The sequence below is a fragment of the Xenopus laevis genome, chromosome 1S (genome assembly GCF_017654675.1).
Source record: "Xenopus laevis strain J_2021 chromosome 1S, Xenopus_laevis_v10.1, whole genome shotgun sequence".
In the NCBI taxonomy this organism is placed as follows: domain Eukaryota; kingdom Metazoa; phylum Chordata; class Amphibia; order Anura; family Pipidae; genus Xenopus; species Xenopus laevis.
Window position 1 is genome coordinate 101,736,904 of NC_054372.1, and position 144,179 is coordinate 101,881,082.

Consider the following 144,179-nt stretch of genomic DNA (forward strand, 5'->3'; position numbering starts at 1 on the left):
CTAAATGCATACTTTCCTAAATGCAACAGTGGGAAAAGCTGCTAGCACCATCTTTCAGCATAGCACTGTTTATCTACTTAAAGAGGAATTTCATATTAACCTATGAAACCTATTTACCTTTATATAGCAAAGTGAAATTGCTTTCTCGTTGCCAGGCTTAATGAGCCTGGTAACCAAAAAGCAGATTTATTATGAAGCTGTTGCTTATAAAGCAACTCATTACTCAGTGGAGACTTTCAGGACAAAAAATACCATAATAAACGGAAGACCAACTGAATGCAGAATTCCATTCACATTTATTTGAAATGTTGTTAAGTGCTGTTCCTTGTAAGTAAGTGGAAGGTTTTTTCTTTGTCTTATGTTGCTCTTTTGTGGTATGTTACCTTAAGAGAGAACATTTTTCATCTACTCTAATTTGGTGCTTTGATCCAGTGCAACATATATCCTGTGCTACTTGATCTAGACAGGAATAGCTGCTGCAAAACTACATCTAGCAGCAAATATTTTACTACCTGTGCAAGTGCTGGTGGATGATTGTAGCTATGCTACTGAAAGCAAGAAAAGGTGCATTTTTCTGTCCTAGGTTTGATCTTGAATGTTCCTCTGTCATCCCCACCCCATGTGCAGTAGTAACCTTCTCTTCTCCCAAACAGAGGCTCTGTCTCAGATGACAAGCAGTCTGCAGCTGAGCTTGATGCAGTGCTGCAACATCATCATAATCTACAAGAGAAACTGGCTGAAGAAATGCTACGCCTGAACCAAAACCTGAAGAACAATACTCTGGCAGCACAGAAGGTTATTAAACAGGATAACCAGGTACAGACTCCAGGCCTTATATTAACATAACTCTTATTTTGCATGCATTCAGCAGATGTTAGCCAAAAGTATTATGTTGTTATCAGGAACCCACACTCACAAAGGTAAAACAACCCAGGTATAAACATGTGATGCTGTATGTCATGTCTCACTCAATCTTGCCTTCTGTCTCCTCCATGAATGGTAGCTGCTGTTGCACAGAACTAAACACCCAAAAGAAAGGATGATTTGGGGTGCAGGCAGACTGTTAAGCTAATAACGTCATACACAAGTCAATATGGGCTTCAGATGAAGGGGGGTTTCTAACAATTTTCTAACAATCACAAACTCAGCTTTTTAAGAGACCAGTCAAGTGTCTGAAACAGTTCTGTAGAAATATCTCCAACTGTCCAATGTACATATGGCTGCTTGATTTTAACCAGAATCCCTGAGCATCTTCACAAATGGTGGCCCCTCAGAAGACCAAATACTGCTTAAAAGTACCAAACAATCAAAGCCTGAAGCAACAATTTAATATAGTTTGTGATTTTTTATTACAGGCACTAAAATTAACCTTTAAAAACCTTCCTTTCTCATTTGTTCTGTCTTCCATGTAGACACTATCTCAGTCTCTCAAGTTGGTTGACCATAACTTTGAAAAGCTAAAGACAGAATCAGACCGCCTGGAGCAGCATGCCAAGAAGTCTGTCAACTGGATTCTTTGGATTATGCTCATCTTTGTCTGCTTCGCTTTTATTAGCATGATTCTTTTTATCAGAATATTTCCCAGGTTGCGGTGACAGTTAAAGCTAAGCAGCATTTATAGTACTTAGCTCAGGACTGACACAAGCAAGAGCTGATACAGTAATGTCCATAAGGAAATTGCATTGCATTTATCATTGCAGCTTTACCAGTGAGCAGACCACTGTGGGTTCTTAGGGATCGCTTTTCATAGTGGAAAGTGGAATTGCAGAGAGTGTGCCACACCAGCCTGATGGTCTCCTAAAATCTGGACATCTGCTTTCAGATGGCAGTTATACAGGTGGGCCATACAGGGATTCTCATTGTCAACAACGGCAAGTAATAACAATATATCCCTGCATATTTTTGCTGGCACATTTCTAGGAAAATAAAAACCGCGTGAGGTTACCTTCAAATTCTGGAAGCTTCTCCTTAGGTTCTTTATTTTACAAACTTTCCATTTCTGCCTTGTTTAATTTATTCCAGAATTAACTTTGTTAATTTGATATCAGGTCCAAGAATTGGATCCTCTGTTATGGGCTACTCTTACGAATTTCATAGAAACCTTGGTATTTAGTAAATAAAATGCAACTCTTTAATATATACTTTGCACAAATGCAAAGTATATATTAAAGATATACTTTGCAACTCCTTAGAAAATGTGTTGGCAGCCAGACATTAGATCTTTGGGCAGATAAACAGTGCCGGATTTACATAGTGGGCGCCCCTAGGCCCACTGCCGTTCGTCGCCCCAGTCCCCTCCCCTTTTATCATCTGGACCAGAGCAATGGGGATTGGCGCATGGGAAATTTAGGCCCAGGCCTAGGTGGCCTTTCCACAAATCTGGGCCTGCGGATAAAAGCCAACTTTACAGTACTCGCTGCCATTTTCATAGTGCCTGGCAGTTTTAATGCATGTGAGGAGAAACACCCAGAGTGTGAATATTGAAACTCCACATGCTTTATTTATCTTCCTGATATGTCCACAATGTTCACGTAGGTATCACAGTTGGCATGTACATACCATTTACAGGAGTAGCCACCTTTACTTGCCTGTGCAAAGGGGCTCCTTTTTAAATTGCAGAATCCTTCCATGGGGTTATAAAATGCCATTGAAACAGAAAGTAAATGTACATTTTAATAAAGTATAAGTCATATCAGAGCTTTTTGTACTTATTTTTCTTTGCTTATTTCACATTTTAGAAAAGCCTTATTTTTACAATACTTAGGGCTCAGGACTCAGAACAGTATGTTGGAAACCTATTGAAATTCACTTAAGAAAAAGACTATAAAACTGATTTACTAAGATATATGCTAAATTGCACAAGTGCAGTTTCCATGGCAACTAATCAGATCTCTGCTTTTATTTCCTGCCTGGTAATTAATTGTCATGTTACTATGGGAAACGGTACTTGTGCAATTCAGGACCTTTATGTCACGGTCGGCACCCTAAACCAGAACTAATGCCAAGCTCCCTGGTCTCGGCTCGGCTTCACTAGTAGTGTGACCACCTTTGGCTTCGGGAGGAGCCCTCAGCGTACTCAGATGCCACCTGGACTTTTCGAGAGGCGCAAGGCGAGGAGGTCTGGCAAGCAAAGGGGCACGACTGTTGTTAAAGTCAGTTAGGCCGAAGGTCGTGGTACAATAACGTAAGACAGATTCGTGGTCAGACAGGCCGGGTCGAGGCAGGCAGATAGCTAGAGTCGTCAGGCAGGCAAGGGTGAAACCGGGTAATCAATCAGATGGGCTGAGGCAGAATCGGAGTCAAATAACAGGCAGAGGTCAAACCAGAACGTCAAACAGGAGGGTTAAGCAGAGTCAAAGTCGGTTTCAGGCAAGGGTCAGGTTCCAGAGATCAGAGTAGTCAAACAGGCAGGCAAGGGTCAAAACAGATAATCAGGATCAGATTCAAACAGAATAATAGCTAATAGCAGCAGGAACAGCAGTGAAGCCGGCAGTGAAGGAGGACGGTGTGGCGGGCGTCCCCGCCGCACCACCACTAGACCACCAGGGTAAGGATTCCTTACACTTTATTGATGAGTTCTTCTGAACTGAGCATGTAAGTATAAAGTGGCAGGATCCCATAATCATCTGAATAGTGTAAGACGCAAATAGTTACACCTGAATTGTATCAGGAAATGCATACTTCTTCTTACTTCTCGCGGCTGTGCATGCGCATTTGAGTGAAGAGCCGAACTTTAATTAAAACTTTGGCTATTTCATTCTACTGTTTATGTGTCTGCCCTGGGAAATTTGAAGAAAGAAGAAGCTGGAAGAGAAGCATTCCGATGTGCTCACTGGTATAACCCCGGGCCAGTGCAGTTTCTGCTGATAGGAAAACCGGCCCGGGGTTTTAGGTAAGTAAATACATTCACTTGGGGGTGCCTAACATTTGGCACCCCCAAGTAAAAATGACTTGCCTTCTCCTTTAATGCTTTATATATATCTTAATAATGTTTATATCCTCTGGTGTAGGATCTGCAGTGCTAACATAAAAATATTATAGTGCCAACATTTTAGCAATACATAGAAAAAAGACCTTTTCACTTAAATAAACCCCAAACCAGATCTTAGTATGCATATGCAAATGAGTGTTTTGTACCTCAATTTATTTTTTTAAGGATTCTGTTCGGCTAGGCATTTGGATTTGGCTGAAAATAAAAAGGCTCGAATTCAGCCAAAACCCTGAACTGAATTGGTGCATCTATAATTTAGACCCATGAGTACTCCTTAGTCCTACTGTATCAGATGTGTTTGTGGTAGCACCAGGGCTTAAAACAGTTGTACACTGTACACCAGTCTTATTTATTATATCTATATATTTAAAACATGATACATAATTTATTGGGATTTTTTACTGGGTTTTTTGATAAATACACCCATAAGAAACCATACATTTCAGAAAATTGCTTTTAATGAACATGTCATTGAGCTTGATACCTGTGGCTGTATGCCAAACAATAGATGTGACAGTGTGAGAGGAACATTAGAAAAGATGTGACAAGTATTGAGTCTGCGTCAAAGAAGCACAACTTGCTATTTGAATGCACTTATTATGGTACCTTCCTCTAGGAATTTAGATACTGTTCATTATCTATCATTGTAAAAGACTGTTGTGGGTTTAAATCCTTTCTCAGCTATTCACTAATGTATATACTGCAGTTGTACAGTAAATAAAACAACTGTTACGTGGGTGTATGTGCTGTCTTGTATTCCTGTCCTTGTGCACCTTCCATCCCAGGCTTTAAGTACTCGGACTAAGAATCCAAACCTTTCAAAAATACGGTTAGAGCAACAGAAATTGTGAGTTAGTGTTTGTGACATGGGTTCACTAAGATAATCAATAAAGCACATAATAATATCTTGGCCTCAGTGGCAGATCAGGACTTCAATGGACACTAGAGTGGGAACATTGTTTTGACCCATGTTGGCAACATTTTTCCAGTGTCAACTCAAATCATTCATATCTGGAATGTTTTTTTTTTCAGTTGACTTCCCTGCATTAAACACATTGGGGCAAATTCACTAAGATGCGATGTTGCGCCAGGCGCAACTTCGCCGCGCTTCGCCGTACTTCGCCAGGCGTAGTTTCGCCAGCGCTCCGCAAATTCCGAAGTTGCGCTCAGGGGTAGCGTAAGGTTGCGAAGTTGCACTAGCGTTGATTCGCTATGTAAAGCTAAGTTACGCTAGCAAAGGCTAATTTGCATACGGCGCGAAATTCAAATTTCAATGGAGGAATACGTATCAGCACTACAAATGCCTAGAAAAGCTTTAAATCAGCAAATAAAAATTTTATTTTGCCCTACACATGTGCCCACTGTCTAGGTAAGTTGCCATGAGTCAGGAAATGTAGGGGGGAAGGAGGGGAGCCCCAAAAAAATTTTCGATCATTTTCAGCCTATCAGCCATCATGTAGAAAACACGCCAGCGTTTTTTGGGATTTAGAAAAAAAATTGACTTTTTATGAAACAATCCCTATCTACTCTATTGCGCTTCGCCAGGTCTGAGGTGGCGAAGGAAGTCTAGCGTAAAAGGTAGCGTTCAGTACACTGTGCAAGTTAGTGAATTTGCATAGTTACTTCGCTAGCGAAAATTCGCCTGGCGTAAGGGTGCGAAGTAACACTAGCGAAACTACGCCAGCGTTCGTTAGTGAATTTGCGCAGTAAGGAAAATGACAAACGCTAGCGAATTAACGCTAGCGTTCGGCGCTTCAGCGCTTAGTGAATTTGCCCCATTGTGCATTTTACAGTTCCATGTAGCCATGGTTTCACTAATGGATTTTCCATCATGGAATCAGGTTTTGACAGGTACTAGTTATATTGGTGCCTAAGGCTAACTAAGTATAGTGTGCCCCTTAGGAGTGTGGTAGGTATGTTTTAAGCATAGTTTTATCTGCCATTCTCTCTTGTCTGCATGCTCTGCTTAGTCTTCCTTCTTCAACAATTTGCTATAGTTTAGGCTGCCACCTGCCTATGACCCTTGGGTGGTCACTGACCTCATCTTAAAAACATATCCTCTGTAAGGTTAAAAATGTATTGTTATTGATACTTTTTATTACTCGTCTTTCTATAGGTCCTCTCCTACTCATATTCCAGTCTTTTTACAAATCAATGCACAGTTGCAAGGGTAATCTGGAGTGGGGGTCGGCCCAAACCCGCCTAACCCTTGGGTATTAGGCCAGCCTGTAGATAACTACCCCAAACCTACAGGCTCTTAATATGTACAGAATCAGAATCTGAGGTCTGAGCTAACCTCCTGTTTATCCTCAACCACATAAGCCACATATATTAGCAGTCAGTGTAACTATAAAACCTTAAAGATTTCTAGAATCTAGAAAGATTTCTAGACAGAAGTTTCCCAGTATCTTGCACCTATTGGCATTTAAATGCCAGAAGAAAGACCTTTATATTTATTATGCTTTTCAGAAGTTGGCAGACAACAGAGAAGTATGATTAATTCTTGGTGTTTGAATACCAAAGAGGCATAATTAAAGGCGTAGTTCCCCATGCAAACAATTTATCACTTCCATTGTTTTCTAATAGTTCCCAAGGAACAGCAACTTTTTGCCAAGTGTCTTTTTTTATATTGAAGTGTATCCTAATTGTTAAATCCTACAATAAGGCATTGCTACTGTTACCACTCGTTCAAATTTTACGATAAATGTTAAATGAGGCCCTAACATTCATGTACATGGCAAAGGATAGTCTTAAAGGGGATGTAAAGGCAACAAAATAAAATCCCATTTTTACTTTCTTTAATGAAAAAGAAACCTATCTCCAATATACGTCAATTGAAAAAATGTGTACCGTATGCAGTGAAATTCACCCTTCGTTTTACTTGTTCTGACAGCTGCAGTTAGGAAACTTCAGACGGTCTCTAACTGCTGTGCAGAGAAACGATCATACTTTCAAACGACAGGGAGGAACCCCCAACCTTACTTTCCAGAACTTCCCTATAACAACTGTGTAGATTTGTATCCACAGACCCAGTGCAGTCTGCATATTCTGATTATCAATCAGTCTTGCTGTATCGGCTTCTGGCAGATATTATTTGACCTGTGCTGTTTTGATCATTTATGATGATCCCTGAGCTTAACCTCCCAAATGAAGCCCAGACCACACTGAGCATGTGTATAGTCTTGGTATTGCAAAGATGTTTAACAAAGTTACAAGATGACAGCCCCCTGCACCAACTTTAAAAGCATAAATCATTCATTTAATTGGGCTTCTGGTGCAGTAAGTTCATGTTTATATTTAGTATACAAAATACATCATTTCTAACTTTATTCTATTTTAGCGTTTAGTTTCCCTTTAATAACTCCAAGTTGGAAGAACACAATTTAAATAGACTCATATCCTACCTATTGGAGCCAGGGCTGCCATTAGAACTCAGTGAGGCTTTATTGCATGTGGATAATTAAAATTTCTTAGTCCACATCCTGAGCATAGCTATTGACCACTCTAGAGTTTCTAATTAATTTTAATGCAAAATATTTTATTAAACTGAGGAGCTGGGAAATTGGCATTGGTTGTAACTTTGTTTCCCCTCATTAATTAATTGGAAGAAGAGTCACTAATTAGTACGTCCTATGAATGCAGCTTTTGTTCCAGTTCCGCAGTCTAGTCTGATGTGACTATGGTGGCCAAAATATTTCATACAGTGCATTGTTGGATATTTGCAAGATGGGAATCTTTTCATATAACCAAATTAATTTCAGGTCATATGGAAATTATTAGTCTATTACTTTAAGACTTGGTGATAATTATAAATAAGCTTCTCTGCTATGTGAAACATAAATAAGCAAGTTTTAGCAATGTTACAAAATGTTTATAAAGTAATGTTTAAATTTTTATACATTTTTAGAATGCAATATTTGAAATCCAAGTGACGCTTTTATCTTTTTGTTTTTGAGCCGACCTCTTTTAAAATATCATAGCAGTAACAATGTTAGAACAGAATGATGTATGAATATATGTATGTATGAATCTTGTTTTTCTCCCCACCAAAAAACTTGAATGTCAGGAAGATTATTAACATTTCCAAATGGCTTAAAGGACCTCTGCCATTGACTTGTACATGAACTCTGCAGGTTTTAGGTGGCGACTATTCTGTTTTCATTGTCAAGGTGTGATAAATCTCACATTCAAATTTTACAATTGAATAGGGGATTACAATTCGAATGTGTGAATTCTGACACTCGAAAATTCGAATTTGAAAGTACTATTCGACCTCTGATAAATCTCTATTAGTAGAGTAGTTTACATGTCTCCTTTAAATTGAAAATTATACTTAAAGTGAGCGTTGTTTCATGAAATCATTTTCTGGATCCACATTTGTAGCAGGTCCCAGAACGCTTAATAAGAACACTGTTGTAGAACAGGAAGTTAATTATCTGTAGGATAATTAGACAGAAAAAAAGGCTTATCTATGGATGTCATAGATGTCTTTGTGTTGTCAAAGCTGTAAACAGAAACCACAAGCAGAAAATTGTAACTTGAAAATCATTGAAGTGAACCTATACCATTTTTTGTAAGATCTATCTATACTACAAATTTATTTATTTTTTAAAAAAAAAAGGATTCTGTAATTATTAAATGACATGTAGTAAATGTTTATTTTTGAACAGAGAACGCTTTGAAATTGACCAAGAAGTGAACTACACAATTCACAATTACTTTAATATATGTCAAATCATGTATTTTTTCACCTGAAACAGAAAAGGCATATTTTTGGATGAGCAGCCCTAACATTGTTTAAACAATAGAGATTGATAACATGCTCACATATTTGATGACTGGCTTATAATGCAATGATTAAATAATTAATGAGATGTTTGTCCTCACCAAATAAGATATAAATTGATGTGCCCTCCATTCGGTGTTCTAGCAGTGTTCTGTCGTCAATAGCATGGAATAAAATGTATGTGTGTAAAATAATAATAGTGCCTCATAGCTGGTACTTGTGTAAGATGATCAACAGGTCCTACTTCCCCCACTTATTTCCCATTATCATCACAACCCATGTTTTTTTCCACACAATTAGACAAGGACACTATCCTTTTTTCTCTTTTCCTATACTGAGCTGCTTCTCCCGCCCCCCCCCCATGCCTCTTGCTTTGTTACTGAGTAGGCCCAAGATTTCTATCATTGAGGGAGGTAGGAGTTTGCATCACTAATGCAGGAGACGTGTGATACATGTCCCAGGGATGCAAAAACAGGATAGCTGGAAAACAATCTGCTTAGCACAGATCTGTGGATATTAAAGGGGAACTAAAGTATAACATAGAATAATGCTAGAAATGCTGTACTTTGTATACTAAACATAAACATGAACTTACTGCACCAGAAGCCTAATAAAACAAATGATTTATGCTTTCAAAGTTGGCCGCAGGGGGTCACCATCTTGTAACTATGTTAAACATCTTTGCAAGGCCAAGACCATAAGTGTGGTCTGGGCTTTAGTTGGGAGGTTAAGCTTAGGGATCGTCATAAATTATCAAAACAGCACAAGTCAAATAATATCTGCAATAGAAGCTGATACAGCAAGACTGATTAATAAACACAAAAAAATCTAATTTTTTAATAAGTATATTGGAGATAGGTTTCTTTTTCATTAAATAAAATAAAAACAGGATTTTATTTTTTTGCCTTTACGTCCCTTTTAATTGTGCATTCAGAGACACGGGCAGCATCTGAGGCAAATAAGAGAATGTGGCAATAATTTATAACACTGGAAAATACATGGAAATAGAATCTTCAATAGAGTTCTTGTTATGCAATACTTAGGCAATTCTGTATACATATAATATGGAATCCCTTATCTGGAAACCTGTTCCAGAATGTCCAGAATTCTCCAAATTACAGGGAGGCCATCTTCCATAGACTCACGTTTTAAGCAAAGAATTCATATTTTTAAAACGTATTTTCTTTTTCTCTGTAATAATAAAACAGTACCTTGTACTTGATGGTAACTAAGCTTCATAAATCCATATTGGTGGAAAACGAATTCTATTGGGTTTATCAACGGACACATTTATTAAGGGTCGAAGTGAATTCAAAGTGAATTTTCTAAATACGACTTCGATTCAAATTGAAAATACTTTGAATATTTGACCATTCGAAAATTGAAGTACTGTCTCTTTAAAAAAAAGTTTGACTTCAACACTTTGCTACCTTAAACCTGCCGAAATGCTATGTTAAAAAAGATATATGTCCCAAGGCCTCTTAGAGTAAAAATAAGAATAATTTATTGAAATTCACATTTAAAAAGTATTCAGTACATACCACCCCACATATCCCACCTTACGCGTTATTCTTATTTTTACTCTAAGAGGCCTTGGGACATATATCTTTTTTGATATAAACTTTTTGGATTTTGACTGCCTTGGAACTGGGGCTGGTCCCTTTGGCCATGCTGAATAGCTATATGGACTCCCGATCTTTCAATAGATAGAAATGCTATGTTAGCCTATGGGGACCTCCTAGAACCTAGTTTTAAAAAGTATTTTTTTTGAAAATCGTTCGATCGACTGATTAAACGATTCTACGTTTTCTACGATCGATCGAACGATTTAAATTCAACTGAAAACGGCCAAAAAAATTCAAAAAGAATAATTTGACTATCGAATTTCAAAGTTTTTTAACTTAGAAAGTCTACCCTTGATAAATGTGCCCCTTACTGTATAAATGTTCTTAAGGTACGGTGATCCAAATTGCAAAAAGATCACCTTATTCAGAAATTAGGGGTCCCCCCAGATTCGAGGGATTCCAGATAAGAGCATATCTCCATACATGTATATAGATAGAGATATATATTTATTATGTAACGTAGCAAAAAGCACAGCACTCAGCCTTGTGGAATACACCAGTGCAATGAGACATTTTTCAAAATGTGATGACCTTGTAGCAGAACAAGAAAAAATATGTACAGGGATGCCAGACTGCAGGGTAGAACTTATCTTTATTCCTGGATGATCTATTCACTCTATTTGCGCATTTCCCTCGCTTTCTTGTCCATTCTTCACATCCTTTCTCAATATTCCACCCAGTGATAAGCATCTAATGCACATTATACAATGAAAAATAGTAGGTATGGTTGAAAAAAGACACACATCCATCAAGTTCAACCTTCTACAGCTCAAGATCGTGTTTGCCCTTGCAGATGTTGCCTGGCATTGTTGGCTACATCCAAGTTTATGTATATATAATATATTACATAAACTACTCCTTACTTTTCCTTTCTTCCCTGGACCAGCACAAAGTTCTGCCTTCAGAAGGTTATGCTTGATTTAAAAGGATAGGAGTTAACAAAGTCTGCCACATAATTTAGCTCATAGTCATGGATACTGTACTGCCAAGACTGCAGCATTTGAGGCTTTTTTTTATTCTTTACTAATATGGTTTAATATTCACCTAGTCTCCCTGATATTTGAACACAATCATGGTATTCTTCTGGAAAACCTGAGGGCGTCTCATTATATGGGGAGAAGTGTTTCTTTAAACAGTGACTTTACCTAACAAATGTTCTACAACATGACTGTGTATTGGACTACTTCAGGAGAACACATTGCTTACAAAAGTTAATTCTTGCAGGTTTCAGATTGCACAATGATATTACACCAGTCACTTTACATATGACTGGGCTCAGCCCTACTCTGGCCTCAAGAACAAAAGGCTCAGCGGCTCGCAGGAATCTTAGACAATGTTAAATATTATAGCTGCCAATTACATCACATAATGATTACATTGCATAATATGTTCAGCTGAGCGTACAGGTGGGGCAATAGGCAGCAGAGAAGAATTGGGTTACCCTGGCTACACCTATGTGTGTTCCAAATGCAACCTAGACCAAGTTGAATACATATATATATTTTGGGAGTGTCCCAGGATCCAACAATTCTGGACAGATATCTTGAGAGACAGTTTTGGGCAAGGCTGGCGAAAGAGGTAACGTTCAGTAAAATCTGCATCTTAGTGAATTTGCAGAGTAACGTCCATTCGCCAAAGCTAAAATTCGCCTGGCGATAGAGTGAGAATGACCACTAGCGTCTGTCTCTTTCGCTAGCGAAGTTACGCCTGCACCTGTTAGTAAATCGGCAAAATGCCTGAAAGTGGTAACGCTGGCGAATCGTCGCCAGAGTTATTCACTTTGCCCTTTAGTAAATCTGCCCCTACCTCTGAGCAAATGTGATCCTGATGACATTGCAAGGCAATGGTTCCCCCAACTCTGGGTTTGTGGGGGAAAGAAATTAACCAATGATGTCCTCCCTAGGCAAAAACTAACATACAGTGCAAGGGACTGTCCGGAGAAATTTGAAAAAGTCTGGAGGTTATGCAGGTTGCCTCCCTAGGGCGTAACAATCCAAAGAATAAGACACACTGAACTGAAGCAGTTGGCTAATACTTATTGGTAAACCAGACACCACAATATAAAACCAAAGTGCGACACCTTTATATATTTCCTTCAGTTATTTATGTGTTGTCTGCATAAGTAAATAGGCCTTTTACTGTGTGATGCATCAAATCAGCCTATCAGTCTTCTTTCCCTCCTCTCTCTCGCTCTCTTCTTCTAAATCTCATCCTCTGCTCTTCGCTTCTTCAGGGGACTCAACAAAGCTTCCTACCCTGCTCTATGTTGCTGTCTTTCTTTTATATACCTGTTTAAAAGAAGCAATAAAGAACATTTTACAAAAGAAGAGTTGGGGAAAGGCTGGTACAAACAAAAAATGGGTGTTGTATTACTGTCTCAGAGCCATGTGGGTCTCCTTTCTTTGTAACCTAGCCTTGGTCCATCGCCTGCTGCAGGAAACCGCATATCATAAAACATAATGAACATCATACTTGAGTGGTATGAGTGGTAATTTTGACCAATTGGGAGACTGGTACCAATGCAGAAGAAGAAAACTTGGCCTGTTTTGGGGTATCATATACAGAATTAAGAACTTCTTCACATCTGGGTTCTTCAACAGAAGCCTAGCTGCACCCTCATAGGGTATTTTTTCATGCCTATGCCTGTAAATCAATTGTAAGGGGCTTATTTACTAAAATCAGGTCAGGTCTGAGTTGGAGTATTTTTTTTATTTGGACTTTCAGCAGCATCAGGGTTTCATAAATCACAAAACGTGATTTGTTTTTATCCGAAAAATTGTGTTTTCCCCTTTAACAGTCTGACCAGAAAAAATTGGACTTTAGTAAATAGCCCCCTATGTGTGAAAATCTATATTACAAAGGTTAGAAAATGGCAACAAAAGGTGCACTATGTACTAACAAAGCATTTCAAAAGAAAAGCAAGTGTTCTAGGTTTGCTGATTCACTGAGCTGTACATTCCTCCCTTTGGCTATTATTATACAGACTGACATCTATACAGGTTTATGGATGTGCATATACTATATGTAGAGAGCAAAATAGACCATCCGCCTGAGAATATCTCAGGAATGCAAATGACTGTTTCTGTTATAATGAGAGCTGCTAACAGGAAACCTGCAGGGGCCAGTTTAACAGGCACTACTGGAGCCCCCCTAGTGATGTGGGTGTTAAAGGTCATCACTAATACAAAATTACTGTTTCCTTTTATCCTAGGAATATTGTGGAACTTACTTGTGTAACATCATTAGGTCACTTTATATAGAAGTGGAAAGGTGGAAATCATTTAATAGAGCATGATAAATAGGCCCCATAGTATTCTTTTGTAGATCAAACTCCTATGTACACCAGATGGTAAAATGCAGTGGCTTAGATAAACCCTGACCTGGATCTTAAGGGCATAGTTATAGGCATACTTGCCAAGAATTTACTAAGCGGTGAAAATTCGCCAGTGATGCAGCCATCGCAACACTCGCCATTAGACAACACTAATTTACTAAAACGCAAAGTTGATTCCAGGGATCGAACACTGGCTAATTTTCACTAGTGCTACTTTGGCAATGTGAGCAAATCAAAGCAAAGATGCGTTAGCATTCAATTCTGCCTAGCGCAACTTTGTTAGAGGTCTTTGCTCAGGCTAATTTAAAGTTTATATGTTGCAGCAAATACATTACATTACACAAGTCCAGGGAACCTTAATACATAAAATAGAGTTGTTTTAATGCCCTACACATGAGCCCACTTTATAGTTTATGTTCTATATGTTAGAAAATATATGGGGGAACTTGGTTACTCAAAAAAAAAAATGTAAGGACTTTTGCAGGCTATCACTCTGAAAAAAGGAAAAGACGCCAGCAAACATCTAGTTGTTAAATCTGGGTTAAACTTAGTACTGTGACTTTAATTATATTACCCCCACACCAGTGACATACGTAGCTATATGTAACTGGGCCCCACAGCAAATTCAATTTATGGCCAGACAGCATTAGTAAGCTGACATATTATATTACGATTCTAGGAAATTGCCTTTCTGCCCCCCTTCCCCGCAGGGTCTGCTTCCTGTGTAGTTATGCACCTGCCCTACATACTCTTAGGCAGTACATATGGCATTATGGACGACTTCTTGATGACTTTAGGTGGAAACACTTCTAACCCTTTCTTCAACCCTATCTTACTCCCTTCATATTAGTATGCCTGTCACATGGTACCATTACTAACTCCTTTAAACAGTAAAGTATATTTTCGGTACACTCAGCTACAGAGAAGATCCCAGAAAGAGGAATAAAAAAAAAACAGCCAGGAGGTAAATATTTATTGTGCAGCAACTCTTTCATTTAGTGGAGTAACTAGTTGCTACTAGGCAATATCCCCCCAACATATCCAGAGGTTGTCCTTCTTTACCACTATATATTGAAATGGCTCATTATTAGGTCTTTTTGGGGCCCCTATACCTCCTGGGCCCCCCTGTAGCCGCAGGGTCTGCTTCCTCTGTAGTTACATCCCTGGATCTTAATATAATGGGGCTACACTAAGCACCAATGCTGTTTTGCCCCCAGGGAAGCACCATTTTTGCAGTAACCCATATTTTGCAGCAGGGACTAAGCAACTTTTATGACTTATAGATACAGTCTCTGCCTTTATATTAATTATGTGCAAGCACATTCCAGCCCATAAACAGGACAAATGAACCAGTTTATCCTAAACATAATTGTACCTGCGTTATTTTTGGTTGCACATTAGTATGTCATCAGCTTTTTGTTTTCAACTACAACTATAATTTGCCTTGAAGGTCCGGAAATGTTTCTCAAATTGGGAGTATCTAGTAAATATGCAGGCAGGTTTCTTGAAGAATACTAGCACGTCAGTAAAGCTCCTTCTAGTTAGCGTAAAAGGAAATTAAAGCATTGCACAGGCTTGGATTTAATAAGCCATTTATCTCATAATGGTTAAACAAAACAGCCAAAAAAATCTCTGCACACTCCCTCTCTCTCTCCAGGCATTCGATCCTTCCAATAAATAAGAGCAAGATGCTACTCCATGCAGTGGCACCAACAAGGAATCTCCAGCCTTTGCTTGTCAAATAAATATGATCTGAGTGGAACTAACATGTGTTAAGGGAACCTTGTGAAAACAGAGCGTCTTCTCAGAAGACATTTAAGCAGGGACTGAGGAGGCACAGTTGTGATAAAAACATCTGGTGCCAGATCTATCCAGGTGATCATTCCCAATTTGTTCATGGGAATCTGCATGAAAACCATGCATTTGGTGGCCATGTAGCAGAACTTGTTAATTGTCCCACATCATTTTCTGATGAAAGTATATTTTTGGCATACTTAGCTACAGAGAAGATCCCAGAAATAGGAGTAAAAACACCAGCACCTCACCCCAAGTAGACTTGAAAAAATGGGGAGAAATCCGGGAGCCATCTGTCCCAAGTGTGGGAGGGGGGAGGCGGCCTTTTTGCATATGACCTGGACTTGTCCACAGATTTATAAATATTGGAACGATATAGTGAAATATCTGGCAGACGAATTATCATTCCACGGCCCCTGTACCCCGGAGGTTTGCCTCCTGGGTTTAGTGGATGACCTCCTGCCTCAGAATAAAACTAGATCACTACTCAGAATACTGTTATTTTATGCAAAGAAACTGTTGATGATGAAGTGGATGGCGGCCCAACATCCCACAATTCAGGCTTGGAGAAGCATGATTAATAAGACACTCCCATTGTTCAAGCTCACATATGAGGGAAGAGGGTGCCCGCAGAAATTCGAGAAGGTCTGGTCTCCGTGGTTGGAGGCGAATTCAGAGGATCTAGCGATCTAGCCCAGTTGGGGAGAGCCAAAGCCCTAAGTATAAAATCGAATAACCCCACATTTTCTAATGGCTATGCTAAGCGCCCACTGTGCTGCAATGACGAGGCTCTACTGCATATATGTATTGTTGATACACGAGGAATGTTCCAGTCTTGCCTACATGTAAATATGATGGTTCTTCTTTGTTGATTCTATCTACCTGTCTGTTAAAAGCAGAAATAAAGTCTTTTAAAAAAAACACCAGCACCTCTTTCATATGGACACGTTCCTATGATTTTTATAGGACCGTGTCAGTATCGCTTTAAACAACAAGGTTTGCTTTTATGCACAGTGTGTAATGTAGTAAAGGAGAAGTTACAAATGGTTCAATATTCACCTTTGTGCTTGAATAGTAAAGTGTAAATTAAATGATTAATTTCCCTTCCCTCCACTGAATAGGAGTAATTTGCAAATCTACTGAGATTAAGTTTAGCAAAACAAAAAAATCCCAATACCACTGCAATTTTTCATTTACAAACAATTCATATTTAGCAAAAAAAGAATATATCCAGCACTAGTTCAAAGTGAAGCAAATATGAAATGTAATACAATAGACCTCCAGTTTTACGCTTCTCATGGCACAAGGAAAAAATCAGGGAAATGCTTTATGCAATGGGTGAAATTGTGACAGTATCCATTTATGGAAGTGGAAGAAAGTTTTATTTACTATGAGCAAACCAATTTTCAGTGAGTAGTACACACAGGTCAAAGTAGCCCTGTACATATTATGTGACCTGGCTCCCTTACACCTTCTGTCTCCTGGAAAGATCTAATCTGACTTACTTGTAAAAATGCTGTGCAAAAGTATATATGATATTTGGAACCTTTAGAAACAATGCATTCATGTATGGAGTGCACTGTTTTCTTTTGTTCAGTGGTCTTTACTTCATTCCAATCAAAGTCAGCATCCCAGAGTTTACCAGGCCAGGTGAGTACTCCAATGCCTGAATCTGCACCCAACGGTAAATAGAACATATGGGGCATTTGCCTGGGGTAACACTTAGGCTGGGGGGAGGAGGGAGGGGGTTTATGTAGGGTAGGGGGTTAGGGTTTTTTCTAAAGGGATACTGTCATGGGAAAAAAAAAATTTTTCAAAGTGAATCAGTTAATAGTGCTGCTCCAGCAGAATTCTGCACTCAAATCCATTTCTCAAAAGAGCAAACAGATTTTTTTATATTCAGTTTTGAAATCTGACATGGGGCTAGACATATTGTCAATTTCCCAGCTGCCCCAAGTCATGTGACTTGTGCTCTGACAAACTTCGATCACTCTTTACTGCTGTACTGCAAGTTGGAGTGATATCAACCCCCTCCCTTTCCCCCCCCAGCAGCCAAACAAAAGAACAATGGGAAAGTAACCAGATAGCAGCTCCCTAACACAAGATAACAGCTGCCTGGTAGATCTAAAAACAACATCATATTTATCATTAGTAAAAACCCATGTCCCACTGAGACACATTCAGTTACATTGAGAAGGAAAAACAGCAGCCTGCCAGGAAGCATTTCTCTCCTAAAGTGCAGGCACAAGTCACATGACCAGGGGCAGCTGGGAAATTGACAAAATGTCTAGCCCCATGTCAGATTTCAAAATTGAATATAAAAAAATCTGTTTGCTCTTTTGAGAAATGGATTTCAGTGCAGAATTCTGCTGGAGCAGCACAATTAACTGATTCATTTTGAAAAATGTTTTTTCCCATGACAGTATACCTTTAAGTTTAGGGTTGAATTTTCCTTTAAACCCAGTACATTGTCTATTGGCAATTTAAAATTATATTCATAAACTGCAGCACAAACTTTTTTTGTGGGTTTTTAAAACATGCTAACGGTCCGTACCTGGTGGCTTTTCAGTGAATCTTGGTGTTACATCCACTTATTAGCATATCAGTTAATAATAATAAATAGTAATAAAAACTGTCACTCTGGAACCAACTAATTACCATTAGGAGAAACATTGCGATGTACATTCATGCAAACATATTACATTATATGAGTACCATAAATTTTATGTATGCATGCATGTTACTAAATACAGTATTTAAGCATAAAAAATTATAGTGATCGCGCTTGCATGGATTGGTCAGGAAAAAATTAAATAAATGGTGTAAAGGACAGGTTAGAACCGTTCAGTTAAAAACAAGCTGAAACATATTCTGTATAATCTATCTCCTATTGCTGAATTGTGAAAGTAATTAATTTCAAGTTTCTCACTGGAGTAACTAATCAAATCAAAGCCCACAGGCATGGTATAAAGATGCCAAGTAATCAAATAATTCAGTTTTTTTTCTCTTGTAGCTATGCGTTTGCCTAAAGATTTCCCAACAAACTGGTATTAAGCAACAGTTTGCAATGTATGATGTCCCATAGCAACTGCATGTGTGTGTGTGTATACAGTATGTATATATATATATATATATATATATATATATATATATATATATCAAAGCAGTAAGGGATCCGTACTCATAGGTCTTGTGATACAAAAAAATTGTGTTTATTCAACGTTTCGGCTCTTGGACATGAGCCGTCATCAGAAAGTGATATGTATCATAAGTATATATCAGTAAATATATATATTTACTGGAAAAAAAAAGTCCCAGGTTTTTATTCACAAGTTCTAAGTTTTTCTTTGATCTGCACTGATGGCAGAAAAAGATACAAAGTTTCTGAAAATTAAAGGGGTTGTTCACCTTCCAAAACTTTTTTCCATTCATTTGTTTTCAGATTGTTCCCCAGAAATACTTTTCTGTTTTGTTTTCTTTTTACTTTTTCAATGACTTTCCATTTTTTATTTTTCACCGTTTTTCCAATATTGAAGTCTAAAGGTGAATGTTCCTGTCTCTGGTGTTTCGGGTCTGGCAGTTTAGTAGTCCAGAAGCAGATTCTGAACTGTTACAGTTAATAGAAGCAATTGTTACAATTTGCTAAATCTAACATTTCTCAGGTGCATCTTAGCAATATTAGCAACTGTTGTATCAATTCTAACAGCTGCCTTTAATGAAAACCAGAGATTCTGCTCAGCAGGGACAAAGATAAGAAATGTATCAACTAAATGTATCAATTTAGAACAGTTTACAGATTCAAGTTGCTTTTGAAAGACATAAGAATGTGAAAAATGAACCTTTAAACTTCAATATTGGAAAAACGATTGTGAATTACGTTGTTGGAAAACTTATTTATTTCTGGTAAACTATCTGAAACCAACTAAACTGAAATATAGTGTTGGAAGGTGAACAACCCCTTTACAATAAGAGGCTATATGGCAGAGTAGGTCTCTTGGGAGAACTCGCAGCTTAAAGGGCAATTTTACCTTCATTAACAAAACTGTAAAAAGCACATAAAACATGGGCCTAAAACTCTCTGAAATATGTTAAAGGAAAACTTTACTCCCAAAATGAATACTTAAGCAACAGATAGCTTATATCATATTAAGAAGCATATATTTAAGAATCTTACCAAACTGGTACCTGTATATATATATTTTAAGTAAATATTGCCATTTTACATAATAAAGAGATAAGCAGGTATGATCTTTCTCATCCCAAAGAAAATACTTTTTTTTCACTTAGGTAGGACTGATGTATGGACACTGCTTAAGTGCTTATGCATACTTTGTACAAACCATGTAACTAACATTGTCTCTTTTTTCTTAATATAGGTGTTTTCCTAAAAGCTTGCTGGGTTAATTCGTTTTGTTTTAATTGGCTCATGTGACCCAACGTGTATGGCTTATTTCTGTGCATCGTGAATCATATGATCCCGGGGGGTGGCCCTTATTTTTTAAAATGGCAATTTTAAACCTACCTACGTTGAGACCTACGTTGTTCGGGCGGGTATAGTTTTCCTTTAACAATTTCATAACCTGTCAAATTTTGTAAAATGGACGTTAGGGGGGTGTGACCAAGAATGTGCATGGTCAAAATATTTTTTGTCCCTATTTCCATATTTCAAATTTTCGTAAGTATGGGCACAGTAAACCAGATAATGGCAGACTTAATGCATTACAAGTAATTTTCCTTAAACCCCAAAGTCCCCAGCTATCACCTAATTTAGCACCTGCAGCTTAGATATGCAGGCTACAATCCTATCAACCTAACCTAATGTTATTATGGTTATACTGCTATGTCCCTGTACAGGGGCGATCCTGGCCCCTCCACTGCCTGAAGCAGCAGCAGTTGCTGCTGTCCCCCCTCCCCTGGAAATTCGCTCTTGAAGTACCAGGAGCAGCATTTTTGCTGCCCCTGGTACCTAGTGGGGCGCTGCCGCCTAAGGCGACAGCCTAAACTCGCCTCATTGCGAAACACCCCTGTCCCTGTAAAGTAAAGAGGTCTCAATAATCCTACTGAATGATCTTTAAATATGGCAAAAATCTAATCATTTGTGTCTTTGTGTCTTTTACCAAACTAAAATAAGTGTTGTGCTAACTATAGTTTTGTGAGCCCATTATATGCTTGATGTCCAAAGAAGCTATATTTTACCCTGTATTGTAAAATATAAGGATATTATAAATCACCTAGAAGTTCTATGACCATATTTAAGCACAAGCTGAAGGCCAGCTTCTAATATATATATATATATCTATATATATATATATATATATCTATATATATATATATATATATATATATATATATATATATATATATATATATATATATATATATATATATATATAGTCAAATTGGTGAATAAACCGCACAACCAGGACTTCAGTAAAGTGTGAAAAAACAAAGATTATTTTATTTTCAACGTTTCGGCTCCCAACTTAAGCCGTCTTCAGGAGGTGAAAAACTACACACAACACACATATTTAAATGCTAAAATGGCGCCAACCATGAGGTGATGACGTCATCACACCACAGTGTTTCCATTGGTGATCGTGAATACAACGTGTATGGCCCCATAATGGCTGGGATAAAGGAAAACAATACTATAAAATACATAGTGAAGTCCAATCCAGGGCTTTGTATGGAACATTATTAAAATATATACAAAGTAACACAAGTGAACTATCGTGCTCATATCCGGTGTACCTGTGTAAATTAAAAAACTTACCATAGCGCATATTTAATGTGCTATTAGTCTCGTACCCCCAAGGAAATTAATAACAGCGCTCCAGTTTACCTTATCGCCGTATCTGTGGTGTACACACCTCCGATAATTGCAATCGTAAGCCCTGTGCTGCCGCAGCATGTAGATAGAATCCAAAGACAATCAGTCTGTGTCTAGAGCAAGTTACTCCCAGTTCCCAGAGAATCACAGTGTGTGCGCGCGTCCATCCGTCAACATTATGGCTCACTGTGTACTCGTCCTTCTGCAGCGGTTCTGAAGCGCCGGCCTCTCTCAATTGCGCCGATCCGCGCGTGACACAGGCTGCCAATAGGCGCCAGTGTTCACGCAAATCTGCGCATCCTGCCGACATCCATCTGGCTGACATCTGGCTTTCCAATTGCCCTATGGCACACTGTGTATTCATCATTCTGTGACGATGTGTAGCGCCGACCTGTCCCACTAGCACCGATCCGCGTGTGTCAAGCGATGTCCGAAAGTGTCAATGGACCTGCATCTCTGTGCGTCGCTCAAGCACTCATCCGAGTTCATTTATGTCGAGGGCCTTCTCCTCATAACTGAAGCGATCAGCGTGGGGCACAGGTTGTCCAAAGGACGCCGGTGTTCACGCCGATCAGTCAGTCAGAGGGGAGCCTAGTAAAGAACGTCCAATCCCATTGGAACATTATGTGTTCATATTGCTGGATTTGGACCATGGAGAGTCATTTTGCTATAAATCTTCCACAATATCACATCCTTGGGCTCGTACTTCCATTAGGAAGGGCAGTCAGGGTTTGCTTACTTATGCACAGAGGCATGTCTCACTACTCACGGCCGACCTTCAATCGCCACCCTTCCTTTTCCATCGGGGGTATAAAGACAAAGACACCTGAGAAACAGTTCATAAGTTATTAAATCACCAACAAATTTCAATAAATCAGTAACATATCTTTAAACAAAATTTGCCTGTCAGCCTTGAACGCTTGCTAGCTGAATAGCAACAGTGTAAGTCACAATTATATGTATCCACTCAAGGGATGAAAATCTACTTGTTAGCCACTAACAGTATCTATTGACAAAAGGAGTACATTGTTGCAACTGTCCATTCGAGGCTGTGCAACTCAGTTAAGTCTTGTACAGTTGGATAAAGGTATGCCACGGTCCCACTTCATGGAAAATATGAGTCTGTAAGAATCTATAAGTAGAGAAGAACCGTTAATAAAAAGGAGGCATAGGCAAGATTTCATTGAGTCCATGGGGAGCAAGGGTGTTCAATTTGTAAATCCACATTGATTCTCTTTGGACTAATAGTAAGTCCCTGTTGCCACCTCTTCTGGGGACCGGTATATGGTCTATTATCATATGTCTAAATTGTGGTAAAGTGTGTTTACAATGTAGCCAATGTTTCGATATTGGTTTATCAGCCTTTCCTGAATTAAGGGCAATTCTGATCGCACTCCTATGATTGTTCATTCTCTCACGGTAGGTGGTAGAGGCTTTTCCTATATAGTGTAATCCACATGGACACCACGCCATGTACACCACATGGTCTGTGGTGCAGGTCACCCTATGCGAAATATTGAATTTCTGGCCAGTCCTAGGATGCGTAAACTGGGAGCCCTGTGACATCCCGTTACAAGTAAGACAACCCGCACACCTGAAACATCCTTTTCTTAGTGGTTTGTCTAACCATGTGGTACCCTTCTTAGGGGTGTCCATTAGGTCTTTTTTTACAAGCAAGTCACTTAGATTGGGGCCCCTTCTAAATGCGACCAATGGAGTTTTTGTCCCAAAAAACTGCAAGCTGCCATCAGATTTTAGAATTTCCCATCTGTTCTTTAAGGATTTCTTAATGTGTGCACTCTTGTCCGTCCAATCTGTCACAAAAATTAGGTCAGGATTTTCTCTGGGGTGGTGTTCCTCTTTAGAAAATAGCTCCTCCTGTGTATACAATTTAGCCCGTTGCAACTGCTCATCGATCAACACACTAGAGTAACCCCTAGAGGCAAATTGTGACCTCAGTGCTGAGAGTTGTAGTTCTCCCTGTCAGAGTTGTTACGAATAATTCGAAAAAACTGGGAAAATAGGACCCCTCGAGACATGTGTGGTGGATGGTGTGAGTGTGCATGTACCAGGCTATTGCGATCAGTCGGTTTCTTATAAAGAGAAGTACCTAGTCTATCCCCTTTTCTGAAGATGGTGATGTCAAGAAAATGAATTTGTTGTTTATCATATTATAGGCTGAGTTTAATGGGTAAATCCAACTTATTCAAAGAGGAATGGAAACTTAGGAGTTCATCTTCCAATCCTTGCCAAATCAACAGTAGATCGTCTATATAGCGTTTGTAAAAGTGGATGTACTTTCCACCCATAGGTAATAAATATTGGGTCTCATATTGTTCCATATACAAATTGGCGAATGACGGGGCGACGTTAGAGCCCATCGCGGTCCCTGAGGTTTGTAGAAAAAAGGCCCCTTTAAACGTAAAGTAATTGTGGGACAGAATGAGATCCAATAATGACATCAAAAATTCAGTGGGAGGTGTCCCTGTATGTCTTCTGGTTAACGCATCCCTGCATGCCCCAATACCACCAATGTGTGGGATTACTGTGTACAAACTAGACACATCCATTGTAACCAATAGACTGTCTTCTGATAAATTCAAATCCTTCAGGAGTGTTAATAGATGTGTGGTGTCCCTAATATAGGACTCCATAGACTGAACTGCAGGCTGTAAGTATTGGTCTAGATATTTGGCCACTGGTTGGAATAGGGAATCCATGGCCGAGATAATGGGGCGCCCCGGGGGTTCAGATATGGATTTGTGGATCTTAGGTACGGTATAAATAAAAGGTATCTTGGGAAAATCTGTCTCTAGGAATCTGTGTGTACTGTCATTGATCCACCCTGAGTCCCTGGCTAATTTGATTAGAGAGTCCAACGACTGTTTGTAAGCTTTTGTTGGGTCCCCTGTCAGTCTGGAGTACGTATTCGTCTCAGCTAATTGTTGGAGAATCTCCCTTTCATAGTATGTTCTGTCCAATAGAACTATGGCCCCTCCTTTATCTGCCTGTCTAATGATAAGATTGTTATCCGCTTTCAAAGATTTAAGGGCATCCCTTTCACAAATGGGTAAATTCAAGTATATATATGGCCCTTCTTTTGATGTATTGTTCATGAATCGTTAGCCAGTAAATGGGTAAAGGTGGCAATCGACGGGGCTGTGTTTGGAGGTTCAAAACTACTTCTGGGTTTGAGTCCTTTAGCAGGTATCTCCCCTTTATCCTTGTCCTTAAAGTAGTCCCTTAGTTTAAGATTCCTCTTAAACCTGTGTATGTCTTTATAAACCCCAAATGCATCCGAATGGTTAGTGGGAATAAATTTCAAGCCCCTGTTCAAAAGTCTACTTTCCCCCATGGTTAGAGAGTGTTGTGATAGATTTACCACTAAATTCTCCTCGTGCCCCTCCGTGGTGGTTTTTTTGTGACGATTGGTATATATATATATATATATATATATATATATATATATATATATATATATATATATATACATATATATATATATATATATATACATATATATATATATATATACATCTTATTTAACTACTAGATGGCAAAAGAAAGCATTGAGTTGCTATTTACTTATTTCATGTGGAGATACCATTGTATGCTGTAGTTGTGCTATTTAGAGCACTTGGGATCTATTTTTGTATTGATGCAGGAAATAATCCATCTAGCAATGGATACTTTTGATTGTTACTGGCCCTTCGTTTGTCCCTGTTTGGGAAAGAATAGGTTGTCACATTTCCAGAAATCTTTTGTCTTCTGTAGGTAAAAAGAGAGAGCTCTTTTTACCCCATTCTTCTACATTTTTATAACTAGAGTTTTGGAAAAAGTGTTGGGAAAATAATTCCTTGTTGGTTTTTTCAGGGTTTCAGGGTCCCTATTGAACATTGAAACATTGAAGAAGGGGTTGTTTACTGTGAAGATATTGAATTTATTTAATTCATCTTATGGTAGTAAAAGATGAAATAAACCCAAGGTAGCGGCAAATACAAAGGGTGCATACGCAGTGCTGTGTGGGGGCGGCTCGGCAGGGGACCCTGAGCTTAGCCACAACCTAAAGAGCACTGGGGACGCGTACTCCTGTGGGAGTGCGCTTGCAAGGGCACCGACACTAGGACCCAGCAGGCCTAGTGGCGTCCAAGCCCGAAATCCGGGCCTGAAGCAATCTCGATAAAAGGTCCCATACTGTACCTGTAGTTTTAAAATGTTCACCTTTTTCAAAATTATTATTAAATATTTACCCAATTAAATGTTATCATTCATGTATTTACACAGGATTCAATAGTTTTGTGTTCATTTCAAACTAGAGGTTCATATTGTATATATGTACTGTATATAAATACATGTATATGTATATAAATGTGTATATGCCCCTTGTATCCTCTAACTCATTGAAACGTGTGTATTAGAACAAATAATGTGCCCCCATTGCCACATGTACATTTTATTTAATCATTTCCTCTGTCACTGTTAAATAAGTCACTGACAATATATAAGAAGTGTATTCAATTTGAATAATCATTTTTAATAATGAATCTTGATTGTTTTGTAGGACACTGGCTCTGATCATGAGCCAGTATCAATAGACGCAGCACATTTCTGCCTAAACAATTACACCCAGAAGTCATTTTGATGCAGACATTTTGAAGTTTTTCAGCGCTTTTGCATCTAAGGCAGTGTATTGTGGGTAAAAACATTTGCATTCAAAATTGTACTTTCCACTATTCTGTTCATTAAATGTTACAATCGATCTTGATTTGTGGATGTCCATGGGGAGTTCATTGTAAGAGTGTTCAAAAATGTAATCTATTACATTTTCCCCTTTGCATAACTCTGCCTTACAAGAAGTAACCCAACCAGGTAAAATGAATTGGAAAAAACATTACTAGATCACATGGTGACTTGGGTTCTGAGTTTGATTTCCACCTGGACACTATCTGCAAGACGTTTATAAGAGATCCCTATGTATGAATAGATTTCCAGACTCCAAAAAAAATTCTGGCAAGATCATTATCTGCTGGTGAAACTGATCCTAATATGTGTGAAACTTTGTAAGAGAGCTGTTTAGCATGTTGGCACTATGTATAAAAGATTAAGAATACATTTTGGTATACTAACTGTGTTTTATTGCTAGCAATCGGACGTCTATAAAAGAGTTGCTGCTACAGAATCATTAGCTGGACAGCATATGCATGGTGAGTTTAAGGGTTCGTTCAGAGCAATTTCCCCCCACAATGAATATTGCTGAATTGATGCCTTATCGTTCATCAACAGAAAATTTCTGTAGGTTCTGTTTCCGTAAGTTACTACAATGTCTTTAAATAACAATTTATTTTTAAATCCTATGTGTCCCCCATACTCAACATTTCCTGAATGACATTATCCTTTGCAACTATGAAAGTGCAGCCCCATACTATTTCAGGGTGACCAATGACCCCATAAATCTGCCAATAGGTAGGTCATCATCCAAACCTGTTTTGAGCTATTAATTGTGATGCAATTACATCAGAATGCAATAATTCAAAACAATCAGTTAGTGGGGTTCACACACAGATGCTTATACAGTTCAATCCCAAATCCAACAATTGTAAGGCCAAATCAACTCTACTTTATAGAGTAAGGGGAATATGTTTGTGTTTTATAAATACTCGACAATCTCAATTTATTAAACATCAATTTTATGTGACTTTTTGTGTTCGCTTTTTTTGATCCCCAAATGTTCTGACACTGATTATTCTGAACTAATAATTTTGGCAAAGCTACAGTCTACCATCAGTTTTTCTTCTATAAAAGGCATGAGCTACACAGCTTCAGAATGTTTTTTCTGGCCCTTATGAAATGGAAGTAGTTTTCAATGTATCCGGAAAATATATTTTATGGTCTTGAATAAAAAGCACCTCTTTTGTAGTTTTACAGCTTGGCCTCATTAAAGAATCAGTTCTAATTTTCCTCTGGTTGATTATGGTTTTATTTCTGAAACCTTTTTTTTTTAGTTGTGGAAGGAAACAACTTTATTCACATGATATGTCAGAAAGTACTAAAGTGAAAGATCTTCCTCAAAGAGTTTCTTTAGGCTAAAAGGGCGGGAGAATACTTATATTACTTATAGTACTTATTTGTAAAATGAAGTTCCACATTTTTAGATATTGAATGCAACTATTATTTAGCTGCAAATGAACATGCCATTGTCATAGCTATGAAACTGCAAAGGGGTGTGGTTGGATGTCTCATGTTTAATTTTTTTGTCCCTGTATTGCACAGCACAGGAGAGGGTGTCCGTAGACCAAATGGACTTTAACCGCAACTGGTGACTCTGACACTCAGTATTTAAAGGGGAACACCGGCTTCCAAACCAAAATTTGATAAGGAGGCCCACATAACACAGAAACCGTTAATATATCCATCACAGTTACCTGTATGAATAAATTCCATTTTCTATGCTGCAATCCAGCTGTTTAACAGTTCTCCTCTTTCTGCATCATTTGAAATCCTGGCAGAGAAGGAGGGACTAAACACTGCATCATAACAACTTCTCCACAGTTTAGAGACAGCATGTAGGAACTACATAACCCACAAAGCATTGCTCTGTGATGTTCTGTCCCTTATTGAAATCACGTGTGCAATGAATTGTGGGGTTTGGAGGGTGCCGTCTAAGTAGTTAGTAGTCAGCCAGCTCAGCAAAGTAGTCAGAGAGATCAGCAGGAGCTAGGCTTAGGGAACTGTTCCAAACCATTAAAAATCATGAAAAGTCTACATATTTTTTAAATGATGTATATTGCAAAGTTGCTTGAAATAATGTTTACTTTTCAAAGAGCTCAAGTTATGTTTTTGTAGAATTCCCTTTTAAATGTAAGGAAGGTATGTCACAATAAAATATATCATTTAGTGATGAAGTTTCCGAAAATTCTGGATAAATTTGTCACACGTTAAAAAAACATTTGTCACCCATAGACATAGATTTGGCAGTGATAAAGGATAACTGTGATCATATCCAGGGGAATATTTTTTATCAAGACATTTCTCCTCAGTAAATCCCCTGCATCAGTTGTAGCCCCGCCCCCAGCCATTCACCAGAGGGATAGAGCAGCATCCCCGCCCCCACAAAGTATCTTACATAGATCAATAGATGCATAAAAAGCTTTGCAAAGAAATGTCTGTAGGTCGAGGACACCCCATACGTAGAGAGTTCTGATTAAAACATGAAACCATTATAGCTGCTGCTGTTCCTGTCACAAAATTTAATAATAGCCTGGGGGTAAAATGAAAGACACTGTATCAAAGGAACATTTTTTATTTATAAGTAAAAAAACTTAAACGATTACATTTACTGTATACGCATTTAGAAAAATTTATAACAATTTTTATGACTTAACCTATCTACTTCCATTCAGTCCCAGGATGGTATGGGCCTGTATAGCGAGTCATGATCAGCAGTCCAAAAATAAATGGATATGATATACCTCAGCATGTCATGCTATGATCAGAAGAGGCAAAGCAATATTATTTGCATATGCAGTAACTTACCTTTAATAGTAATCTAACTAAAAGGAATCTCCACCCAGAAACAGTTTCCAATGGTTTTGCAGTTACTTGTTAAAGGAGTCAGAACCAGCAGAACAGAAAATATAAAAAGTCAGATAAACTCTGCTGTCAACTACAAATTATTTAAAAATTATTTTAAAGCCACTTGAATTTTTAATTAAGATATGTAATGTACTGTATGCTGGGAAGTTGCACAAAATGTTATATATTTTTCATTATGCATAAAGAGAACCTCTTTAATACTGCATACACCTTTTAATGATGATGCAAAGCTTTATGTAATGTAAGTGATTCTGTTTTCATAAATGTATCTGAATAGCTCTATGGATTTGATTTTTCTGGTATTATCCTGCTTTTATTTATGTTATCTTCTGTGTTTTTCTTGTGAAATTAAACCCCAGGCTCCAGTATGACATAACTGACGGGCTTTCCCATCTAACTTATGTTGAGATGCTGCTGAGCAGGTATTATGCAACTTAGGACAATTTGATGAACCAATATTTTCCAGGACAAATTTGGAAAAAGCATTTAGTACTGAAATTATATCAGATTTCTCCTACACTATTTCTATCACAATTGTTTTGCATGTTGTTTTCAGACAGACACTTTATTTTGGGCCCCTTTATAATAAATTGCAAAACTGCTTAGAAGTATTTTTCTGGATACCAAAGGATCACGGATTCACTTTCTGTAAAGGAATAACACAAATGTGATGAATTTTTCTTCATGTTTTGATTTTGAATATAATTCAAAATCATAAATCAAGAATATAAATCAAGTGTTCCCAATGCATCTGTGTGTGTGGAAATAAAAGCTATTAAAGGGATTTTGAGCTTTATTCACTTATTTCAACACACTGCTATTATTCTAAACACAATTGCATATGGTGATGAACTAAATTCTCCCAACTGTGTTGGAGTCCACTTTGCACATATACAGTAATTCCAAAGGGAAACTAGTGTGCATTGTAAAAAAAAAAAAAAAAATAGAATGTCCAAAGAATTTTATTTTGATAGTTTGTAGTGTGTACTTATACTAGAGACAGAAGGGCATAGATTTCTCACTATAGATCGAGAAAGAGTTACACGGCCTTGGTGTCCAACATTTTTTGCCCCTAGATAAGGTTGGCTGCATCAGTAGCTTCTTTTGCTCCTAAAGCTCCAGTGCCTGAATAATTTACTTTTCAAAACTTTTACCTTGGGGACACTCCAGAGCAATTCATTATGGGGCACATTTACTAAGGGTCAATTTCGAAGTGCTACAACTTCGAAATTCAACCATCGAATTAAAAAAATTCGTTATTCAAAGTTTTTTTTTGATTGAATTTAGCTATCTTCGATCGAATTAAAATCGTTTGATCTATCGTAGAAATCAAACCATTGGATTTATCAATCTAACGATTTTCAAAAAAAAAAAACATAGACATCTTAAAACGTAGCCAAATATTGCCTATGGGTTCTAGGAGGTCCCGATAGGCTAACATAGCAATTCAGCAGGTTTACGGTGGCGAAGTGTCGAATTCTAAGTTTTTTAAAGAGACAGTACTTCGATTTTCGAATGGTCGAATATTCAAAATTTTTCAATTCTAATCGAATTTTGGACTATTTGACTTCGAATTCACTTCAACCCTTAGTAAATGTGCCCCTAAGTGTATTTAATTTTTATCAATTATGTATTTTATTTTTTCAGATAAAATTTTTTTTTTCCAGTTTCCCTGTTTGCATTATTTAGCTTAAGAAATAACAAAAAATGTAGATTAATCATATTTAAAACAAAAGACAAAAAGTATGTTTATCACATGCCCTACTAATTGTAATCATGTTGAACATGGGGCTATACTACTAAAATACAGAATACTACGGTAACGTTCTATGGAAACGTTCTTCAAGCATTATAAAATAAATACTTGTAAATATACAGCGATAATGTGCAATGTTGTAAGATTCAGTAGGAAGTAGGTCTTCTAACTGATATTTCTATTTTCGCCCTCTCATAGTGTACCATTTTAACCTCTGACTGGTTGCTCGGTTGAATGGTTTATGCAACCAGATAACAATCTAGAGAGTTGTATATCAAAAAGTAATGTAATTCAAAGACCACGACCAAGAATAAAAAACTAGAAAATTACTTTCTAAAAAAGTAATTCTAAGCTGAAATACCACTTTAATATGATGTTATTTTGTTTAAAAAGTAATGGTCAAAACTACTTATATAACAAGATAGATAAGGAGTCTCTCGATAAAAGCACAAGGAGTAATTTCTGTACCCTTTCCTTTCTCTTTCCCTTTCTTCCCCCTTTCCCCCCATTTTATGCTATCTCCTCATTCTCCATTCCTTGCAGCTGCATGATGGCAGAGCTGATATAGGATAACTCATTAGGTCACAAGAAGTAACTAGATACACATGGACCATCCTGATGAAACGATACACAGAGTTACCAGTAAATGATACACAAGCAGCTGATTATATATTGTATTTATATATTGAATTTAATATTTGTTTAAATGAAAACCAATAAAAAAAAAAAAAAGTAATATCAGCAGGTGGACCATTAATGGATACTTAAGCTGGACATGCACTAAGCATTGCAGTTAGTCTGTTTAGTCACAACTGTTATTTCTGGACTAAAACATTGTATATTTTCCTTATAGAACAAACTGATCTCTGTGAAGACAACTGCTTACCCATACAAAACCAAACCTTCAAGCATGGATTTTCCTTGTACGTTCTGTCCAGATGTAAGGTACAACTAGAAAATTCATGAAGTAGGAAAAAGCCCAAGCAGAAATCACTGCAAAGTGCATTTATTTACGCAACGTTTCGGGTGTCAACCCCTTTATCAAGTGTAAGTGTTACAAGTGAAAGTAAGAATAAATAACCAAACATCTCCATTGGACCCTCCTGCGACTCCTCCCTTCCAATTGTGTAGTTACTGTGATAGGATTATCCAATGTGTCATGCAACTCCTAGAAAGAGGTGTTACTTGTGAGAGTTGCATGAATGGATGTGTGAAGTGTTCTGAAACCACCGGGATACAGATGTTAGAACAGCATTGTATGTAGCAGACAGGTGGTGTTGAAGGCCCCCTTAGGGATGGTTTCTCCACCTTGACATGAATCGCCTCTTTCACGCCTCGTTCAAACCAGGTGTGAAAGGAAGTGGAAAGGAGGGCCTTACTTACTTTCCAGGGAACTACACTGAGTCACTGGTTCAGGTATGTGGATGACACTTGGGTTAAAATCAGATCCAATGAAGTGACGGCCTTTACAGAACACCTTAACTCAGTAGACAATAACATCAAGTTCACAAGGGAAGATGTCCACGAGAACAAACTTGCCTTTTTGGACTGTTTGATATGCATCCAAGAGGGGGGTAACTTGAAAATGGAAGTATACAGGAAACCCACTCATACTTATCAATATCTGTTGTTTGATTCCCACCATCCGCTGGAACACAAACTGGGTGTCATTAGAACTCTGCACCACAGGGTGGAAGTTTTGGCAACTGATACAGAGTCCAAAGACAAAGAGCAAAAACATCTTAGAGGAGCTTTGAAAGCGTGTGGCTACCCAGACTGGGCCTTTGTCAAAACAGCAGCAACCAAGCCCAACAGGAACACCAATAGAAATAACCGCCCGGAGACACATAGTAGGCGAAACATAGTCATCCCATATGTAGCTGGTGTGTCTGAGAAACTCAGGAGGATTTTTAACAAACACCACGTCCTTGTGTTTTTCAAACCTAGCAACACACTGAGACAAAAACTGGTACACCCAAAGGATCCAACCCCTAAAGAAAAACAAAGCAATGTGGTATACGGAGTCCAGTGTAGCGAGGAGTGCACAGATCTGTACATTGGGGAGACAAAACAACTGCTCACCAATATTGGCTCAGCATAGGAGGGCAAACTCTACAGGGCAAAACTCAGCTGTCTTTCTACACTTAACCATGAGTCCCCTTTTATAATAGATGTGCAACACACACACATGAGACAAGCTGAGGTACCAGTTTTCTTGCTTGATAAAAGTTCTTGCCCTCCCTTAAGATTCTTTAAATCAGTAGGACATAATATGTCTTTAAGTGCTTTTCCTCGAGTATTACTGAACAGTGGGACATCACTAACCTGCTGTCAGGGCCCGAAGGCTCTGTTGTAGTGTGGACCAAGGAGGAGACAACAACACCAAGTTCGCGGTACAAAAGGATTTATCCTTTAGGAACTATACAAGATAGACCTATAATTGGGCAAGGACAGAAAGGGCAATTGGAAATAAATAGTCCAAAGTTGGCGCCAAAACTTGACGCAGTGATGTCATGACGCAGACGCCGGCGTCCTCCCGTTGGCGTCCTGACGCCGACGCACATTCTGACGCCGGCGTCCATTCCGTCGCCGGCGACCAATCCTGGGGCGACACGTTTCTGACGCAGTCATATTACGACCAGGAAGAGCCGCATGGTGGAGCAGGAGGTCGCCATCTTGGATGTCCCGTGGGGTAAGTTCTTCACTTTCCATTACAGTACCCCCCTCCTTAGGGGGGGCCTCAGGACCACCAAGGCTAGGGGAAGAAGGAAAAAGTCTGTGGAACTTACGAACCAGGACAGGTGCATGTACGTCCGAGCTTTTCACCCAAGAACACTCCTCTGGACCGAACCCCTTCCACTCGATAAGATATTGAAGAGAGCCCCTTGAAATACGAGAGTCCAAGATTCTTTTGACTTCAAATTCCTTGTGATCGTCAACCAAAACAGGAGCTGGAGAGGAAGAAGAAGAGGGGCAAGACATAGCAGGTTTAAGCAGGGAAACATGAAAAACATTAGGTATCCGCAGCTCAGGAGGAAGTTGAAGACGAACAGCCACAGGGTTGATGATTTCGATGATAGGGAAGGGGCCGATGAATTTAGGACCAAGCTTGGGTGTAGGAATCTTGAGACGAATGTTGCGAGTGGAAAGAAAAACTTTATCACCAGGACTGTATGGAGGGGAAGAAATCCTTCTTTTATCAGCAAACCTTTTCTGCACCAGGGAACTCTTCTCTAAGTTTGCTGCAGTAGCATGCCAAATAGCCAACATGTGAGCAGCTTGGTCATTGGCCGCAGGCACATTGGTAAGAAGAAAATCTTGGGAAAAAGCCAAAGGATTGAGACCATAAACACAGAAGAAAGGAGACTTTTGGGAAGAAGAATGCAGAGCGTTGTTGTGGGCAAATTCAGCCCAGGGAAGAAGATCCGACCAATCATCCTGGCACAAGGACACATGACAACAAAGAAACTGTTCCAAAGCCTGATTGACCCGTTCTGCGGCTCCATTAGACTGTGGGTGGTAGGCAGAAGAAAATTGAAGGGAAATGTTAAGAGCTTTGCAAAGAGATCTCCAGAACTTGGAAATAAACTGGGAACCCCGATCAGACACAATCTCGGCAGGAAACCCGTGGAGACGAAATATATGTTTGATGAAAAGTTCAGAGAGTTCGGGAGCAGAAGGCAGTTTCCGAAGAGGCGTGAAGTGAGCCATTTTACTGAATCTGTCGATCACCACCCAGATGACAGTGTGACCAGACGAAACAGGAAGATCGACAATGAAATCCATCGCCAGGTGAGTCCAAGGTCGAGATGGAATGGGAAGTGGCAAGAGTAAACCCTTGGGGGGGGAATGTCCGGACTTGGAAACAGCACAAGTGGAACAGGACAAAACAAAGTCTTTGACATCTTTCCTTAGGGACGGCCACCAGACCAGACGAGACAGGAGCTCGGTTGTCTTCTTAATCCCTGGATGACCGGCCTGTTTGGAACTGTGAGATTGGGATAAAATGGCATGACGAAATTCCGGAGGGACAAAGGCAACACCAAGAGGAGTCTCTACAGGAGCCGAAGACTGAGCAGAAAGTAACTGAGAGGCACAGGAGGGAAACAAGGCAGCAATAATCTTGGTAGAGGGCACAATGGGTACAGGAACTTCGGGGCAGGAATCTTCAGGAGCAAAGCTTCTGGACAGAGCGTCAGCCTTCCTGTTTCTGGAGCCAGGACGAAACGTGATAATAAAATTAAAACGAGAAAAGAAAAGTGCCCACCTGGCTTGCCGGGGATTGAGGCGCTTGAGGGATTGAATAAATTCAAGGTTCTTGTGGTCGGTAAAGATTGTCACCGGAATAGAAGAACCCTCAAGCAAATGTCTCCATTCTTCCAAGGCCAACTTAACGGCAAGTAGCTCCCGATTGCCCACATCATAGTTCTGCTCAGGGGAAGAAAATTTTTTGGAGAAAAAGGCACAAGGGTGGAGTTTATTGTCAGAAGAAGATCTTTGAGATAGAACTGCTCCAGCTCCTACATCAGAGGCATCGACTTCAATGAAGAAGGGTTGAAGGGGTTCAGGGTGTCTAAGAATTGGAGCAGAAGAAAAGGCTTCCTTGAGGGTCTTGAAGGCTTCGAGAGCTTGAGGGGGCCAGCGTTGAGGTTTATTCCCTTTACGGATCAGGGCAAGGATTGGATGGATCTTGGAAGAAAAGTTTTTGATGAATTGTCTATAATAGTTGGCGAAGCCAATAAATCTCTGAACTGCCTTGATGCTGGTAGGAAGGGGCCAATCCAAAATTGCAGAAACTTTGGCGGGATCCATCTTAAAACCTTGTGGAGAAATGATGTAGCCAAGAAAAGGAATGGAAGAAACTTCGAAGGTGCATTTTTCCAATTTGGCAAAGAGATTGTTTTTCCTCAACCGGGAAAGAACTTCACGCACTTGGCAACGATGATCAGAAAGGTTTTTGGAAAAAATAAGAATGTCGTCTAAGTACACGACCACACACTGTCCCAAAAGATCAAGAAAAATGTCATTGACCAATTCTTGGAAGACCGCAGGAGCATTGCAAAGACCGAAAGGCATGACGAGATACTCGTAATGGCCATCACGAGTATTAAAAGCGGTCTTCCATTCGTCTCCCTCACGAATCCGAATAAGATTGTAGGCCCCTCGTAGATCCAACTTAGTAAAGAAACTAGCCCCCTTGAGCTGATCAAAAAGTTCAGAGATGAGAGGAAGAGGATATCTGTTCTTTACGGTGATTTTATTTAACCCCCTGTAGTCAATGCAGGGCCGCAGACTACCGTCTTTCTTTTCAACAAAGAAGAACCCTGCTCCGGCAGGGGAGGTAGAAGGACGAATAAAACCTCTCTGAAGATTCTCCTGGATATAAGACTTCATAGCAGAAGTTTCGGAGGGAGAAAGCGGATAAGTGCGGCCTCGGGGAGGCATGGAGCCGGGTAAAAGTTCGATAGGACAATCATAGGGACGATGAGGTGGGAGAGTCTCAGCGGACTTCTTATCAAAGACATCGGAAAAGGCTTGGTACACAGGAAGGAGAGAAGAACTTGAAGATACTGAAGAAACTTTGACAACAGGAACAGCAGGTAAACAGTTGTGTACACAAAATGGGCTCCAACGGGAAATTTGAGAAAAGGACCAGTCAATGACCGGATTATGAACACACAACCAAGGCAATCCCAGGACAACGGGAGTTGAAGGGCAATCGATAAGAAGAAAAGACAGTCTTTCCAAATGCATAGTGCCCACCTTGAAGGAGAGTTCCTGAGTAGACTGCGAGATGATGGCAGAAGAAAGGGGACAATCATCAATCGCCAGGACTCGAAGAGGGGTTGCCAAGGGTTGGAGCGGAATGGCATGGTTATCAGCAAAGGCACGATCCATAAAGTTGCCAGCAGCACCAGAATCGAGGAAAGCCTGAGAAGGGATCTTCTTGGAGCGGAACTGGATTTGAACAGGAAGAAGAAAGCGTTGAGCAGAGGAATGGGGAGGAGAACAAATTCCACCCAGGTAAGTCTCCCCAAGCTTACCTAGGTTTTGGAGTTTCCCGGCTTCACTGGGCATTCCTGGGCGAAGTGGGCTTTTCCCCCACAGTAGAGGCATAACCCAGCGGCCCTTCTTCGGAGCTTCTCCTGTTCGGAAAGGCGTGCCCGCCCGATCTGCATTGGTTCTTCAGGTGGTAAAGAAGAAGTAGCAGGTGCCGCAGGAGGAGGAGGAGAAAGGTTGGAAGCCGGACTGGGAAGTAAGGGTCTTTGGAAGCGTGGAGCCAGGGTGGGTTGGTACCTGGAAAACTTCCTAGCGCGCTCCCTGTCAAGTTCGACTTGGAACTCCCTCTGTCGGGTCTCAACCTTTACAGCCAATGCAACAAGGTCCTCCCATCGAGAAGGAATCTCACGAGATACAAGATCGTTCTTGATGCGCATCGCCAGGCCGTTGTAGAAGGCAGCATGGTATCCGTCATTATTCCACAAAGTTTCTGCCACGAGAGTTCGGAATTCGATGGCATATTCCGGAACAGAACGAGTCCCTTGCTGCAGCTGGAATAAACGAGCCGAGGCAGAAGTAGCCCGACCTGGAGCATCGAACACCGTGCGAAGGTCCCGGATGAAGGCCTTGGCATCGTCGATTACCGGATCTTCCTTCTCCCAAAGAGGAGAAGCCCACTCCAGAGCTTTCCCTTGCAGGCGGGTGATAATATAGCCCACTTTAGCTCGCTCCGAGACAAACTGACCTGGAAGCAGGGTGAATTGGATCTCACACTGGTTGATGAAACCACGGCATGATTCCGGATCACCGCTATACAGAGGAGGTGCAGGGATGCGAGGTTCGGAAACCTGGAGCGGAGTAGCAGGAACCGGCATAGGGACTGGAGCCACAGGAGATAAAGCAGATAATTTCTCCAGGATTGCTTCAAGTGCCTGGCCGAAGTGGGTTTGCTGGGCTTCATAGGTGTGCATACAGGAAGCCAATCCACGAACGGCTCTGCCGACATCAGTAGGAACTTGGGGCTCCTCAGAGGGGTCCATGGCCCAATTATACTGTCAGGGCCCGAAGGCTCTGTTGTAGTGTGGACCAAGGAGGAGACAACAACACCAAGTTCGCGGTACAAAAGGATTTATCAGAAGAATAGTCGTAATCAGGCAAATGGTCAGTACAGGCAGCAAGGATCAGAATTGATGAAAACAGGCAAGAAGTCAGTACACGAATAAGCAGAATATCAAGAATCACACCCAGGAACTATACAAGATAGACCTATAATTGGGCAAGGACAGAAAGGGCAATTGGAAATAAATAGTCCAAAGTTGGCGCCAAAACTTGACGCAGTGACGTCATGACGCCGACGCCGGCGTCCTCCCGTTGGCGTCCTGACGCCGACGCACATTCTGACGCCGGCGTCCATTCCGTCGCCGGCGACCAATCCTGGGGCGACACGTTTCTGACGCAGTCATATTACGACCAGGAAGAGCCGCATGGTGGAGCAGGAGGTCGCCATCTTGGATGTCCCGTGGGGTAAGTTCTTCACTTTCCATTACACCTGCTTACCCAATGTTTTATCCTGGAGCACTATAGGCCAATATTTCTTGACAATTGTTTCAATCTTCCTGCTTTGGAAACTGTATTTTGACAAACGGTATCCTGTTTATCTTAGTGGATAACGTTCTTGTTTCTTTATTAGTCACCAAGAGACTTTGTCTCTCTATAGGTTCCACTTGCATGGATATATTGGCTTTATGTTTTTTATTGTATCCCTTATCAACAAATCTTTGTGTTAAGTTTATTACTGCCTTCTGATACGCATGTTCTGTAGAAGAGATATGTTTTGCCCTTAGAAACGGACCCTTGGGGATTGCTCTTAAAATGTGCGGGCAATTGAAAATGTGCTGATACCTTCCTTTGTAATCGTCAATTTGACATCTAGAAAACTCTTCTCTGATGTTTGTATTGTGAATTTAATGATTGGGTAACTATTATTGGCCTCTTCCACCATCTGGTAAAACTTAGAGAGGGGGCCCCCCAAATCACCAGTCATCCACAAACCGTAAATATTTACTGATATTATGACTACATTTAGGAATAGACATTGTTCCAGTTTATGCACACATATATTTGCAAAAGATGAGGCAACTGCAGCACCCATCGACGTACCTTGGCGTTGCCAAGGTGTAAATAAACGCAATTTGCAGTGATTTCTGCTTGGATTTTTCCTACTTCATGAGTTGTTCTCTGTTAAGGTAATGGAGCAAGCCAGGGGACATCACTCTGGGTTCAAACTAACTGGGAGGAAAAAAAATAAAGTACTATAGAGGAGTTTGTTTAAAGTAACAAAAATGTCAGATCTTTTAGCCATAGTTAGGTGAACCTACTTTCTTTTACCTCAAGATATGGCATATTTGCATTGTAACCTCCGTAGTGTGTTGTCATATTGTACTTGGTAAGAATATCTAGGCTGTAGCTTCCTAACAGGGATACAATCCTGGAATCTAGGTTAAAAAAAAAGAGTTCAGTCATGTACGTGTTCCTTTCTGCATTTAGAGCAAATTGTCCCATGTCCGACTGATACTTTACCAAATAACTACAGCTTGGTTTGCAAAGCAAGCATTCTGTCTTTCTACGTTATCATATTGCTATAAGCAAAATTAAAAAAATAATGGGTGAAAAGAATTGTTGCTTATGAATAAATTGTCGCGCATCAAAAAAAAATGTGATGCTCATAGACTTCAATGCATTTTGGCGAACTTTCACAGTTTTGCAAACTTTTTAGTGATTCGCCCATCATTACTTGCCACTGGAGGGCTCTGGTTCACAGACATCTATGGTTTAAACTTTCATTCAGTCGGTAAAAGCAAGAATTATGGCAGTCCCCTCATTTAGAAATAAAGACAAAATAAGCAGATAGTCTTTATTGTTTGTAGAATAACTTGTAGAATAAGGCCAATATGAATTAACTGTTTACAGTCAAAGTGAATTAAATTAAGTGTTAATTTCCCCTTTAACCACTGAAACACACATATTTCAGTTGTTGAAGTGATGCTATCATCACCCCTACCCTTTTTTTGTGGTCACCAATAGAAATATATTTTTTTTTTTTAGAATGGAAATTCGTTACTTTTCTACATAAACAGTTGAGTTCTGTCCTTGTTTTTATCTTCAAAGTGAGATTAGGTTTGTGTTGTTTTCTCTGTGTGTTCTAGTTTCATGGGCACTCTCTGACTTTTTTTTTTTTTTGCTAGAGTTAGAACTGGAACCTGCTCTATCAGTGTCTTGTTCCTTAGGGAACCTTCACAGATATCCTCTGGACCAACGTCAAATGACTGGAAAATAAAGATATTTCTTTTGAACGAGGCTAAATTTAGAGATAAGCAAATAAAATGTCAGGAACGATCAAACACAATCAAAGCCTTATTAAATATAATGAAACATATTTCACTGTTATCAACTTTTTCTAAAAATAATGCTGTGGGGGCAGGGTTGCTATTTTATTGCAATGTTTTTCATTCCCTAGGTGTGTATACTGCAGTGTACACAAACCCTGATATCTCTTCCAGAGAACAAAAGCAATAGAAAGCCTTCAGATTGTTTCAATGGAAAAAGCCTATGTCCTAAAGCTTGTTTGTCACTTAAATTTTCTTTACTTTGTTTTATTTACCCCTTTTCCTTTCTACAGATACTGTTTACAAGTTTTTTTTTTAATTTATTGCTGTTGTACAGGTAAGGGACCTATTATCAAGACCCCCATTATCCATAGAGCTCAGAAAACAAAACAACAATTTTACTTATCATAGTGTCCTTTTTAAATACACAATGCCTATTTTGTATTGATTTATTCTCTCTGTATTAATAAAACAGTACTTTGTACCTGATAATATCTAAGCTAGCATAAATCCATGTTAATGGGAAAACAGTTCTGATGGGTTTAATGCTCAAATGTTAAAAGGCAGCCTAAGGGAACAGTGTTCCACTTTACAAAAAAGACTCTGTATCCAGAAAAATCCAGGTCTCAAGCATTTAGTCTGTTCAAACATATAAAGATTTTTTTGTTTTGTGTTATACTAGTATTCAGGATATTCAAGTTTTTTTTTTCATAAGAGCATATCAGGATAAATGACAGCATTATGGTGGCAGTCCTCAGCATTTTTAAAATGCTTGAACTCTCATGAGCTACAGTTAGATTTGTGCACACACACATGTGTGTGTGAATATATGAAGAATTGAACTTGATGGACAGTTATCTTTTTTCAACCCAATGTAACTATGTTAAATTAATGAAATATATTTCATATAGAGCAGTGTTTCACGCATACAGTCTGATATTGCTTATATTGCAGTTAACAGGTGGTTAGTCTGTGCATAACATTAAAGGGGTGGTTCACTTTTAAATTAATTTTTAGTATGTTATAGAACCATTTCTAAGCAACATTTCAATTGGTCTTCATTATTTATTTTGCCTTCTTCTTTGGGCTCTTTCCAGCTTTCAGATAGGGATCAATCTAAAAAAACAAATGCTATGTATAATTACAAATTTATTGTTATTGCTACTTTTTATTACTCATCTTTGTGTTCGGTCCTCTCCCATTCATATTCCAGTCTCTTATTCAAATCACTGCATGGTTGCTAGGGTAATTCGGACCCTTGCAACCAGATTGCTGAGACTGTAGACTGGAGAGCTGCTGAATAAAAAGCTAAATAACTAAACCACCAACAATAAAACTTGAAAAGCAATTACAAATTATTTCAAAATATTACTCTTTACAACATACTAAAAGTTAACTCAAAGGTAAACAGTCCCTTTAACCCTAGCATATTCTCTAACCGCACTGCACAATACCTTTTGTATGTTATTTTGGTGATAATATTGTAATTTTTGTGCATTTGTAGCAATTTTATTGCATGTTTAGCCATTTTATTGTATTTTCATCTCTGCATAGGTGTTGTTTGCTTGTTTCTGTCTGTAAAATCTATTTGGCCATGTTAAAATATTCAAACTGTAATTCTAATTTTTTTCTACACTAGGCAGAAAAAAAAGATGTTTGTGGTTTTATTGAATTTTAGCGATTTTATTGCATTTTGCACTGTTCTTTGTCGCTTCAGTTTGCCCATAGACATTTTGTCTGCTATATATCCATTTTGGGGTCTCTAAACGCCAGAAACTGTTAATCCTATACACAATGGGCATCAAACTGTTCCGTGGACCCCTGGCATTCATAGTTAGGATGTTTTTGCTTTGTACCTAATGCTGTGTGGGAGATACAAACTTGCAAAGTGAAAGTTTTGAGGTAAGTTTTCAGAATTTATTATAGTAACTGCTAGGTTTAGAAAAGCTTTGATGTTTGGTTCTTTAGAGTAGAAAGGCATGGTTACCCATTTTGGTTTTAGCAAAATGTGTACTTTTCAAAAATATATGGTTTTCTGGGGTAAACCTAATGTTCCAGGATTTTTTGGCTTTGGAATCTAAAGTATGCCATAGTCTACTGTAGTGCTTTGAAATTTGGTAATTTGCTGCTGGGAGTTTTTGATCTATAGAAGTCAGAAATATCCAAAAAACTATGCATATCTGGTATTGGCACATTCAAGACACTTGAGGCTTTCAAAATCAGTTGAATTTTTGTGCATAAAATAAACTATTTTTCTGTTATAAATGCCTATATCATGGAAAATAGCAATATTTTTTTTTGAATTTAGAGTTCTAAATCTTATTCCAGAAGTGGAACTATGCCGATTTAAACCTCTCCCCCAAGAAATGCCCCTAAAATGAGAGAGCACAAAATGTTCAAAAACCATCTGGCACTGAGTGCAAAGGTAATGCAAAATTGTGCTAGCACTTAAAGGGTTAAAGCAATTGCATTAGGCATGTACACCCTAGCACAAAGTACAACACAATATGCCAAATAAAAATGAGGTGCAGTTGATCATTGCAATATTACACTCACCTTGACTTGACATAAGGTGCTTGTGTGAAAGTGTTTGTGGTATCTGAGAAGTAAACCGCAGTGTGGGCATGCTTTCTGTTTTGGTCAAGCTTTCAGCCCACACACACTGCAAGATACTGATTAACCACACCACAGAAAAAGAAATCTATTTTTGAGGAACTTCGATGCATTTTTTTATGTTCAATAAAACATGAATGGTTTGTGCATTATAATTCCTTTTTGTTTTTTAAACAGATCTTATAGAACTAGGGCAGGATATTGTATATAGTATCAAAGAGAGATTATCATTCATTACCAAATGATACAAACATGAGTTATATGTAATGTTCGAGGGATATCTTGGTGAGAACTGATGTGTTGGAGTATGACAATGTGGTTCAGTTGAAACAGCAGCACCCGTTGGAGAGTAAGGAAGATTAATAGAAAAAGTAATACAGAATGTCTCACTCTGTATTATATACTGAGCAATGCTCTGTTCACTCAGAATCATTTGATCAGACTTATAGTGCATATAAACTCTTCTCTAACTTTATCCCTAAATTATTTTATATAGAACTACTGTATCACCACTGTACAGTCCCTAGTGGTTTGGCATCTTGAGAAATCAACCCTACTGATTGCGCACACTTAGCCACATGCAGAGAAATCGCTGATTTAAAAGGGGCATCTCCCAGTGTGTCACAATGATCTGGAGAGAAATTGCCGGATTGAAAGTGGCATTTGCCTGTTTGTCGCTAGGACAAGGACCCCTTGGGGCATGTACACATGAGATTGCATTTCAGTGTTTATTTATTAAACATCTCCACAACCATGCGACTTTGCAGAAATTGCTTTCTGACGTATAACTAAAATCATTCCAATCAGCATCTAACTGTTTGTACCATAACTTACTTATTTAACCCTGTGGGGGATGGCGTTTTTTTTACTTTCCCTGCTACTTCCACTGCATTTAGCTTATTGCATAAGGCTTTTCAGCACCTTACAGCTTATGTCTCACATTACAGCCACTAGGAAAGTTCATGTTTTAAAAAATAATGGACAGCACTCACTGTTAATGCTCAAATTCTGTATTAAAAGATAAAAAACTTTACATCACCATACATGTGCACATATCAATCAGCGACGTTTCGAGCCATTCAGGCCCTTTCTCAAGCCATGTGTAACATTGGTATAAAAGTATAGTCCGCATCCGTAATGGTATTTAAAGTCCAGAAAAGGGAGTGACGTGCTATGTATTGTTCTCACACTCAGTGCAGGGATTCCACCCCATAACCTCAATAAAATTAGATATAATTAATATAATTGAAGCTACTTCCACTTAAACAAGTTGCTTATAAGAATGTACAATGTAAACATGTAACTCAAGGAAAATTGTTTATACATCCAGATACCGGTGAGACAATCCAAATCAGGAGATACCATACCTGTCTGTCACAATATGTGGTCTACGTGATTGTATGCCCATGCAACAAGTTGTATGTTGGGGAAAACGTGCAGATAGTGAAATCGCGGATTTCCCAACATAAATCAACTATTTAATCAGGGAATCTAGCATTACCACTATCTAGACATTTTCGAGAACATGGACACACTAGTGACCAGCTACGATTCATGGTATTTGAAGCTGTACCTCCACTGAAAAGAGGGGGTATCGTGAGTTAAGATTAAAACAGCGAGAGGTGTGGTGGATCAATAAACTAAATACACTTCACCCTCATGGTCTTAACAAAGATTATGATTTGTATTTATTCTTATAGGCAACTTGATTAAGTGGAAGTAGCTTCAATTATATTAATTATATCTGATTTTATTCAGGTTATGGGGTGGAATCCCTGCACTGAGTGTGAGAACAATACATAGCATGTTACTTCCTTTTCTGGACTTTAAATACCATTACGGATGCGGGCTATACTTTTATACCAATGTTACACATGGCTTGAGAAAGGGCCTGAATGGCTCGAAACGTCGCTGATTGATATGTGCACATGTATGGTGATGTAAAGTTTTTTATCTTTTAATACAGAATTTGAGCATTAACAGTGAGTGCTGTCCATTTTTTCGATTGTACATAACATGGGAGACTAACCGGAGTACCCCGAGGGACATGCACCACAACCTAATACATTTAAGCGTGAGTGCTGTTACTAACCTTTTGTATATATCTTTCTATATACTGTATATTTATATGGAAAACAACATATATATATTCTTGCTTAAGTTTTATACCATGCTATCTCAATCATGGAAAATAATAAAATACTATTGATAACAAAGTTCTGTGTATAAATTTAAACACAGTTTGTTCAGGTGTCTTGGACCTATATTGTTTGTCAAAAGTTATAGACTTTGTTTTCTTTTAGACATGAATATTATAATAAAGCAAATAGGGTTTGAGAATACCCTCTAATTGTCTGGCATCCAAAACAACCTGTAATTAAATTTCAGTTAAACATATATTTTAGAAATCTGGGTTTGCTATGGTTACATATAAAATGTGCTTTTTTTTAGAAGAAGAAGAAGGCTGCTGCCATTAGATAAAGACATGTTTTTCTGCACAACAGACAGAACTGGGATATATGTTGTTTCATGTGTTCTTACATGAACAATCAGTTATAAATATGAATTTTTTCCATATGATGATACTAAGGGGCAGATGTATGAAGGGTCGAATATCGAGGGTTAATTAACCCTCGATATTCGACTAGGAACTAAAATCCTTCGACTTCGAATATCGAAGTTGAACGATTTAGCGCAAATCCTGCGATCGAACGATCGAAGGATTATTCGTTCGATCGAACGATTAAATCCTTCGAATCGAACGATTCGAAGGATTTTAATACAACGATCGAAGGAATATCCTTCGATCAAAAAATCTCAGGCAAGCCTATGGGGACCTTCCCCATAGGCTAACATTGACTTCGGTAGCTTTTAGCTGCCGAAGTAGGGGGTCGAAGTTTTTCTTAAAGAGACAGTACTTCGACTATCGAATGGTCGAATAGTCAAACGATTTTTAGTTCGAATCCTTCGATTCGAAGTCGAAGTAGTAGTCGAAGGTCGAAGTAGCCCATTCGATGGTCGAAGTAGCCCAAAAAACACTTCGAAATTCGAAGTTTTTTTAATTCGAATCCTTCACTCGAGCTTTGTAAATGTGCCCCTAAGTGTATACAGCACTGTACAATGATTATTAAAGTACAGCATACCACTATGTCAAAAAGCTTAACATGCATAACATACCCAAGTATCACCAGGAGCTGAACATCCTATCTGAGCCCAAGTCAAGATACTTAACCACTAAACCCAACTTTTTCAATGTATATTTATGCACAGTTTACAAACACATTTCTACACCAGTTATATAACAAACACTTTGACATTTGCATAAAGCCTGGTACAAGGGAGTTTTCTGCTTTACCTAATGGATGCTTGCATATGACTTAGATACAAGGCATAAATGTTACACTACAAAACATAAGGGAAGAACATAACAAGAACACAGGGTATTTACCTGTTTGGACCCCTATACCAATATGCATCCTGTGTCTACCTATTTTTGTGATATTATGTACACCCTAAGTAAAACACATAAGTAGAACACAGTCTGATCATGTCCTATACCGAGGGTGATGCCAAGGCTGCAACTTATAAGATTTATTTGTGTTCACACAATAAGGTTTGGTTTTATAGTGGGTAATGAAATATATAAAAATAAAAAAATATAAATATACTAACAAACACATATGTAGATACAATCTGTATTGTCAGCATACAGGTCTTTCAATATTGGCAGCTAAAGCATTTTTTTTCATCAGCAGGAAGTGATACCGCAGGGATAACCTATCCTCACAACTCTAGGGGGCAGATGTATTAAGGGTCGAATATCGAGGGTTAATTAACCCTCGATATTCGACTGCCGAATTAAAATCCTTCGACTTCGAATATCGAAGTCGAAGGATTTTGCGCAATTCGTTCGATCGAAGGATTTTAATTATCAGAAAAAAACTTGGAAAGCCTATGGGGACCTTCCCCATAGGCTAACATGGACTTCGGTAGCTTTTAGGTGGTGAACTAGGGGGTCGAAGTTTTTTCTTAAAGAGACAGTACTTTGACTATCGAATGGTCGAATAGTCGAACGATTTTTAGTTCGAATCGTTCGATTCGAAGTCGAAGTCGTGGTCGAAGTAGCCCATTCAATGGTCTAAGTAGCCAAAAAAATACTTCGAAATTCAAAGTATTTTTTATTCTATTCCTTCACTCGAACTTAGTGAATGGGCCCCTCGTTGTTGCCAAACTACAGATCCTTTTTGCAGACTTGGGAAGTTTATGGGATTTGCAGTTCCCCAAAAAATTTAAACTCTGAAAGTGTTCTGTGATAAAGCAAAAAAAAAAAAGTTTAGGTCACCATTACATAACAGAAAATATCAGACACTGTATTGCATTCTTCAGTGCTATTTTTTGCTGTTTATGTCCCTGTCAGGTAATGATTAAATGGGTAAAAAGAGATACTCGTGTGTGTGTGTGTGTCTGTGTGTGTATATATATATATGTATATATATATATATATATATATATATATATATATATATATATATATATATATATATATATACATACATATATATATAATATATATATAATAATAATGATTAAATGGGTAAAAAGAGATACTCGTGTGTGTGTGTGTGTGTCTGTGTGTGTATATATATATATATATATATATATATATATATATATATATATATATATATATATATATATATATATATATATATATATATATATAGTCGCTGATATGTATGTGGAGTGGTCACTGTTGTCTGGGTACAAAAAAGAGGTCACTGTTGCCTGGGTACAGTTCCACATGATGATGGATAAATAGTCGCTGAAGTAGCCGCACTAACAGGACTTAAAGTTTGATAAAGCTTTTTATTGCAGGTGAAAAACTGGAACACCAGCCTTTAACCAGCTGAAACGTCAGTTTTTCCCCTGCAATAAAAAAGCTTTTTCAAACTTTAGGTCCTGTGAGTGCAGCTACTTCAGCGACTATTTATCCATCATCATGTGGAACTGTACCCAGGCAACAGTGACCTCTTTTTTGTGAGTGCCGGCATCCACTCCACACACATATTTTACAATATATATATATATATATATATATGGCCAGATATGGGATGACTTTGACGTAGTTGGCCAGCTTAAATATATTGCAATATATGGACAAACAATCCCTGTTTTGTTTAAAGGGTAAGGCATTTTTTAGTAGCAGTATGCACAAAATGTCGCTGTCTTAAATATATTGATAATGGGTTGAGTGCAGAGGACTCTTGTATTTGACTATATGTATTTTGTGGTCACAGCCTCATTGCACCCCCGCCTAATGGTTTTAAAAAATAGTGGTGAGCACAACTTTCCCTTGTTTGTTATAGTTTATACAGGAGCAGTGACCAGCTCCATGTTGTAGCTCCCACCCTTCCCAGCTATAGTCAGGTGATCCCACTGGTGTCTAATAAAAGGGCAGCCAAGTATGGAGGTTTACTTTGAAAGCAGCAAGTTAAGTTGCAGGTAATACCTAGTCCCTTTGTAAAATGTATAATGAAGCAATAGAATTCTTAATGAATCAGATAAAATTGAGCATAGGACTGGCCAGATATGGGATGACTTTGACGTAGTTGGCCAGCTTAAATATATTGCAATATATGGACAAACAATCCCTGTTTTGTTTAAAGGGTAAGGCATTTTTTAGTAGCAGTATGCACAAAATGTCGCTGTCTTAAATATATTGATAATGGGTTGAGTGCAGAGGACTCTTGTATTTGACTATATGTATTTTGTGGTCACAGCCTCATTGCACCCCCGCCTAATGGTTTTAAAAAATAGTGGTGAGCACAACTTTCCCTTGTTTGTTATAGTTTATACAGGAGCAGTGACCAGCTCCATGTTGTAGCTCCCACCCTTCCCAGCTATAGTCAGGTGATCCCACTGGTGTCTAATAAAAGGGCAGCCAAGTATGGAGGTTTACTTTGAAAGCAGCAAGTTAAGTTGCAGGTAATACCTAGTCCCTTTGTAAAATGTATAATGAAGCAATAGAATTCTTAATGAATCAGATAAAATTGAGCATAGGACTGGCCAGATATGGGATGACTTTGACGTAGTTGGCCAGCTTAAATATATTGCAATATATGGACAAACAATCCCTGTTTTGTTTAAAGGGTAAGGCATTTTTTAGTAGCAGTATGCACAAAATGTCGCTGTCTTAAATATATTGATAATGGGTTGAGTGCAGAGGACTCTTGTATTTGACTATATATATATATATATATATATATATATACTGTAAAACACAGAACTATAGACCTATAGAGTAAGAAACACTAACAATTAGGGATGGGCCAATTTTTTCGCCTTGTTTCACCGCAAAAATGACGCCCATAGACTTGTATGGCGTTGTGCGTTAAAAAAACAAAAAAAACACCCATAGACTTTAATGGGCGTCAGCGACATTTTGCCGTCGGCTAATTTTTGGCAAAACTAAGCGGGTCAATTTCGCCCATCCCTACCAACTATGTAATGTGACTTCCAAAGTGCCTGACATGCTGTGCACCTGTGCAAAAACACACAGCTTGTGGCCAGATTTTAACACTTAATAAATAAATATAGCAGACACAATAGAGACTTAAATGGCTGTGCTGTTCTGCACTGTGGCTGTTACACTAATACAATTATATTTTAGTGCAGCCAAACAAATAATACATATTAAATCACCTGTAAGCTCTTGGGTTTAGAACATGCGTATAGCTGCTTTGTCTATATTAGATTGAATATATGTATTTCTAGGCTGTGTTTTCGATCACCCAGCATAAACTGACAATGATAACCAGTAAAACAACTTCAACTTACTTCATCCACTTTTCACAAAGTAGAAGCAATTTATTTAAAAGAAAAAAAAACAGTTTAAAATAAACCCACAAGCCCCAGGCTTTGTTTTGCTTCCAATTCAGACAGTTTTCTCCTAACTGGGTTCTTGCGAGGTGTTATGGTTGTGCTTTGAAGTGTTTGTGAATCAATAGACTAGAAATAGGAGGAAGGGAATCCATTCTGTGAGCGGTGCTCCGGGCCAGGTTTTTACACAAGCCAGTTCTTCTCTCCCAGCTGACTAACAGCTCTTGTTTACTGGTTGGATACTGGCTGGGAAAAGGAGGGGGGAGAGAGACTTTGCAAAGAACTAGTAACATATATGTTCATGGTTATTTTTCTGCACAAGTCTCTCGTTTTTTTACACTTTTTTCCCGTTTATAATCCCCGGGGCGGAGGGAAAACGGAAAAAGGAACGTTGTGCCAGGATTCCAGATCCTACAGAATAAGGAGTTTCTTGCGGCAGTGTCTCGGGGGCTGAAGACACACGGAGCGATCAAGTGTTTGAGGATCATGCACTGGGCCCCATAGAAGATTCCACGCATGCACGACCCCAGCAGCACAGCTTGGCATTGTCCATATTGCGGATACAGCCCGAATTAATCATCCTTAAAGGAAATATTCGCACCCCCTCCTTATTTTGGGGTGGAAACGCGGTTTTATAAGAACACAGGAAAGGAAAATATTTTTCCCTTTTTTTTAACCGATTGAGAAAGTTTTTTTATTTTTCTGGATTTTTTCACTTTTACAGGATTTGAAAAAAAAAAAAAAAAAAGTTCTGTGGCTTGGGGAAAACATACTATACAAGGATTTCTTAACAGTATCCCCAGTTGGATTTTACAAAGAAGAAGACTGGAGTGTTTCCAAACATAATAATATTGTATTTGGAGCGGAAATCTATATTTACATATAAGTCAAGGACTTTATTTTTTTTTCTCCCCTCTACAAGCTGCTTTTATAAACCATGCTTCCTCGGTATCTGAGCTGTCACAACAATCACATCATTAAATAGGGAAGATTCTTTTTGTGCTCTTAGAATATTTCGGTTTTTTTTTTTACCTTGTCCTTGCCCCTTTTTGGTAAGCCAGGCTCCCCCCTATCTGCTGGGAATATAGTAACTACTACTAGGTGGTGGAGCTGAGCTTGACACATTGGCATGGGACAGGGTGTATTGAGGGGTGAGGGGCACCCCAATAATAACCCCAACTGTAAGGTGGGCTGGAAGTCACTTGTGGGAATAGTCACCATTTTTATGCTCATTCTGTGCGACCAAAGCAACGGGAAAAGTGAGTATGATATTTGTTCATATATTACATGTGTGCGCAACCCTACTAGGGAGCCTCCATTTAAATAGCCACCTAGTGATAGGGGGGTTGTTTCTCTCCTTCGTTATTATATGGGACATAGAGACGTCTCTTGCCAGCTGTTGTCGGACTACTACACTACACAGCACCCCTTGTTAAAATGCGGCTCTGGTAGTTGTAATACGATAACAGCAGCAAGTTGTATTTCTGTATTTCAATATAGAAATGTTGCCTCTGCTGTTTTAAGTGGGTTATTGGTAGCACTGTCTTATAAAACAGCGGATTTTAGTGTCCCACTCGGTGAAAGGAAGCGCACGGCTAAAATGGAGGCGCGGTGAACTAGGCCTCCTCTGACTTGCTTTCATTTGATATTGTAAACATGTTGGGGGTGGGGTTGAGGCCTGCAACTGGGGCCACCGCCTACTTGGCGGCAGATAATCGAATTAATAGTGACGTCCCATTCATATACTAATGAGAAACCTTAGTAAATTGTCATCTACGCGAAGTGTTATTTTACAACGTGGAAGTGTTGCCAACTCATCCCGCCCATCCTAATCCGGACGCACAGACAATCCACATGGTGAACGGTTAAGCAGCAATTCGTGTGGATGTGCGTGCTGCTACATGATGGCATATGCTTTCCACGCGAGACACGTCCTGCAGGTTAACCCTTCATCATGGGGATTTTATGGTTGTCAGGTCTTGGTAGAATTCCTAAGGAGCCATGCTTAAAGAGAACCTTACTAGGAGAACGTCAACGTGTGTGTTTGTACTAGGAGGAATAATGCCATGAGGTGGAGACCCCACACTTTGCTCCACTGCATTTCCAGAGACTTTAAGGTCATTGTTTTAAACAACATGACCCAAATCACTTATTTTAGAATTTCCTTTGGTTGGAGAACCGCGGTTAACACTGGGCAAAAACACAACAGAATTATGTCTGTTCCTTTTATCAGATAGGGTTGCCACCTTTTTTTTGGAAAAAAAATACTGGCCTTCCTATATATTTATCTTTTTCCTATTAATAACATTGGGATCAACCATCATTTTTACCGGCAAGGACAGTAAAATACCGGCCTGGTGTCAACCCTAGCTATGGCTAGTATGGTTTACTGTTGCCCCCTTTATAGAATATCCTGTTTGAGTCAGCTGCAAAGTGTTGCTGGCAATCATTTTCAGATGTTGGCAGCTATGTATGGTCTGAGCCATATGTCTTCCTTTATTACAAGTAGGGATGCACCGAATCCACTATTTTGGATTCGGCTGGACCCCCGAATCCTTTGCGAAAGATTGGCTGAATACAGAACCGAATCCTAATTTGCATAGGGGTGGGAAGGGGAAAACATTTTTTACTTCCTTGTTTTGTGACAAAAGTCTTTCCATCCCCATCCCTAATTTGCATATGCAAATTCAGATTTGATTTGGCCGAATCCTGCTGAAAAAGGCAGAATCCTGGCCTAATCCCGAACCAAATCCTTTATTCAGTGCATCCCTTATTACAAGGTTATGTATCAGGAAAGTGTTCACTCGGTTATGTTTGCTCCTTTTATGCCATAATCGTGGGTAGGTCAAATACCAGCCAGCAGACTGATGGCCACAGCTCCTAAAATCCCTCAGGCTCAATATATGTTTATATCATGTTCCTCATTTTAGCGGCCAAAGAAAGCTCTCCTGTCTCCCAAAGTAGCCAATCTGGCTCCCTAGCTTTATATAATTGGCTACCTTGCTGCATAAACTTTTGTGTCCCATTGCTGTAAATCGTGTTATGTTTGAATTTCACGGCAAATGAGTACATAATATAAAATATGTATAATACGACTGATCACAACATTGTTACACGTGGCATCAATTCAGGATCCGTAACACAGCTGGTTACTTTGTGTTTACATCATGTAGGTTTCTGCACTGAATTAATCTTTTTTTTTTTTTTAACAATTTTACAACTTATATAAAAAGTCATTAGAACAAAAAAGCTCATATATTGCCATATTTATTATTTTACTTTGAAACAAGATTCTTTGTATTCCAGAAATTGTATTAAGTTTTATTGTAACAACGACCTGTGTAATTGCCATGAATGTCCTGAAATCTGAACATAGAGCTGACTGCTCAAATGTGATAAAGGGATTTTGTCCTATTCATCTAGTTCCTATTGATTTCTATGACTAAACCCATAAATATCCAATTATTCTCCCATAAATATTTGCTGCTCAATATGTCTCCCTGTAATTTCTTTTGTGTGTGTGTATATAAATTCACCATTAATCCCATTAAATATCTCCCAATAATACATCTTATTACACCTTCTCTGCAAGTTTTCCTGCAACAGCCCTCCCTGTACCCATCAAATGTTTTATATACTGTAGCAGTGTCCCAACAGTACTAAAGTTGTATAATTTATATATCTTTGATTGTTACATTTACATTCATTATACCTCACATTACTAAATTGTACAGACCCAATCAGTTGACCCGCAGGTTGATCAGATTACTTTAAAAAAAGATACTTTTTGCACAGGTTTGCCCAGTGACCTAAAACAATTGTTTGTGAGAGGTCACCAGTCAAAATTCTCCCAGAGGAGTTCCACGCATCCATCTTCCAGGGCCTTGGTAAGCTGACTGGGAGTTCAGTATGTTGGCGCATGAGCAGTTTGCGGGTTAGTGACAACTGCGCATTAGCCGAATTGGATGAAAATTGACGATCTCCCATTCAGCTTACCGAGGACCCGGAAGATGGATGCGTGGAACTCATCTGGCAGAATCTGCGCCGAGGGGTTAGTATAAAGTATGGGGCATTTCCCCGTGGGGGGGGGGCAGTTAGCATGGGGGGAGGAGGGAGGAGGGAGGGGGGTCCACCTGGTGTGGGGGGTACGGGTTTTTCTTATACAGGGTTGAATTCGCCTTTAAGGCAGTGCTATGTATAATGCACGAGGAAAGTTAAATACCTTCTGGTTTCAGAATGCATTATGCTGCATGTTTTGCACGTGATAGGCTTTTTGACTCCTTTTAGCCCATCTAACCCTAACCAGGCTAGATCATATAGATGGAAATCCCCTTTGACTTCAACAGGTAGTGAATGAATGCATCATGTGCACAATGTGAGCAGTTGGATTTTATTGATGGTAAACAATTTCATGTCAGCTGAACCCATATCCTAATGTTTGCAATATGAACACGTTCTCTGTTCCATGTCCACATGTAACATTTATCTGAACTTTGTAGAGAGTACTAAGAGCAAAACGTTTTACTTTTAAATCCTCCAAAGGTCATTTAAAAAACCCTTTTATGTACACTTAACCATCCATAGACGCACATACACAGTAAAAATGATGGATAATAGAACATAATCTATGAGAACAATTACTCTTTTGTGTTTTCCTGTTCTAGTATTGTGCTAACTTTGTGCTATGCTTATTCTTTTGTACTGGTTTATATGAAAGCCACTTTTGCTAGTATTCACCTGATAATCTCAAGTATGTTGGCATTTTGGGGCTCAGTGGTGACTGAGATTTAAGTTTTATGCTTTGGACTTTTAATTTACACTCGCCACAGCTCCACAGTTGATGACCTTGTCTGTGGAAATGTTATTTTTCTTGGCAAATATTTTTCAGCGGTGTCATTCTTTCAAGTTAAAATGTAAATAACTGCAAAAATATATGTATGCAGGTTTCCGACAGAGTAACTGCACTGGAATGTTTTTTTTCCTTTCCCCTTCTTTCTCCTCTATTGTATTCATTTTTAGAACAAATATGATACTAAACACCACTGTATACACCACTGCCTCCTGTTGATGAAGTGTTTGACTATTGCAGACTTAACGCAAAACTGAATAAGACACAAACAAATGCTAGTCAGAAAGGCTAGCCAGCTAAATAGCAAGTTACTGAAAGAATTTAATACTCATACAAACATACTTATGTTTTCACTTGACTTTTACTAAGCTAATCAGCTATGTGTGTCTGTGTGTCTGTTATCCAGAATGCGCGGGCCTTGGTGTTTTCCAGATAACGGATCTTTCCATAATTTGGATCTTCATACCTTAGGTCTACTAGAAAATCATGTAAACATTAAATAAACCCAATAGGCTGGTTTTGCTTCCAATAAGGATTAATTATATCTTAGTTTGGATCAAGTACAAGGTGCTGTTTTATTATTGCACAGAAAAAGGAAATCAATTTTAAAAATCTGGTTTATTTGATTGTAATGGAGTCTATGGGAGAAAGCCTTTCTGTAAATCATAACTTTCTGGATAAACATACAAAAGTCTTCCTCACACCATTAACTTTATATAAATGTCTCAAGTGCTACCTGCATAGAAATGTAGTAATAAATATCCGATGTAGACAGGTGCACACTGGGAACATTAAAAATGGTTAAAAAATCATAACATTTATTGGTTCAAGTTTAAAACAGGTCAAATATATATATATATATATATATATATATATATATATATATATATATATATATATATATATATATATATATATATATATATATATATATATATATATATTTATTAATGGAGGGCACTACCAAGTGTTAGTTCAGCAAGCACATCCACAGCAATGACTCGGCACTCCTAGGACATGCTTAAAAAATCCTTTTTATATACATTTATATATATATTAATTTTTCCCTGTAATATTTTGTAGGCTCTGTGTGCAAAAATGTTCTTTCTCACTAATGAAACATTATTGAATAGGGATAATTTTGCCTCCAATAAGGATTAATTAAATCTTAGCTGGGATCAAGTACAAGGTACTGTTTTATTATTACAGAGAAAAAAGAAATAATTTTTAAAAATTGGAATTATTTGATGGGAGATGGCCTTCCCATAATTCGGAGCTTTCTGGATAGCAGAATTAATGATAATTAGGCTTTTCATGTTTGTTTTCTAACTTCAGCAGTGTTTCTCAACCATTTTTTTTATTCAAAATAAGACCGAAGGTCAGACTTATTAACAATAGGATTTTTGAATTCGTTATTTTCTGTGCTGAAATGAAAATTGTTGTCCAGATCTTTTTACAATATGACAGAATGACATTCTAAAAATGAAACTGATATTGGTATCAAGTTTGATAAACATGTCAATTTGTTAAAAAACGTATCAGGAAAATAGCAAAATGCATGTGGAGGCTTATTTATTAAAGTTTGTTTTTATTGGTTTTAGAGTTTTTTCTTTAAACCAAAACTCACAAACCACGATTGTCATTGAATGAAAAAAAATCTGAAAACCTCTTAAAGTCCAAATTGATTAAAAGTGGTCCAATCAGGTCATCACAGCTCCCAAATTCGAAATGTTACTAACAAACATATTCGATTGTTAGTAAATGGGCCCCTTAGTAGTCTCAAATTCAGTATTTGATAATTGAACCCCTTACTTAAACATAGATTTGTAGACAGTACATAGTAGAAGGCAGTTACTAGCAGATTAAGGGGCTGATTCACTAAGCTCGAGTGAAGGATTCGAATGAAAAATACTTCGAATTTCGAAGTATTTTTTTGGTACTTCGACCATCGAATTGGTTAAATTCGTTCGAATTCGAACGAAATCGAACGAATCGAACGAAAAATCGTTCGACTATTCGACCATTCGATAGTCGAAGTACTTGCCCTTTAAAAAAAACTTCGACCCCCTACTTCGGCAGGTAAAACCTACCGAAGTCAATGTTAGCCTATGGGGAAGGTCCCCATAGGTTTGCTAATCTTTTTTTGATCGAAGGATTTTCCTTCGATCGTTGAATTAAAATCGTTCGAATCGTTCGATTCGAACGATTTAATCGTTCGATCGAACGAAAAATCCTTCGATCGTTCGATCGAAGGATTAGCGCTAAATCCTTCGACTTCGATATTCGAAGTCGAAGGATTTCAATTCGAGGGTCGAATTTCGAAGTATTTTTAACTTCGAAATTCGACCCTTAGTGAATCTGCCCCTAGATGTTGAAATATTGTTTTGTAACCATGAATTTGTGAGAAGACCTACACACACACATACATATACATACACGCATCACATATATTTACACACACAAGGCTTTTGCTTCTTTTTATGATTAGTCAGAACACATGTCCTTTCATTTAAGTGCCCATTCTAGTACGTTGATTAGTAAATACAGCTTTAAATCTGTGTATATAATTGCTAATGTGCACCTTGGACACAAGTCATAGAGTTCTCTGGGTCACAAAAGTTAATATGTATTGGAAATTGCCACCTCCTTTTTTCCCCTTTGTCGTTAACCTGTAAATCGCATAAAGTACGTAAAAATTTTTTTAGTAAGAAACCTATCATTTTATTACTATCTGTGAGAAAATTTGGAGTGATTTTCTGGTTAGAAACAGCATCGCAACTGCCTTTCTCAGCAATAATGTTTGTGATATTGGATGAAGAAGTTTCAGATGGACTAAAACTGTGGGGTGTGAGCAAAAAAATGTGTAATCTGCTGAATTATAGGGCATGTAAGCACATGGGGTCCTAATGAACTTTGGTATGTTTGAAGGTATATTCAACATGCAGCAAACATAAGACTTATATTGCTCATTGTGCTTGCTACGGCTTCAAGAAACCCTGCTCCAGCTTGGTGTGTATCTGCTGTTCTGGTTTTTACTCACTTAAACCAATTCCTATTTACATATCAATATTTTAAACTAGCAAAAAAGAAGCACTTACAGAACCCTATAGCTGACTGCTAGATCTGAATCTACAGTTGTGTCCTTTTCTGTTTTTTGCCTGCCCATGTTGTCCTATGAATCATGTGAAGGCATATCACACCATTTCTAACCCAAATAACACAGAAATGAAATGAAATGTTTTGGTCATACCCGATTTTGCAAAGGTAGCATACCCTTGGGCAATCTTATAATTTTATCGAATAACATCCTATGCTGATATTTATTCTATAAGATTTTTGAAATGAAGCATAAATCAGTATATCTATTTTTCTGTAATAATTGTAGTATGCCACATTGTCCATCAGTTGAGTGTAATGCAGAGTGCTTGATGTAGTTGACCCATACTTACAATGAAAGGTTCTGGTGGAAGTAGCGTGCATCAGCATAGCCTGTTGGGGCAAGGTCAAACAGGGTGACTTGATGTCTCTGGGACATCTATTGTGCTACCTGTGGGTGACAACCGAAATACCTTTTGCGCAGTGAAGGCCACCGTGGGTAAAATGGTGAATGGTAATTGCACAAACTTTCTGAGTACTCATGATATCCCATTATGCCATTACCCTTAGGGGCAGATTTATCAATAGTCGAATTGAAAATTTGAATTCGAAAGTAGAATTTTCGAGTCAAAACTGGCAAATTTGACTAGGGAGTCGATTCGAGTTTTTCCAAAAATTCAAATTTGATTTTCGAGATTTATCATACTCTGGCCCTAGAACTAAAACCTGCCGAATTGCTGTTCAAATTGGGAGACGTCCAGGGATCAATTCTGAGTTGTTTGCAGCCTTCCTGATGAATTGAGTTTTTAAAACTTGAATTCGATTACAGTTTTCGCGGCGATCCTATTCACCAAAGTTTAAAAAATTTGATTTCAATAATAACTTTCGATTGGTTGAATTTCGAGTTCATGGGAGTTTTAAAAAACTTGCATGAATTCGAAATGCGACCCTTGATAAATCTGCCCCCTAAAGTATAATGCAGAAATTATGGTGCAAGTTGCAAGAGAACCTTTTTCAGTCTGCTTTTTTTCATGGGGAAAAAAGTTAATCTTTCAGCAAAACAATTATAAGGCAAATTAACCTTGCCGTGACACAAAAACAAATAAATGCCCTACAATGACCTAGCCAAGCTGAACTCCGTCCAATTGAGAATATGTGGCTCTGCTTGAAAATGTAGGTACACAAGAGTCATTCAAATAACTTGAATAACATGGAGCAAATCTGCACATAACTGTATACACCCCCAAAAAGTGTTTTTAATTCAAAGGCAGCTTTACAAAATATGACGCTGTGGAAATCAAATACTTGCGCAAACAGCATATTTGATTTATTTCTTACATTTTTATCTTAACATATTTTTTTTATGTGACATTGTTTTAGTGCTTTGAAAAAAAATACCATAGCACAAAATTTCAGTAGAGGATTTTTGTATTCTGTAAAACGAGAGACTTATCCAAGGGTCGGAATACTTCAGCTAAGCATTGTAACTATATGCCCATGATAGCATATACTGACCTGGCACTTCACTGTGTCATTTCTGATAGAATCATTTGTTATTTTATATGCCTAATGAACCACACTGCTTTTTTTATCTGTGTGAACTCAGCACAGCTATCTGACTTGACTGCTGAGGGGACGTAATATACTGTAGTCTAGGTAAAGGGATGTAACACCAGATAGCAAGCTCAGTGAAAAAGTGCCCATACTTTATTAACACATACAATATATGTTTTTACTTCTAATAAAATCAAGATGTTTGATTCCTTGTTAGAAAGGCAATACACCAATATAAACAGGCTGCATATCAAACTAGTATAATTTGTGCTTCCTATTTCCTTATGCCTGTAACTACAAAGGGTTACATGAGCAAATGAAGGTGTTCTTTATCTGAACTTTTTTTTCAGTCATGCCTGCTATTTGGATTTTTTTTAAGGAGGGGGTCACTACCCAAAAAAACAAGTAAAGTTCAGTACACAGTTTGCAGTCCAAAGTTCTTCTGCACCCAGCTGTCCACAAACAGCCCGGAAATGCAGATTCACTGTATTGTATAGAAGAGAGGACAAAACTAAGCGCTGCATATTAAAAAAAAAAAGATTAACTGCTCATGCTGTGTTTTGGCATTAACGGATTAAGGAGAAGTATCAATTAACACCTTTTGATTTATGACCTCTTGTGGTTTAATGTTTTAGTTCAGGTTGTTAGGAAGTTTGATGCATTTGAAAGGTCGATGAGTTTTATTTTGCCCCAATCCCTTGCAAAAATTCAGATTAGAAATATTTATAGTGCTGAATGGTGTGTTTTAAAGGGATACTGTCATGGGAAAAACATTTTTTTCAAAATAAATCAGTTAATAGTGCTGCTCCAGCAGAATTCTGCACTGAAATCCATTTCTCAAAAGAGCAAACAGATTTTTTTATATTCAATTTTGAAATCTGACATGGGGCTAGACAGATTGTCAATTTCCCAGCTGCCCCAAGTCATGTGACTTGTGCTCTGATAAACTTCAATCACTCTTTACTGCTGTACTGCAAGTTGGAGTGATATCACCCCCTCCCTTTTCCCCCCCAGCAGCCAAACAAAAGAACAATAGGAAGGTAACCAGATAACCACTCCCTAACACAAGATAACAGCTGCCTGGTAGATCTAGAGATCTGAGACACATTTAGTTACATTGAGAAGGAAAAACAGCAGCCTGCCAGAAAGCATTTCTCTCCTAAAGTGCAGGCACAAGTCACATAACCAGGGGCAGCTGGGAAATTGACAAAATGTCTAGCCCCATGTCAGATTTCAAAATAGAATATAAAAAAATCTGTCTGCTCTTTTGAGAAATGGATTTCAGTGCAGAATTCTGCTGGAGTAGCACTATTAACTGATGCGTTTTGAAATAAACATGTTTTCTGACGACAGGATCCCTTTAAATGCAAATACAATCAAAGAAAAAACATAGAGGAAATGAATTTCTGGTACAATTTCTGGTACAAATAAATGCTTCTGGTTTCAAACTGGGAATTGCCCTCCTCGTTTCTCTGATAAGTACACTCTAGTGCTAGGAGGGGCCAACTGTTTAAACAGTTGTTTACTTTTTGGTTCAAAGGAAAGATTCCTTAAATATGCCAGTGTCACTTGGAGGGGCAGACATCTGAAGTATTTCACAGAAGAGGTCAAGCCCTGATAGATTTTAAATATTTAGGGGCATGTTTATGAAAGGATGAAAAAGCAATTATTCTCCACATAAGTGTCCAAAAATACTTCCATACCCCCATATAAATTAGTGGATTAATTTTCTCAGCCACAGAGCAATATGTTTCTTAATATTGTTAATGGGTCAAAATAGCTTATTTTTTTGTCCAATGTTAAAATACTTCTATAATTAAGTTCCTATAGTTTGTTTCTAGATAGTTTCAATTAAGGACCCACTTTGTAGTTTTAGTGCTGAGACTCTAACTTGGGTTGTGACTTAGAAGCCCAGAGGGCATGGTCTGGCATTAAGTGGGCATAACGACTCAAATAAGAATGTTTTGGCATCAAGTGTTTAATGGTGGGTAATCTATAAAAGTATGTTTTTGTGAGATGCTACACCCAATGAATTGTTTAGTTGCACAAAATGCATCAAGGAGTAACTAGTGAGGTTTCTGAAGAACCGCCCTGTAGTATGTGATATTGCATTTATAATTTGAACCTGACCCTAAATTAACCATTTATTAGAGGAACCACTTTGTTGTTATTTGTACTATTTTAGTGTTTTGGTTTCTTATTTAGACAAGTTAGTTTATTACTTTTGTTTCGCTCGTAATTTAGAAAAATAAGGATTTGTTTTTATTAAACCAAAAAAAAACTGGTATGTTAAATTGCACAAGCATTGGATAACAGTTGAAGCAAAATATTAGAGTTGCTGGATAGTAGTATGAGGGCTGGGTGTCTCCTCTTCTACCCTCCATGTTAAAAGCAGGCCAGTAAGAGGATCCATTAAGGTTATGTGTACATGAATCTTGTGTTTGATGTGTGATGAGGTCACAAATCTTTGCAACAGGGAATCTGATATTCATAGGAGAAATTAATAGGGCGACTACTTCTCAGAGCCTTTTTAGGTCTGTGTGTGGCTGTGTATGTTTGCAGATCAGTTAAATATTTATATGTATCTGTTGGTGCTCAAGAAGAGTTTCTTATTTTTTTCAGGTAGATACTGTATTCTGATGCCTGTGCACAATCTAGCTTCATTCAAGTCCAGATTTATATCAGTGGACATTTATTATTTAACCTCTGCTGGTAAAGATGACCTATGTCACTGTCCTTGAGTTACTTTTGAAGTGGCATTAGTTTCTTAATGATATTTGTTGCAAATTCTAAAACTGGCTTAAGAGTTTGCAACAGGAAACACAGTATATGTTAAATAAGCTGTTTTGTAAGTTTAACGAAAATCGAGCACCAAAATTATAACCTCACAATGCCAGCGTTTGTAATATTTCTACCACCAACCGGAATGAAAATGTCTCAAAACTTAACTATAACCCAAGCATCCTCCTGCCAGAGTGACTGGGGACAGCAACTACAGCTCATCAGTTGATATTACTGTTATTGTGTTGTCGTGGTAATGATGAAAGTAATGTTTACAGTCGGTTGTGACTTGCTTCCTTGTTTCTTCCATGGAACTGCTGTACTGAAAGGGTTAATAGGCCACTGCCAAGAAGAAGCAACATCTCATGTAGAGACTAGCTCAAGGGACAAGAGCCCGAAGGTGTAGGGCGAAGAGTAGTATATTTCAGAAAAGAAACTTTAGTAGAATCCCAAAAAACATGTTGTTGTTTTTTTTTTTATCCTAAGCACTTAACTGTTATACTGTCACAATTTTCTGCACTTGTCGCTTCTGAAACATGAAGCAAGCATATAAAAGGGTTGTTCACCTTCCAAACACTTTTTTTTTCAGTTGTTTTCAGATTGTTCACCAGAAACAGACTTTTTTTCAATTGCTTTCCATTTTTTTCTTTTTTACCATTTTCCTTAAGTTTTAAATGTAATGTTCCTCTCTCTGGGGTTTCAGTCTGGCAACTCTGTGATCCAGCAGCATTCTGTACTGTTACAATTTTCTACATTTAGCTGATACATTTCTCTGCAGTATCTGTGGAATATTAGCAACTATTGTATCAATTATATTTCTAACAGCTGCCTTTAATGAAGCTCAGGGATTTTGCTAAGCAGAAACAAATGTATCCACTAAATGTATCAATTTAGAACAGTTAGAGAGTCAGCGACCCCCCCCTCCCAGAGCTGCTTCAGAAGTTGGAAATTTTACTTTACACTTCAATATCAGAAAAACAATCACATGTAGAAAATAGAAAGTAACTGGAAAAAGATTTTATTTTTTGTTGAAGTCTGAAAACAACTAAACTGGAAAAAGTGTTTGAAGGTGAACAACCCCTTTAAGAATACAGAAGCCAAAGATGTTTAGGAAGCACCATATTACAAAGGCAGCTAAGGTAGCAGATATGTTCCAATGTAAACTTTCTCTTGCACGGACAAGAAGATTACTCTATATGTACTTGCTGTCTATGTAACAGAACTCTCCTGTACCTTCCCTGCTATGGGAAAACACAGCTTTGAAGGCGAGTGTTGCCAATAGGCATCTTAACTGTAGTTACTTGAAGATGAAATATGGACACAAAGCCATTCCAAAGGGCACTAACAGTTAACTTTTTATAATGCCGAAAGCACAAATCATTTAAGGACTGTGCCGCTTCATCAGGTGATGACCATTGAGTAAACAAAATGTACTTAAATACACCACCCCTTCATCAGTATACATAATGAGACTAAAATGGTCCACCAGTCCATAAATGCAGATTTTTTTGTCTATCTTATAAATCCAATATCCACATAATACAGACAAAATATTTGCATATATAACCAGTACTGTTCTGGCACATTTTTTATATAATTTTTCTATTGACCGAGACCCCAATTTAAATAGATTTTCACTGGGCCCCACCCTTGTCTTACTCTGGCCCTAAACATTTAGCTAAAAATGACAGCACGGAGTAGTAACGAGCAAATAGAGCACTGAGTAGTAAACTGAATGTGCAAAATATGTAGTTACTGAAAATACATCTGCCTATATACATGAGTACGCTACAATTATGGACAATAAATTAGCAAAGATACAAATGCATATTTAGTATTTTTATGTCCATATCACCACAAAGAAAAATAACTAGACAGATATTCAATTTGCAGCAAACACTTTTTTTTTTAGTATTTTATATGGCAAAATTAAGTTAACCTTTCACCTAGAGTAAAAACAGGGTTAACTCTGCTTCATTACTAAGTAGCAAAAATGCTTCTTGTACTTCCTCCAGCACTCCTGCTTTCCACCCACGCACTGTATTTCCTTTTGATGCACTTCTGTGTATACACTTATATGTACAATACACACACTATTTTCTTACTATGCTCTATATGTTGTCTTTATATGATGTGCTACACTTATATGTACAATATACACAGTATTTTCTTACTATCCTCTATCTATATGTTGTCTTTCTCCTGTGATTATGCTTGGATTTCTCTGTCTTATCCCACTCTGTTTTTTCTTTTCATCCTTCTTGTCAGATGCTTTGATGCCCGCGGGTAATAGTTTGTTATAGGTGGATAGAACACCTGTTGGATAATGAATTTCTGAATTTCAGTAAACAGTATTTCAAGACCATTAACTGTTTGGAGAGGTGATCGGTGTCAAAAGTTGCAGAGGGAATTTAAAACATTGATATAAAGAGGTGGGCTTTGGAATTTATAGAGGTAGGTCTGTAGTAAATAGTGTAAGTAAGATTTCATCTTCTAATCCCTACCTTATTTATTAAGATGGAAATAAATTAATGAATTAGAATTTTGATTAAGGAGAAAGGACTGCACAGACATAAAATTATTATTATTAATTATTTGAAGACATAAGGAATTAGCCATTGCCATTAGCGATGGGCAAATTTCTCCCATTAAGATGAAAAATTCACTAATTTATCGTGAAATTCCCTAAACGGCAAAAAATGCACAAAATTCGAAAATTGATGCCTGCGTCAATTTTGACACCAGTGGTAAAGTCAAAGGCCGTCCAAATAGTGTTGGCTTGTGCCAATTTTTATGTGAGCGCCTTTTCCGACGCACATCCAAAATTTTTTGACGTCAGTGAATTTTAGCTGGAGTTTCCCCAACGTCGAAACACAGAAATTCACTGCAAATTTGCGCCCAGTGAATTTATTTGCCCATCTCTAATTGCCATTTCATAAAAGAGCAAAGGGAAGAGTTGTAAGGATTTAATGAGAGATATGATAGATTTGACAGCAGTTGGTGAAGGTGAGAAGTGAACATTCTATAGCCAGTTTAGTACAGCTATGTTGACAACTAATGGCTGGCATTTTTACTGTATGTATTGAAAAATAATAAAATTCTGTCAATGCAGATTCCCCCAGGAGCACTTGACTTGGATGGATTCTGTTCTCAAGCTAGCCTTGGTCATTATCACCTTGAGGAAGAACCATTGGTTATAGGGGCAGTTTTGTTTTTCTGTGCTGTGAAGCAATATCTCTATGCTCAAAATTGTAAAGCCCTTTTATGCCCATACGTCATACGTTCCCAAGTTTATAAAAACTCAAACTATATCTTTTCACCTTGAGGGTAGGGGCACACGTGGTAAAAGTACATTAAAACATAATAATGTTAAAAATTTGAAATTCATTTGAAAGTTTTATATTAATTTTGTTACTATATATATAGTTGTGTTCAGAATAATAATAGTCCGACATCATCAATCACTGTTTTTGGTAGAAATTATATTTCTACATAGTAAATCATTTGCTAGTAGGTGTAGTAGAGTAAAAGAAAACCAACAAACCCAAAAGTCATGACATGCATGCTGCTGATTCTGTGTAATTGAATCATTAATTGAGTCTTGTTCAAAATAATAATAGTAGTTACAACTACTTGATTCAAAGGAAAGCAATATCTTAAAATATTTTTCAGTTTATACAGTGAATGTTTGAATTTGTAAAGAAGAATGCAGACACTACTTTTTTTTGGAACAGCCTAATATTCCCTTTTCTTCACTTTCTATAAAGGAATAACACAAATTTGATGCATTTTTCTTCATCTTTTTATTTGGTATTGAACGTGCAGTATTCCCAATGCATTTGCGTGTATGGAAATAAAACCTATTATAAGGATAATTAGAGTTATTCACTTTTTTTTTTTTTTAAACACACTGCTATTATTCTGAACACAACCATATATTTAGGAGGGTAGAAGTTCTGTCCACCTGTATTTTAGGTTGTTCAAGCTAATGCAGAGCATACACAAAGTATGGGGGGGGGTGCTGGGTAGTATGTTTCCACATGCCAGTCAGAAAGCAGGAGGGGTGGTGAAGCATGCTGGATGGGTGTCAAATCAGTTGGGGACAGCTTCTCTTTCATGTTTAATATTGTGCAGTGAGGGTGGGGCACAAGCTGTGCTGTTCAGGGAGGCTGGCTGATGGTGCACAGGATCACAGCAGAGATCCAGTAGGAGTGTGCTTTTTACCTGCCATGTTTTTGAGTCTGCCTACTGCTAGATACCTTTTCTGCACCTACATATTCCACAGAATGCTCTTACAGTAGAAAAAATTGTAGCATCTCCCACATTTCAGCATAGTTTAAGCCTACAGGGAACAGAGCTCTGTAACAGAAATCCCGAACTCTAGCAATGAAGCAGTGCCAGGTACTAGAGTTTCAGCACTTCAGTCTATTATTATTCTTATAGACCCATCAGAACTGCCTTAATACTTTTAACTTCAAGTTTATTATGGGCAAGCATTAGTCCTACGTAGTTGACCAATCAAAATTACTTATAAAATTGCTTGCTAGGGAATTAATATTCCAAAATAATATTATTTCAGGTTTGTCAAGCTCATTTCAGCTCCATTCTGTACAGAGAGCTATCACAGAACTATGGTAGCATAGGTGTTGCAAATGAGGTGTTGTACTAATTCAGCAGGAACAGCCCCTTAAAGCATTCATATCTGATAAGCTCATTTAAAAATCTCAGCTGTCATTCAAATATTGTCTGCCCCTCCTCTATGCCTTAGGCATAGAGACAGGGCAGACAGGTACTTTAACTTTCCATTCTGCACTTTCTAGATGTGACTGCTCTCCCCACATTCCCCCATTACTCTTACCCATTTAATTGTGTAGCCAGGGCATGGGGATGGATATTGGGTCCCCCATTCTGGTGCACAAACAAGATTCTGAGATGATGCAAAGCTTGTCTTAATAACAGTGTCCACAAAATGCCTCCAGCCTGCTTGCTATAATTATGAATTTCCAGACTGAAGGAAACAAGATTCAAATAATTCATATAGTGTAATTAAAGTTATTTTTGCTTGACTAATGTGATTAGCTCAGAGGGCAGGTGGCAGACTATTCAGAATAATGATGACTGAAGAGCAGGGGTTATATTTAAGCTACTTTATAACTATTTTTATTCTTTATTATAAAGTACTATGCATTTTTTTTAGATAGACTGACAGTCATTAACCTGTAACTACCTAATTTTGACCTATTAAATTTACATAGCAAATAGAAGGGTCTTCCGGAGCTTTGAGGTTGTTAGAGGCTACATTGGTTGCAGAAGCTAATACAGTGCTGATTGTTAATAAATTACTGCCCTGTAATGTACATTTGAATTAATTACAAATCAGCCTTGTACAAGGGCCGCTTCTCCAATGAGGCAAGTTTAAAAATTTGACACAGGCAGTAGTGCAGAATTGGTTACCAGGGGTGGCATAAAAATGCTCCTGGTACCTTAAAGGGACAAATTTCCATATTTTACACCAGAAATTCAGCTTTACTAGTACAACAACGGACCCCCATGCAGGAAAGGTAAGCAGGCGAGGGGGGCAGTACTGCAGGAGCCAGCTCAGAAACAGCCCTGGCCTTGTATCATGAATTTTATAATATATACTGTATATTGTATATAATTTTGAGTAAAATCAAATTCATAATAAAAAAATTATTTTGTTTAAACCTTTTATTGTCATGTAAAGAGACTAAAATACTTGGTATGTTGTTTCTCTGCATTGTAGAAACAGACATTTTTATGATGCTCCTTACAATACAAATATGTGGCCTTATGTTTTTTTTACATGGTGAAGAAATGAATTCTTTTTTAGTTTGAGTAGTGCCTTTTTTGTCTAAAAACAGTTCCCAAGGAATAAATAATTTTAAACGCATACTTTGTGAATGTAATGTAAAAATGTGACATTCAGCTCTGAAATGATCAAAGAAAAATATTTGAAACTCAAGAATGGATATACTGTTGTTAACAGATCCACTATAAATAATGAAAATTTATGTTTGTTTTTAATTGGGCATTCATAATCTTGCTATAGAATGTCACATACCAGCATTCTTCAGTTTTGTACAGTCATACAAATGTCTATGTGAGTACTTGCATTTTAAGATGGAGTTCAAGCTATGCCCTTGTTTATGGAATATTATCTCCCTGTTACTAAGGAAAATGTGCAAGGACTACCTGCAGATGCTTTGGTTTGGAAAAATAAAACAGTCTGGTATACTACATAGTAACCTTCTTGGTTGTGAGTATGTATTTAACGTTGTACCTTTTTTATTAGTTTTCGAAAAATATGGGAGGAAAAAATATTTTAATGCAGGGAAAAGTTGTAAGGACAGAGATAAGAGTGCTAAGTATGGGTGTCATCCAATTTAAGATGGTTGATTATATATTGAGTAATGTGCTGCCTATTGTAAAATATAAGGATATGTAAGTCACAATGAGTGATGTAACTAGAAGTCCCTGTCCTAAAATTGTTTGGGCCTCCCTCTCATTTTACAACTTTAACAGTTTTATAAAAAAGAGGCCCAGTTTCCAGATTTAGTGTGGATCCTGAAGGGGGACCATCACAAATTTACTTTTAAATTGTGGTACAGAATTCAATTAACCTACATTATCCTCCACAGTGTCTTGAGGTCCACAGCCCTGTCTGTTGCAGTCCATTTCCTAGTCCATAGTGCTTCCATTAATCCAGATAGTTCTGTCTGATTCCTGGGCATATACAGGTATTGGACCTGTTATCTAGAATGCTCACGTCCTGGGGTCTCGGATAACAGATCTATCCATGATTTGGATCTTCATACCCTAAGTCTATTTAATATTATTGATATTCTAATAAACATTTAATAAAAAATGAAATTAACCCATTAAGCTGGTTTTGCTTCCAATAAGGATAATATAATAAGTACATGGTACTGTTTAACTATTACAGAGAAAAAGGAAATCATTTTTAAAAGTTTGGATTATTTGATGGAGTCTATGGGAGTCAGCCCTTACATAATTCGGAGCTGTCTGGATAACTTGTTTCCGAATAACGAATCACATACCTGTATTGTAGATTAACAACAAGCACCACTGTAATAAATAGTTTATTAGCAAGCAGAGTATAAATGTGAAAAAGAAATTCCTATAAAAATACATACAAATCATAATTCTTTTTTAACCCATTGGGGGCTAATGTGTTTAATTGATGGATCCACCTGCTGACTAGGAATGCAATAAAAGTTGCAAAGAGAAAAACAATTTGCACAAATAAGAATAAAAAATTACATTTAGCAATGTAATATTCTTCCTTAAACTATTATTGCATTGCAAACTTTAATTGTGCACTTGAAGGTGTCATAATCTTTTTGAGCACACATAACTTTTTCAGTAAGAACTTTTATTACATAGAGAACTGGTGCAAACTGTAAAATTCACAATCTTTCTCTCGGAAGAGGTCGCTAAACAGTTTCTGGGTATATGAAATTCACGCAAAGGCATATGAAATTCACGCAAAGGCATAACTTTTGTTTGCGTTACCAACTTTTATTTTATTCCCCCATTTGTATTCTTAATGGAAGTTACTGAATTAGAGTGCACTGAAGGCATGAAGTCATAGAAGGACTTGATTGGCCATAGACGTAGAGGTCAGCTCGTTTGGCGATGTTGCCAAACGAGTGGATCTGTCCCCAATATGCCCACATTGAGGTGGGCGATATCGGGCTGATCCAATTGTGGGCCCTAGGGCCCAACGATCGGATTGGGATACTGGCGGTCGGATCGCATAAATGCACAGATGTGGCCGCAATCCGACAGGATTTTTTAACCTGCCCAATCGAGAAGATATCGATCGGGGAAGCCTGTCGGATGGCCCCACAACCGGGCCAATAAGCTGCCGACTCGGTCTGTCGGCAGCTTTTATCGTCCTGTGTATGGGGCCTTTAGGTACTCCTGCCCAGTAGGAAATAAGTCCAATGGAAAAAATCCAGTAGCACACCGGTAATGTTGCAAAAAATCTTCAGTGATTTATAAGCCCATATACAAACACACAGAAGGGCAACGTTTCGGGCCCTACTGGACCCTTTATCAAGCCTAATGTGATTTCTTTCTTTGGAAACATATATAGTGTCATAAGGGTGTGGTTACATCAATTTCCTCCTTTCAGCAATTCCATTGGTTAATCAAATTTACTCATCAATTAACTTTTAATGTGTTAACAATCATAGAAAAAAGTGAGTCCATATTCAGTCTGTTAATAGACAGTGTTAAAAAGTATGTCTAATAGTGAATACTGATCTCATATTACCTGAGACGCTGTCACGGTTTATATTGCACTGGGTACCCAGTCCAATCATAAGACTCATACCTTTGTGCACATTACGCAAGCAGCACTCAGTATTCATTGTAGATCAGTTAATAACCTTAAAGAGAAAAAAAAATATAAAAAGAGAGATAAATAAAAAGTAGGAAATAAGTGACCCTGTTTTTTTTTTTAAAAACGTTGCCAGCAATATTCATATAGGACTTGATGTAAAGCCAAAAGAGAGATTTCAGAAGGCGAGAAAATACTTGTGTGCAGGAGTAAAGACTCAGTCTGCTGTATCACAGAGTGGCCTGAAGATGAGAGATTCGGGGTATGCAGAGAGACATATGATGCAAGCCTGGAGAGAATGTAAAGCTGGAGTCACGCCTAAAGCACATCTTTTTTTAAGTTCTGTGTTTGCAATCCCTTTCAGCCTGACCTACCCTGGAATCCAGCTGATTGAATCACATCTAATAATGGCTTTTAAGAATCCTACAGCTGAACCAGAGCAGCAGCATGCCATAACTTTAGAACATTAGACAGAGATAAACAAGGATGTGCTAAATTGCATAGTAGAGTTAAAACAAATTAAATATACAAATACACAATCACAGTATAAAAACAAGGATACTGCTTGTGTGGTGCTCAGATCAAGCTGCCCTAATGTGCACCGAAATCATAGAAGTGGACTTGTCTTTCTTTCACTTTTCTTCTCGTATTTTGAAAGCCAAGAGCTCAGTGAGCTTGTACAAAGACATTGGCGTCTTTCTGTTTCACATCTAAATGCTTTTTGGCATTTGGCTTAGAGCAATGTCACTTGGGTCTGGCGAGTGCTTTAATGGCAGGTAATACACTGAGGGATGTTAATATGACAGAAAAAAATGCACCGATCTGGGACTTTCTAACTTAGTAACTTGAAGGAATAATTGCCCTACTGAAAGATCAACTTGTGCCCAAGCTTCAGTTTTTTGGAAGACTCGCTAAAACAAGTTTCCTTTATTTTGCACCTACCTTTATTTATGCTGTTTAAACTTTTCTCCCTTTCCTGATGATAAAAGGCAGCTGGTATGGTGCCATATTGCATCGACTACCCCTGGAAAAACATTTGGAGGGACCCGGTTCACATTACCTTGCACCGCTGTGCTGGTTGCTGGGATTTTAATACTATAAAGGAAGCTGTCCTCGGGGTCTGCTTCCTCTATAGTTATACCATTTGCCTGCACTGTTTTTCTGTAGTAGTGCCTTGTAATGTGGTCATATGAAATTGCTTCCATAATTCCATTTTATATGTCTTGACAAGTAGTTTGGTCCATTCTTTATATATACCATCTCAGTAATTTCTGTACATGTACATTTCTGTAAGAGCTGATATATCCACTGAAAATACTTCAATACCTGTATATTTTTAGAAATATATACAGAGAAAGTTAATAGTTAGTGTAGCAGAGGTGTAACCGCAGAGGAAGCTGACCCTGCCGTTGGGGGGGGTGGGGCATAAGTGTAGAGGGCCTAGTACTATGGCCCTAGTTAGTGGACATTTTAGCCATGGGGCTAAGTTCCATCTCTGTAGTGTAGGTGTTATTTGTTCTAATATTTAAAGATGGCACGTGGTATTTAAAATGTGGGGAAAATAGGAATCATCATTGTCTTTAGGAATGGCTCCACTTTAGTTAACTGTTCAGCCAATTGGTTTTGTCTCTATGTTTTGGTTGTTGCTTATGAAGTCGTCATTGGCCTGCTCTAAGCAGTTTTTTTTGTTGCCAATGTGTAATCTCTTAAGTGTGTTGCTCCATCTCTGGATGTCACACACAGACCATATACTTACTGTATCAGAGATTAAATTGTTGCTCAATGCATTGAAACTTCTATATTTTCTTTATATTTTCTCATTGGAATACATTTAGTAGACACCAGTTGGACATTTTATGTTTCCAGGGCCGATCCTGGCCCCTTTGCCACCCGAGGAAGCTTGCCTTCCTCCCCCTATACTCCCCTTTTTGGTGCTAGAGTGGTGCAGGGGGCCAGGACGCTAATGCTCACTGTGCCAGAAGAGCCGAATTTTCAGTTTAAAAATCAATTTGGCTCTTAAAGTTACCAGGAGCGGCATTTTTGCCACCCCTGCTAATTAGTGGGGCGCTGCTGTATGAGGCAAGTTTCTCAATTTGCTCATTGGCACAACCCCCTATGTGTTTTGATACTTCTGGGGGACACCTTGCTCTGTAAAATACATGCCTATCAACCCCCCTCCCCCCAGTTTTCCAGGTTACCCGATTTTAAAGGAGAACTAAAGCCTAACTTTAGTTGTACATTATGTTTTGGACTTCTGTACCAGCCCAAGGCAACCACAATAGCAGTAAAGATCTATGTCTCCAAAGATGCCCCAGTAGCTCCCCATCTTCTTTTCTGCTGATTCACTGCACATGCTCTGTGCAGCTGTTACGTACTAAGCTTGGAGACCCACTCACAATATACAGTGCACATAGAATATAAATGTCATGATATAAGGCTGATTAATAATGAATACAAATAATTACTACATGGCAGCACAGAACCAGCGCAACTAGCATGTAATAATCAGCCTTGTAGGATCAGCTTTTATTCTAGGTCAACCTAATTTTCTGCTTGATAATTTGCCACAACCACTAAACTTAGCTTCTCACAGCTGCTCAGAGCCCACTGAGCATGTGAGTGTCGCAGACAGTTTCCAAGATGGTGACTCCCTGTGACAAGTTTGAAGCCCTGCTATTGAGAAGCTGCAACTTTAGGCTGGTGCAATAAGTTCAGTATATAAAATATGGCATTTTTAGCCATATAGATTTTTAGGGTTTAGTTTTCCTTTAAACCCCCCAAGCTCCCATCTTTATATTTCCTCTTCGAGTAAGATGCGCACGCATATGCACAGTAAGCATTTAGTGGCAGGAGAAGCAGGGGATAAACACAGTTTATCAGTTGAAGAACCTTGCCTCAGAAGGCCCTAGTGTCCCACAAGTTACCAGGGGCAGCAAAAAAAAACAGCTGTGTCTAGGTCCAACATTTTGGATATAGAAATAAACAGATGAGAGTATAGAAAATACACTGTTTCCTTCTATATCTATCTTAAAGGCAACTTCAGATTTCAGTTTTGTTACTAACCATTGCTATTACAATTGCTATTACATATGAATTGGTGTTCTGTACTTCCTTCTAACAAGCTAGTTAAAGATGTATAGTTTTTCTAAATTGCTATGCTACCACTTGTAGTAAACAGACATGGTTACAAGTAATGTAACCTCGGGATTTGCAGATAAAGGGGATTTGGTTTGCTCTAAAAATAGCACTATGCAAACAAAGTTCAAGCAAAATAGGCAGTTGTTTGCCAATTAGTAACCATTTATCCTAAAGGAGATCACAGCAGATCTCAGAAATGTACTTACAGCCAGAACATGTTTCTTCTGTCTGCTTTGCATTCACATTTTCTGCTTATTGTCAGAATTCAGTCATTATTTGGCATTTCTATGTGCAAATGTATGCATTTTGAAGGACAAATGCTGTAACTTTTTTGTTTAATGAACTCAATATTATACAGTGTGTATCGGATGCATTATGATCTGTATTTACAGAATGTGCAAAGATTTGCATTGGTTTTAGCACATGGGGGGGTTCACAAATGTGTAATTATTTTATGTTATACAGGTATGGGACCTGTTATCCAGAATGCTCGGGAACTGGTGTTTTACAGATAACAGACCTTTCCTTAATTTGAATTGCCAGGCATATCAACAATGGTGGGCAATTGTTACACAGAAACATGTGCCTGCAGCACAATTTCAGAGTGACATTAGCCTGATATTTGGGGGCATCCAAGCGATTTCTATTCATATAAATGGGATGCCTGTAATCTCTATATGTGCTTTTGACCTTAAGGGCAGGGGCAGATTCGGGGAGATTCCATATTTTTCCAGTGAACTGTCTGAAATTTAAAGCGGCAACATTTAAAACCCTGCTGATAGCCCCAGAGATAGCACAGAAATCTAGACTGAATAGTAATGAAATGTTACTTAGAACAAGGAAACAAGTTGTAGACACCATTTTACAGATTGAGTGAGCAAACAATGTAGTAAAGCAGTAGGAAAAGCAAATAGAATGGTAGCAGCCAATAGCAGCCAGTATGACACCAGTGTGAAGTTTGCTTAAAGGGGCAATATACCCCTTTTTTAACTTGAGTTCTAAAAATTGTGCTTGAGAAAACTGTAGATTTTTTTGTAATTAAAGTAATTATTAGCACGTCCATTTTTACAACCACACCCCCTAATTACCATGTCCATTTTATAAAATTTGGCAGGTTATGAAAGTTTGAACATATTTCTGTGGATTTTATGTTATTACAGTTTTGTAAATTAAGGTGAATTGCCCTTTAAGCTGCAAGTCAATTTCCACAAGAAAAAGCCAATTTAGTTAGAAACTTTGTATCTTTTTCTGACTGTTGAGTGCAGGAGATGAAATAGAAAGTTGGGACATTTCATTATCAATCCGGGACTGCAGATTGAGCTGTCAAAATCGGGACTGTCTCACAAAAAACAGTACAGTTGGGAGGTATGTCAGAGACCTGGTTAGTGGGGTGAAACCCCATCAAACAGGCTATCAGTGCAGCCCAGAGTGAACTGTTATATCTGCTATTGCTTAAAACAGATAGTGTTTGTGGACATTTGAATGACTGTATGCCATTAATTGAAAACAGAGCTTGCCTTAGAAGAACAAAACAAATCATATATAAACAGAAAGTTGATTGCATCATTCTTTGTAAACAGACAACAAAATGTCGGGAAAAATAGCCTCTATGAAAGCTGTCTCACTTTTTTTGTGCAGTGGGGCACTTCCCCAAAGGTGGCCATAGACGCGCCAATAACATTGTGCAAAAAAAATTTCGTATGATATGCGGTGAGTGTATTGGGGGAGACAAGCCTTTTGAAGGCACCCGAACAGTGGCCATTGTTAGTGCTGAATTGTCACATACCTGTATAATTCTATTGTTTCTACCTGTATAACTGACAATTCAGCGCTACACGTGTGTATTGAAACAAATTATCTTACTTAGATAGATCTTTTCCTGGAAAGATCGTAATTGTTACGTCTATGGCCACCTTGACGCCTTTATATTTGCGGGTCAGATTGCACTGAAATGCTTTGACATGATAAAACACATAGGAATTTTGTAGGTCAGTACAGGTGTGTAGGTATGGGTATGGAGCGTGCTCTGCTTCATGAAAAACGGGTATCAGAAGGACTCTTTATAAAAATATATTTTCTGCGTCTTTGATGTTATAATAACAGCTTTTCGATAATGTTAATGCCACAGCCTCTGCGGAACAGCAAATTACTTTTCAACCTTATGGTAACCATCATGCCATCATAATGTTTAAGCTAAGGGACAAAACCATTGCTGAGTCCACTGGCTAACGGCCAGTCTATTTTTAATAAGTCAGACTGTTTCCCTGTTACAGGCAAATTAGTTAGCCCACAGAATGGAAAAGTTGGCTGGTGTCTCCTGTTAGTGCTTCAAAGCTCTGCAGTCATTTATCCGTAGTTCAAGCCTTTTTGCAAAAAAGATCAGTGTCTAAATTCATACTGTTTTGTCATTGCGTCTGTTGATCACATTGAAGTCTTGTTAGTAATTTTATCTGTCTACTTCCTTGTTAATTGCAATATATGTAATTCATCCCATTCTTTATCAAGACTGGCAGGAACATTTGTTTGGTTCCTTTTGGACTATGGATTAGGCCGGTGACACAAGCAAATTTCTTTCCTGCATATTTCAAAGACTGATTTGTTTTCTTTTGTTGTAAGCTGTGTCTGAGTTCAAATTCCCTGTTCTTGTTGACTCTTGCACTTATTGACTGCACTCTATACAGATCAAGCTTCTTGCTTAACAGAATGCATGACTGACTGCCATTGGCATTATTTCAGGTGTTTACAAGAGATCCCGATTATCTTTTCCATCAGAGTACTTGTCCACTAGTCAGAAGTCCAATTTATCAGCCCAACCCTTCTGTTTGATGATTAAAGTTTATACCATTATTGTTTATCTAATTTTATTATTTGAAAGGTATATAGGATAGATGTGGCTATCCAATGGATATACATTATATAGCACCTACACCCCAGGTATGACATTATTAAAAATCTTGTCCACATTAATGTGGCATTTTAGAGAATGTGCAAACTATATGGAAAAGGTCAAGCAACACTATTTGTAGAAGAAAAATATGTTCTTTTGTAAATTTGGGGTCCACTTTCAGTTTTCATTAATGCCATGATGTCTGGTATTTTTGTTGACTCTGTAGGGCATGCAGAGATGAGTAGTTGTGGGAGCACTTGTGTTATGGTATGCTTGAACAGGCCTTTAATACACAGCAGATGAAGGACCAATAGATTGGCCAGGTTTTGAATACTGGTATTCTAAAGGCATCATTGTTTTGGTTGACTCATCTTATTTTCTCATGCACCTATCCACATTCATGCAACATTTAGCATCCAAGTCTTCTGCTAATATCGGTCAGCTCATCTCCTACCATACGCGCACCGAATTTGCACCATGTTGTACAATATTATCTGTGCGTCTATGGCCATTTTTCGTGTGAATGTACCACTGACCCCTTTAAAAGTAAGAAGAAATTAAAATAATTTAAAAGGTAGTCCCCTTTGTTGTTGTTCATCTGTAAATCTATGAATAACCTGTAAAATACTTTCATTATAAGTCATGTATATACAGTATATCCTACTGTAAAATAAAAGATGTATGAAAGCTTTTGCTTTTACTATATGGACTATATGGCCATAGAATTACTTCTAAGTGACTACTTGTATCCTTGTATTTTACTATACAGGGTGTATAATTTCTTACCCATCCAAAACAATTTATCAATATAATGAAATGAAGTATTTTCTTTTTTTATTTTAAAGCAACAGTAACATCAACAAACGAAAGTGTTTTTAAGTAATGAATAAACAATGAAGCTTTGCCCTGCACTGGTAAAACTTGGGTGTTTGCTTCAGAAAGACTACTATAATTTATATTAGCAAGCTGTTTTGTAGCCATGGGGGCAGCCATTCAAGCACAAGACAAATAGTAGATAACAGATAAGCTATGTAGAATCACATTGTATAAGACAGGGCTTATCTGTTATCAGCTATGTAACCTGTGCCTTTTCTCCTTTTTTAGCTTGAATGGCTGCCCTCACAGCTACCCAGCACCTTGTTTATATGTACTATAGTAGAGTTGCTAAAGCAAACAAACCATTTTTTTTTACCAGTGCAGGCTAACAGTGCATTATATTTTAATTAATTTAATACACTTTCATTTGTTGGTGTTACTGTTCCTTTAACTATCCATTTAAACAGGTTAGTAACATTTAAACTGTAATAGGGTTGTGAGAAATGTTTTAGTTAACTGCTTACTTGCTTCCTTACGCATCCCAGCTACTGTGGGGGATTTTCACACACACAGAGATGCAGAGGTAACAAACCCAGAAAAACTGCTGAGAATACGTGGCAGATCTTAGAATAACAGACGTTCCCCCAGCTGTGAGAAGGAAACCCAAGATTTGTCTGTTCTAAATGTCTGTTCCTTTATTCTTGGAAAAGAGCTTGTGAACCACTCAAGTTAACGCTGTCCATGCCAGAGGATCCCTTGTTGTAAGATGTTATGTACTTTGGCATGTGATAACAATTGAGTTGAAGGATGATGTGCTTTCATGAACTGTGTGGTACATAATAAAATGAACTGCATTATAATAAAGTGGATAGAAACATTAGTCGTTCACCTGTAGATTCATGGGAAAGTTGTTTTTATTAGTGTTAATTAGATTAGTAGGGATAAACTTAGAGTATTATCCCTACTTTTCAAGAGTTCTTGTAAAGGATAGCTGTATGAGTTCATCTAACTGCATCACCAGTTGGTTCCGGTTAGAAGGTCATTTGCGGAAAAGGGATGCTGCAGAGTAGATGCTATGGATGACAGGAGGTTTAATGTAAGCGTGTGTTCCTGTCAGTAGTTTTCTGAAACAAAGTAGTGTTAATTTGTATATTTGTGCTAGTTGTAGGTCAAAGGATAAAGACACCCCGAGCTACTAGTAGCAGCTACTAGTAGCAGCTACTAGTCACGGCTACAAAATATACAATAGTGATAATTGGCTTTGCTAAGACACTGCATGTGTTTTATCATAGGCAATTCTCAGTATTGTCTATGGCAGGCTAGTTTCTTGGCATTTTGTAGCAACGGCAAGTGGCTGCTACTAGTAGTTCTGTGTGTCTTCAACCTAAGAATCAAATTATCCTCTCATCGATAGCTGCTCTAAATCTAATAGAGTGAAGGGAGTTAAGGCTGTAACCATTTGATTAAATTGTTGTATAGTACCAGTCCAGAAAATAAGCAAAACGTCCAAATGCCACAACTTAAAGATGTATGAACCAAATTGAAGGAAGATATGTTGATGTGCATATGCTGACATATTTAAATTAGTAAATGCTGGGGCAACATTAGAGCCCATACTGGCCCCACTCTATTGTAGATAATAGGAGAGTTCAAATTTGAAATAGTTGAAAATAGTGTTAAAAGCTAATTAGAGTAATTTTATGGACTGTATAACAGGGTTCCCAGTACTCTTCTTTAATAGTGTCCCCTCAAGGACTTTATTTTTATTTTTTATCTTTTGCTTTTTTTTTGTATTGTTTTCTATTATTCTTGTTTGTTCTTTAATCTTTATTTTTTATTACATTTTTCCTTTCCTTCTTTGGTTCATTCGTCTCTACGTGCTTTTCATTCGCACATACCAATATGTTCCTGTCAGATCTCTTACTATCTACTCACTAGGGCTGTGCCATACTCTTTCTATGATGACTACCAAGACAATCTGAAGAATCTTGAACCTCACTTCTATGTATAGATTAAACTTTGGTGCTGTTACTTTACTAATTCTGCTCTGCAATGAGACTAGACAGGCTGAGCTCCAACAGATACTTTGTATTCAAATGTTATTAATCTTGTATGTTACACAGAGATTACCTGAATGTTACTTTGTATCTCACTCGTATCCTACTGTCTTTTTGGATACTTTTCTGTATGCCCCAGTTTTACACTATGTACAATTTGCTTTTTCTTTTGTCCCTGCACAATTATGGAGTTCAAATGTCATTACAACTTTTCCACCAGAGTGTTTTTATTAGACACCTATTTGCTTGTTTTTATTAGACACCTATTTGCTTGTGTATTTACTTAGTAGGTCTCTATAAAAAGATATTATATAAAACAGCTCATGTGTAAAACCCTGATTTGTGTAAATAAACCATTTTCATAGTAATATAGTACATACTTTTTAGTAGTATGTGCCATTGGTTAATCCTAAATATAAAATTGCCATTTCAAAAAATAAGGGCCGTCCCCTGGGATTGTAGGCAGGGCAGCCATCAGGGGGGGACAGGGGGGGGGAGTTGTAGGAGGCCCGAGGGTAAGGGGGGCCCTGCCACGCTGCAATTTCATGATTAGCTGGACCCCCTGCTTTCTGAGAGCTGCTGACTTCGGGAAGGCAGGGTGGGAGCACAAAGGGCGGTATATTCTGTCCGTTACTTCCCCTTATTGGTCACTAAGTTTAAGTCCCGGTTGAGCTGCTCAGGGATTGGATAGCTGAGGTTTGAACTTCTCCTCCCGCTCATCCAATCACCATGCAGCTTAACCAGGACTTGAAATTCTGTGACCAATAAGGGAAGAAAATGCTGTCACTGGAAGAAGATGCAGCCACCTGTGCTCCCCTCCTCCCTCCCTTCCTCCCTTAGTTGGCAGCTCACTGACAGCAGGTGAGCCACACTAATTAAGTAAGTGTAACATGGCAGGGCCCCCTAAAGGTAACCCTTTGTGGTCCCTGTTGTGTGGTGTTTTTTAAACTTCTGGGAGAGCAAGTTTTTCTTATAACGTGGGGGGGGGGGGGGGCCCTGGCCACCAATTTTTGTTTCCCCATGTGGTGTCCTAGCCACCAATATTTTTTAATGGGAGGCCCTGACCACAAATGTTTTTTTTAAATGGGGGGGCCCTGACCACAAATGTTTTTTTCAATGGGGGGGGGCACTGACCACCAATATTTTTTTATTTTTAGTAGTAAGTGTATTATTATTAACACGTGGGAACCATAGCCACCAATGTTTAGTTTTTTTTTTTAGTGTGTGGTGGGGGGTGGACCTGTGGGATGTGGAGGGCGGACCTGTAGGTGGGGCTTGTGGTGGGCGCAGCCCAGGGGGCCCAGGAAATTTTTTTTGTATGGGGCCCTGTGATTTCTGATGGCGGGCCTGATCGTACGATTCACCGTGCACACAAACAAACCATACATGTTAGGTCACATGAGCCAATTAAAAGACAGAGTTCTGTCTTTTACTTCCATACTTCTTCCATTTACAGTTAGAGTTGTATTGATCTCTGAGGCAACACAGAGATAGGGTTGCCACCCGGCCGGTATTTTACCGGTCTAGCCGGGGCCGGTATTACAAATTCACCGGCAATGTAGTTGGATTCTTTATATCCGGGCAAGTATCTTTGCATTATGGCATTTAGTAAAGCTACAGACGCTTTGTTGTTTATTAGTTTTAGTTTTGGATATGTGTCTTATTTTTAAATGATGGAGAGGGAACAGTATTCATGTCTTGCTGTATCAAAGCATTTTAAAAGGGTACAAAAGGGTTTTATTACAGCAGGCAAGCAAGAGAGGCAAGATCCTACATTAACATTGTTCCAACTCAGCAAAGCTCACATCAGTTGGTGGCACTGCTAATTCAGTCAAATTACCAGCCTGTGATATAGCCAGCATTCAGCATAAGGGCTCTGTATAAATATTGCCATATGCAGTATTCTTTGGCAGGAGTCTAAGTTGACATGTGTCACTTTGGCTGCATCCATACAGGAACACTGCAGGACACCTCTGGAGACATTAATGTGGTGCTTAAAGCACCCTCAAAACGCATCAGTTAATAGTGCTGCTCCAGCAGAATTGTGCACTGAAATCCATTTCTCAAAATATTTTTTTTTTTTAAATCTGACATGGGGCTAGATATATTGTCAGTTTCCCAGCTGCCCCAGTTATGACTTGTGCTCTGATAAAGTTCAGTCACTCTTTACTGCTGTACTGCAAGTTGGATTGATATCAGCCCTCCCCCCCCAGCAGCCTAACAACAGAACAATGGAAAGGTAACCAGATAGCAGGTAGATCTAAGAACAGCATTCAATAGTAAAATCCAGGTCCCACTGCGACACATTTAGTTACATTGAGTAGGAGAAACAACAGCTTGCCACAAAACAGTTTCATCCCAAAGTGCTGGCTCTTTCTGAAAGCATATGACTAGGCAAAATGACCTAAGATGGCTGTCTACACAGCAATATTACAACTTAAAAAAAAATACACTTGCTGATTCAGGAATGACATTTTAGAGTAAATTATTTGCAGTGTAAAAAGTGTAATTTAGAAATAAAAACGACAACATAAAAATCTTGACAGAATCCCTTTAAGTTCAGAGGCAGCATTTCTGGTTCAGGCTGGCCTAATAGAGGAGATGTAAATCGGATTAAAAATGAAACTTAATATCAGTGTTATTAATAGAAAAAAAGATTAAAAATATAGGAAGGCTGGCATTTTTTCCAGAAAAGGTGGCAAACATATCTGTAAGGCACATTGCTTTTCATGCAGATGATTTTTACTAAAAAGGCCCAGTGACAAATTATATCTAAAAATGATTTCCAAATGTTGGCATTTGGTGAATTCATATGTGTCCTTACTGCACGTTTATCAAGTGGCAAGTACTGAATTCTATTAAGGATATAATACTGTATATGTTATAATTAATAATTAAGCATAAAATATGCCCTGTGTTTAAAGTGTGTGTATTTCTCTCTGAATAGTTCTGAATTATATTTTGGAGCACAAAATTCAAAGCTGAAATTGCATTGTTTGAAAAGCAAAAAATCTAAATGGATGTAAATGAATCATCTTATTTGAAGTACTGCGCTCATCGATTTTGGTTCATATTGGTTCTCACAACATTTTAGCTAATAAGGTCCATGCCATGAGAGGGGTGGGCCAGTGACATTGCAGGCGAAGTGAACGACGTCACAGAGGTGGGGCTACAACGCGGCAATCAGCAATTGGCTGATCGCCATGTCAATCAAGGGCGATCATGCCCAGTATTCCTTATTTGAAAAACTGGGCAGACTGTCTTGACCCGGGCAGGCCTTCTGAAACCTGGGCTGTCTGGGTCAAATCTGAACAGGTGGCAACCCTAGTAGGGCATAAAGGTACGACCCAGTCTCTGCTTTGGGCCACTGCGTCTGTTTCAGAATCAGTGCTGTATAGGGGGACTGCTATCTATTATGGTTAATCCAATGAAAAAAACAAAGCAAATGACTAAACTAGCTTATTGAATCCAAATTCTTAGGGCAAGAAGAGCCTTGCTGGCTTGAAACATAACTCTGTTCCATATACTGTGAATAAAGGTATTCTACTTCCTATTGTAGCACTGCCCAACTCCGTTCCTTTAGGCTAGATTTTAGAGCCATGTTGTTGTAAGAAAGCATTAGTACTTCATTTAGTTGTTATTCACCCATAAACTAATGAAGGTGAAGCAAACTGTGCCATAATGTTAAATCACTGTTTGCATGTATTTCCTATCTTATTAATTTGCTTGGATGTCTAGCATGCATAGTCCCACATTCTCAAAACTGTTGCTGAAGTACTCTTCTTACATTTTTTTGTTTTGTATGCAGACAAGCAGCATATAATAAATGTAATGGCAAACTATGCAATTATTTGTCCATTACTTTAGAAACAGGTGCATGAATCACTTTTTCAGCCACTGATTTATGTCAGAGATAATGGATATCTAATCATTTTGCTGGCAAATAGTATTGATGCATTGTGTTGCTGTTGACATACAAGCATTTTTAAAAACAAAAACAGTGCTGACTTAGAAAAACCGGATAGTGGTAGAATATTACTAATGTGGCTAATTACACAGATAATTCTTGTAATAAAAAATAAAATGTTTTTACTTAAGGAAAGTGAATCAATGGCAGCTATAATGCTGCATGGTATTTAAATGTTATAGTCACAAATGTTTAATATAATTCTTTCTTTGTTTCTCTTTTTTTTCTCCTGACCAGTTTGCTGCAGTATGGATATCCGAAATAATATCAGTCAGTTCAGTATGCTTGAGGACTGTACAGTAATTGAGGGTCACCTTCAGATCTTGCTTATGTTCAGCAGCAAACCAGAGAACTTCCGAGGGTTGAGATTTCCCAAGCTCACCATGATCACAGATTACCTCCTGCTTTTTCGGGTCTACGGCTTGGAAAGTATAAAGGACCTTTTCCCAAACCTTACAGTTATCCGTGGTACACGCCTCTTCTTCAACTATGCCCTAGTCATCTTTGAGATGGTCCACCTAAAGGAGATTGGACTCTACAACCTAATGAACATTACTAGAGGGTCTGTTAGAATTGAGAAAAATAATGAGCTTTGTTATCTTTCTACAATTGATTGGTCCATAATTCTTGACTCTGTGGAGGATAATTACATTGAACTTAACAGAGACAATAAAGAGGAGTGTGGAGATGTTTGTCCTGGCACAGTAAAAGGCAAGAGCAAATGCAAACAGACATTAGTTAATGGAGCCCTCGTTGAGCGCTGCTGGACACAGGACCACTGTCAAAAAGGTAAGAAGTAATAACAGGATTGCTTTAATTAAAATTAAAATCTTACTCCTTCAAGCTTGTTCTGTAGGGCAGAATACTTAACTAGTTGTTTTGAGATACATCACCAGAAATTACGACTTTTTCCAATTACTTTCTATTTTCTATGTCACAGTTTTTCTAATATTGAAGTGTAAAGTGCCATTTTTCACCACCTGACGCAGCTGAGGGGGGGAGGGGGCGCCGACCCTGTAAACTGTTCTAAATTGGTACATTTAGTTGATACATTTCTTATTTTTGTCCCTGCTGAATAGAGCTCTGGGTTTCATTAGAAAGCTGTTAGGATTGATACAATAGTTGCTAATACTCTGGAGATGCTGCTGAGAAATGTAACAACTCAATGTTGCAAAATTGTAACAGTTTATAGTCTGCGTTTAAATTACTGAGCTGTGAGGCTCAAACACCAGAGACACCAGAAACTTAGATTTTGGAAAAACAGTAAAAAACTTATAATGGAAAGTAATTGAAAAAAGTCCTTATTTCTGGGGAACAATCTAAAAACAACTGAACTGAAAATAGTGTTTGGAAGGTAAACAACCCCTTTAAGCCAAAGGGATGTGCTCAGAAAGATATCTAATGAAGCAATTTGTAAAATGTAATAGCCTCTCTGATACTAGCCATTAGCTAATACATTTTTTGCTTTAAGCCCCACTTTCCAGGTCCAATATTTATTCAGAGCCAATAATTGGTCAGAACCTTATTTTCCAGTTCCAAAAATAATTATGCCCAAAATACTGTTTGCATTGTTTTACTGCTACTGGTGAAACAGATTTGGAGAAATTGCCACATTTATTTTGCTTTTTGCCTTCTGGATTCCTTAGTTCCATCTCTAGTAAATGTCTTGATATGTCCTATATACACCCAGAGCTGAATAATGATAATGCCATAAATCCATTTAAGATACAAGTATAATAACAAGAGTAGCATGTTAAGGACTTCATGTCCCAGAGTCTCCTTATTACCATAGGACTTCAGCTCCTGAAATCCTATTATTGCATTAGCGGCTTGTGTGTGTGGTATTGGTTTTGCGATTCAGCATATTTTATCACATACTTTTTGTTTTCAAAGCTCTCTCTCTCTCTCTCTCTCTCTCTCTCTCTCTCTCTCTCTCTCTCTCTCTCTCTCTATATGTGTGTGTGTGTAATGTGTATATATATATATATATATATATATATATATATATATATATATATATACACTACTTTCCACAGACCAAACTACATTTCTGTGTACAAGCAGGTCACACAGACATTATATCCTAATGTCAAAGGGCAGTAAAGGAAGTAATTATGATAGGAATTGTGTTCTAGGAAATAGCAGTCTTAAAATAAAAAGTATGATACTGAATCAACGAGGCGTGGATAAGGTCAATTTCCTGTTTAACTTTAGTGATGTCGTATTAATGACATCCTGTTTAGGCCACACATCTTAAGGAAAGGTTGAAGATAAATTCAGGAGACCGCTAGCTCAAGCATATGGAAAGTGATTGGGTTAGACGGGTTGTGGTTTTGTCAGCTTTCTAGAGACCTCTCACTTTTGGAGTATGTCTTACCTATAAGTATGTATTGAAGAAAGAGCAGTGTGTAGTAAGAACCCCATTTTCAGTTTAAAATAATTTAAATTGGAATGTCTAGGTCAAAATGTATGTATTTGGTTCTAGGATGGATGTCTATCATTGAAAATGCATCTCATGCAATATAGGATAAGTAGGATAGAGAGTTCTAAATCTAAATGAATTGTTATATATCAGTTATTAAAGATAATTAGCCATCTTTGTCATACAAAGGTCACACAATCATACAGTATTGCAGTACATAACATGAACAATACACAATATTAAATTTGCTTCCTGAATTGCTTTTTTTATGTGTGTGAATATGTGTGTGTGCGTATGTATATTTATGTATACACATATTTGCTTATAAAGGTGGTGAATGTTTATTTTTTCCTGTTGAGAAAGATAAAGCCTGTATCCTGTACCAACAGTACTATTTGAGATTTGGGATCATGAGCATGTAAAGCCTAAGCAGACAAGTGAGTGATTAATATATGTGACTTAAATTAATATGATTCACCTGACCTGTAGAGGAGGAACGAATACATTTGGACATGGTAAGGTACAGTTTAAGCTGCGAGAAATATCAAACTGCTTCTTAAAAAGCTATTAGTGTTTCTGGGTCAACAAGCAGATCTCTGGATTTTACTATATTTGTTCTTCCTTTCATATGGATTATTAACATCTCGGGTCTGCTAGTGGGAACCATACGTTTTGTGAAATAACTAAGACTGATCTTTGTAAAGCACTGCATAAATGTGTCAGTGCTGTGTAAATAAAGGATAATAAATAAAAATGCTGATTACGAAAGGACAGAAACCTACACTTCCATGGTTTTGACGTCTGTGTGTGCGTGTGTAAAGGGAGAAAAGCCCATGCTTCTAAAGTTCTGACGTGTGTATCCACTCAGAACTGAGAAAAGTGCGAATGTCAACTGAAGGGAAGATCAACTGTGTTGAAGTGGCTCAAAGTTTAACTAAATGAGCAAGTCCTATGCAAGTAATTTCAGAATTGCAGTGCTGTCTTAGGCTAAATTCTCCCATTTTTACTGTTCATACTGAAAATATATAGTTTTGATTTTCCTGCACCTTAAACCTTTTTTTAATTACATGCCATTAATTATTAATTTCCCTGCCTATAAATCATGCCCTTTTGGAGCACAGAGATCTGCGGCTGCTTTGATGGGTTTAGCTCTACTTGCATTATAGGTTATATTCATAAGGAATGGGCTGGCTTGGTCCCCCTCAGGCTATTGTCTGCTCTCGCACCTGATTTATTTTTTACCAAGGTGCCCCCCCCCCAGTCTTTTTAAACGTCCCCTATATTCTTTAGCTCCTCATCCAGAGGTCTGTTATACAAATCCACATCTTATCTATATTTTTTCCAGTTCTTCCTGTTTCTCGTGTTGTTCTAGCTTTCCCCTAAACAAACAGGGCACTTTTTCTTTAAAAGCAAGGTTCTTGCATTTTTCTAATTTTCACCTTTTGGTATGCATTGTCTTACATCCACTTTGCATGTTCTGAAGTATCCTTTTGGCTAATCCAACTCAGGGGTTATTTTGGCTTCTGAAAAAGTGCAGGCTGACAATCAGACCCAATGCTGACATTGGATTTCTTCTTTCCCTGGAACCATTGTGCCAGCCCAGGTGCATGCACAAATGGCAGATTACGGCACCAAAATGCTAGAGTTTAAATTTTGTTGCTGAAATTAGGTGTGTGTGCATGCACCTGCATTGGGCATGATTCTCTGACTGTGCTTTTCACCCCCTGTGTGGCATTAGCCTTTAATCTGTGATTGAGGAATTTGTTGCCTAACTTCCACTGCCTTTTCCTCTACCCCCCATCAACCGCCAGTCCTTAGGCAGTTAAGTAGATAAAAATGCAGGAGTGACTCACAGTTTATGACTTAATGGGTAGGTGCTCCACCCTCTGAGCCTCTTCCCACGCCTGCCACATTCCATTAAGACCTGGATTCCACCTGCAATTTAGACCTTAGATATGTCATACAGATTTTGATCCCAGTACAACCAATTTATTATCTTTCATTATTCTACCATGTTTGTTTCCACTTTAGTTTGGGGTATATGTAGTTATGTAAAAGAAAATAGAATTGGGGGTCGGCTGAAGAAATTATTCATTTAATCAAACAAGCATTTTCTGCAGAGATTATACTTTTTTCTAATGGTTTTTATTTATAAGTTTACAACATCAAAAACAACAGCAAAAACAAACCAACACAAAGTAATTGCATTTAGTGAAGGCAGTAAAGTACAGTATACCACTAATCACATTATTGTACTTATGTAGTTCAGTGACCAGTGCATATAGCTCATTGAGAATAATTTCCGAATACCAGAGGGGGTGTGTGTCATGTTGGGTTTCTAGATGAGTCTTGGTCTCTACACGTTTGGTTCTGCTTCTGGGCAGGTCTCAAGCCATGGACCCCACACCGCATCAATTTTTTGTGGACATTGCCTAGCCATATACATTTGTTTTATCATGGGGTGTTTACTATTTACCATCATAATCCATGCCTTCACTGTGAGAGGAGTAGGGTTCATCCATCCAAGTGCTATTAGTTTTTTCCCATAGAAAAGTAAGGATCTTAGTAATGTTCTAGTTTTAGATCATCTACTAGTCCAAAGAGGCAGATTTTATTGGTTAAAGTTTCTGGTAGTAGAGTAGGTGGGTTGTTATATATTTGAACAGGTTAGTCCAGTATTTATGGATTGCCGGGGAATGTCCACAGCATATGAAAGAGACCCATGTCTGGGGCTTGGAACTTAGGACAATTTGCATTAGTATTTCTACCCATAGCTTTCAGTCTCAATGGGGTAATGTATGTTCTGTCGATAATTTTGAACTGTACCATTTTGTTAATGGTGGAAATGAGGGAATTGTATAGGTTTGTCTTTACATCTTCCCAAACATCCTCGTCCAGGGAGGGAATATCTACTGCCAACTTGGACCTAGCTTTCTCAATACTATATATAATTTAGAGATAAGTTTCTTGGGGTTGGGGTACCATAGTCTAGTCTCACAGGGAACTATTTTTGTTTGGACTCTCACAGAACCAAATTGAGCTACAAATGCATGCTGGAGTTGAAGATAGCGATACAATAAAACATTTGCCTGATTTAGGGTTACTCTGAGTTGGGCCATATTAGGGAAATCTCCGTCTATTTGTGAGGTAGCTAGGTGTCTGAGTCCCATGATAGGCCAGTATTGGAAGTCTTGTAGGGAACTTAGATGGGGGTACTGGGAGTTCCTCCACAGGGGTGAGTGGGGTGACAACTGGGGGGAGGAATTAGTAAACCATCTGGTGGCCATTGGCCATACTTTATGTGGGGTTACTAGGACAGAGGGGAGTTCAGGGGTATCTCTAGCTTTCTGAAATGGTGCGTTACACAGGGCTTCTAACAAGCCAGCCAGGGTAGCATGGAGGACTGTAAGGGAGCTATCGGGATCGAACCAATTGTGAATGAATGCCAACTGGGATGCATAATAATAGAGACGGAGGTGTGGATGTGCCAGGCCTCCTAACTCCTGAGGAGCCATTAGTGTTGACCTGTGTTGTATTGCCTTGAAGTTTTGTATTTTAGGTTCTATATTGTTTGGGTTGTAATCACCAAGTTTTAAAGACACATAAGTCCCCAAATATTTAAATTTGTGTACCCATCTTACACCTAGTGTGTCTCCCTCAGCTCTAGGGAGTTCCATGGAGAATAGGGTAGATTTATTTTTGTTCACTGTGAGGCCACTAAAGACACCAAATTTATCAGCTAGTTCCAGTGTGTGGTGAAGGGAGTCCTCATGGTTGTCCAAAAATAACAATACATCATCAAGTATAGGTCAATTATTTCTTCCAACCTACCACATTTTAGGCCTACCACTCGGGACTAGGGACTGGCGGATCATTATAGCATATGGCTCACTAGCTAATGCAAATAATAAGGGAGAGAGGGAGCATCCCTTTGTCTGGTGCCACGGAAGAGGGGGAATGGTTTGGAGAGGATGTTGTTGACCCGGATTTGTGCGACTGGCGCCTGATACAGGAGTTTAATGCATGCTATAAACTGTGGCCCAATCCCAAATTTTCCAGTGCCTTAGCAGCGTCTAATGCCGCCTGGCTTCTGGATCCAGTGTTAGTATGTTGAGTCTGTAGGTGAGAGAATAAGCGTCTGAGGTTAATTGCTGTACTGTTATTCGGCATGAAGCCTGATTGGTCGGGTGTTTTGGTTGGTGTGGAGATGACTGATCTTAAACGACGGGATAGCAGTTTTGCTGGGATTTTAACGTCTGTAATAAATAGTAATAGGCCTAAATGAGTCGCACAGATCTGGGTTTTTGCCCTCCTTATAAGTTATTGCAGAGTAATAAGATTGGGCCCAATAAAGGTTGGGTGGAGTTTGAATTTGGGAGTGAGGTCCTCACTGAGCAGGAGGTACCACGCTGCCGGTAGGCCATCTGGGCCTGGGGTTTTCCCAGAAGCCAGGCTACCTATTGCCTCTGCAAGCTCGCCCACTGTTACAAGACTGTCTAAGTAAGAAGCCTCAGCCTGCCCAAAATGTGGGAATTCAATGCCTGACAAGAACTGGTCTAGCTCAGCGTCTGTACACTCGGCCCTGGAACTGTATAGAACTGTATAAAATTGGCAGATTTGTGGGCTGTTTTCCTCAGGCTCGGATGTATATGCTCTTGAGGCTGTTTGTACTCTAGGAATAAGTGTGTCAGGAAACCCACATAGACATGAGGAAAACATATTAGACAATAAGCTTGCTTGCCCTTAAACACGCAGTCTGAACTTTTAGGCTCTGCTAATACTTCTAAAAGTATGAAATTCCTTTCTCAAAAAGAAAACCTTAATCCTTGGCAATCCAAGAAAACAAAATAGGCAGTGCATGCAGTGCTAGACTTCAGCTGAACAGGAGTTGAAGCAGTTAACCACCAAGCTATTTAGCCTCAGGAATTTTGAGGCCCTGCTTTGCTGCCTGTCTTCCTCTCTCCCACCCCTTCCCTCTGGCTCCTGATATGGTGTTGTGGTGATGTCATGAGGGTCAGCTCACTGCTAGATCAAGAGAGGGGAAACAGCCTCTATGCATGTGCCATAGGGAGCATGAAAAGGGAGGCAGAAGAGCGTAACACAGCTATGATGATACGGCAAGTAACAGACAGAGTGGAAATTGCATAAAATAAAGTAACAGAGTAAAAGACAGTGATATAGAATACAGCCATAGGAAAGAGAAATCAGCGCTGGGCAATGCCAGGTCTAATTTTCAAAACCAGTCAAAGTCAGCTACAAAACCAGCCCAAAACTAATCAAAAGGCACTTTAAAAGTAGCCCAATATGTGCAGGGAAAAAAAGTCTTAAAAAGAAATGAATATATGTGAAAATACGCCTTTTTCAAACTTTCACTGTTTCACAAATTTTTCCATGAACCAAAATGGCACAGATTTGCCTGTCACCAGGTCGGGGCCCAGAAGGTATAGGGGCCCCATAAGGCCCTAATACATATACAATTTCAGTAAATATTAGTAAAACAGGTCAACCTCTAGACATTTTGTGGCCAGCAGATTTTTCCCCCCGAAATTGTCTGAAATTGAGGAAAGGCACCGGAAAATGCAAGAATGCTTAAGAATGACGGGAGACTGGAGTACAGAGCCCAAAATCTGATAACTCCTGACTTCTCACAAGTCAGTCCCATTGCATGTTGGGTATTGTAGTCTTACATTAAACTTGGCAGTGGGCACATTGTTTAACAAAAACTACGTTGCCCAATATGCATTGGGAGATTCAGGCTCGGCACATTAGGGCAAGAAAAAAAGCTAGTTTGTACTCTAAATAACCGTCTGGGCTTTAAATTAGTAGCCCAATTTGGGATGGAAAGCCACTAACCTGGCAACCCTGGACGCGTGCATGGTTTGTACAAACAATGCTTTTCGCAACCGAGTGGGTTAATGACCTTTAAACAGAAAATGTTGGTTGTAGGCATGGAATGTTAGCAGCAAAGATTACTAATCCCAGTGCCCCCTCCTTCCTTCCCCATTACTGCACCTTGCAGCGTGTACCTTTGATGTTGCATTTTCTCTGACCATGAGCCTCACTAACTACAATCTGTATTCCTATACTTCAGGCATACCTCCCAACATTTTGGAAGTAAAAAGAGGGACAAAAAAATTTTTCCCGCACGTAGCGCATCTTTTTTTGACCACACCCCTTTCTGTGGCCACACCCCCTAAGTACCATGTTTGTTTTTACAAAATTTGTCTGGTTATCAAAGTTTGAAAATATTTCTCCTTATCTAAACTGTGTTTTTGTGTCTCAAAATTGTTACAAAGTATCTTATTTGCACCCGTTAACTGTTCTGGGCTCTCTGCTAAAAGCCAATTAAGTGAGAAACTTTGTTTCTTTTTCTGGCTGTTCAGTGCAGAGAAAAGAGGGACTTTCCAGTACAAATGAGGGACTGCGGGTTGAGCTGTCAAAAGAGGGACTGTCCCTCCGAAAAAGGGACAGTTGGGAGGTATGCTTCAGGTACCTCTTTGTACATCTCTATCCACCTTCTATCATTGCTTCATCGGTTCCTGCTACACCACTGGTCCCACCTTTCCCCATGTTGGTTATTGCTTTGTTGTCATTTACTAAAACTTTTTTTTTTCTGCTGGCCACATTTGCAGCCTAATGAAGGGTACCATATGATAGTCCTGTAATAATACAGTTTAGTGTAAAACAGATATTTTTAAACCAGTGAAATATACAGAAACAAAAAAAACAAGGATTTTACAAGGTAGTCTACTTACACCTCTGAATATCCACTTTGAGTGTTATTAACCTGTAATACTTACACCTCTGAATATCCACTTTGAGTGTTATTAACCTGTAATTTTTATGAGGAGTGGGAGAGGTACTATTCCTTATTTTGAATCCACTCTCTTGATTTTGTATTTCCTGGAGAACTTGTTTTTTTTGACTTGTAACAAGAAGTAGAACAAGATTAGAATTACCATCTGTTAGCATCGCCCTTTGTCTGTTAATAGTTGTATTAAAGATTTCCTATAGAAGGGTTAGATGCAAAATCGTGTAAAAAACAGTTCCCTATGTTCGAGACTCTTTAATAGAATTTAATTTTTTTACTATTAAAACAAGTTGCTATGTGAATATAGATGAATCAGCAAGCCTACTGTTAGCAGAGTCATAAAACTATTTTACAAGTATTTTATAAGTCAGAATTTTCTCCTGTTCTCCTGTTTTTAGCTTTTTATTTAGCAGTTCAGTTTGCAATCAGGTTGCTGGGGTCCAAATTACCCTAGCAACTATGCATTGATTTGAATAAGAAACTGGAATAAAGATAGAAAGGTAAAATAATAAGTAGCCATATACACTTTTAACTTTACCGAGCATTTGTTTTTTAGATGGAGTCAGTGACGCCCATTTGAAAAACTATATATATATATATATATATATATATATATATATATATATATATATATATATATATATATATATATATATATATATATATATATATATATATATATATATATATATATATATATATAAAAAATAATGATCAACTGGAAAATTGCTTAGAATTCTATAACATACTAAACGTTAACTTAAAGGTGAAGCACCCTTTAAGGACGTAGATATAAATTCTGCTTTTCACTAGTAAGACCTTGATCTTTAAAAGTCACAGTCAGGGTATTGACTTCTTGAGAAGGGGCTGGGATCCTAGGCATTCCAGCTGGAGGACTAGTTTGGCATCCCTGTGTAAAAACACCAGCACAGATTAGTTTTGTTAAATAATCATGCATATTTGTTTTTCGGTACATTCTCATAAAACTTTAGTGAAATTGCACTCGTTATAGATTTAGCTCCCCCCCCCTCAGCTAGGGCTCTTTTTAATACATTAAATTAGATGTGCAGGTTTCTATTCTGGCTGGTTGTATTCTCTAATAACCAGCATTGTTTTAAACACAACAATATACAGCTATGGGATCCATTTTCCAGAAACCAGTTATCCAGAAAGCCCCGAATTACGTAAAGGCTGTCCCTCATAGACTCCATTATAATCAAATAATCCAAATTTTTTAAAATAATTTCCTTTTTCTCTGTAATAATAAAACAGAGGCTTGCACTTAATCCAAACTAAGATATAATGATTCGTAATTGGAGGCAAAACCAGCTTTTTGGGTTTATTTAATGTTTACATGATTTTCTAGTAGACTTAATGGGGTATATTTATCAAAGGGTAAAGATAGAGATTACTACAGTCCTCTAGAATGAAATTCCGCCACTCTCCATTCATTTCTATGGGATTTTTAAAAGAGTAATTTTGAATGGGTGAAAGGTCATCCTTTAATAAATTCGCCTTTCAAAATCCCATATAAATGAATGGAGAGTGGCAGAATTTCACATCTAGCAGACTGTGGTGATCTTTAATTCACTCTTTGATTAATATACCCCAAAGTATGAAGATCCAAATTACGGAAAGATCAGTTATCCGGAAAACCCCAGGTCCTGAGCATTCTGGATAACAAGTCCCATACCTGTAATAGAGAGCTGCGTGTTGGCCTCACAAACCCCAATTAGTTGCATTTTTGAAAAGGCACAAACACAATATTTGCTTTTTGATGACATCAGCATAGACTTTTTAGGCGCCAGTGTGTAGAGCCCTTAAGGGTAGTTTATGTACCAGTTGACACATAACAGGAAGTAAAGCATATAAGTGAAAGAATGTTAAAAATCAGACCATGCAATAATGTACATGTGAAGCTCTATGAAAGCACTGTAAGCAACAGCTGCTGCCTGTGAATGATAATGTTCTACTGTGTCTCCTAAATTCATCAAAATATTTTGTGTCTGTATTTTTATTAAATACCTCCTTATTTTTGTGTGACTGTATCTATAAGGGCTCCATTTTGACGTTTCAGACTCTCCTGCCTTTGGTATGCAGCATGGCTGGAATTACCAGCCTGTCTAGAGGCCCTGGATCGGGTTACTGGGAAAAAGGGGGTATTACCATTTATTTTTTGTAATCTTTTGAAGAAATAACTGCTGTTAAGCTGTGGCAAAAATGTTCAGTTATTGAATATACTGTGATGACTAGATAACGGTTAAATATTTGTGCAGGTTTTGAAAGATTTCATGGCGATAGCCATGCGGCTAAATTTGGGAATCTCTGACCTATGATTCCATGATGTTCCTTAATTATAATGGGATTTGTGGCTGCCGGAGCACTTGTGCAGAAGTTGTAGTTTGTTGCAGACATGTACTGTATGGGGCATATTTATCAAGGGTCAAATTCTGAATTGAAAAAAAACTTTGAAATTCGAATTCAAAAAGACCAACCGAAATTAAGTTTTTTTTTTTTTGGTTGAATAGGTCAATTTTATGATTGAATAGGTCCATACTCAGCCAAATTCAAATCATACGAATCGAAGTAATAGCGCATTCGATCGAATTCGATTCAAAGTTTTCCACCAATTGACTCCAAATAGGTTCTAGGAGGTCCCCCATAGGCTAAAACAGCAATTCTGCAGGTTTTAGATGGCGAATGGTCAAAGTCGACAGTACATGATAAATTTCGATATTCAAATTTTTTAATTTTTTTCAAATTCGAATAGAATTTGGACTATTCCCTAGTCGAATTACACAAAATATAGCTCGAAATTCCAATTTTTTCATTCGAAATTTCACCACGACCTTTGCTAAATCTGCCCCTAAGTATTTAACCACACAGGTCACAGTAGTTCAGGCCACAGACTCAAATGGGCCGGTTTATTTATTTTTTTAAAAATAGAATATTTTCATGTTAATATTTCCAACACACTTTACTAATTAATCATCATGTAAGGTTCCAGATCATGCTGATAAGGGTTAGAATAGAGGGTTTTTTTGTTTAAGTAACATAGATAGGATTTGTTTTTCCCAAGGGGCAGTGTCTTCCATAATGAAATTTCTACCTAGTCTTATCTGGGGTTGTTTGCTTTTTATCGATTTATAGATCAGAACAGCTGATCTATAACTAGATTGTCATTTTGTAGTGTAGAATCATTTTTATGTAGCTGGCAACATGAAAGAGGATACTGGGATTTGTAGTTTACAGGCTCACAGCAGCTTGAAGGAGTTGCTACTCAGCTTGAATTGTTGTTCCTCAATCTAAGAAAACAAGGAAGGTGAAACAGCAGCACATTCACTTATGATGAGTCCGTGTCCGTATCAGTAGTCACTTTGCATTTCCTAGGAATCATTCTAGGCAGCTCTGCAGGCTGAACCACATGTCACTTTGTGCGATTATTTGTTGCTTTGTGTGTTCTGCAGCAGTAGCAAGATGAACCCCTCCCGTGTGTGAAATTTAGTTTAAAAGTGTTTAGCGCTATGATGAATCAATTTCTGCCAGTGAAGAACTGATATTTTCTAAATCTTTTGCAGGCATCGAAGGGGTTAATCGCGTAGTTTCTTTTCAGTTGATGTACATCCAGCATTTGGGGGGGGGGGAGCAGCTGAGGAGAGCTGGGATGAGAGGGGGGAGAGGGCAGATCCGAGGCTGGTCTCTTTCCAGCTGCCATAGGATTGGCTAAGGGTGAGGGCGGCGCTTGGGCAACAACTGAGTCCTGGAATGGAATAAGCCAGGAGCTGGAAGAGAATTGTATGTGTTTCTGTAATCATTGCTTATTTGTATATATTAGTGTGTGTTTTGTGGAGCAGAGCGTGTCTATGTGCCTGCAAGAAACTGCCAGATAGCAATACCTATATATTTCTGCAGCGTCTCGACCTGCCTTGATAAATATGCCTAAGAATAGCTACAGTCCCTACTATAGCTGCACCTGTGAGACATTGGACACCTGTTACTAACATTTCCTTCGGTAAGCTCATTGAGGCAAGCTGCTTTCTCTATGTAACTATGTAACTATGTTACTAACATTTCCTTCGGTGAGCTCATTGAGGCAAGCTGCTTTCTCACCTGAAACATTTTCAGAATGACCGGTTTTAGTCCTGGTTTTAGCAGGATTTCTAAACAATGTGGTTTATTTAATTGACAAACCCACAACATCTCTGTGTTACCAGATATTTCATAATTAATATAGTGGCCATGAGAATAGTGCATGAAGCACACACACATTATGAACTGGAATTGACTGTAAATTTTAACAGAGGTTAGGAAAGTGTTTACTGTGGCTCGTATGCTGCATGTTGTTGAACTACAACTACCAGCATGCCTTGACAGCATGCAACTATCATTGTTCTGTGAGCAATTGCAAACAGGTATGGTATCTGTTATCCAGAAACCCGTTATCCAGAAAGCTCTGAATTACAGGAATGCCATCTCCCTTAGTCTCCATTATAATGAAATAACTTGATTTAAGAAAAAAGAAATTCTCTTTTTCCCTGTAATAATAAACCAGTACCTTGCACTTGATTCCAGCTAAGATATTTTATCCTTATTTGAGGCAAAACAATCATATTTGGTTTATTTAATATTTGATTTTTAAGTAGACTTTTGCTATGGAGGTCCAAATTATGGAACAATCCCATATCCAGAAAACCCCAGGTCCCAAGCATTTTGGATAACCGGTTCCATATTGTACCTGTACTACAGCACATTGGAGGGCTGTAGGTCGCTCATTCTTTGAACAAGAACAGTGGTTGCCAATGTTTTTTCATGTAGTGCGGCTAGTTATCTTGCACACCTTTGTGTATAAGGACTATATATGTAAAGGTCTGTGGAACTTGTGGGCAGGGTCACCATCATAAATCACAGGGCCCTGTAAAACAAAATGTTCTGGGTCCCCAGCCCAGCCCAGATCCTGCCCACACCACAGTAAATAAAAACACACATTCATCCGTCTAAGCTAAAACAGTAACCCCCCCTCCACACACAGGTTATAAAAAGCCATTATTGGTCAGGGTGTCCCCTCCTACAAGTTAAAAAAAAAAAAACATTGGTGGCCAGGTCCCCCTTCCACAAGTTATAAAAAAACATTTATGGCCTGGGACCCCCACAAATTAAATGCCACTGGTGGCCAGCCCCCCCCCCCACAAGTTCTAAAAAGCCATTGGCGACCAGGCCCCCCATAAGTTAAAAAAAACATTGGTGGTTAGGGTCCCCCATAAAAGTTAAATTAAAAAAACATTGGTGGTCAGGGGTTTAAAAAAAAAAAAAAAAAAAAAGACCATTGGTGTTCAGTGGAACTTAACTTTCTTGTTCAGCTCCATTCAACTCCTTCTCCTCTTCTTCACCAGTTTTGTGTCCTTTCTGCGGCTTCTGGACCTTTCGGCAGCTTTCCTTTCCTTTCATTGGCTTCTGGTCCTTTCGACGTCTTTTTTTTTTTTCAGCGGCTTTCGTTTCCATTCGGCGGTTTTCATTTCCTTTCATTGGCTTCTGGTCCTTTTTGCAGCTTTCGTTTCCTTTCAGAGGCTTCTGGTCCTTTCGCCGGCTTTCTGGTCTTTTCATCGGCTTCTGGACCTTTCGGCGGCTTCTGGTCCTTTTGTTGGCTTTGGGGGGACTCAAGGGGAGCCTGGCTAATCCAGGAAGTGAAGCACCACGGGGCCCCCATCAAGCTTAAAAAAATGTAAAACAACTGTAACTGCTATGCCCTGCTTGTGGGGATCTATAAGAAAATGCTTGGAATGGGTTTTTAACTTGCTGTTTGCATCCTTTACTTGTGTATATTTTTGGTAACATAATCAATAACACTTAATACTTTAGTAATGTGTGTGTACAGAACAATTGGTTTGTCACTTGCTAAGCAGCTAATAAGAGCCTTGGCACAAGAGGCATATCTGAAAAGTGGCCATTACAGCTGCCTCCCATTCTATTGTATAGGAAAAGCCTGCTATTAAAGGGGTGGTTCACCTTTAAGGTAACTTTTATTATAATATAGAACAGCCAATTCTAAGCAACTTTTCAATAGGTTTTCATTATTTTTTATAGTTATTTGCCTTTTTCTTTTGACACTTTGCAGCTTTCAAATGGGTGTCGCTAACTCCCTTCTAAAAAACAAATGCTCTGTAAGGCTACAAATGTATTGTCATTGCTACTTACCTCTCCTATCCATATTCCAGTCTCTTATTCAAATCAATGCATGGTTGTTAGGGTAATTTGTACCCTAGTTACCAGAATGCTTAAGATGCAAATTGAAGAGCTGCTGAATAAAAAGCTAAATAAATCAAAAACCTTCAATAATAAAAAATGAAAACCAATTGCAAATTGTCTCAGAATATCCCTCTCTACATCATACTAAAAGTTATCTCAAAGGTGAACAACCCCTTTAACTAGAAAATAAATGCCAGTTTCTACATACTGGAAGTAGTGGTTGTATATACTCGCTTTCTTACAACCTTTCTCTGTTCTGTGCATAGTGTGCCCTTCAGATTGTAAGGGGAGTGGTTGTTTGCCAGATGGACAGTGCTGCCACCCAGAGTGTCTAGGAAGCTGCCGCAAGCCGAATGATCCGTCGGCGTGTACCGCCTGCCGACATTTCCAGTATGAGGATGTGTGTATCAATGCTTGTCCCAAAGGGTCTTACAAGTTCCAGGGTTGGCGGTGCATCGACTTCAACACCTGTCAAGAAATGCACAGCAGGTGCCAAAATTCACGGGATAACTCTTCTCCTCCATACGTCATCCACAAGGGAGAGTGCATGCCAGATTGCCCATCCGGGTATATTGCCAACTCAACTACGTAAGTAGGATTTTCTTTGTGGCAGTGTGTTCATTGTTACCATAAAAATGCATAAAAGTGCACAAGAAATCCATGACAGTACATGTATGGGCCTGTTATACAGAATGCTCGGGACCTGGGGTTTTCCGGATAAGGGGAATCATGTAAACATTAAATAAACCCAAATAGGATTGTTTAGCCTCCAATAAGGATTAATTATATCTTAGTTGGGCTCAAGTACAAGGTACTGTTTTATTATTACAAATATAAAGGCAATCATTTTGAAATATTGGTGAATATTTATTCTTGGGGAGATGGCTCCCCAGTAATCCAGATCTTTCTGGATTACTGGTTTCTAGATAACGATGCCATACATGTATAACGTTTTGGGGTGGTTATAATAGCTCCAGTATTTTCTACTAATCTGAATTTTAAAAGGGCAGTGTTGTTTTATGGGGTCTATTTCCATAAAACCTTGTGCACAGCATCCTGTAAGATTTTCATACCTAGAATAGTGATGAGCAAAATTTTTGGTAAAGTTTCCCTTCGAAAATGACGCCCATAAAATCAAATCAAAATGGGTCAAATTCGCCAATCACTAACCAAGAAGTGTCATTGATGTGGGGATGTTTATAGGGCTATTGATTTTAGGGACAGGTGTTATATACTGTTTTACCACGCATCTATCAATATATTTGTATAGAATTATACAGTAGAACCCCGGTTTCCCAAGGAGCATCATCAAGACTGCATCAGTTCCGCAAAACCTTAAAATTCAGGAAGAAAAGGGGTACTGGCCTTTATGGGACTGCAAAAAACAAAACAAAAAAAGTGTCAGTTCAGGGAAACTGTAAAATCAGGATTCTACCGTGTGTGTGTGTGTATACTGTATTTATACATAGGATAGTCATAATATGTGCACAGTTGTACTAGCCTCTATATGCTGCTGCCATGATTATTATGCATACGTCTCCTTTGTGCCTCTAGGATAAAGAGCTGACCTGCAGCTTAAAGGAGAAGTAAAGCATAACTAAAGAGTAGGCTACAAATGATGTACATTATGTTTTGGGCTTCTGTACCAGCCCAAGGCAACCCCAGTCCTTTACCAGGAAGATCTGTGTCTCCAAAGATGCCCCAGTAGCTCCCCGTCTTCTTTTCTGATGATTTACTGCACATGCACTGTGCTGCTGTCACTTACTGAGCTTAGGGAATGACTCATAAATATACAGAACACATAAATGTCACAATATATGGCTGATTTGTAATGAATACAGATAATTACTATATGGCAGCACAGAAACAGTGCAACTAGCGTTCAAATTTAATAATTACAGGTCAACCTGATTTTCTGCTTGATAATTTGCAACAACCCCTAAGCTTAGCTTCTCAACAGCTGCTCAGACCACACTGAGCATTTGAGTGTTGCAGACACTTTCCAAGATGGTGACTCCCTGTAACAAGTTTGAAGTCCTGGATCATTGCTGCTATTGACAAGCTGAAACTGTAGGCTGGTGCAATAAGTTCAATATATAAAATGTGGCATTTGTAGCCATATTCATGTTCAGGGTTTTGTTCTCCTTTAAGGTGCATTGAACATTTTAGGTCAGTAATCAAAACACACTATTATATGATATTTTGTGGAAGTATGATTTTTCTGATTTCTTAAAAAAACTTCTCTCTACAGCCGTACTTGTACACCCTGTGCAGGACCTTGCCCCAAAATTTGCCCCATCTTACAGAATGTCAAGACCATTGACTCAGTGACATCTGCTCAAGAATTAAGAGGTTGCACAGTGGTCAACGGTAGTCTTATTATCAACATTCGTGGAGGCAGTGAGTATAATTCTATGTTAGATGTGTTTTGTATAGAATTATTGACAAGCTCAACTACTGAACCACAGTGCCACATTTGTTGCAGAAATAAACATTATTTATTAAAGGTAAACATTTTCTGCACTTTGGGCCTGCCCAGTCTGTTCAGATGAATTGAGCCCAAGTGCTCCTATTGGCACATGATTCCCGCTGACAAAATGCACAAGTTCTATTTGTCGAATGCAACTGCCACTGAATCTGCAAGTACACTGCAGTTCTGGAGGAAATACATGGCTACTTATGCCCCAAATTGCACTTTGCAAACTGCACTTTATCCCACGGTCTCCTGTTACGAGGAGATGGTAGTTATTTTTTTCAATAGTATTAATGGAACAAATTTCTGATATATATAGAATAAATGAAAAAACCCTAATTTTGTAGGCAATTATAAGTAGTTTATGGTCTTGCTTTTACATGGTGCTAAAATTTAATATTATCTTTAAAAATAGCCCCTTTATTGGAGCTCCCTATAGATGTTCTCTGGTCCCTGTTTCAAATGAGTGGTGGGCGTGTCCTTATGGCCCCTGCCAGAAGCACAGTAGGAGGGGGACAGCCAATCACAGCCCTGCAGGCACACAAGCACAGACTTCTGCTAGCTGCTGATTGGTTCCTGTCCTACAGTGCAGTGAGCTGAGTGCCGCCGGCTCCCCTGCACAGCCTGGGAATTCAGGGAGCAGGAACTGGAAGAGAAGGGAGGGATTCAGGGCCGCCATTAGAAATCACGGGGCCCCGTACAACAAAATTTTTGGGGCCCCCTGGGCCCCGCCCACACTGACGACCAAGCTCCGCCCCATATCCCGCCCACATCGCAGTTAAAAGACCACACAGACATCAGCGCTAAAAAAGTAACCCCCCCCCCCACACAAGTTGTAAAAAGCTATTGATGGTCAGGGCCCCCTTATAAAAAAAATTGGGGCCCCAAAAAAAAAAAAATTAAAATTTTTTTTTTTTTAAAAACATTGGTGGCAGGGGCCCCCTGTTAAAAAAAACTTGGGGCCCCAACAAAAAAAATGTAAAAAAAACTAAAAAATAAACAAACATTGGTGGCAGGGGCCCCCTTCTAAGTTAAAAACAAATTGGGGCCCCAAAAAAAAATTTGAAAAAAAATTAATTTTTTTTTGAAAAAAAAAAAAACATTGGCGGCAGGGGCCCCCTTATAAGTTAAAAACAAATTGGGGCCCCAAAAAAAAAATTTTTTTGAAAAAAAAAATTTTTTGAAAAAAAAAAAATGGTGGCAGGGGCCCCCTTACAAGTTAAAAACAAATTGGGGCCCCAAAAAAATTTAAAAAAAAAATAATTTTTTTTTTGAAAAAAAAAAAAACTGGTGGCAGGGGCCCCCTTACAAGTTAAAAAAATTTGGGGCCACCAAAAAGAAAATTAATTTTTTTTTTTTTAAAAAAAAAACCCAAAAAAAAACAATGGTGGCAAGGGGCCCCTTACGAGTTAAAAAAAAAATTGGGGCCCCAAAAACAAAAGTTTTAAAAAAAGATTGGTGGCAGGGCCCTATAGAATATTAAAATAATACATTGGTGGCCAGGGGATTAAAAAAAAAAAAACACAAACTGGTGTTCAGTAGAATTGAACTCATGGCTTCAGTACTTCAACTTCGCCTCCTTTCGTGACTTCGGGTCTTTTCACCGCTTCAGGACTTCGGCTTCGGCTGTTTTCGTGACTTCGGGTCTTTGCGCTGCTTCAGGACTTCGGCTGTTTTCGTGACTTCGGGTCTTTTCGGCGCTTCGTGACTTCGGCTTTTTCCGTGACTTCGGGTCTTTTCGTCGCATCGGCTTCGGCTTTTCGGCACTTCCGCATTCGGCACTGAAGAGGCAAGACGTACGGCTCGGGCGCTCGTAAGGGGGGCCCGGATCTTCAAAAAATGCAGCGCTGCCGGGCCCCCCTTCATGCCCGGGCCCGGTACGCTTGTCCCCCCTGTCCCCCCCTGATGGCGGCCCTGGAGGGATTATTAGGGTTTTTGCAGGAATATTCAATAAATCAGCCTGAAACATTCCTTTTTTAGCACAACTCTTCTATATCTAAATGAGTATAATGCACCGGTACATTCTTATTTTTTACACAAAATGTCTCCTTTAAAAGAATGACTACATAATGTAGTGGTGCCCTGCACCTAAAATTTGTGTGGTTGCTTCAGAAGACCTACTATAGTTCATATAAATAAGCCGCTGTGTAGCTACAGGGGCAGCCATTTAAGCACAGGATATACAGTAGATACATTTTGAAGAATCCCATTGTATAGTGCACAGTTTATCTGTCTTATCTTGCCTTTTTTCCTTTTTCAGCTTTGAATGGCTGCCCCATGGCTACATAGCAGCATGTTTACAGTATATAAACTATATAGAATTTCTGAAGCACCAGTTGTAGCAATGCAGCATTATTTTTATTTATACATTATGATTTCAGGACTTTAAAACACTTACATTGTTTGATGTTAGTGTTCCTTTAAGTCATTTAATATGTGAGTTTTTCTGTGGCCTCGTCTTACATACCACCTGTTTGTGGGCTGGAATATATGAAATAATAATGTTATTCATATAACTGTGTGGGCAATAGATAAATATATACATATAATATTCATATTCTCAAGGAAGCTTCAGAAAAACAAAGCACACACATGTTTTCCCTCTGGCTATTTACATTGCTGGTAGGAAAGCATTTGGAGGAGATTAGTCTCCCGCAAAGGGGAGATTTATCGCGGGCGACTAATCTCCTCGTCTGCCATTGCCCTTGAAGTTCTTCAACATAACTGAACCAAGCTTTTTGTTCCAAGTTTTAAGTTCAGTGTTTAACCAAAGGAGCCGCTCCCTTTCTGATACTAACAACCACCAACTGTAAAGGTGGGTCAAAATACATCTTATCAAGAAGGAAGTGGCCCAGGATACTTGTAGCATTAAGCAACAAGGCTACCCTTCATTCATATAAAGCCCCTTTAGCTGTACCTTATCACTAACTTTGTAATGTGCTTTTGCACTTACTTAATAAAGGTAGGCTTATCCTATGGCAGCACATATTAAGAGGCAGCCGCACCTTGCATTTGCCCAGGGAATTTAGGTCTAGGCGCTCCGTTTTTTTGGTGTGAGGACTGTATGAAGCAACGTTAACATGGTCATTGTATGAATGCCATTCTGTGGTCTTTTTTTGGAGGAAAATCTCCCATGCATTGATTTGAATAAGAAACTGGAATATAAATAGGATAGGACCTTACTAGAAAGATGAGAAAAAAAGTAGCAAGAACAATACATTTGTAGCCTTACAGAGCATTTCCTTTTTAGATGGGGTCAGCAACGCCCATTTGAAATCTGGAAATGTATTAACTTGCGGGTGCACTGCCACTTTGTACAAATTTCCTTGTTACCCTACAAGCAAGAAATCTGGAAAGAGTCAGAAGTAAAATCCAAATAATTATAAAACTATGGTAAATAAATAGTGAAAACCAATGGAAAAGTTGCTTAGAATTCTATTACATACTAAAAGATTACTTAAAGGTGAATCACCCCTTTTATCTATAGAGAGAGCTGTTTTTTTGACAGAAACCATGACCCTTACAACCACAGAATGTGAAGTCTGGTCATTCAAGAGGCATCAAAAAATAAATGAACATCAATCGAAAATGTATTTTCATTTAATGACATATTTATAAGGATATTTAAACTTCCATTTTGTTTTTAAAAGATTCTTATAGACTTAAGTTTGAATTTTGAAATTTGGAGAAAGATCTGTTCATTAGCATTCTGCTTTCTCATACCAGACAATATTGCAACAGAATTAGAAGCCAACCTGGGACTAATTGAAGAGATTTCTGGATTTCTTAAGATCAGAAGATCATATGCGTTGGTGTCTTTGTCATTCTTCCGCAAGCTACGTTTAATTAGGGGAGAAGTGTTGGAAGCGGGGTGAGTTTCATGAAAGGGTGCTTAGATACGGTTTACAAATTTGTAAAGCATCAGATCTCCATTTCTTATTGAGCACCCATAATATAGTACTTAAATCATAGAAATCTATGTAACCTATTTCTAACTTTATAGTATATATATATTGCACACGGCATGGATAAAAACACATGCATGACCATGGATAGCCTGGTATCGAAATAATGGGCCTTGCTGGGCCTCAAGCATTTTATAATGCATTCATATTTGTACGTTGTTACCTGTCCAGTATAACAACATGTTTTGGGTATGGTATGGAAACATGCACTGCAGAATGAACTGTTTCCTAACATTTATGATTATTTTATTTTTCAGCAACTATTCCTTCTATGCTTTGGATAATCCCAGCCTACGCCAGCTTTGGGACTGGCATAAGCACAACCTGACCATTATACATGGCAAACTCTTCTTTCATTACAATCCACGACTATGTCTGTCTGAAATTCACCAAATGGAGGAGGTTACAGGAACAAAGGGCCGGCAAGACAAAACTGACATTGCCACGAAGACCAATGGAGATCAGGCATCATGTGAGTGCTTCCTTTATAGATGTTAGCTTTTTCAAAGACATTCTGCAGCCGTACAGGTTGTAAGATTATGATAGAATCTAATTAGATCATTGTGTCCTGCACCCTTGCCCGTAGGTTGTTTGTTTGGATGTTTTTTTTGTCCTTCCCCACAAAGCATATCTGTTTTCATAACATAAGCATCATTGTTGGGCAAATTGTTGCTTTACAGACAAAATTGGGACATAAAAGTGGAACTACAGACACTTCTTGTATTGTATGCTCAATAAATCTTTGCTTCAAGAAATTCTTCACCTTAATAGTCCTACCAGCTGGAATTTTTTTTTACTTTTCCTGTAGGGTAACTATTGATCTTACCAGTAACCCCTGACCACTCCAGCCAAATGGCAAGATCTGTCTGAACTTAATTACAATGTAATTCTCCTACCGCACACCTGTAGTTCAATCCTGCAGTTGGTGGTGCGTTCCTTCCGTTGACCCGGCCGGGTCCCTTAGCAACCAATGTGTATAAGAAACGGATCCGCACACACACTGATTAATGCAGTCGGGGAATATCCCCTTTTATTCAGCCACCAAACATCAGATGTTTGGTGGCTGAATAAAAGGGGATATTCCCCGACTGCATTAATCAGTGTGTGTGCGGATCCGTTTCTTATACACAAAGATCAGTCTGAAGCCTATGCAGACTGACTGACTGATGCCCATATTAATCAGATGATGTGATCTTCAGCCACTCAGATTTGCCATCATATTCGGATAAAATTCAGACAGTCCACAGCTTATCAGAAATCACCTTAAGTTGATAAATGCCACAAGTCCCAAACAAACTTTGCGATTTTTATTACACAATTTACTGTACTCTGAGGCACAACTGCTAGAGCACTTATGGGGGCAAGTGCGTGCCCCATAATGCTCACCCCCTGGGGTAAATATTGCTTTGCTCTTATATCCGGATTTTTTTCCGAGAGCAGCATCAGGAGGCACAACTAGCCCCTTCCTTAACACCTGTCTTTGCCCCCTTATACTCCCTAACATGGTCAGTGCTGCTATAGGGAGATAAATTAATATGGGTGTATTATTGATGATGAATAAGGGTGTATTATTGATTGTGGCCTTTGATAATTTAAATTATTACCTTACAGGCGAGGACAATTTGCTGAATTTCAATTTTATAAAGACATCGCATGATATGGTGCTATTAAGGTGGGATCCGTACTGGCCCCCTGATTACAGAGATCTCTTGGGCTTCATGGTGCATTATAAGGAAGCGTAAGTATTCAGCTTTCTACAGGATAAATAATTTAAATAGCTACACTTGAGGGGTATCTTTTTAACCATTTATTTCAACCCATGTCTTTTTTATGGTGCCTTTTATTGTTTATGTTGGTGAGGTTTCAAATCATCTTTATAAACTAAATTAACCTGGTTTAATAACACCCACAAAGCTCTCATCGGCAGATCCATGATTTATTTTTTATTAATGAAAAATTAATACAGACATTAATACAGTGAGGCATCTTTTATATTTCCAACTAAACTTTCCCTATTTGTGACCTCAATTCAAAAGCTAGTATCCAGCCCTAACGCTGCTGCTCTGAAATAAACTTATTGGCAAGTTTTGGGTATAAATCTGCATGTGTATTTATCACAAATAATTTTATATATTTTTAGAATTTAAAGGGGTACTCTATTCAAAAACTGTTTGTTTGCATAATGAAAGAAAACATACTTCTGAGCCACTTATCCGATTCCGATATTAATTACAAATTAATTGATTACAAATTTTCAAAGATTTAAAAGTTATTCGGATGTGTTATTACCACTGAAAACAGTAAATCTGGACACACATGGTGAAATCCATTTGTTTTATCCACTATGGCTACAAATAAGCCAATGCGCTTCTCACCCAATGGGATTTCAAAGCCGTCCAAGCGATATCTTGCCAAAATTCCACCACATGTTAATCATGTGATTTATGAAGGGTTACCTTGAAACAAGAAAGACTGTTTAATCGGATTTTAATTTACACAAAAAAAGTGGTATATAATATATTGTTATATATTTTATTACAACGAAATTTGTGACAACAAAAGATGTGGCAGAAAGGGGTCAAGGCCTAACCAAAATTTGTCTTTCTCCTCAGATTTTCCTTGGAAAATCTGGCAGATTTACATTGCATACTATATTGGGAATTGCTCACCCACCTTGGTGTAGATACAAACATGAATAACTTATATCTCTTCCTAACGTTCATTTTTAATATTGGTCAGCATGAGCCGTTGATTTCTTTTTCAGGCTGACACACTAAAATGTTTGTTTCCTTATCCTAGCCCCTACCATAATGTCACTGAATTTGATGGTCAGGATGCTTGTGGCTCCAATAGTTGGACAGTGGTAGATATGGATGCCCCAGAGCGAAGTGCTGATGGCAAGACTCAATCTCCAGGATGCTTGCTCCGTAACCTGAAACCATGGACTCAGTATGCAATATTTGTTAAAACACTGGTGTCCGGATCAGAAGAAGGGCGAACTTATGGTGCAAAAAGCAAAATTATCTACATTCGTACTAATGAAACCAGTGAGTATTTAAAGGGGAATTTTAAAATATAAGTGGATGCTAGTGTTTGTGTAATACTTCTGTTTATCTGCCATACCTTATAATATTTCCTTACACAGTCCCCTCCGTCCCTCTGGATCCTTTCTCTGTGTCCAACTCAACCTCTCAGATTATTTTGAAATGGAAACCACCCTCTGAGCCCAATGGAAATGTCACCCACTACCTTGTGTACTGGCAAGAGCAGCCTGAGGACAGTGATCTTTATGAGGTGGATTACTGCAATAAAGGTAAATCATCTGGACCAATCTCCTACTATATCAGCCTTTAGTAATTGGAACATTTTACTCCTGACAGCATGTATTGGAAGTATGCATTCTGCTGAGAATGCTTAAACTCTACAGTAACAGAAGGGGATTATACTAATCTAATTATTAGAACTGTAAGGATGTTTAATGAGAGTGGCTTTCAAATACAATCAGTTACAACTAGGGTTGCCATCTTTTCTGGAAAAAAATACCGGCCTTCCTATATATTTATCTTTTTTCCCTATTAATAAAATTGGGATCAACGATAATTTTTACCGGCCAGGCCGGTAAAATACCGGCCAGGTGGCAACCCTAGTTACAACCCGTATACAAATCTGCTAACTAAATGCAGCTCTGCAGGGAGGAGCTGTTGTGTCTAAAGGTGGTCATGCACAGAGAGATCATAAAGCGAGCGGATCTTTCACCGATATGCCTACTTTGAGGTTGGCAATATCGGGCTGATCCGATCATGGACACTAGGGCCCAACGATTGGATCATAATGAAAAGTATATGGGCGGTCAGATAGTGGTACCGCATCAACGATTAGATGCGGTCCTCGATCCGATGGGATTTTTACCCCTGCCGGCCGATGGAGGGCCCCATACACTGGCCAATAAGCTGCCGACTTGGTCTGTCACCAACTTTTATCGGCCCATGTATGGCCACATTAAGGCTAGTGCCAGATTAAGTGGATCTTGGCTTGCAGAGAAACGCATAAACATTGACTCAAATCTGGTGCAGGAAGATGTGCCCTGAAATGTGAGTGTTTGCATTTTGACGCCAAAATCCGCGGCAGCTGTCTGCACCCAAGCCAAGTCTGTCCGTGTGCAGGCACATCAAACAGCGGAGGAGGATGGGGTTCTCTGCCTGATTTTTTCCCCAGGCCGAGATTTTCTACATCTGGCACGAGCCTAAAGGTTGGCATAGACGCACAGATAATATCCAACAAAACTAATTTTCGTACGATATTCGGTGTGTGTATGGTGGGAAAAAAGCCGACCGATATCGGCAGACTTGGATATCGGTTGGCTCGTCGATCGGGCTGGACGGAAAATTTTGATTGAAACATCTGCCATTGTTAGTGCTTAATCGTCAGATACAGGTAGAATTCTATTGTTTCTACCCGTTTATCTGACGATTCAGCCCTACACGTGTGTATTGAAATGACCGATCTTTCTTGGAAAGATCTTTTCGAAGAAAGATCTTAATTGTATCGTCTACGGCCACCTTAAGATCTCTGGTTACACATTCTGTTCGTTGAATTGCATAAGAAGCTAATTTGCTTATCGCTTTCTGTAGGTCTTAAGTTGCCATCCAGAACATGGACTCCTCCCACAGAGACTGATGAAAATGGAAATGAAAATCAGACAGAACCCACTTCAGGCAACAAGTGCTGTCCATGTCCCAAAACTGATTTCCAGATCCAGAAAGAACAGGATGAGTCAGCATTCAGAAAAACATTTGAAAATTATCTACACAATGAAGTTTTTATTCCTAGGTGAGATAAACAAATGGTGTATAGAAGAGAAACTTGAATATTTTATATGTTGAACGAGCCTAAATCTCTATAGTAGTAATGATTCAGGCTTTCAAAATTGTAACAGGCGTTTCCCATCTTTGATTTATAGGAGAGTCTGCGACACACAAATACTCAGTATGCTTTGAGCAGTTGTTCAGAAGCTAAGCTTAGGGGCAGGCCCGGATTTGTGACTAGGCTGCCCAGCTGCTTTCTGTGGAGCACTGGGGACGCGCAGCTCCCCAATGCTCCTGTGCTTGCTCGTGTGCGCTCAGTGGCAGTGAAGGAAATCCGGTCCTGCTGAGGGGTCACTGCAAATCATCAAGTAGAAAATTAGTTTTTACAGTCATATAAGCTGATGCTACAGGGCTATTACATTCTGATGTTAATTGTGCTGGTTTCTGAGTTGGCAAGTACGTTGATTAGAAAGCTTACCAAGTAACAGCAGCACCGAGCATGTGCAGTGAATTAGCAGAAAAAATAAAGATGGCGGGCTACTGGAGCATCTTGGAGGCACAGATATTTACTGCTAAATATCTGTGGTTCTCTTAGGCTGGTATAGAAGTTCAACACATAATGTACAACATTTATGCCCCATTTCTTTAGTTACGCTTTAGTTGTACTCTTAAGAAACAGCCTCATCAGCTTCTGTATCAGATGAGTACAATTTAATGAAGATATGTAATGTACAGGAAACCAAGAATAGTTTTATTTGATGTGTCTGTGTCCCTTTTTCATATGCATCTGTAACTGAGATCGCCATGTGTTTTGCAGACCTGTTCGAAAACGGCGTGACCTCTTTGGAGTAGCCAATGGAACTCTGCCAGACCCTGTGACAGCCCCTTCTCTCTTCAATGCTTCCTCCACCCGTGCTCCTGATAACACAGAGCCCAAGATATATTCACAGAAAGTTTGGTTTAAGGAATCTGTGTTGATCTCTAGCTTAAAGCATTTTACTGGTTACCGCATTGAGATCCATGCGTGCAATCACGAACTCTCTATGGGATGCAGCGTGGCAGCATATGTTAATGCAAGGACAATGCCAGAGGGTAAGCCCTTCACAATTGTATCTACTGTTGCAGTTTCTAAAACTGTGTAAGTCTTGTAAATACATTCTATACATTTATCAAACTTCCTGGTGCATCATGCACTGTGTATTAAATACATTAATCGTTGCATATACGTGTACGTGCTGTTAGAATTTGAGGTCTTTATTAAAGGGATCCTGTCATCGGAAAACATGTTTTTTTTCAAAACGCATCAGTTAATAGTGCTACTCCAGCAGAATTGTGCACTGAAATCCATTTCTCAAAAGAGCAAACAGATTTTTTTATATTCAATTTTGAAATCTGACATGGGGCTAGACATTTTGTCAATTTCCCAGCTGCCCCTGACCATGTGATTTGTGCCTGCACTTTAGGAGAGAAATGCTTTCTGGCAGGCTGCTGTTTTTCCTTCTCAATGTAACTGAATGTGTCTCAGTGGGACATGGGTTTTTACTATTGAGTGTTGTTCTTAGATCTAACAGGCAGCTGTTATCTTGTGTTAGGGAGCTGTTATCTGGTTACCTTCCCATTGTTCTTTTGTTTGGCTGCTGGGGGGAAAGGGAGGGGGTGATATCACTCCAACTTGCAGTGCAGCAGTAAAGAGTGATTGAAGTTTATCAGAGCACAAGTCACATGACTTGGGGCAGCTGGGAAATTGACAATATGTCTAGCCCCATGTCAGATTTCAAAATTGAATATAAAAAATCTGTTTGCTCTTTTCAGTGCAGAATTCTGCTGGAGCAGCACTATTAACTGAATCATTTTGAAAAAAAAAAAAAAATTCCCATGACAGTATCCCTTTAAGAATTGTAGCTCATTTGTTCTTGTGAGCAGCAGTTCCTGTTGGAATACCATTCACTGGAATTTTTTCTCACCTTGACGTGCCATGATGAGATCTGTTATAAAAATTTGCTAGATGAACCCTGCTTAAATTATGGTTTTGTAGAAAAAAGCGAGGTTGGAGTGTCTTCCCCTAAAGTTATGTAAATTAATAGATATGTGTCAGAACTCTCACAGTTATGTTTCTTTCTACAGCCACGGCTGACAATGTTGTGGGCCCCATCACCTTTGAGTATATTGAACCCAATATAATCCACTTAAAATGGCAAGAACCAAAAGATCCAAATGGGTTGATAGTCTTGTATGAGGTGCATTTCTCCCGAGTTGGGGGCACAGAGGTAAGACTTCTGGGCCTTTTTCGAGACATGAATTTCATTGTAGAATGATTACTTTTCTTGCATTATGCCCCTATAGTAGTCAGACTTTCTTTTGTATTCTGCTCTGCAGGAAGTGATTACTTGTGTGTCACAGAAGCAGTATAACACAGACAAAGGGACAAAACTCAGGGTGTTAACTCCAGGGAATTACAGTTTTAAGATCCGTGCAACCTCCCTGGCAGGCAATGGATCATGGACAGAACAGGCCTACTTTCAAGTGCCAGACCACCGTAAGTAAAATCAGTTTTCGTGTTTGCTGACAATTTTCTCATGTTTGTGACTTGTTTATTCTGGTTTTATTTCCCTTGTTATTATTCTGTAGCATTATTTTTCTCTTAGAGAGGTAGAGAAAAAATATTTGTCAGATTTTATTAGTCATAATCAAACATGCAATATGTGCAATAACCATGACTGACTGCAATGATGAAGAAACTGTATTATCATGCAAATATAATAATACTTGCAATAGCCTTTAATGTAAGCATTTTTATTACATGTTCATTTGTTCTTGGAATTAATATTTGGTTAATATAACGACCTTTTAGAAAAATAAAGCTAAATAGCTGTAGATAAAGCATGGGCTACTTGTATGTGACAGAAATGTGCAAAAATAAAGATAGGTGCCAAACTTTGGTTTTTCAGAACTTGTGGTACACAAAATATGCATTTTGGTTTTTAACTCTTTGAACACAGGCTTCCTTTTCATCCCTAACTTTCCATTCTCTTGCAGTAAAGCTATCCACAATAACAATATTATCACCATTTGTTTATATTGTGCCAGCAAGTTATGGAGACCTTAACATTACTTTATAAGAAACAAGGGTCTTAGAATATTTTAAAGGAGAAGGAAAGGTATAATCACTGGGTCCAATTTGTCCATTCGAAAAACAAAGCAGTGTCATAAAGCATTTCATATCTCACTGCAGAGGATATAGAAATGCTCAGATACAGTAACAGAAGGGCACAACTGGGCAGCAGAGAGAGCGTTCATTGTCAGGACTCCTGGACCCCAGGACTAGTGCCACCGTATGTTACTGAAATAGTTGCATTGTTTCTCTAGCATGTATTGCTTTTCTTCTTTAGGCTACTGCCACACAAGGCTGTTTCTCTGCCTGCATATGAACACAGGTGAAGATACAACTAATCTGCTCTCATCAGCTCCTTCCTTTATCTTCACTGACAGACACGGTGGCAGCTTGTGTGCAGACACATGGAGCAGATTTCAAAGTTTCCACAGGCCAACGCTTTGCATCTGTGCATTTATGCACAGGTGGAGTAACAGCCTCACGTGGCAGTAGCTTTAGACCTTATTTGTGTTTTTTGTTTTGTTTTCAAATTACACAATATGTCAATATTATGGCAAGCAGTCCACCACAAGGTGAGAGTGTCAGGTATTCACATGACACACAAATTTTAAAGGACCAGTAACATCAAATTTTTTTTCTAAAAAAATTGTTAGAATACAATGAAAAAAAACACCAGGACAAGTTAAACTTTTAAATTGCAAATCCTTTATTAAGGAATAACTTACTGAAACTCGACTTCCTGTCCCCTACAGAAAAGGCGACACGGCGACCATCCATACTGCGATGCTCGATTTCTCCTCCCTGGGTATTGTAGTGACAGCGTGTGAAGGAGGCTGAAGCTGTAGGAGCGTTGGCAGGGTTTGTTCTTCTCCCCAGTCCATGTCTCCTGCACTCAGCCCTCATGGTTCAACATAGAGTTCGGACAGCAGCAGCATGTCGAGCGGCAGCCCCCACAGTATCCCGTCTAACAGGTCCGTCAATCTGGAGATTGCAGAGACTCACCACCCCCACCAGCACCACAGCCACGGCTTCAGCGTGAATATGCCTCTTCCTGCAGTGTAGCTTTCCTGTGAAGCACATGCGCTGCTGCGCACCAGTGACCCGTCTAGTCTTACACAGGAGCCGAATACTCGGGAAGATGCACCAAAGTACTTGAACAACTATACATTGGTGATATAATAACACTCGCCCCCGTCAACCACCAATACCGTATCACCCCGTTTCCGCCCCAGAAGGGCCCGCGCCCTACAGGAAAATACTATTAATGAGGCGCCATGGTCACCAGGTACCTGTAAGGAGCGCTTACATAGTGCTAACAGAAGCGCCGAGTGGCGGGGGAGCTCTAAATAACGGCTGTGTATCGGTGGTTGATGGGGGGCGAGTGTTATTATTTCACCGGTGTATAGTTGTTCAAGTACTGGGTGTTATCTGCACTTTTGTGCATCTTCCCGAGTATTCGGCTCCTGTGTAAGACTAGACGGGTCACTGGTGCGCAGCAGCGCATGTGCTTCACAGGAAAGCTACACTGCAGGAAGAGGCATATTCACGCTGAAGCCGTGGCTGTGGTGCTGGTGCGGGTGGTGAGACTCTGCAATCTCCAGATTGACGGACCTGTTGGATGAGATACTGTGGGGGGCTGCTGCTGTCCGAACTCTATGTTGAACCACGAGGGCTGAGTGCAGGAGACATGGACTGGGGAGAAGAACAAACCCTGCTCCGCCAGACAACGCTCCTACAGCTTCAGCCTCCTTCACACGCTGTCACTACAATACCCAGGGAGGAGAAATCGAGCATCGCAGTATGGATGGTCGCCGTGTCGCCTTTTCTGTAGGGGACAGGAAGTCGAGTTTCAGTAAGTTATTCCTTAATAAAGGATTTGCAATTTAAAAGTTTAACTTGTCCTGGTGTTTTTTTTCATTGTATTCTAACGAATTTTTAAAAAATTTTTTTTGATGTTACTGGTCCTTTAAGGGAATTCAGGGTTTTCTCAATAAGGGATACATACACCAGTACAACACAGGAGAAGGCTGCATAGGTGTCTGTTGTCTTCCCACAGATGAAATCATGATCATCTGGTCACCTCTACAGGGTAACCTTTTGGAAGGCTGAGAAACATATGCGTCTTGAGTCTGATAACCGTGTTTTGGCTCGGACTGGCCTGCCGGTGCACTGGGTAAAAACCTGGTGGGCCTTGGTAGGCCCTAGGCCCTCTAGTTTCATTGGTGGTGTGGTACAAGCAAATGAGTGTTACTAGTTTGCAGAGCCAGAAGGAGCAGTGAGCAGGTCCGCTGACTGCAGGACAAATAGGATTGTCGCCTGGCCGGTAAAAATGATGGTTGATCCCAATGTCATTAATAGGGATAAAGGATACATTTTTTTTCCAGAAAAGGTGAAAGGAGGAAGCAAGGTTTCCTATTTCCCCCATTCTCTCCAAACAGTGAATGCCCCGTGTTGGTTGTAGGGGTTCGGCGCCTCTCCCAATTTTACAGAAGTAGAAAGGATACCAAAAACGAAAGGCCGGTGTAGCGTGAGAGAGAGTCAGGCTTATGGGATTGAGGTCTTTTCAGAGGACCGTGGTTAAAAACCCATGGGGGTCAAATTGTTATGAGCACAATTATGCAGGCATTTAAGGCCATTTGTCTGAAATAAACTGTTCTGATCTGTTTTACAAATTTTTGAAATTACTAGCAAATATAGTTCCCATTGGGTAATCGTGGATTTTGCTTGCTTGACATTTTTAATTTATAAATAAATGCCCCATGTGCATAAATGATTAATCAGTGAGCACTAGTGTTGTTAGTAACATATTTACTAATGTTAAGTAGATGTAGAAGGTATGACAATATTTTTAGTAGGCTGAATTGGGCTTAGGCTGAATTTGTGAATCATTCATCAGAGATTTGACCGAATCCTAAACTTAATTGAAAACGTAATTTGCATATTCAACATGCTGAGTTCCATCTTCTTTAATTAGAATTAAATCTTAACTAAAGAAGTAGGCTAGAAATGTTGTACATTATGGTTTGGGCTTCTGTACCAGCCCAAGGCAACCACAGCCCTTTAGATCTGTGTCTCCGAAGATGCCCCAGTAGATCCCCATCTTCTTTCTTGCTGATTCAATGCACATGCTCTGTGCTGCTGTCAGTGGTGTAACTAGACCCCTAAGGGCCCCGGTACAGAAATTTACAACTGGGCCCCTCTAAAGGGGTTGTTCATCTTTGTGTTAACTTTTAGTATGATATAGAGAGGGATATTCGGAGACTATTTGCAATTGGTTTTCATTTTATATTTCATATTATTTGTGGTTTTTTAGTTATTTGACTTTTTATTCAGCTGCTCTTCAGTTTGGAATTTCAGCCATCTGGTTGCTAGGGTCCAAATTACCCTACCAACCATGCATTGATTTGAATAAGAGACTGGAATATGAATAGGAGAGGCCTGAATAGACAAATGTCATTAAAAAGTAGCAATAACAGTAAATTTGTAGCTTTATAGAACATTTGTTTTTTAGATGGGGTCAATGACCCCCATTTGAAAGCTGGAAAGATGTAGAAGAGGAAGGAAAAAAAATCAAAAACAATAACAAAAGAAATAATGAAAACCAATTGAAAAGTTGCTTTATATAACATACTAAAAGTTAAAGGGATCCTGTCATCGGAAAACATGTTTTTTTCAAAGCGCATCAGTTAATAGTGCTACTCCAGCAGACTTCTGCACTGAAATTCATTTCTCAAAAGAGCAAACAGATTTTTTTATATTCAATTTTGAAATCTGACATGGGGCTAGACTGGGAAAAATCATGACTGGGGGCAGCTGGGAAATTGACAATATGTCTAGCCCCATGTCAGATTTCAAAATTGAATATAAGAAAATCTGTTCTCTTTTGAGAAATGGATTTCAGTGTAGAATTCTGATGGAGCAGCACTATTAACTGATTCATTTTGAAAAATTTTTATTTTCCCATGACAGTATCCCTTTAACTTAGAAGTTACATGTAAAAAGGACATGTAAAATTGAGGTTTCACTGTATTATAATGGTATAAGAAATAATGTACCCCCTACTGAAAATGATAAGGATATTAGAAGTCACTGAGGGGTTGTTCTGTGACCATATAAAGACACAAGGCTGCAGGCTGAGTTATACAGGGAACTCTGAGTATCACTCATGTATTGTAAGGGATAATGTACCCCCTACTGTAAATGATAAGGATATTAGAAGCCATATTAGAGGGGTTGTTCTGTGGCCATATAAAGGCACAAGGCTGCTGGCTGAATTGTACGGGGAACTTTGAGTATCACATCATCTTCAAACCTCCCCCCCATAAAAGGCATGTGGATAGGCAGCATTGTCTGTAGTGAAGTGACTTTAAATATTTCTTTCTCTGTTCCTCCACCGCCCCCCCCTCTGTTCCCCACGCATAACTCTAGCTCTCTCCTGCTTCAACCCCCCCCCCCACCCCCAGAAAAGCCTGAATCTAAGTTTCTTTCCCTGTTCCGCACTGCACTTTCCTTTATCATTTAGGAGTCTTAGGACTCGCGAGTCTCAACTCTCATGTACTGTATGTGTGGTGGGGGAGGGTTAGAACAAGGAGCAAGGAGCAGCGTGGGACACTAAGAGAACAGACCACCAAATCTGCATTTTCACATACCATTCTGGGGGGGAGTCAAAGAAGGCAGGTGATGTGAGAGGTGATGTGAGTCGTGCCTCGTAGCCTTAACGCCTCTGTAAATGTTGAAAGAGCAGCGTGGGGAGGAGAGCGCACTTTTCCAGGGCGAGTGCCTGCAGGCTACTGTAAAGTATAGGTGCTCATGCAGACCAATCCTCCTACACTCTGTGCGGTCGGAAAAAAACCTACAGGGGGGAAAAAAAGCTCTGGTATTCTGTCCAGCACTGCCCGTACACAGCAGTGCGGGCCCCATCAGGGGGCATGGACCCTGGAGCAGCTGCACCATTGCACACCTGGTAGTTCTGCCACTGTCTGCTGTCACTTACTGAGCTTAGGGACCCACTCACAATATATAGTACACATAGAATATAAATGTCACAGTATAAGGCTGATTAATAATTAATACATATAATTATCACATAGCAGCACAGAAACCCGTGCAACTAGAAATCAGGATTTAGTAATCAGCCCTGTAGCATCAGCTTATATTTCAGGCCAATCTCATTTTCTGCTTGAAATTTGTGATGACCCCTAAGCTTAGCTTCTCAAAAGCTGCTCAGAGCCCATTGCGCATGTGAGTGTCACAGACACTATCCAAGATGGTGACCCCCCCCTGTGACACGTTTGAAGACCAGGATCATGGAATTGCTGCTTTAGGCTGGTGCAATAAGTTCACTATATAAAATATGGCAATTTTAGCCATATTTCACAAACCAAATCTTGGATTCGGCGCATCCCTAATTTTTAGTTAGAAAAATGTGGACAGTAAGGCAGGAAATTGGGGTAAATGGGGCTTTAAATCAGCCCCATATAATTCTACAGTTATATGTATTTTACAGTAGATTTATACTGGATCTGAGTGGCCCACCTGTCTTAAAGAGCAGGAGTCCAGCCCCCCATGACAGACATAGTGTAGCCTCCCAGCATTTAATAACAGACACAATACCGTATATACTCGAGTATAAGCCGACCCGAGTATAAGCCGAGGTACCTAATTTTACCTACGAAAACTGGGAAAACTTATTGACTCTAGTATAAGCCTAGACACAACTACTATTGTGTTACTATTCTTTCATATAACCAACAGAGGGCGCTGTGTGATATTGCAGTCACTGTTAATCTTTCATATAACCAACAGAGGGCACTGTGTGATATTGCAGTCACTGTTATTCTTCCATATAACCAACAGATGGCGCTGTGTGATATTGCAGTCACTGTTATTCTTTCATATAACCAACAGAGGGTGCTGTGTGATATTGCAGTCACTGTTATTCTTTCATATAACCAACAGAGGGCGCACTGTTATTCTTTCATATAACCAACAGAGGGCATTGTGGGATATTGCAGTCTCTCCCCAAGTGAACTGTTGGTATAGGAATGATTAAAAGTGACTGCAATCTCAGCTACTTGGGTCGGATACCGCTGACCCGAGTTTAAACCGAGGTAGACTTTTTCAGCACATTTTGGATGCTGAAAAACTCAGCTTATACTCGGGTATATACGGTATGTGCATCTCAGCATTTCAAGACAGACACAGTGGGGGTCATTTATCAACACTGGGCAAATTTCCCCACGGGCATTAACCCATGGCAACCAATCAAATGGCTGCATTCATTGTTCTACTTGAAGCTGGCTTTAAAAAGCTAATCACGGATTGGTTGATATAGGTAACTGCCCATGGGCAAATTTGCCAGTGTTGATAAATGACCCCCAGTGTGTAACCCCCCCCCCAGCATTTCAAGGCAGGCACAGTTGGTGTCCTCTAAGCAATTCACAGCACACTAAATGACTCCCATTTAATGGCATTTCATGACAGACACAGTACTTGACCCCCAAGCATTTCATGACAGACACAGTCATTTCGTGATAAAAAAAAACCTATTATTTAGTTTTTTTAATATGACAGGCAGGTTTGAGGGCTCCCGTGAAAATGGGTCCATGATGTTACTTCTATGTAGCGCTGCTTAATCCATAGTGAATGCAAATGAAAATGTATGCTTGCACATGTGTATGTTATATTAATTTCACCCTGACATGTACATCCTCAGCTGCTAAAGGACCCTCCATAGAGGGTTTCTGCACATGCGCACATTTTCAATATTAAAATATATAAGGATATGGATATATGTTTATTTTTTAAGGGTGTGTGCACATTTTTGTGTCTGTATTTCTGTATTTTTAAATCTCTGCATTAACTGTGCCCATGTTATTAGTGGTGTAATTGTAACAGATTGGGCTGCACCCGTCAGTCTACCATGCTTGCTTGTTTTCAGCATACAGCTAGGAGGGGCTGGGGATTATTATACAGCAGACTCCACAGTCTAAACCATGTTGTTTATTGGTCTCCTTTTACTGCTGTATGGTATTTATGCACCTTCATATAATCCGTGTTTGAAGTGTTATTTTTGTTAAATACTATTATATTAATGACATTCTATGTCTTTCTTAGCTCACAGCACCATAGTGAAGATTGTCACTGGTCCAGTAATTGCAGTCATTCTTCTCCTTATCGTCCTGACGTACTGCGTTGTTCAGAAGAAAAAGTAAGTAATTAATTGCAAGTGTTAGTTCACCTTGCAGTGCTGTTAGCTTCCCTCTAACAGTCTATAGCAGTTTTTAGGGTTTCAATACTTTATTAAAAATTAATCTCATTTAAAGGGGAAAGCCACGTGAAAATACTTGTGGCATAATAGAAGAATATATGTTTGTAAATGGTTTTAAAGGTTGTAAAAAGTGTATTTTTTGCACTGGATTCTGACTCTTGAAATAAAAGTCAGCTCTTCTACACACAATACTTTTTAGTTCCCACAATACCATGCATACACTTTCACAGGTCTGTTAATCAGCTGATTTCTGCAATATTAGTAATTTCTAGGATCGGTGCGCTGGTGATTAATTTGTAAATCCCCAGGTACCTAGATGTAAGAAATAATGGATAGCGAAATACGTTCCTTTCAGGATATTGTACGAAATTACCAGATCTACTCATAAGGGGTTTCTTGGTTGATTGCCTTTCAAGGGGTTAACGCGCACAGCAGGGAAGGCCAGGCCGGTATTTGATACACCTGAAAAAGGATCCGCAATAGTGCAATATGGTATAGGCTCAACTGTTTATGCGGGTAGTAACACTTACCGAGTCGCATACAAAATGAAAGCCGCAATGATCTAAGACTCGCTGTGTGCCGATGTCTCTCCCCAGGGAAGGATTTCTCACAGCCGCAGGGGATCAGGAAATATCACAACGTAGATCTCTCGTAGCAATGTAGTTCAGCAGCTTTCATATAAGGTTGCACTGTGGTCATAAACTGGGGGTCACGCAGTCAATTAGACTCAGTTGATTGTTTTAAAATTAAAGGTTTTTATTAAACAAAGTCCAACACGTTTCGTATGTAGTATACTTCCTCAGGGGCATATCACATGTCTTGTATCGTCATCCTTTATGTAGTGTTCATTGGTTCACATTTATTCAATTAGCTTAATTAATTGTTTACCAGCAGTAGTAGCTAAAATACTTTAAAAACCTAATTGTTAACAAATATATTTTTAAACAGTATATGTAAAGATAGGGATAAAACATAGTTAATTTATTCATGTAATGCACTTAAAAACAAACAATTCATATTTATCATTTAAAAAACATTTTAAATCAATCTCAATGTTTAGGCTCCCTGGTGTTAGTGTTTTTAACCTATGAATCCAAAGAGTCTCTTCTCTTGAAATGGTTTGTATAATATCACTACCCCGCCGGTGTGCTTTTTTTTGGACAATGCCTGTGAATTTTAATAGGGACGGGTCAGAGTTGTGATGTATTTTAAAATGTGCAGACACACTGTGGGTCATTAGTCCTTTCTTGATATTATTCATATGTTCTCTATTCATTCTGGGGATTTACAAATTAATTACCAGCGCACCGATCCTAGAAATTACTTGTATTTATTTTATTACCGAATCCAAAAGGACTTCGCGCAGAGCCTATATCAGACTGTTATTTATATTGATTTCTGCAGTATTGTTTCATGAATCAGAACCAGCAGAGAATATAAAGGGATGGACAAACACTGCTTTAAGTAGCAATTGTGGACGGAGGACCCCTTAAAACACAGTTCTTTTGTGCTTATTCATGAGAGCAGCCATAGACCCTTAGGCTAATGCACATAAGGGCTGGCCGAGAATGAGCCCCAATGCTGACATTAGCTTTCTTCTTTGCCTGTACATGAAACCGTTGCGCTGGCTCAGGTGCAGGCACACGTGGTGAAAAATACTCCACCATTTCCACATTGAAATCTGCCACATGCCCCTGAACCTGGGACTATGCAATGGTTCCAGGTACAGGTAAAGAAGAAAGGTAATGTCAGTGTTGTGGCTGATTCTCAACCTGATCTGACCTGTTGAGAACAATGTGCTTTGTTTGGCAGTTCCGTTCTTCGATGTAGATAGGAGATCATCTTTTAAGACACAAATGTGTTTTTATTTTTAAAATACAAGTGCCAATAAGTGTATTGCAGGAATGAACCAGATATCACCCAAAAAAGATTTTTTTTAATTAAGTTTCTTAAATGCTGATGTAAAAAGCTAGATAATTAAATATATTAGAATACTTTGCACACATGGATACATACTGTACATCAGAAATCAGCAGGGGTGCTACGCCAATGAGGCGAGTTGAGGCTGTCGCCTCAGGCGGCAGCGCCCCACTAGGTACCAGGGGCAGTAAAAATGCTGCTCCTGGTACTTTAAGAGCGAATTTCTGGGGGGGGGCAGCAGCAACTGCTGCTGCCTCAGGCGGTGGAGGGGCCAGGATCGCCCCTGGAAATCAGACTAAATTTAGTAAATACAAGTGGTCTTTATGACATTCATTATGAATGTTAATCTTTTATCTTTTTAATATTTGCGTGAGGCAAGTACTTTTACTTCATAATGAGCTTTTATTTCTTCTATAGAGATGCAGAAGGCCCAGCTGGACCACTGTACACCTCCTCTAATCCTGAATATCTGAGCGCAAGTGAAGGTGAGTACATAGACTTTTTTTTTACTTTTTTTTTTATTTTTTAAGTGTTAGCATAACAGGTCAAGACCTTGTCAACACCAAAGAAACGTAAAAACAATCTGCTGGTACAAATCCTGAAAAACAAGTTTATAGGGGGCCAAGTTTCATTATAACAACAGCCAGATATTTTGATTCTAATAAGACTTTGATGTTTGAAATGAAACAAATTATCTTGAAGAAGTGTGGAAGAGTTCTGGAGCATATGATTCTTCCCATTCAACTATCCAATTAAAAGCATTAGCAACTATAGCTTTGTAGGAATATATATATATATGCCTAGCACCTGTAGTAGCAGAGCCAAGCCAAGATTCTTTGGCACCCAAAGCAAGGGTGACGATCTCTGCACCTTCCTTATTACTAACACACCATTAACCACTGTCTATTGTAATTGGCAGTGCAAATCCATGCTCTACGGGCACCCTAAACAAGCTTAGGCAAGCCCTGGATTTTAGCCCGCTTCCCATGCATGTAGTGCCTAGCCAACATGTTGTAAACATTTTAGGGGCTGTCAGGGCCAAGGACCAGACTTTTCCTTCTTCTCATCCAGGGCCTGTAATAGGCATAGGTAGACAGAAGGGATATGTGCATAATGCTTGTCCTCACCCACCACCACCATTGCGCCCTAGGCACTTGCCTCTTCCGTTCACTGCTAATTCCGGCCTTCGGAATAACACAAGGAAAGGAAGGACATTGATTCTACCTTTCCCAAAATGTCTGTACCCTGCTAAGTTGCCAGGGTACTCTATACATGTTATCAGTTGACTTTGTCATAATCACAGTAAGCATTACAAGCCAAGTGGGATTATAGTCATTTAACTTAAAAAAAATAAATAATTAAACTCTGTTTTGCGCACATTTTATGAAAGTGTGCATCACTCTAGGACACTCACCAGGCTTCCCTTCCATCTGCCCCCCCTAGCAACCAAGGGGGTTGCTATATCTATCGTTATACCCATACTTAGTGAAGTGTACAAAAATGTGCATTTAGGGAGTTCTAGCACAGAGAATATTTTTTGCTGTAACAATATTGGATGCACTGTTGTGGTATATGCGCGTGTAAAATAATACTTTAAGTACATCATTTTACAGCTCACATGAGCTTTTATGTAAAATCACTGAGAACTCTTACTTATTACAGTCTACATCCCTGATGAATGGGAGGTACCACGCGATAAGATCAACTTACTGCGAGAATTGGGCCAAGGCTCATTTGGAATGGTGTACGAGGGAATCGCCAAAGATATTATCAAGGGAGAGCCGGAAGTTCATGTAGCTGTGAAAACTGTGAATGAGTCTGCAAGCCTCAGAGAGAGGATAGAATTCCTTAATGAGGCTTCTGTTATGAAGTCATTCAGCTGCCACCACGTGGTAAGGAATCATTAAAAGTACTTATATCCTTTTTTAAATTTCCAAATATTCTTTATTATTTTCCTAAGAGAAGAGAAAAGCAGGTTGGGTATACAACAAATTTTCAATCAACATACATTTTCCTCTATGTTTTACCAAGTATACCGTTGGGAAAGGGAAAAGAGGGATGTTAGTGAGGATGGGGACAGTAGAAGAAAAAAAAGAAGGGGTTATGTCCTTTTTTTAAATTGTTGAAATCTATCAGGATTCCACCTCAGACCTGGCTTTACCCATTCAAGTCAATGCGAAAAATTCAGGCAGCAAGACAGTTTCAGTGAAAGAATCTTTGTGAACAACTGCAGTAGGGATACGGGTTTTTATAAAGTAAAAACAAACACTAATTTTAATGCTAGTACTGTACACTGCACTTTGAAGCTGGCTAAAATCAATACATACCTTTATAAATATGCTGGATATTACACTGAATGGCAATATGGTGAATTTGCTGTTTTTACACAGCTTGATAAATATGTTTATATCAGTTTTCAGAGTATAAATAAAGACACTTGTGTAAACCTAGTTACTGTATACTTTTCATAGCATTAGATGTCAATATGAAGTCTTTACTGTTGTTCCTCATTGCAGGTCCGTCTGATTGGTGTGGTGTCCAAGGGACAGCCAACACTTGTCATCATGGAGTTGATGACACATGGGGATCTCAAGAGCTACCTTCGCTCACTGCGACCTGATGCAGAGGTGAGCAGGCTATACTAAACATTATAATTGGCTGTGGTGGTGTACATTCAAGGGCTTAAAAAATGAAGCGTTTTAGGCTTATAGGCAAGAAAAATGGTAAACAAATATTGAAACAGCTAAGTAATATAGATATTGCTACTAACTAGCTGTTCTCCTCTCAACCCAATCTTTAGAATAACCCAGGACGTCCTGCGCCCACCCTTAAGGAAATGATCCAGATGGCAGCAGAGATTTCAGATGGCATGGCCTATCTCAATGCTAAAAAGTTTGTACACAGGGATCTGGCTGCTAGGAACTGCATGGTTGCTGAAGATTATACTGTGAAAATCGGTGGTAAGTAAAATGTGTGCTTTATGAACTAATCTCCGTAGAATAATCCAAAACATATTTCCAAATAACAAGCTTTGATTAACATAAAGGGAAAATGTTGTGGGGACATGGCCACATATTTTTGCAAAACTACTAGTAAGCTTTGGTCTGTCTAGAAGACCTTTCTGTGCAAATTAGTATTTGGTGGCAGTCTAGCACAATCTTTAAACAAAATTCCTTGCATTCTTTTAATTGCCAGCTTCATAATTCCATGTTCTTCTTTCAGATTTTGGAATGACACGAGATATCTATGAGACTGATTATTACCGAAAAGGAGGAAAAGGACTCCTGCCTGTTAGGTGGATGTCCCCGGAATCACTGAAAGATGGGGTGTTCACAACTTTCTCTGATGTCTGGTAAGTCCTCAGCATCATCATTTAAGATCAGTTAAGAATAAAAGCACATGCAAAACTATTTCTTTTTTTCCTTTTTATAAACCCACTCCAAAGCATATTACATATTTGTGTAGATGTAGATGAGTCTACTTGTGCTTAGTACTTATTTTCTTCAATTTTTGACCTCTCTCCCATTTTAGGTCGTTTGGAGTTGTGTTATGGGAGATAACGAGTTTGGCGGAACAGCCCTATCAGGGACTTTCTAATGAGCAGGTCCTGAAATTTGTCATGGACGGAGGTTCACTTGAACATCCAGAGAATTGCCCGCCAAGGCTGTACGTATTAATGATAGAAGGGATAATATGTCACAGTATTAAATGTATTGTATTAATGTTGCAGCCCATGCATTAGAGGAATTGCCAGTACCTGCTTTGCCTCTCCTTTACCTAATTTTGAGCCACCTTAGTGAGTCCCTAATGTTTCATTCACCTTTTTACTTCTGTTGACATGGCTCACCGTGGACTTGCTTTTCAAGACTGTTTCAAGATTTCTAGCCCCATTTAATTGCTGACAAAATCGTTCGGATATTTAGAAAATTCTGACAAGACAATAAACAACATCTGTGTACATTGCAGGGGAGAAACAATAGAGACAAAAGCTTTAATGGCTGCAGGTGACTTATGGATATAGAGGGCCCAAGTTAATCCTAACTGAAGCACAATTTCAATATATTGATGCAAATTATCATATCCAAGTAAAACATTTTGCTTTGAGGTTAAGCAACCAGTACATTATAGAAAAATTAAAATACATTTAAATCAGGGTGTTAATAGCAAAAGACATCCTATGAATTCATCTTCCATTAAGACTTTTCTTCAATAAGTTTCCATTGTTTATTTTTTACCATTTTCCCAGAATGAATGTTTAAAGTTTAATGTTCCTATCTCTGGTGTTTCAGTCTGGCAGGTGTAGATTTTGAACTGTTACAATTTGCTACATTAGTTGATACATGTCTCAGCAACATCTATGGGAATATTAGCAAATTTTGTTTCAATTCTAGCAGATGCTTTTAATTCCGCTCAGCAGGGTGAATTGTAAGAAAAATATCAACTAATGTATCAATTTAGAACAGTTACAGAGTTGGTGACCCCCTCCCCCACCCAGCTGCTTCAAACGTCAATATTAGAAAAATGGTCACAAATAGAAAGTGATTGAAAAAAAATCTTTATTTCTGGTGGATGATCTGAAAACAACTGAACTGAAGACAAGTGTTGGAAGGTGGCCAACCCCTTTAAGGGGAAACTACTCAAAAAGAAAATGAACATTAGCTTGGCCTATCTCAGAGATGCTGTGATATCATGGCTTGAGGTTTATTGAATGTGTAGGTGGTGTCTCTAGTGTGATGCCTTTTTGCATACTACTGCTCTTTGTTCCTTGGAAATTTTAGAACTGTACTTACAGCCACAGGGCATGAGCAGTTCCTTGCAGGTCCATCACTTTTGGGTTATGCCAGCAGTCTGGCAATCCATTGCTATGACTCAATTACCTTAAAGGGTTGGTTCACCTTCAAACAACTAGTTGTTTTAAGATAGATCGCCAGAAATAACGACTTTTTCCAACTACTTTCTATTTTCTACTTGTCACCAATTTTCTAACATTGAAGTGTACAGTGTAATGTTCACCTTCTAAAGCAGCTCTGGGAAGGGGGGTGACTGACCCTGCAAGCTGTAAGCAGTAGCTTATACTGAAAAAAAACCACTTAAAATATAGACAATATATTGCAAAACGCTCAGAAGAATATATACCAATCTTTATAATTATTGAAAGCTATTTTGTATCATGCAGTGAATCAGACTCTCACATATATATTTTCTTTCTCTTCACACCCCTTTACCATATTTGTTTTCTGTTGTTCTGCATACAGCATATAAATATTTCTTCATTGATTTGTGTTTTGCAGGCATAGCCTGATGCAGATGTGCTGGCAGTATAACCCCAAGATGCGCCCTACTTTCTTGGAGATTATCGACATGCTAAAAGATGACCTTCATCCTAGTTTTCAGGAAGTCTCCTTCTACTATAGTGACGAAAATAAGCCACCTGAAACAGATGATTTGGAGATTGATTTTGAGAATATGGAGAGCACACCCCTGGACCCTTCTTCCTGTTCATTACGGGATCTATCGAATAGGGGAAACCTCTATGAAGAACACATCCCCTACACCCACATGAATGGTGGCAGAAAAAATGGACGTGCACTGTCTTTGCCACGATCCAGCCCATCCTAACATATAGTGCTCTAACAGTCTAAGCATCTTAACCCTCCGTCAAATCTCAGGACAGAACAGTTGCCCATGGCTAGAACATCAAACCAACAACACCCTCTTCAGGTTTTGGATGTTTCATTGTCTAACTGGGTTCATGATTTTATTGTCGTGTTTATTTGTTTTGTTTTCTGACAGTTTTGACAGGCTGACTAAAAGGCAAAACTGTGAACGGACAAACAAGAGGATGGTCTCCAATCTACACTAGAATGCCTATTTATTTTCAGTGGCTGTTAACTAGCAGTTTCTCAGTGTGGCAATGATATGGCAAGAGGATGAGGAAATGTATCCATACCAAATTGCCGTAATGCAAATGAGTGCACACCAAAAGAAGAAAAAGTTCCTGCTAGTTCAACAAGATATTTTTTTATGTGGCGGATTAGCCTTTGATGATCTTGGCCTCCTCTTATGGGTTGACCAAGCCAAAGTGAAGTTTGGATATTCATTGACCTCTGAGTATTTTAATCCTGCTGCTTTGGGTGGAAAAAATGTTAAGACTAGACTTGTGTAATAAGAGAGTCTGGGAATCTAGGACAAGCCAGATATACCTCACAGGGGGAATATCTTAACTCGGTGATAATCAGAAGCCCTCTCTGTCCCATTCACGTCTTCATTAACATGACCTGCTGAGAAGTTTTACCTACAGTAAAGAAGCCTCTGCTATACTTAGGGTGCAAAAACCGGGCTTCTGATTCGACCCCTCGCCCACAGGTATGGCTTTCCAACTTTGTTTGAGACATGGAGGCCATAAAGGACATGAAAACTACAGTAGCTGTCCTGAAGGCTAACACAGATTTGGGGGGTAGGTTTTATGTTTGTTTGTCAGGTATGTTATTGATCAGACCAAAAATGGAGGAATTTCTCAACATACTCCTCCTCCCACTTATTCAATCTCGATATCACTGTGTATGATTTTAACTTTTTTTTTTTCCCTTTCATATTGTACCTTTATGGAGTCACGGGGTTGTTTTAGGTTAACTGCATTAAGTGGCAGTCATCGTGCAATTAGTCTTTTCTACAGAACCCCACCAAACAATGGACCTCTGCAGTATGTAGAGGGTTACTTAGGTAAGCTAAATTCTTCAGTAACAAAGACCATGCTGCAAATTTCTCTGGCAGAAATAGGGTTAACCTGTTGCTAATAGCTTCTGTGGTTAATTCAAAAACTTGTTTCTGAGATCAGGATTCCTGCCTGGTGTGCATAATACTACAACTAAATATATAGCAGTTGCTTCTTTGCTATATATATATATATATATATAGATATAAATATATGTATGTATGTTTTGTTTTTTACTGTTTAGGTTTTGTCTTAAGATATAGTATTGGTCAGAATTCCTCTTATGTAAAGTCTAGATTTATACACAGCTCTGTCAGGTTAATCTCGTTCCCCTGATAACAATATTTTACAACTCAGAATCTTGGTAAAGCCATTTTCAATTATCAGAAAGAAAGTATGCTAGGCCATGCTTTGCTCGCTGTCGATTTGCTGCAAAACTGGTATCCGTCAGATCAGGCTCTTTGCAAGGTGCGCGCTGACAGTTTTCGTAACTGCCAGCGTTAGTGGTTTTGCTTTCTTGTCATACTCTTCATGATCACAGAAGTAGGAGGTGGAAAAGTTGGCTTCAATGCTTTATATAGATGTGACAGCACAAAAGCACAGAAATATATTGTTTCACAGAACTCTTGACCAACTGTAAATAATTTTGTCTTATTGCTCTTTATAATCCAGGGCTTTAGTCCTGCAACCCTTCGTCTGTTTGTTGTGCTCCGTTTCCCAGCACCCGTAGCCACCTGTCTGATAGTTGCAATTACAGCTAGAGTGCAACCCGCTTAATATACAAACTCTGGAACATAACCACAACGTGCCACATTTTAAAAACCCGCGGTAACTTTTTCTCCTTGTGCCAGACTATCAAATCCACTTTAACTCATTTTGATAAACTGGGACTTTTTACTCGACAATTCGCTTTTAAACTGAGATTTGCATAAATACAGCCTTGGATTACCTGACTGAACTGGTCAGTTTATGGTAAAAATGTAATGGGTAGAATTAGTGTTTAGTTTATGATCAATCCCAACCCATTTATACACGTTTTGGGAGGCTTCTAAGCAGCCACCCCTGAATGATTTGTCTCTGTAATTATGCCTGAGGTGCATCATTTTGTATGCACACAGACTTTAACTGTGAAAGGAAGCAGGACTGCAGCCTGGTATGTCCGAAACGATCTATATTTATAAGTGTGTGTGTATGTGTTTGTATTTATTTGTTCATGTCTTTTTTTCCCCTAAAATCTAGATGCCCAGAAATGAATAACCGTCCTCACTGCCATTCACTTTTATGTAGAGTTGTATTCTATAAGTAAGCTTCTGTTCTTCTTTACAAACCATCTTTTTATCCCACTTACTAGCCTTGATAACTTTCTATAATCTGATTTTAACTATTCCCTATAGCACCACAGAACTCCCTACAAAATTCAGTTTAACTTCTTCATAAACCTTCTCCTGCAACATCTTTGTTATTTATATATTGTTTTATTTCTAAAAAGCATCCCAGTTTATTTGGTTTATGTTGAATACGGGTGTATCTTGCAGCTTTAATAGTGGCCACCTAGAAAATGCCCATGCTGCAGGGCTGATGGCGAATCAGCACAGAGAATCTAACATAGTCTACACCATGGATCATTGCAGATGACTAATCAAGCATTAACCTGTGGCAATAAGAACAAGGGAAATAAAAAGGTGTTTATCGGCTGCTATTTCAAGCTTCGGCATAGTATTATGTCTTGTTTTCGAATCATTTGTTGTTAATACAACATGTGCAATTCAATTTAAGGCAGTTTGCCTGCTGCAAGTTCTCTCGGGCCATATTAAAGACTTGAAAGTTAATACAATTCCATTACTGCCCAAGGGGCTAGCTGAAACCTTGTTGTTTTTTTTTTTCTTCTTGGCGCAAAAATGTAGCTCTAAATGTAGCTTTTGTAAGAGAAACCCAGAAAGCAGGAGCAGGGATATTTGCTACATTCCTGCAAGGGAGACAAATGTCCAGTGAATATAAATTTGCCGCCTTGTTAATAGTGGCAGAAATGTATTAGCCAAGCAGTACAATGAGCATGGCGCCAAATGACATGGTTTCCATTTTTGTTTAGTCAAGAATTACTGAAATCGTTTTACCTTCATGTCAACCCATTGAATTAACAAGCAGTTCCATTTTAGCTTTTTTTTCATCCCTACAAACCCACCCAGGGGTGCTTCGCCAATGAGGCAAGTTGAGGCTGTCGCCTCAGGCGGCAGCGCTCCACTAGGTACCAGGGGCAGCAAAAATGCTGCTCCTGGTACTTTAAGAGCGAATTTCCGGGGGAGGGGGGCGAGCAGCAACTGCTGCTGCCTCAGGCGGCGGAGGGGCCAGGATCGCCCCTGAACCCACCCCAAACGATTACTTCACTTACCCTGTTACACAGTGCCTATAACAAGGGGTATTCAACCTGCATCCCTTGAGATTTTCATATTGTGCCACTTCCTCGCCTGGGGGTGAATGAAATCATGTTGGGACACCCCTTGATCTAAAGTTCCTATTTTAAATATTGTAGTCTGACCATTTAGCCAATTCCTTTGCTCCATTTAGAATTAGAAGAAAAACAAAAGATTATATATATATATATATATATATATATATATATATATATATATATAATTTTTTTTTTTATATATATATATAACACTACACGTGTAGAGACAAAATTAAAAGGAGTAAGTTTATGTTTTGCTGTTTTGTTTGTTTTTTTTTTGTTGTTTTTGTAACTCAACAAATATTTCTTAGTAAGAGGAAATTGTATTTATTTTAATATAATGAAGATCACTGTACAGACAGTTAATTATCTTTGTAGTAACAATAAATCTCTCTCTCTCTCTTTATATATATATATATATATATATATATATATAGATATATATATATATATATATATATATATATATATATATATATAGATATATATATATATATAGATATATAGATATATATATATATATATATATATATATATATATATATATATACACAGCAAGAGCGATATGAAAAAGGCATGTACATTTTATATGATTAATGAAATTTAGGAGCAGGAGGTGCGATTTTAATTATTTTTTTTTAATTGTGTTTGTGTTAGCACACTATCTACCTCAGTATATTGCATAAGAATAGGGTGAAATCCTGCTGGGCTGGGGGACTGAAGGGCAAATGATGAACTCACCTCTGGTTTCTCACAATACTGCCTTGTGGTGGTTAAATAAAAAATTGCGCTTTCATTGAAAAAGTTTTGCAAGCACTCTGCTATGTATGGCCTTTTGTTTGACGCTAAATCCATCTTTTCAATTTGGTTATTATTGGGAAGGCTGCATATTTGACCTGGTGGCATGGGGTGTTAGATATATAATCTGTGGTAACATGATCATTCAATCCTGGACTTTAGTCACCACTAAAAATGAATAAGTTCATACCTAATGACACTCCTTCTCCCCCCTTGCCAGCCTAGCTTCTAATTGCCCCTGCTAAGGCCTTGTAATTGAGTCTCTCCCTGCTCACTCATAGCTCTGGGCTCAGATTACAGCAGAGAGGGCTGAGAGAGGCGCTAACTGAGCATGCTCAAGCCCTAGCCCTGGAGGTTTAAGCTGAAGGCTGAAAGTCTGATACATAAGCCCGTGTGTACACAATAGAAGGAAAGAAATGCTGTGTTTCTTTTGAAATAGGACCCAGAGCAGCATTACTTTGAGGGTTTACTGGTATATTTATATAGACCATTATGACAAAGCTTACTTAGTTTTAGACTTTCCTTCTCTTTTAAAATTAATTAATTAAAAAAAACTATTTGGAATTTATTTGAAATCTGGGATGTGGACAGTTCTTGGCCACAGGTGCCAGGGATAAATTATTTGCTAATATGTTTTTGGGGCAGACTGTTAACCCTTTAATTGCTTAAAGGTCTTCATAAGTCAATGCAATGCAGGTTCTCACACCTCACTAGCAGTTGGGTGGTTAAATTGGGGGCACAGGAAGATATGAGAGACCTTGTAACTACTAGAATGGCAATATTGCTGTTACCTGTGATAACAGTGTAAAGGGAAAAAGGTTCATATAGTGATTCTTGTTTGTTGCCCACGTTTAATCTCCTAATAAAACACCTGAAGTTACCTGCCTACCAGCATTAATGTAAGTAGCTGGAGGTAAATCATATATATATTGTGGAGTTTTCTTGTGAGGCAGCTTTGTGCTACTTTGAGATGGATCCGCAAGGAGGAGATTGCCTGTGGGCAACAAAATATCCTGTCAACCATAGCCCTAACTGGGTGTGAAGCTTTGCAGGTTTATGCTTCTAAAGGTGGCCATACACGGATAGATCCGCTCGTTTGGCGATGTCGCCAAACGAGCGGATCTCCCTCCGATATGCCCACCTTGAGGTGGGCAATATCGGGCTGATCCGATCGTGGGCCCTAGGGCCCAACGTTCGGATCCTAGCGTTCGCCAAACGGGCGGTCGGATCGCGGGACCGCATCAACGAACAGATGCGGCCGCGATCCGACGGGATTTTTAACCCCATCCGATCGAGATCTGGCCGACTTTCGGCCAGATCTCGATCGGGGAAGCCCGTCGGGGGCCCCCATACACGGGCCAATAAGCTGCCGACTTGGTCTGTCGGCAGCTTTTATCGGCCCGTGTATGGCCACCTTAAGAATGTTATAGGGAAATAAAAAATAACAAAAGTAGTAAACAGGTGATACCTTTATTGGCTAACTAATATAATCATAGCAAACTTTCAGAACATTTTAGTTCATTTTTCAAGCTGATTACAATGAAGCTGTGGTGTTCTCTTGTATATTTATACACAACATTCAGCTCATAGGTCAAATGACCAACAAAAAGGAATATCAATCTGCATGTAAAGGCCCCATACACGGGCCGATAAAAGCTGCCAACAGACCAAGTCGGCAGCTTATTGTCCCGTGTGTGGGGCCACCCGATGGGCTTCCCCAATCGATATCTGGCCGAAAGTCTGGCAGATCGCGATTCGGCAGGTTTAAAAATCCCGGCGGATCGCGGCCGCATCTGTGTGTTTATCTGATCGCCGTATTGGCTGCATTATGACCCCTAGGGCCCACGATCGGATCAGCCCGATGTCACCCACGCCAATGTAGGCATATCGATGAGAGATCCGTTCGTTTGGCGACATCGCCAAACGAGTGGATCTCTACGTTTATGGCCACATTAAGGTGTCAAAGTCATTTACAGATTCATTGTAATCAGCTTGAAAAAGGAACTAAATATTCTGAAAGCTTGCTATGATTATATTAGCCAATAAAGGTATTACCTTTATACCACTTCTGTTATTTTTTATTTCAAAAGGGTTGTCCTATAACATTTTTACTGGCTAACACGGTACAGCAACTTTACCTGCTTCTAAGAAAAAAATACTTCCCAGTCTATGACACTTCTCTCTCTCTCTCTCTCTCTCTCTCTCTCTCTCTCTCTTTCTCTCTTTCTCCCCATTATGTGACTTACCCTTACTGTGCCCTAAGCTTCCTTTATTACTAATTAAAACATAATGGGCTGCACTTTACCCGGCAGAGGCTCCTGCTAATATGCAAATAAACGAAAGCACTTGTGCAGGACTCTCAATGGTATAGCCCTCTCATTTCCTTACAGACTCTGCATGAAATGACTATTTCATGGTCAGCTCTCCGTTCCCAGAATTGTCGTTTTTTAGATGTCTGTCAGTGCCCCATTGGCCAGTTTCCCTTGAGAAGTTTGGACAGCACTTGTCTGGTCTATGTTGGTATTAGATGGCACCGGTTTAAAGCATTCTGGGACAAAATATTCTGCAATCTTGAACAATCAAGGTTTGCTTCGAGACTGTGAGCTTCTGATCTGGTTTACTCAACAATTTCACAGTTATTCATGTGTAACTGTGAATACAGATTTCCACTTAGTTAATATAATCATCATATACAGCAGCCAGAAAAGGTCTTCTCATTCAGTCTTGTTACTTGGACTAAGCTAAAATGTATTTTGTGTACCCACTAAATCTGAAAATATGCTCAGGGGGGTAGGGGGTGGATTCCCTGGCATTGCAACTTTGCAGTATTTGCTTCAACATGAAATGGATGAGGGAAAAGACAAAATGTGCCAGATACAATATTTGCCATCCCTCGGAAAGTCAGAGATATCAATGGACAGGGCTTTGTGGGAAAGAGGAGGGCTGTGGCAATTATAGGACAGTAGGCATGGCCTTGGGGAAATGAGCCTAAATGCTTCTGAATTAGGAGTGTGAAACAGAAGGTGCCATATACTTGTAATAAATGTGGAAAACTCTATATTGATCCATCTGTGTATTGCAAAGTAGCTCTCTGATTGTATTGCATTAAGATCCTGTCCATTATTATCTTTGCTATATTGGTTGCATTTGTCCCCCATCCCCCATTACAGCTGCTTTGTCTTTTCACAATGATTGTGCAGTTTTTCACAATGATTGTGCAGACCCCCCCCCCCCCCCCCCCAGGTGTCTAACAGAGATCTTTTATATGCTTGTGTTGTTCTGGTATAATGTGAATGTATTTTTTATTTTATTTTGCTCCGGTTGATATTAGCTTATTAGAATATATAAGAGAGAAAAAAAACTGATTACCTCTTTTTTAATCAAAATCATAAAGTTGTTGCTACTTGTATATATTATGCTGTTCAATGGAGGTCACCTGTAATTATGGTCCTATGGAAATAAAAGGCACTTACTGATGCAAAGCCGCTCACTCCTCTGATAATATCTGTCAGCAAGGCAGCATGTGGAGAGCTAGGCTGCTCACCCCTGCTTTAGCTCCTCCAGTTGTAGCCTTACATGTTAAAGTGAGACTTTTGAGCCCCCTTCCCTACTATGAATTTATGTATTTAAACATGCACCTTATTGGACTCTTGTTTTTTCTTTTCTATCTGCTTTGTCCAAGAAGCTTTGACTACATGGATTCTCACCAGATACATTAACCTCGTTATAATGTGACAGGGGTTCCCTTGCAAAGTTCTACGGGTAGAACAGTCTAAAGAAGTGCTTCTAAGCCTCTCATCAAAAGACCTGCTCCAGTCAGTATTGGCATGGAGTTAAAAGCCTCTACCTTGATCAAGGGTTCATAGTTTGAGCCAGTCATAATGTTGGACTATGGTTGAGTAAGTTCTGACAGTGGAACATAGTGAACATTCTAATTGGTCACAGCTTATGATTCTTAGCACATTATCTCAACTCACTATCTCTTAAAGACTCGTCACTTGGAAGCTTTGTAGCTGCTACCAGCCTAAGGGCAGAGACACGGGCTCAGATTTGCCCAGCGACAAATCTCCTCTTCTTCAGGGGCGACTAATCTCCCTGAACTGCCTCCCGCCGGCTAGAATCTAAATTGCTGGTGGGATGACACTCGGATCACTTAGTTTTCCGAAGTCGCCCGTGAGGCAACTTCAGGCGACTTCGGAAAACAAAGCAATCCGAGTGCCATCCCACCAGCAATTTAGATTCTAGCCGGCGGGAGGCAGTTCAGGGAGATTAGTCGCCTCTGAAGAAGAGGAGATTTGTCACTGGGCAACTAATCTCCCCGAATCTAAGCGTGTCTGCCCTAAAAAGGTTTTATTGTTTCCAGAATGCCTGAGGAACAACCATGCCTTGTTCTGTGCATCTTTCCATACATAGGCTACAGAAAGTTCATTGTGGAAATAGAGCACCCTTTCAAGTTTACAAGAGTGGGCTGTCCCTCAGTGCCTGCCTTTCTGAGCCAGAAAATGGCTACAGGGACGTCTGATTTGCCAATCCTAGTTGATTGAGACATACAAAGCGGCTCTGGATGCAGCCCCACGCTAATTCTGTCTTGGCGTCACTAAGAAGCAGAGCAGCAGCTTTGCTACAAGGGATGACATTGACCATCTAACGTGATACGTGGGGCCACATTTATCAAGGATCAAATTTTGAATTCAATGCGAGTTTTTTTTTTTTTAATTCGAAATTCGATTTAGGGAAATGTATTAATAAAATCTAATTGTGAAAACTCGGACGAATGTAAGCGACCCGAAAACTCAAAACAAACTCGATTCAAGTTTTTTCTTCGAAAAAAGCCAGAATGTCAGGAAGGCTGCACACATCTCCAAATTGCTCACTGGACCTCTCCCATTGACATAAACAGTAATTCCGCAGGTTTTAGGTGTTTAGGAGTTCTTAAAGGGCCAGAGTATGAAAAGTCTCGAAATTAGATTTTTTTTAAAAAACTAGAATCGAATTTGAATAACTCCCTAGTTGAATTTGACAGTTTTGACCATAAAAAAAATGGAAAATTCAAACTTGAATTTTCAATTCGACCCTAAATAAATCTGGCCCATAGTGTTATCGGTTGTTGGCCCTATATAAACAAGTGATGATGGCTCCAGCCCACAAGTATGACACTTGAGTCTGCTTTGACTAGTCCTCGTTTGTTATTATTCTCCTCTGCCTCCACTGTGGACCTTCTTCCCTCTATGGAGCCAGTCGGCGGCCATACACTGGCTGATACTTATTGGAGGAGCTGCAGCTCCTCTTCCCTCTCTCATCTGCCCGTTCGGTTATAAGTTCCAAGAAACATTTTGGTAAAGTGCCTCCTAAGGGAGGGTTCTCACCTTGCCTCATGGCAGAAACAACACTGGGTGCAGCTCTAGTAGAGCAGAGGCATTTCTCTTACTGACTTTCCTGTATAAAAGACCCTCCTGGAATGAAGCTTGTTTTCTGAGCAGAGTATATAAAGAAGAGAAATTCCTACCCCACACCTTGCCCTTACCCTTTCCACTCCAGGCGAGACGCATTTGCAAGGTGGGGGGTTTTGGAATCTGGGGTACAGCAATTTTTTAATCAAATCTCACGCTCATCAGAAAATCCTTATTGTATGAAGTTTTAAGGGTGTATTTCTCCTGTCTCATTTAGAAAGTGGAACCATTAACACGAGAACTATCCAAGGTTCAAACTATTTTGAATTTATTTCCTACTAGCTGGCAGTTGTAATGCAACAGCAGCACTTTGGGCACTCTTAGCTCTCATGATAAAAGGGCAGTGCACTTCTTTTTGCAGCATGAGTTTAATGCATAGGGCTTGCGCTGACCATACTTTTGGTTTATGTTTTTTTATTTCATGCACATGCAGGGCAGAATCGGAAATTGAAAGTAAAGTAACCTTCTCCTTCCTGTTCTTCTGAGCACAAGCAATACAAATCAGCCCTCCGCTGAGAAGACCTTTGTATAATGAGCTACTTCCTGTCTTACAGCCTAACATGCTGCCAACGGGGGGAAGGGTAGGAATGTCAGCTGACTGCATTTGCTTTGATTTAGCTCCTATGGACAAGGAAATAGAACGTGACTTTGCTTTCAGTTTCCCTGTTTAGTGCAAGAATAATAAACACCCATACATATTTGTTCATTAAAACACATTGATGAAAAGTAAAAGTGCTTCTGTCCATATGTGTTATGGTGAAAGGAGCTACTACGCATTGCTGTTTGTTATTTCTGAATATTTTTTCTACTTTCTAGAAAGGCCTCAAAATACTTCTGCCTCAAATATGTGCCCCTATATATCTGTCCTTTCCAATGAACAGGGCCAGCTCTTCTATCACTACATCCATAGTGTTCACTAGAAATATTTTCTTAGGAAAGGGTACCACTCCATCAGAGACCGCTCCAGCCAATGCAAGGGAACTGGAACTGTTCAGCGTCACATCCATTTGCTTCTTTCATTCAGCCTACAATGTCCCATGCTAATGTCACTTTGTGTTGAACCTTTATCTGGCAATTAAGAGATTACGTTCATTTGCTGCTTTTATTTTTTTGTTTCCTTCTTGTCAATAATATGATTTTACCACCTTCATTTCCCCAGCCCCCCTTATCATATACCTCAGTTTTACCCTTTAACACTGCCAGAAAGGGTGTCAGCTTTTTTTGGCTTGGCCCCTCTCTCTGGCAGGGAAGGTGTTAAAATTAAAAGAATTAAGGATCAAATATATAAATATCTATATATATATACATATATATATATATATATCCTATGTGCCATGGTTTATGAAAAATGAAAAAAAAAAAAATCCTAGAAATTCTAAGAAAAAAAATTTTTTTTAAAGCTAAAAGAAAGAAGAAGAAGAAAAAAAAAAAGCTCGGTTTATTTTTTCAATGTTTTCATATTAGAGCTAAAACCGTAATGTACAGAAAAACTATCTTTGACTATTAAAAGAAAACTTGCTGTGTGTAAATTATTCAACAATTAACTGTTTATATAAAAATTATGAAATAAATTTATCCAAGAGTATTCTGCCTAGAGGGTTTCTTTTGTGTGGCGTTGTAGAAACAACATTCCCCCTACATACATTACACTGCCCGATACTTACAATATATGGTCTGATCTCCTTACCCGTTGTACAATCCAAAATCTCAGATCTTTCCCCTCTGTACAGTACCTGTAATATAATGGTCTGATATCTGCACACACTATAGACTAAAGGGTCTTATCTAAGACTATCAAAGTCAGAATTGATCTCAATATTTTCTGCAAACTACTCTGACCAAATCTGCACGGGTTTTTTCCCCTTATTTATCAATACATTTTCCCAAAAATTTCCTGTGTGGGGAAAAAACCCGAAAAAATTGTGAAAAAAACGAATCATATGAATTTTTTGGATTTTCCACCCGAAAACTATTCCGATTGTTGCCGAAAACCATTATTGAATGAAACCCAGCACAAATCAAGATATCTTCGGGACTTCTCCCATTGACTTATATGCAACCTCAGCAGTTCTGAGATGTCGGATTTTCGGATTCCGACTTTTTCCATCCTCAGGGTTTAATAAATCCAGATCTGCTTGGCCGTGCCATCTAGTGAAAAGTGAAATCAAGCAGCACTTTGGGTACAACTAAACGAGTGTCTTCAACGCGATTCTGGCGGATCCGTTGCGATGCACCAAAACTCCTGCGCTCGCTCATGTAGTTGTACCCATGGGCATTTTAATGAAACGAGTATTTATTCAAATAACATTAAATAATGAAAGTTTCTCAGGACTAGTTCTGATTTGTTTCAGGAATATTTGCCCTTAATCATTGTCACAGCCAACTGATCCACAGTGCAGAATTTGTTAAGTACAGGGTGTGATCTTGTCTGATCAGTGTAGCAGAAACTAGCTTTAATCAGGATTAATAGACCTGAAACTATAGATACTTTGTGACACAAGATGATAATGACCTTCAACGATCTGATGACACTTCCCAGTGCATGTGCAAAAAAAACACAAGGGAACGTTGTGACACTTTAAAAAAGGTATTTGAGCCTAAAGATTGCTCCTTAAAGTAAAGTCTAAAATAGACTAAGGCTAGAAATGCTGTATTTTGTATACTAAATATACACATGAATTTACTGCACCACAATCCTAATCAAACAAATAATTTATGCTTTCAAAGTTGGCCACAGGGGGTCACCATCTTGTAACTTTGTTAAACATCTTTGCAAGACCAAGACTGTGCACATGCTCAGTGTGGTCTGGGCTGCTTAGGGATCGTCATAAATTATCAAAACGGCACAAGTCAAATAAAATTTGTCAGAAGCCGATACGGCAAGACTTTGGATTTTATAGTTTTTGCATTGTTTAATACAAACTTTCTTCAACTCTCCAGAACCAGTGGCTGCAACAAAATAATCCTCCAAATAGAATCCCAGTTTATCTGTTTAAATCTGGCTCCATGATATTTGTCCCTGCAGCTGGAGTTGGAAACAGTAGGAGATGTAAAGGCAAAAATAAAATCCAATACAAATTTCTACACAGTCGCCGACTGCTCTACAGGGAAACAAACAAAGCTGCTTGAATTCTGCATGGCTGGAAAGTAAGGCGGGGGCTCCCCCTGCTGTTCATAATTATGATTGTTTCCCTGCTCAGCAGTTAGGGACCGTCTGACAATTCCTATCCACAGCAGTAAATGAAGGGAGAATTTCACTGCATACAGTCAGGTTTCTTATAAAAAACTAAACACATTTTTTTAATTAAAGTATATTGGAGATAGGTTTCTTTTTCATTAAAGAAAGTAAAAATTGGATTTTATTTTTTTGCCTTTACATGTCCTTTAACTTGCAGAGGGGGGGAATGTGCCTGTTACGCCTACTCTGATGAACTTTGTGCAATTACAAAAACACCACTTGTTAAAGGAGAAGGAAAGGCAAATCTTACAAACAGTCCCATTCAATAGTCCTCAGACTGTACACCAAGATCGCTATGTTTTTTTACCTCAAAAACGTTATCTTAGTAAAATATCATTGTATCAATTTCACAAGCCGATTACTAGAACAGCGACGCCATCTTGCTAAAGGATGTGTGTCTGCCTTCTGCCAGTAATGCGCATGTGCCGAAAATTCCCTACCCCAGTCACGTGGCATAGTTACAAAGCATTATACACGGGCTCAAAACCACCCATATATCATCATTAAAAGCCTGCCTGCAGCCCCTCTCCTCTGTATGATCCTGTCTGCAGCTCCTGCTCACTAGAATCCTGGTCGCTGACATGAAACAATAGTGTCGTCATGGCAACGAAAAAAATTCCGTTCCTGTTGGCTGGGGGGCGGGCTCACTGTGCCAGTATGATGTACATGCAAATGAAGACAGGAGTGCTTCAAGCAAGAAGATAAGGGAGAGTCGAATTACAAGCATGCGCAGCAGTACAGAAAATGCCAGAGGCAGCGGGGGAGGAACAGAAGAGGATTTTAACCAAGTCACCCAACTTGTGACTTGGATCATGCAGGCAGCACGTTTACGTCTTACGGAAGAGAAAGAGATGGGATTCGCTCTGCACAGTAGGTGCTTAAACAGAATGTCTTTGTTTTCAGCCAGCATGATTATTAACTTTTCCTTCTCCTTTAAAGAGTGTTTTATGTTTTAACCAATGACACAACAACGCCGATGAGGCCACTGGAACGGGAACGATTGTTTTAACAATACATAATTAATTTGTCTGCTACATTTAGGAACAGGTTGAAGCAAGCGTCTCCAGATGGTTGCATGAGTATCCAATCATGGGTTGGGCCCCAGTTTAGAAGCTGGCTGGTGTTAGACAAAAGCATGGCAGAACCAGAAAGCTCTACTAATAATAACGGTTTGTATGTGCCATAGACACAACTGTTGGGATGAGTCATTAGCCAACGAGAATGTGGCGTACATGGATAATGTTACTGTTTGACACACTGTAGGCATAAAAAATAAAACTTACATTGTAAATGATATACTGTATGTATTTATAATACACAAAAGCCTGTAAATGATATCCTTCTAAACGGATCTTAGTGATGTCATCAGTTATAAAGGGAGCTTAGTGATGTCATTTTTGTCACATTACTCACTAAAACTTGTGTATTATAATAAATAAATTACCCCTTGTTGGAAAATACAAGGCTATTAGAAGTAAACTTGGCGTTCCATGACCTGTATTAATATGGTCATGGAACTCCTCTGTGACTTTTAATATATATAATAGTTTACCATAGGGGTACTTTCTTCACTATATAAATTGGTAGGCCAACCCTGTGAATGAAAGTTTTCAGGCCCAGATCATACTAGCTGCTGCTGACACTGTATATCATTGCTGTCTAACTGCAGGGATATCACTCATGTAAAGATTTAAAGTCATACACATAAATATACAATAAACATACCCTTAAATCCATATGCCGCCTCCTCCCCTGTGGATAACACAGCACCCCCCCAGCACATGATTAAACACCTAAGGGGCCCCTAACCGCAATCTCCAAATGTTTACAAACCCCCAGAACAAACCTCTACCAGGCTAACATCCCACAGACTACAGAGAAAGGCCAGGTAGAATATGACACATACAAGGAGCATAAGTCAGGAATAGTATGACACACACTGGGAGCATAGGACAGGCACAGTATGACACATACAAGAAGCATAGGGCATGCAGAATATGGCACACGTAGCATTGAGCGTGCAGAGTATGGCACATACATCTACCATAGAGCCGGCAGAATAAGGCACACACATGTTGCATTGAGCAGGCAGAGAATAACATAGTCAGCATAGGGCAGGCAGAGTTTGACACACACAGAGTATAGTGCAAGCAGAGTATGGCATACATGGAGCATAGGGCAGGTAGAGTATGGCACACACAGGGAACATAGGGAAGGCAGAGTATGGCACACACAGGGAGCATAGCACAAGCAGAGTATGACACACACAGGAAGCATAGGGCAGGCACATTATGACACATACAAGGAGCATAGGGCAGGCAGAGTATGACACATACGAGGAGCATAGGGCAGGCAGAGTATGGCACACACAGGGAGCATAGGGCAGGCAGAGTATGACACAAATGTAGCATAGAGCAGGCAGAATATGGCACACATGTAGCATTGAGCCGGCAGAGTATGGCACACATGTAGCATTGAGTAGGCAGAGTATGGCACACACAGGGAGCATAGGGCAGGCAGAATACAGCAGGAAACAGGGAAACAAAGCAGCACTCTAAGATGAACAGTTCATAATGTGCTACATACAGTGACCCAATGCTGGTGCCCTTCCAGCAGTTGTAAACAATAAAGGTGTTACATGTGTGAACAATGCAGAAGTTTATAGTCTGACTTTGAGGTGTATACAATGCAGGGGGTCAGTTAATCTCTGTAGCGATACATTTTAAATCGTACACATGGTAAGCAGACACAGCAGGCAGACTTTCATGTGTGGCAGTTGGACAGCCCTGCTGTATATCATGTGTGGAAGGACATTGGAAAGACCACCTTCAATTTGTAAATACATTTACCATGACACTATTTAAAACTCTGTGGTTGATTGTGATAAACCATAAGGGTGGATTACATTGGTGATGTAGAATACATTCATAAGTACAGAAAGGGTCATATTTGTTTACAGCATGTTTGCAGCATGTTTGCAGCTGGCCCCCTGACTGCACTCACTGTGCTGCCAGTATACTCAAAGCTACTAGTGCACTTAAAATAACATCTTATGGCACATTTACTGTACATTTTTGAGCATTGTAAGGTGAATAGAGAGTGTAGCTGCAGCACTACTGTATTTTCCAACTGGGCCAGCAAAGCAGTTTGAGGGCTACACAGATCCTGCATCCTTCTAACTGCATATAAACTATACCCCCAAGTATCCTCTCCTCCCCGGGGGAAAGAAGAATTGTGGGGGACAATGGAATACTATGTAAATCATTTTCATCTTTTCGTTTATTTAACAAAATCATAAGCACACTACTATATACACGGCATGAGTTTGAGGGATGAAATATTGAGCTATATTTTATTTATTAATGGATATCGCTTCCTTCAAACTTCGCT

At 38.9% G+C, this 144,179-nt stretch overlaps 2 protein-coding genes and 1 long non-coding RNA gene across 3 annotated transcripts in view; 2 read left to right on the top strand and 1 right to left on the bottom strand.

Moving 5' to 3' along the window:
• Nucleotides 1-2,697, top strand: part of use1.S (unconventional SNARE in the ER 1 homolog S homeolog) — a 21,576-nt gene extending 18,879 nt beyond the window's left edge. Inside the window, exons 6-7 of the mRNA XM_041578492.1 lie at nucleotides 654-816; nucleotides 1,413-2,697. Of these exons, the coding sequence (XP_041434426.1) occupies nucleotides 654-816; nucleotides 1,413-1,595 (346 nt within the window). The 3' untranslated portion in view covers nucleotides 1,596-2,697. The remainder of the gene's footprint in view (nucleotides 1-653; nucleotides 817-1,412) is intronic.
• A 48,002-nt stretch (nucleotides 2,698-50,699) lies between these two features.
• Nucleotides 50,700-109,698, top strand: insr.S (insulin receptor S homeolog; the record flags this gene model as incomplete). Its single annotated transcript, NM_001127868.1, is given in 10 exon segments — nucleotides 50,700-50,846; nucleotides 83,356-83,907; nucleotides 98,861-99,182; nucleotides 100,846-100,994; nucleotides 104,794-104,938; nucleotides 105,290-105,504; nucleotides 106,644-106,770; nucleotides 107,832-108,079; nucleotides 108,178-108,345; nucleotides 109,664-109,698. Coding segments are annotated over 10 exon segments (2,091 nt in total), but the record flags the coding sequence as incomplete, so codon positions are not given.
• A 34,352-nt stretch (nucleotides 109,699-144,050) lies between these two features.
• Nucleotides 144,051-144,179, bottom strand: part of LOC108703685 — an 11,420-nt gene continuing 11,291 nt past the window's right edge. The window contains exon 2 of the long non-coding RNA XR_005964992.1: nucleotides 144,051-144,179. This exon is cut by the window's right edge and continues 141 nt beyond it. This is a non-coding gene — a long non-coding RNA (uncharacterized LOC108703685).